The sequence below is a fragment of the Lepus europaeus genome, chromosome 3 (genome assembly GCF_033115175.1).
Source record: "Lepus europaeus isolate LE1 chromosome 3, mLepTim1.pri, whole genome shotgun sequence".
Lineage (NCBI taxonomy): Eukaryota > Metazoa > Chordata > Mammalia > Lagomorpha > Leporidae > Lepus > Lepus europaeus.
The window spans coordinates 127113603-127257781 of record NC_084829.1 but is presented as its reverse complement, the minus strand read 5'-3'; the positions used below and the strand labels follow the sequence as shown (position 1 = coordinate 127257781).

Here is a 144179-nt window from a genome sequence, read left to right as displayed (position 1 = left end):
AGGAAGAATCCTTCAGGGCATTGATTTAGGCAAAGATTTTTGGATATGACCTCAAAAGGACAGACAACAAAAGCAAACATTGCCAAATAGGATTACATTAAACTAAGAGGGTTCTGTACAGAAAAGGAAAGAATCAAGAGAATGAAGAGATAAAGTAAAGGATGTGAGAAAATATATGCAAACTATTCACTGGACAAGGATTAATATTCAGATTATATAAGGAACTGAAATAATTAAGCAGTAAAGGCAAAACAAAGCAATTAAGAACTATTGCCAAAACCCACAAGTAGTCTGATACAAAAATTGGCAAATGACTTAAGCAGACAATTCTCAAACAGGATATACAAATTGCCAAGTATATGGAAACATGATTCACCCAATCAATCATCAGGGAAATGCAAAGGAAAATGACAATAAGATACTATCTCACCCATTAGAATAGATATTATCTAAAAGACAAGAAAGAGCAAATGCTAATGAGGATACAGAGAAACTAAGATTTTCATTCACTGTCAATGGAAATACAAATTATTAGAGCCATTATGGAAAGCAGTATGAAGTTTCATCAAAAAAAAAACAGAAATGGAAATACCATATGATTCAGCAATCCCACTATTATATTAGGAATTAAAATCAGTATAATGAAGAGTCTCATGCTTGTAGCCACACCATTCATAATAGTCATAATAGGAAATCAACCCAGGTGGCCATCCACAGATAAATGAAGAAAAGCATATGTACCAAAGGAAATAGCATGCAACCACAACAAAGAATGCAATCTTTTCATGTGCTGTACTGAGGATGTCACTGGAGGACATTAAGTGAAATAATTCAGGCACAGAGAGAAATACCAAATATTCTTATATATTGAAGCTAAAAAATTGATCTCATAGAAGTATGGGATACAAATAGTGGCTATCATAAACAGGGAAGGATGTGGGATAAGGAGGTTGGAGAAAGGATGGTTAGTGGGTACAGAGGTGCAGTTGAATATGAGGAATACCTGATAATGTACTGTAGCACAATGAGGTAAGTATGGTTGAAAACGGTTTATTGAATACTTCAAATAGCTAAATAGAGAGGATTTGAATATTCCCAACATCAACAAATGATAAATGCCTACGAAGATATATATGTATGCCAGACCCCCTGATGTGATCAATATGCATTGTACTCATGAATTAAAATACCACCATAAGCTTCATCAATATGTATAATTATTTTTTCATTAAAAATAAAAATATTTTCCATTTGTATATTGTAACAAATGTATGCAAGTGATCAACCAACATATGAAAAGATGGTCAACATCACTAATAACTAGAGAAATTCAAACCAAAACTATAATGAGATATCAAGTCTTACTCTCTGGATTACCTACTATCAAAAACATGGAAAATAATAAATGTTCATGAGGATGTAGAGAAATTGGAACCCTAAGGTATTATTGATGGAAATGTAAATTGTAGTCACTATAGAAATAGGCACAGAATGTCCTCAAAAAATCAAAAATAGAATTATTACATGATACAGTAATCCTACTTTTGTGTTTATGTTCAAGATGATTGAAAGCAGGATTTTGGGTTGGTGGTCTTTTTCCTTCTGGGAGGAGGGGGAGTAGCTGATGTGTGGGAACAGGGTCATGCAGGCATTTTTCAGCAGGCCATGAGCCATGAGCTGAAGTGTGCAAGTGGTTGTAGACTAAGCTGATCTGGAATTAAAAGGTACAGTGGATCTAAATCCCTCACATGGTCTGAGTAACAAGGCTATGGCTCAGAAGAGCCTCAAGAACAAGAGCATTACCTTCCCCTACGAAGACCTGGCTTCCGAGGTGACCAGGCGCAGAGTCACCATGACCATGAGAGAAGAGGTCTTCAGCACGGAAAGGGATGCCGCCCTGGAGATGCTCCTATACTCCCAGTCAGACTCTGAAGAAGCCATTCCCGCCTGCGCCACTGCCACCCTTGGAGAGCCTCCCGTCCCACCTCCTTCTCCAGCCGAGAATCCCACGGACTCTTAGGCACACACAACTCCAGGGATTTTGAAATGGGCATTTACATAAAACTCCAGAACACATCTGTGGCATTGCTGGGTTGTCTTTGAAGACTGCCTGGGAGGATCTTTATTCCAACATCTTCTCCTGAGCCTTGTTTACCCTTGCAAGTGAACTTAGAGTAAGTTCTGGTTTTTCAAGTTGGGTCCTTCATATGAAATGTGTGTATTTGATCTGTAATGTATGCTATGCTGTAGAGCACTTGCTGTAGTCTGTTATATTTGAAATAAAATTTTAAAAAAGCAGGATTTTGAATAACTATTTGTAAACCCACATTTGTTAATTATTTACAATAGCAAAGAGATAGAAGTAACATAATTTCAAATTTTGCTCTTTTTAAATAGAAAAAGTAGGTAAAAACAATAAGGGATTAAGCCAGTCCCAAAGAGAAAAATATCATTTGTTTTCCCTGATCGGTGACAACTGAGCGCCAAAGGGGAAACCTGTTAAGTGAAATGGACACTATAAGCAACAATGAACTGATCAGCTCCTGTCCTGACTTTAAATGTACAATGTAATACTTTATCCTTTTTAGTATTTGTTGTTGTTGTTGTTGTTCTAGTACTATTGGTTGAACTCAGTAATTAACACACAATTATTCTTAGGTGTTTAAATTTTAACTGAAAAGTGATCCCTGTTAAATCTAAGAGTGGAAAAAGAGAGGGAGGAGATGAACAATTTGGAACATGCTCAATCGGACTGGCCGCAAATGGCGGAGTTAGAAATGTGCCAGGGGATTCCAACACAATCCCATCAAGATGGCATGTACCAATGCCATCGCACTAGTCCAAGTGATCAATTTCAGCTCACAATTGATAGCTCTGATAGCTCTAAGAGTCAAAGAGATCACACAAACAAGACAAGTATCTGCTAATACTAACTGATAGAATCAAAAAGGGAGAGAAAGATCCAACATGGGAAGTGGGATACACAGCAGACTCATAGGATGGCAGATGTCCTAAACAACACTCTGGCCTCAGAATCAGCCCTCAAGGCATTCAGATCTGGCTGAAGAGCCCATGAGAGTATAGCAGGCATGGAAAGCCAAGATATCATGGAAAAAAAAAAAAAAAGACCTAAATGAAAGATCTCTGTGAGTGAGATCCCAGTGGAAAGAACAGGGCCATCAAAGAAGGAGGTACCCTTCTCCGAAGGGAGGAGAGAACTTCCACTTTGACTATGACCCTATCGGAATAAGATCAAAGTCAGCGAACTCTAAAGGCTTCCATAGCCCTGGCAACTCATGACTAGAGCCTAGGGAGATTACTGACGCCAGGAACAGGAGTGTCAAATTGTTAAATCAGCAACAGGAGTCACTGTGTACTTACACCCCATGTGGGATCTGTCCCTAATGTGTCGTCTAAAGCGAAGTGATGCTATAACTAGTACTGAAACAGTATTTTTATACTTTGCGTTTCTGTGTGGGCACAAACTGATGAGGTCTTTACTAATTATATACTGAATTGATCTTCTGTATATAAAGAGAATTGGAAATGAAAAAAAAAACAACCTGGTGTTAAAATGGAAATGGCATAGAAAATTAATTAATTTGAAAAAAAAATTATGTAGGATCTCTGTCTTTAATGTGCTGTACATTGCTATTTAATGCTATAATTAGTAATCCAATGGTAGTTTTTTCACTTTGTGTTGCTATATGGGCAAAATGTTGAAATCTTTACCTAATATATACTAAACTGATCTTCTGTATACAAAGAGAATTGAAAATGAATCTTTACATGAATGGAAGGGGAAAGGGAGCGGGAAGGGGGAGGATTGCGGGCGGGAGGGAAGTTATGGGAGGGGGGAAGCCATTGTAACCCATGGGCTATACTTTGTAAATTTATATTCATTAAATAAAAGTTTAAAAAAAAATAAGGGATTAAATGACATTAACAGCATTAACAAATGACTTAACTGAGACTTATATATCACTATGCAATACACCAGAACACATATTCTTCTCAAGCACATGGAGAATTCACAAAGATATTTGCTGAAAGGTAAAACAAGTCTCAGTAAATTTAGAAAACCTTGCAGAGAAACTTTGCTCTCTTATTACATTAGAAGTAAATTAAATAGCAGGGCTGGATATTTAATGTGGCACAGCAGGTTAATGCCCTGGCCTGAAGTGCTGGTTCGAGACCCAGCTACTCCACTTCCGATTCAGTGGCCTGGGCTAGCAGTGGCGGATGGCCCAAGTCCTTGGACCCCTGTACCCACGTGGGAGACCCAGAAGAAGCTCCTGGCTCCTGGTTTCGGAATGGTGCAGCTCCGGCTGTTGTGGCTATCTGGGGAGTGAACCAGCAGAAGGAAGACCTCTCTCTCTCTCTCTCTCTCTCTCTCTCTCTCCCTCTCCTCTATGTGTAACCCTGACTTTCAAATAAATAAATAAATCTTTAAAAATAAATTAGATAGCAATCATACGATATATCTGTAATATTTATAAATGTTTCCAAAGTAGCCTACACAGAAATAATTCATGAACAAAAGAAGAGTGGAGAAGGAAAATACAGAACAAAAATTAATGCTCAAATACAGTATGTAATGCTTTAAATTTTTATAGACTTCCTGTTAAAATGATTAAAGGTATCTAAAATACCACTAGTGGGCAAAATAGTAACCAAAACATGACATAAAGAATATTTTTAACACTATTTTTTTTCCTAACTAGAAAAGATATGGGATTTATAAGGAACGCAGATATAATGACACCTTAACCCTGTTGTTTTACAACATCAACAATAAGAGTAAATTCATGGGGGCCGGTGCCATGGCTCACTTGGTTAATCCTCCGCCTGTGGTGCCGGCATCCCATATGGGCACTGGGTTCTAGTACTGGCTGCTCCTCTTCCAGTCCATCTCTTTGCTGTGGCCCGGGAGGGCAGTGGAGGATGGTCCAAGTGCTTGGGGCCTTGAACCTGCATGGGAGACCAGGAAGAGGCACCTGGCTCCTGGCTATGGATCAGTACAGTGCCGGCCATAGCAGCCATTTGGGGAGTGAACCAATGGGAGGAAGACTTTTCTCTCTGTCTCTCTCTCTCTCTCTCACTGTCTATATCTCTACCTGTCAAATAAAAAAAAAAGAGTAAATTCATGAAGCACAGAAAAGAAGAGCAAGATTTCAAGAGAAAGATCTAGTAAACATTTGAATTTGGAATGTCTCAAACTCAAAAGGGTTCACAGTGCTTATAAGCACTCTCAATATATTCATCCTTTAAATAGTTCAAATATTTATTTTGTTCCTAATTTTATCCAGAAATAAAAACCCAATTCACTACATAATTTATCTTATCAATTTCAGCTTTCAAATATTCAAGTAAGGCAAACCCAATTTTTTTTTTTTTGTGGCAACAACGCATTATGGTCTGAGCTTAAAAGACAGGGAAAAATTATTTTAAAATAACTGATACACTCTTCTGCCTAAAGACATAAGAATTAAAACTTAACGCTATAATCACACAATAAGAGAGGGAAGAAAAAAAAAGATGGTCTAATATAATCAATCTTTTCAAAAAGACTCAAAAACAGATTGCTTTAATATGTGGCTAGATCCCCAATAGCAGGATATTCTGAAATCTAAGGAACTACTGAAGAAAAGACAGGGTAAGTTCAATTTCCCTGTCATTTTTCTATAAATGTTCCTGTTTACTTTGAATTTCCTTTGCACTTTAACTGGGAGATTTTTATAACTTCACTTTCTTTCATAGTGATGACCATGTTTCTGTGTGTAACCTATCTTTATGCATCTTTTGTAAGGCTGGACTAGTAGTGACAAATTATTTCAATTTCTGTTATGGAATGTTCTTATTTCACCTTAATTAATAAATGAGAGCCTTGCATGGTACAGTATTCTGGGTTGACAGTTGTTTTCTCTTAAGACTTGGAATGTATTTCTCCATCTATCCTAGCCTGTAGGGTTTCCTGTGAGAAGTCAGCTGTGAGTCTAATAGGAGATCCTCTGAAAGTAATCTGGCATTTCTGTTGTGCACATTTTGGAATCTTTTCTTTATGTTTTACTATGGAGAGTTTGAATACAATGTGTCATGGAGAGGATCTTTTCTGGTCATGTCTATTAGGAGTTCTATGTGATTCCTGTACTAGGACCTCCCTTCTTTCTCCAAATTAGGGAAGAATTCTTTAACTACTTCATTAATAAGGCCTTCTAATCCATCTTCTCTTTCCATGTCTTCAGGAACTCCTAAGACGCTTATGTTGGACCCTATGATAGTATCCCATAAATCTCCAACACTATTTTTTTAGTTTTCTGATTTCTTTATTTCTTCTTCCACTGTTGCTTCTTTTTTTTTTTTTTTTTTTTTTTTTTTTTTTTTTTTGGACAGGTAGAATTATAGACAGTGAGAGAGAGAGAAAGGTCTATGGCTGGCACTGCACCGATCCGAAGCCAGGAGCCGGGTGCTTCCTCCCAGTCTCTCATGCAGGTACAGGGACCCAAGTACTTGGGCCATCCTCCACTGCCCTCCTGGGCCACAGCAGAGAGGTGGACTGGAAGAGGAGCAACTGGGACTAGTACTTGGCACCCCAGTTGGGACTAGAACCCAGGGTGCCGGCGCCACACGTGGAGGATTAGCCAAGTGAGCCATGGTGCCAGCTGTCCACATTTTTATTTGATTCATTGAATTCTTCATTTCCAATATTTCATTTTGATTTATCTTTAAGATCTCAATTTCATGTGAAAAATGTTAATTTATGTCATGTATGGATTTCTTCTGACTACTTCTAAGTAATCCAGTGATCAATTTTTTGAGATCTATTTCTGGCATTTCTTCTATCTCTTTCTTCATTTTCACATTCTACTGTTGAAGTATTCCTGTGTTCCTTTGGAGGAATCATATTGTCTTCCTTATTCTTATTTCTTGAGTTGTTGCATTTATTTTGGGGCATTTGTGGAGATATTTCTTGTTGTTGTTGTTTTCCCTCATGATGGCTTTGATCTTTGGACTATGCCTCTGTAGATTAGTAAAATGTCTGCTATTTCAGTGACTACCCTGAGGTGTGTGCTGAGTGTGGCCAGGGAGCTCTGTTCAGTGCTCCAGAGTGAGGGGAGTGTCCAAGGTAACACCCAAATTTGGTGTGGTAAATCTCTTTTTCTTTCCTCAGAGGGGAGGATTAATCTGCTCTGTTGGTGATTAATCTGCTCCTTCCTCTGAGGAGACCAATGCCTGGTTGCTAGCCCCCAGTGTGCATAATATCCATTTGCACTGCCACAAGAACCACACAAAGGATCTGTGCAGTCCCTGGTGTGAGTATGGATCCCTCAGCAATGACCCTCATCAGGGAATCCTAGGGCCCTGAGCATGTGGAGCCACCCACAGTGAGTATCTAAAGGCCCAGCCAAACCCTATACCCTCACACACTGCCGCCACAGTATTTTCAGAGTCCCAGCACAAAAGGCTCCCACAGTCACGAGTACCAAGCCCCCTGTCAATTCCCCCAGCCAGACGCAGAAGTCTTCACTCAGCTGGTTGCTGGGTGTGAGGACACGAGCTAGTGTAGCTGTTATGTATGTACAAAATGAGCTTACCCTCTCACAGCTAGTTAGTTACAAGACACTGGTGCTGGGTGATCAGTCAGGAAAGAGAAACGTACCCCCTTCTTTTTCCTTCTATGTTGGCAAGTACACTGTCCCCTACAGGGCTCCAAGTCATATTCACTCCAGGTTCTTCAGCAACTTTATTGCCAGTGGCTTGGGTTGCTGCTGTCTGGTCTCATCTCACTCTCCAAAGCTGATGTTGAGGCTTTTGGCTGCTGGGGTGCTTAGCTGTGCATGTCCACACCCTCCTTGTAGATCCATAGTGTCCCTCTCAATTGCCTGAAGATTCCTCTGCTGTTTTCTCCCTAACTCTTCCCTGATACTGAACTCTCTCCACTTTTTTTAACTACCTTCCCCTACAGTAGAGCAGTAAGTGCCCTCCCTATGCCTCCATCTTGGTCCAGACTCTAATGACATTTTCATTATGAAATGCCCCTCTTCTTCCTTGGGAACATTCTATATAAAGTTGACATTTCTGATTTTAATAGAGCCATTCTATTTCCTGTGCCTAGTGATTGAATATTATAAATTTTATTAAAGACACTTTTATTGGGTCACTTTTAGTGTTCTTATATTTAAAGTGGCAATTTTTAGAAAGAATTTAAATTCCTTTTTAAAGACATTTATTTTATTTTATTTGAAAGAGAGATTTACAGAGAGAAGAAGGAGAAGAAGAAGAAGAAGAAGAAGAAGAAGAAGAAGAAGAAGAAGAAGAAGAAAGAGAGAGAGAGAGAGAGAGAGAGAGAGAGAGAGAGAGTCTTCCATCCACTGGTTCATTACCCTAATGGCTGCAATAGCCAGACTGGACCAGGCTGAAGCCAGGATCCAGGTGCTTCATCAGGGTCTCCCATGTGGGTGGTAGGGGCTCAAGTACTTGGATCATCTTCTGCTACTTTCCTTGGTACACAGCAGTGTCTTTGACGTAATTTGGGTTTGCAGCCACCACAATAATTGTAAGTCAACTGCTCCTTCTCTTCTGATCATAGGAAGCAGGGATAAAATTATGACAAGGATCTTAAATAGAGATGGTAAATGCCAATATTTTGACTGCTAAAAATTATTAATATAGAGTATTTCTATCTATATGTTTTTAGGTGCATATCAAAAAATCTATAGAAAAACACAATTTGAATATAAGAAATATGAGTGGTTAAAATTCGTGGAGATTGAAGATTTGTTTTCCTTGTAGGGATATATCATTTCTCTTACAGACTTAGATATTCAAACTCATTGTATTTGTTTCTAATTGTGATATGATGCTACATTGGAAAAAATCTTTTTTTTTTACTGTTGTTTTCCTTTTCTTTTTGTTTTTAGTTAGTAAATATAAATTTCCAAAATACAGTTTATGGATTACAATGGCTTCCCCCTCCCATATTTTCCCTCCCAATCGCACCCCTCCCATCTCCCACTCCCTCTCCCATTCCGTTCACATCAAGCTTCATTTTCAATTCTCTTTATATACAGAAGATTGATTTAGTATATATTAAGTAAAGATTTCATCAGTTTGCACCCACACAGAAACACAAAGTGTAAAATACTGTTTGAGTACTAGTTATATCATTACTTCCCATTGGACAACACATTAAGGACAGAACCCACATGAGATGTAAGTACACAGTGACTCCTGTTGCTGACTTATCAATTTGACACTCTTGTTTATGGCGTCAGTAATCTCCCTAGGCTCTAGTCATGAGTTGCCAAGGCTATGGAAGCCTTTAGGATTCGCCGACTTCGATCTTATTCCAAAAGGGTCATAGTCAAAGTGGAAGTTCTCTCCTCCCTTCAGAGAAAGGTACCTCCTTCTTTGATGGTCCCATCCTTTCTACTGGGATCTCACTCACAGAGATCTTTCATTAGGTCTTCTTTTTTTTTCCAAGAGTATCTTGGCTTTCCATGCCTAAAATACTCTCATGGGCTCTTCAGCCAGATCCAAATACCTTAAGGGCTGATTCTGAGGCCAGAGTGCTATTTAGGACATCTGCCATTCTATGAGTCTGCTGTGTATCCTGCTTCCCATGTTGGATCGTTCTCTCCCTTTTTGATTCTATCAGTTAGTATTAGCAGACACTAGTCTTGTTTGTGTGATCCCTTTGACCCTTAGACCTATCAGTGTGATCAATTGTGAACTGAAATTGATCACTTGGACTAGTGAGATGGCATTGGTACATGCCACCTTGATGGGATTGTATTGGAATCCCCTGGCACATTTCTAACTCCACCATTTGGGGCAAGTCCAGTTGAGCATGTCCCAAATTGTACATCTCCTCCCTCTCCTATTCCCACTCTTATATTTAACAGGCATCACTTTTCAGTTAAAATTTAAACACTTAAGAATAACTGTGTGTTAATTACAGAGTTCAACCAATAGTACTAGAACAAAAAAATACTAAAATGGATAAAGTATTACATTGTACATCAACAGTCAGGACAAGGGCTGATCAAGTCACTGTTTCTCATAGTGTCCATTTAACTTCAACAGGTTTCCCCTTTGGTGCTCAGTTAGTTGTCACCAATCAGGAAGTACATATGGTATTTGTCCCTTTGAGACTGGCTTAATTCACTCAGCATGATGTTTTTCAGATTCCTCCATCTTGTTGCAAATGACCACATTTCATTTTTTTGACTGCTGTATAGTATTCTGTAGAGTACATGTCCCATAATTTCTTTATCCAGTCTACTGTTGATGGGCATTTGGGTTGGTTTCAGGTCTTAGCTATTGTGAATTGAGCTGCAATTACCACTGAGGTGCAGATAGCTTTTGTGTTTGCCAATTTAATTTCCTTTGGGTAAATTCCAAGGAGTGGGATGGCTGGGTTGTATGGTAGGGTTATATTCAGGTTTCTGAGGAATCTCCAGACTGACTTCCATAGTGGCTTAACCAGTTTGCATTCCCACCAACAGTGGGTTAGTGTCCCTTTTTCCCCACATCCTCTCCAACATCTATTGTTAGTAGATTTCTGAATGTGAGCCATTCTAACTGGGGTGAGGTGAAACCTCATTGTGGTTTGATTTGCATTTCCCTGATGGCTAGTGATCTTGAACATTTTTTCATGTGTCTGTTGGCCATTTGGATTTCCTCTTTGGAAAAATGTCTATTGAGGTCCTTGGCCATCTTCTTTTTTAACAGGTCCAATTCACCTTATAATTATTCCAAACTCACACAAAAAATCACAACAGTGATCAAGTTTAAATTTGTGTATGACTATTTTTAACAAAAGATATATACTTGAAAGCATCCATTTCATCAGTTGTTAACAGAATATACATTCTAACTAATTATGAAAATATATTGTTTTAGATTAACAAATATTTTATGAGCTTCTGCCTGTTTACTTGCCCTTACCTTTAGGTGTCAATAATGGCTCCAGTAAATGAATTCTTTTTTTAAAAGATATATTTATTTATTTGAAATGAAGAGTTACAGAAGTAGACAGAGGGAGAAGAAGAGGGAGAGGGAGAGGGAGAGGGAAAGGGAGAGAGAAAGAGAGAGAGAGAGGTCTTCCATCCAATGGTTCACTTTCCAATTGGCCACTACTGCCTGAGCTGTGCCGATCCGAAGCCAGGAGCCAGGAGCTTCTTCCCGATCTCCCACCTGAGTGCAAGGGCCCAAGGACTTGGGCTATCTTGTACTGCTTTGCCAGGCCATAGCAGAGAGATGGATTTGAAGTGGAGCAGCCGGGTCGACGCTTCAGGCCAGGGAATTAACCTGCTGAGCCACAGCGTCAGCCTCAAGCCTTCTCTTAATAACACTGACAACATAAAAAGTGTCATTTCCGTACATAAGGGATAATTTTGCTAAGGAGGTAGCTAGAATATATTGGAATTTGAGGGAAATAGAGGCATACATTTTAGGTAAAATGTACAACTGGTGCCTGCAGCCATCAGAATATATTTTTCCCAATAAATTTTTTTTTATTAATGACATCAGCAAAGATCTGAAGATGGTAATTTTTAGATAATTTCCAACTCTTATCTTCAATAAATGCTTTTTATATATACTTATATATATGGAAAATATATACATATATATGAGGTGCTTCAATATAGAAAAAAGAGAAAAGAAACAAAGGAAATTGTACTTTGGGTTATTTGCAGTGGAGTAGTTCATAAATTTTCTAGCGGATGGCTAAAATTATCCCTTCAGCAGCAATCAAATACTAAGCTTCTTTCTTGTTATGGGAGGACAATTGTACTCATACTACAAAGTACCTTGAGATCAATCCTGGGATTTAAATACTTAGCATATATATATAATCTTGTATTAAAGCTGTATTTTGTAAGAATAATCTATCAAGGAAAACTTGGCCTTCTTCACTAGATATTCAATGAATGAGGACTGAGCAAAAAATCAAAACCTTAAATAGGTTTAAGCATTTGACTTTCTAAATCATATATAACATGGTCATTCTATGGGACTAATTATGCTTTAACCAGAACACAGAGTGGAAAGGAAAATTATTGCCTGATAAATTCATAAATTCAAGGAAGCAAAGGGGATAAAAGGAACAGAGAAAGTTTCATAAAATAATAATTATGACGTTGATTTTTTTATTATGCTTTTAAATTGACCAACATATTTATGACAACAAAAATTTAGGGTACTAAAAATTGGGTATTAAGAGTAGCCTTTTAATCAGGAACCGTCCAAAGGCCTTATTCACCTCTGATAAACTCATGAGTTTCTTCCACAATGTTAATAACAAGCCACCTGGGAAAATAAAAGTATTTATGTTTTCAGTTAGTTATGAAAATATGAATATAATTTCAAAATCTAGAAGTACACAAAATTAATTAAAATTTTAAATTATGCAATGTATTATATTAGTACCTCCACTTGACCATTAGAGTTAGCAAATTATGTGAGAAAATGTGTAGTATTGGGTAGTATGACAGCATAATTTAAGGACCCCTTACCTTAATCTAGAATTATACCTATTCAGAAATGATTGAATAATGAACAATGCATTAGTCACAAAATTATATGGGATAAATAAAGGATAATTTTGAACAGGAGTGTTAAATTGTTAAGTCAACAACAGAAGTCACTGTGTACTTACATCCCATGTGGGATCTGTCCTTAATGTATTGTCTAATGTGCAGTGATGCTATAACTAGTACTGAAACAGTGTTTTTACACTTTGTGTTTCTGCGTGGGTACAAACTGATGAGATCTTTACTAATTATATACTGAATCGATCTTCTGTATATAAAGATAATTGGAAATGAAAAAGAACAACCTGGTGTTAAATTGGAAATGGCATAGATAATTAATTAATTTTTTAAAAAAATATTATGTAGGATCTCTGTCTTTAATGTGCTGTATACTCTTATTTAATGCTATAACTAGTACTCCAACAGTATTTTTTTTTTCACTTTGTGTTGCTATATAGGGGCAAACTGTTGAAATCTTTACCTAATATATACTAAACTGATCTTCTGTATATAAAGAGAATTGAAAAAGAATCTTGATGTGATTGGAAGGGGAGAGGGAGCGGGAAAAGGGAGGGTTGTGGGTGGGAGGGAAGTTTTGGGAGGGGGAAGCCATTGTAACACATAAGCTGTACTTTGGAAATTTATATTCATTAAATAAAAGTTTAATAAAAAAAGATTATTTTGTTCTAAATAAAATATTTTAAGATCCATGGTAAGCCATTTCCTATTCCTGCTTAAAAGTTTTCATTCATTGGAGAGAATATCTTCCTGTGAGAAAAGAGACCTGGTTTTTCTCCAACTCTCACTGAAACTGAGTAATATTTGGTAACTAAATGCCCCAAGGTCTTCGAGTTATTTCTTGAAAAAGTAGATTGAAACTAACGTATGTACACAGTTCTAATTCTAAAATGATCAGACTTAATGTATATTATTTATTAAGCCATTGGCAGTTCAATATTTTCAAGGAAGTAAGTACTGCATACTGAAAACAATTACCCAGACTAAAGTTAAACAGCTACTTGTTTAACACTACTTCAGATTTAAATAAAGTTTTGACTTCAGACAATTAACTACATGGGTCTTTTCACTAAAAATGAGGGTAGTGTCACCTATTTTGTGCTGTTGTTATTAATGTCTACAGACATTAAATATGTCAAGACATTAACCCTAATATCCATCATTTAAATGATGCTCAACAAATACTATATAACTGGCTCTCTCTGTAGCTGATCTTTCTACTTCCATTTCAACTATATTACTTATTTTATTCTCTATCTCAGTGGATGACATCGTCTTACACTCTTTCAGCAAAACAAAAAATGACTGAGTCATTGTCCCTCCTTCTCCTCAAATGCAGACATCACATCCTATGGACCTGATGCTCTTGTGCCCGTTCACATCTGTCCTGTCACATTAACTCCCACTGCAACTTGTGTATTAATGCATTTTTAAGGGATAGCAATAGTTCTAGATGCACACTGTTACAATTTACTCTCCAATATTCCTAATATTTTTAGCTATTTAATCTGAAAAATCACATCAATTGCCCACTAAAAAGTCCTTAGCATTCCTTTAGTCAGACCAAATACAAGATAACTTAATATACAATACAATACAAAATAAGTTCATAGGAACTCTATCAGCTACATATCTTTTCTCATCTTCCTTGGGACAACAATTTCTCCTCCTCTGATTTAGATTCATGTAGTAAATGGAGAAATCAACCTCGTACATCTCCTCCTGTGTTGCAATTGTCTGTCTGTCTGTCTGTATTTCTTTCTTTCTTTCTCTCTCTCTTTCTTTCTGTCTCTCTCTCTCTCTCTTTTTTTTTTTTTTTGACAGGCAGAGTTAGAGAGTGAGAGAGAGAGAGAGAGAGAGACAGAGTGAAAGGTCTTCCTTTTTCCAATGGTTCACCCCCCAAGTGGCTGCTACGGCTGGCGAGTTGGGGCAGGCACGCTGCTCTGATCCGAAGCCAGGAGCCAGGTGCTTCTCCTGGTCTCCCATGCAGCTGCAGGGCCCAAGCACTTGGGCCATCCTCCACTGCACTCCCGGGCCACAGCAGAGAGCTGGACTGGAAGAGGAGCAACCGGGACAGAATCCATCCCGGTGCCCCCAACCAGGACTAGAACCCGGGGTGCTGGCACAGCAAGCGGAAGATCACCTTACTGAGCTGAGGCGCCAGCCGCAATTGTATTTCAATGATTGGGCACTGGGCCCAGGATAGTCACTTAGTGTTTAGCCTAGGCACTAGAGAAACAAAAAGAAGTCATATACTTTTCAGTCTGTAAGGGGAAACTGAGAAGGAAATCATTATAGTTATATGATTACACAGTATGAAAATGATAATGGAAGAGATCCCCCATTAGTAAAAGAAGTGTAAGGCAGTTCTTTATACTGATGTAGGTTAGACAACTGAATGATCAGGATAGCAGTCAGGAAATCTAAGCCTTCAGAAAATTGAAAGAGGAACAAGAATTTGTCACGCAAATAATGAGGGGAGGTGGATTCCAAGTAGCATGACAGTTAGGGATCAGCAATCCTTTGAACACAGAGTATGGAGAGATAGGGGTAATGAAGGACCTCATTTTCACAGAAAAATGAGATGCAATCTTAATCTGAAAGTCAGACTGCTATTAGGATAAATTTCAGAAAAATTTACAAAGAGACACATAAAAAGATATTTATTTTACAAATGCCTATTACTACAGGAACTAGGAAATATTGATGATGGTTTGACAGAATCTTATTAGGGAATAGAAGGGGACAGTGATGAAAACCAGGGAAGAAATTATAAGGATTTGCCTTAGGAAATCCACATATTGAAGAGGAGGAAATAGAATCAACTCTTAGAAGTGGGGAAACAGATAGGACATCATTATTTAGGAGAACAATTTATGGTTGAACATAACATTTTGATATGGAAAAGGTGAAATATCTGTGAAATGTGAAAGCAATACTTTATAATGAACTTACATTTTGAATATAGTTTGAATATAGTTTCAATAAAAATGTGTTCTGATAATTTGTATATGAATTTTATGTATTAAGCTATGAGTTCTTAGAAAGTTAAACATCTTTATTATAATTGCTTTACAATAACATAAAATACAGTAGATACTCAATAACTCTTGCTGAATGAACTATTAAATCATATATCACTAATTCATTTAAGTTTTATTCCCATTATAATTCATAATCATACCTGTGATTTTATTTACTCTTGATAGTGTTGTTATTGATGTCAAATGTGCTTTTTCATATAAATTGAAGTCAGAGGGAAGAATTTTTGCATCCTGGTCTGTGAGTAGCCTATGTGGGAACCCTATTAGTATTTCCACTGCGCTTGCAAAGTATGGGCGATATTCTGCTGCCTCACAAAATTCAATGACAGATAGAAAATCCATCATGAAGTCTCTTTCAGTTGCTGAAGAATATTCTGATCTAAAAGAGCATAATTTAAAAAATGAACAAAATAGATCATTTCAGATACAAATTAAAGACCAGATATGTATTTTCATACATGCATTTTACATAGAGTTACTGTGTAAGTTAGTGAATACTCACCAGGATCTGCAATTTAGTATAATGGAGTCAATCCCCCATAAGAGCATTTATAAGTTAAAATAATTATAGCGTATAGCAATCCTTTTATCACTTCCATAAGATTTACTCCTCTGTATTTTTCATTGTATATCTCTAATTTCTATCCTGCTCACTTCTCTAAGCATCAGTCATTTTCTACAAAGGTAACTTGAGACTATGTAAAATGAAACAAAATAATGAGTAAGAGATCATCTGATAGCAATTTCTGAGAATTCTGCAAAAAATATTTAACTTATTTTTTTAATATTTATCTCATGAGTATGCATAGAATTATCTAAACACATGAGGAATAATAAATGAATGAAGTATTTGGCATGGTAACCAAAGCATTGTCCTGAAGAAGATTCATGGCAGAGTCCTAGACCAAACAAACAAATAGAGAGTTCAAATTCTTTTGATTCCTTGCAAATGGAAGTTTCAAGGTAACAAATGGAAAGTGATTCTTTCTTGATGAGAATTACTATAAAAGAATAAAGCATTAAAAACATGTTTGATAGCATCACAGATAAAAAGAGTTTTGAGATTCATGAAATAAAACCCCAGGAAAGAAGGGTGATCCTAGACTGAGTATGAAATATGTGAAAGTTTTTCCACTCAAAGAAATAGAGGATATTGAAAACTATAGTTCAAATGTTGAGAAAATAGGAAGAGTCTTTGGTAGAATTGTGGAATTAGAGAAGAAAAATGTTAGTTGATGACTAACCAAATTGAAGAGGCCATGATACACAACTCCATGTTTCACTTAGGAGTATGGGTTTTAGAGTGAACAAGATGGGAGCACGTATTTTAGAATGAACCAGAAATAAGCCAACTCACAAAGACTTCAGCCCACTTTTAAATAACTATAATCCCCATTTTGAACTAAAGTGATATGTTTCCAACCTGACTGCCTGGAGTAAAAATTAATTCTCCCTGTAGTAAGACAGTATCATCTATGGACACAAATTTTCCCGTTAATTTTCATTTGCAGTGTCCATCACAGGAGACAAACCAGGCAAATAAATAAAATAATAACAATTGCCTGGACAACTAAAGGAACCACATGCATACATCCAGACATGTACACATGATAGGATCTCTAAGAGACACGTATTTTGGAGTTATGAAGTATGGGCTTCAAAAACAGTTATGATAATAAACGATCGATTAAGACATTTCAGAAGACAGCTTAAAAATATAAAAGCTATTCAAATGAGAGTTGCAGTAATGAAAACACAATGGGTTAAAGTCCCAGTCTGCAGTACCAGCATCCCCTATGGGTGTCAGCTCAAGTCCCAGCTCTCTGCTATTGCCTAGGAAAGCAGCAGAGGATGGTCCAAGCTTTTGGGTCTCTGGTATCAGCGTGGGAGACCCAGAAAAAGCTCCTGGCTCCTGGTTTCAGATCAGTTCAACTCTGACCGTTGTAGTATTTGAGGAGCGAACCAGCAGATGGAAGACTCTTCTCTCTCTTTGGCTCTACCTCTCTTTGTAATTCTGTCTTTCAAATAAAAAAAAAAAAAACTTTAAAAAAAGAAAGAAATAGCAGAAAATGCAGACAAAAGCCAAATTGTGAATTGAAAGGTAAAACAAAATCCCCAAAGAACAAAGGTGAAAATAGTAGAAAGTCAAGAAATTTGTGGAATTGATCAATGATACATGGCAGAAAATTTTAACATATATTCAGGGAAGTTTCAAAAGGGGAGAACTTATACAAAGAAGCAGAATAATATTTGAAAAGGAAGTAATGACAGTTTTCTAAATCTGATGAAAGACACCATATTCCACTACTAAAATAAATTTAGGCACATGAAAATAAAGCTATAAAAAATATAAAGCTACAAAAGAGAAAGAACAAAGAAATCATGTTTTTAAATATCTGTGTATTCATTTTAAAGCATATTTACAGAGATAGAAGGGGAGACAGAGACAAAGAGAGAGAGCAGAGAGAGATCTTCCATCCACTGGTTTATACCCTGAAGACCTCAGTGTCTCAGATTGGGCCTGCATAAGCCAGGAGCCTCTAACTCCATCTGGATCTCTCACATCGGTGACCAAGAACTTGGGCCATTCTGCTGCTTTTCTAGGCACATTGCAAAGGAGCTGAATTGGAAGCAGAGTAGACAGGAATCGAATCAGGACTCATAAAGGATGCCAGCATCATAGGCAGTAGCTTAACCCACTGTGCCACAGTGCGAGCCCCAAGAAATAATTTCTAATTAAGTGAAAACACTACGTAACATGTATCAGCAATAGAATTAAGTTCTTTAAACTAGACATTTAAATTAGAAGTCAAAAAATTAATAAAAGCTAAAATTTCTAAAAGAAAATATAAGTCATATATGCATATATGCATGTGCATATTTATATGAATATACAATATATATGCACATATATAAATGAATACATAAGGCTAAAAATAACCAAATAAATATATAAGAATATTCTTAAAAATATAAAGGCAAAATTATCATATTTCAGATAAATAAAAGTTGAGAAAACTTTTCACCTCAGATCAGGAAGAAAGTGATTTTTAAAAGATTTCTTCAAGGAAAGGAAAAATATGCCAGAGGGTAGTTTAGAGATTCAGGCTGAAAAGAAGGGAATGGGAAAAATAAGTGCTTAGGCAAATCAACAAATAATTTTTCTTTATAAAATAATTATCTATAATATTTTTTACAGCACATTATTTCAACTACACATTGTGGCAGGGATAAAGGGATTTGAAATATTCAGAATTCCTTGACCTTTTCATGAAGAAAAGTCCCTATGCAAAACTTTAATATGCCACTAATGCACAATTAGAGTGAATACTAGCCGGCGCCGCGGCTCAATAGGCTAATCCTCTGTCCTCCGGCGCCAGCCCACCGGGTTCTATTCCCGGTCGGGGCACCGGATTCTGTCCCGGTTGCCCCTCTTCCAGGCCAGCTCTCTGCTGTTGCCCAGAGTACAGTGGAGGATGGCCCAAGTGCTTGGGCCCTGCACCCCATGGGAGACCAGGATAAGCACCTGGCTCCTGCCTTTGGATCCGAGCAGCGCGCCGGCCGTGGCGGCCATTGGAGGGTGAACCAATGGCAAAAAGGAAGAACTTTCTCTGTCTCTCTCACTGTCCACTCTGTCAAAAAATAAATAAATAAAAATAAATAAATAGAGTGAATACTAAGACAGTATTGAAAAACAAAAGAACTCAAGGATCATCCGGCTGGACAAAGAACAAAGCTGCTCTAGAAGCCACTGGTCAGACACCGACTGCATCTGAGTTCACTTGGGTCAGAAACTGAGCCTCAGCAGTCTCTGAAGCATTGAAATCATACTGAGTTTTCCTCCTCAAAACAAATGCACAAGAAAAGTCCAATGGAAAACACCATATATTTGTAAACTAGGTAATACAGTAACAATGAGTCAAACAAAAATCCTCAATGAAAATTAGAAAATTATATTTATTACTTCTGCTGGTTAATGTGATGTAGTAAAATTTATGGAATTTATGTAAAGCCTCATCTGAAGCAAATCTATATTCTTGGGGAGGTATAAATTATATAAATTTTCATTTCTTGATATGAGCAAAAATAAAAGTAAATGAAAATATATTAGCAAAGAGGATAGGAAAATAGAGACGCCCTGAAACCACCAAAATACAAAATTAACTTAAAACAGAATTTTGGAAGTCAAAAATTACTTCTTGGGAAAACTGTAACTACATCAGTGAAATCTAACAACATGTAAGTAAGAAGTTACATCCGTGTTACACAGAACCTCACCGAGAGGAATGCAGAGGATCCTGCCACGCTGTGCTCAGGGAAGCACACTTCCCTGGTATGAGCACGGCGGCAGTCCTGTCTCTGCTAAGCAGGCTAGGTGAGGGCACACCCTGCCAATGGAATGGGGCAGCAGAAGGCAGCAGGTGGGTCATCTGCACTTGGAAAGGAATGCTGATTTCCGGAGCTTGACACTATGATCAAAACTCTAGATACTTGTGACATAGGTCCAGATGTACTGCCAGATAAGGATCACCTGGCCGTTCTTTGTCATGGAACATAAAGCCCAGTTTTCTAATGAACTTTCATTAATCATTACTATGCCTAGGTGCTTGCCTGCATGTGTATTTGTTTGTACCCAATAATAAAAAATGCTCACTGGGGTCTATTTGGCAGTGCTTTCCTGTGGAAGACTCTCATGTCCTGTTTCATCATTATTGAGGAACTTTTCAACTCATCCCCTGAGCCAACATTTCAAGAAAAGAAAATCTAAGGCCAATCTTGCTCAAGAGTGTAGATACAAATTACAATTTCTGCTAGCTTACTAAAGGTAATAATGAAGAAAAAGATAATTTTTATGGCCAATCTTGTTTATTTCATAGATGGGAGAGTATCACTCCATTTGAAATTAAATTGCGTATGCTTAACTGTGACAGAACAATGAAGGAAAACCAGGTGGTTTTCTAAATAGAAAGACTGTTGTCTAGTTATTCATGAAAACTTCTAACAAGCTTAGAGTAAAAAGGTAGGTGCTTTAAGTTATTTATCAAAATCCTAAATCTAATTTTAGCACATTTATTCAACAGTGCACAGCAATATAATAATACAAGAAAACTAGTAAATATCAGAATGTGAACTGAATAAACTCTTTCTGTCTGCACAGTAAATTACATGTATATAGATGTAAAAAAAAGTATAAAATCTTTTAGAATTGATATGACAATAATAGGAACTTTAAAAACAATGTCGTTAAAATAGTCACTTGTATTTTGATATACCAGCAATAAAAATAAATGAGAAATTGGATAAAAATCATAGTTATTAGCAACATAAAGTCATCAAATTTGTAATAATTCAAAAAAATACGTTAAATAAACCAATAGTTATTCTAAAACATCATCAAAAATAAATATACAAATGTGAGGCTTAATCCCATGAAATGGTTACTTCTAGAAATAAAGAAAAGTTATATATTAACTACTTGATAGGGTTCAGCATAACAAATAGATTCAAAAAAGTATTGTGAAGGTTTAAATTATTCTCAAATTGACCTACAAATTAATGCAATCCCAACTCAAATCTCAACGTTTTTTTCTGCTGGTATTAACTAACCAAATGCCAAATTTGTAAACATATGCAAATGGTGAAAGATAGCAAAGACAATCTTGAAAATGAGGAAAATATTTGGAAGAATTACAATATCTATTAACAGGTTACACTGTAAATTTAGTCATGAGGACTTTGTGAAACCCATACAAAACAAATAAAAGAAACAGTTCTTGCATAACACAACAAAATACTGAGAGGCTGAAAATCTACATAATCTCGGGATAGATTTTTTTTTTCTTAAATGAGAAAAACTGTTTAAATCATTAAGAAAACATTGAAAAGTTGGTCAAGATTAAGAAACTTTTACACTGGAAGGACAGTGTGGTGCAGTGTGTTAAACTACCACTTGGGACACCAACATGCCACATTTAATGTTGGTTCCAGTGTTTCTCTGTTTTTCTTCCAGCTTCCTGCTAACATGCCTGGGGATGCAGTAGATGATGGCTTTAGTGCTTGCATCCCTGCGGCCCATATGGAGACTATGATGGAGCTCCTGTCTCCTGGCTTTTAATATGGCAGAACCATGACTGTTTGTGGGCATTTGGAGAGTGAACAGGTGGGTCTCTCTCTCTCTCTCTCTCTCTCTCTCTCTCTTCTCTTCTCTTCTCTTCTTTTCGTCTATCGCCTCTCTCCTCACCTCTTTCTTTTTTCTGCCTTTTAAAAAATACATAATAAATAAATCTTAAACTTTCTCATTCCGTTTTTTATTACATTAAAACATCATTAAGTCAGTAACCTGTTAAACATAAACTAAGAGAAGTTAGTATTTCAAGCCATTTTTTTTTTAATTTGGTGGTGATAGTGTGTAACAAATCTGGCTCAGAATTTTACCACATTATTCACGTAACTACCTTGTACAGTCATCCCTCAATATCTGCAGGTTCTGTGTCTGTGGATACAACTAACCTCAATTGGAAAATATTGAGAAAGAAAATTGTATCTCTACTAGAAGAACATGTGCAGACCCCTTTGTCATTATTCTCTAAACAGTACAATACAGCAACTATTTATATAGCATTACATTGTATTATGTGATTGATCTAGAGATGGCTTAAAGAAAACAAGTAGATGTGGATAGGTTATATGCAAGTACAACACCATTTTATAGGATATTTTACTAGATTTTGGTATCTTCAGAGATCCTGGAACCAATCCCCAACAGACGCTGAGGGGTGACTATATATGTCATCCGGAATCCAAGAACAGACAAACATTTATTGCATGTTGCATTCAATAAAATTTAAGCCATAAAAAACAGCTTTACTATGAACTAACTATAAGAAAATGCTATGAACTTCCTCCTGGAAAAGGTGTACATACAGCCGTCTTTTCATCTATTTCTTTACTTAGCTGGCTTTTATATGGACTGCAAATAAAAGTGAAAGACTCATTTGCTGAGATGTTTTGGAAAAACGGGAAATGAATATTGGAGGTGAAAATATGCATTATGGTTTACACTGCTAGGAAGAAATGGCAGTTAAATCTATCACAGAGAGTGGTCATCTTACATGTCATTGAACTTCGCCTTTGCAACATTAACGGCAGCTTGATGGGCATCCCACATGTATTTGATCACTGTAGTATCATTTCCATAAGTAAAGGGAATAGTTCCAACCTTGGAAAGAGTCATCTTTGACTGCATATACTACAAAATAAATAATGTGTTTTATGTAAGTAGAAGAACCCAACATGTCATTAAAATAAATTTAATCACAAGTCCCATCGATTTCTGAAATACGTTCCTGTGAAATAAATGTATTTTCAGAATTGATTACTGCATTGAATAGGACATTCTACTTTTATTTACTTTATGAAGATTTATGCTAATATACTTGCACATGTAAGCATGATTTGGTAATTATTATTAGCAATTATACTGAAAAAAATCATACATGAAATTATATAAACTTTCTATTAATCATCCACTCAGTGGTATATCAGGACACTAACAAGGATAATTCCAAGGGAAGGATCATTACTGTATACTTACAGTTTTATATGTACATTAATATGAAGTTTTGTCAATATTTAAGTAATACATTCATTGAGAGATTATCAATGTCTTTATTGATACCATTCAGGAAAAAAAAAAAATCACTGTATTCTCTTACCTGATAAAACCTTTTGGCTACATCCATAGCTTGTGGGTAGGCTCTACGACATTCCTCAATTGAATAACAGAAGTCAGATCTGCGTTCCTCTCCAGATAAAAACTCTATCTCATACGGTATATCTCTTAAAAACCCAGATTCCACTGCAGCAAGGAAATTCATAGCAATCACATAGAAATTAATGCCTGCAGTGTAACAGAGAAGAAAGTTGTCTGGAATCACCAACTGGCTAATAAGAGTTAGGTGAAAACTCAAGTCGCTCTCTATATCAATTTAGTTTATCTTTCAAGTAATACTGTCAAATTTACTGGCTCTAGGAAACATCCGAGGGTAGGAAAACTTGGAGTTAATCACAGTCGGGAAATTCTCCACAGTAGGGGCCCAGTCTGCATGCAGATAGCTGTACATAAATGAACTTGATGCAACTGAATTCCAAGTGATCAATGTTCTGTACTTATTACTCTTCAAGTAGGAAATAGATCACAAGGTTTGCCTGAGAAAGCAATCTACCATTTGGTGTACATGTAGACGGTGCTCGGTATGTGACTTGGGAAACACAGCCTAATTAAGAAGCTCAGCATGAACTATCTTGGTCCGTCCTTTCAATTCTTGCAGAGCCTCATGTTTCTGACTCCCTGCTCCAGAAAGCCCCACTACATTTCTTTAACTTTAGATTTAGTATTGTTCTTCAGCTTCTTGGTGCTAACTCCTCTCAGTCAAGTACTCAGATTCTAAGTACCTGTGTATATTCTGTCTTTGGACTGTTCATCTTCTTCTCAATGCCTGTGTTCATCTTGTCTAAGAGAAACCTGAAAGCTCTAGACCTCATTACTCCTAGGTTCATCCCACGGGCTGGTTTCCTGGGTCCCAGGCCTAGTTCCAGGATTTCTGACAACGAACACATCCTCCCATCTTTCTGCTTAACTACCAGAGAAACATTGTGATTGCCCATCCTGTTGTCAGGAAAGCTAGGATACCTAATGACACGAAACGTGAGAGCAAAGACAGAAATTTCATCAAACATTCTTCAGTCTTAGATGGCAAGTTATTTTCTCACTGTTTAATATCTGGTACACCAGGTGACCATCTCACTCCACTTGTTTGGTCCTTTAATTTGAATTTTTAAAATTGAGTGAATTTACAGTTTACTTTGAGCTGTCCGTTAGAAATTATTAAGCCTCTGAGATGTGATAGAACACATTAGGTCACTGAGGCCCAAAATTCCCACACTCGATAAAACAGGGCACAGATGATCTAAAGGTTAATGGATGGTCGATTGCTTGGGAAAGCCCCTCACCTCGACATTCCAGATTGCTGAGACAAGACACTGTAGAAAAGGGACTTTACCAACCAGCCCTTCTGCAACAGGACCCTTCCCAAAAAGCAACAAAAATAAGCTGCCACCCATTGCTAGTGGGGCTGAACATTCACTTTCAGCCTCTCCACCCACTCTCTGGGTGACTTACAATCCTGTCCCAAACTACTTTCATGTTGCCTTGTTTTAAGCCATAAAATCAGAAAACCTAACATTGTCTTTAGTGTGCCTAAAAGAATTTTGTTCATTACAATATGACTTATTTTTAATATACATTTGTTTTTAAAAATTTCATTTCTAATGGCTTTATACATATGAATAGATTTTTGAGAATCAGCAAATACATTCTAACGAGTTGACACTGCAATAAAGTAAATAAATTTTGCAGTGCTGCTTTGGATATCTGCATCCCACATGAGAGTGCTTGGCTTGAGACCGGGCTTTGCCTCTGATCCAGCTTCCTGCTAATACAAAACCGGTAAAAGCAGCAGATGACTGCTTAAGTACTTGGGTCCCTGCTACCCATGTGGGACACTTGGACTGAGTTCCTAGCTCTTGCCTTTGTTATGGCCTAGTTCAACTATAGCAGGCATTTGAGAAGCGAACCAGTGAATTGAAGATGTTTCTGTTTCTTTCCGTATCTCTCTGCCTTTCAAATAAAGTGAAAATAAATAAACAAAAAATTTAAGACATAAAAGCTATTTTAAAAATAGAAGGCAGAGTGTTTAGGATGTATTACTTTTTTTTTTTTGTTTGTTTTTGTTTTTTTTTTTTTTTAGCGTTAAACAGTGAGAGAGAGACAGGGAGAAAGGTGTTCCTTGCATTGGTTCACCCCCCAAATGGCCGCTACGGCTGGTGCCTTTCTCTGATCCAAAGCCAGAAACCAGATGCTTCCTTCTGGTCTCCCATGCAGGTGCAGGGGCCCAAGCATTGGGCCATCCTCCACTGCCTTCCCAGGCCACAGCAGAGAGCTGGACTGGAAGAGGAGCAACCAGAATTAGAATCCGGTGCCCATATGGGATGCCGCCTCCGCATGCTGAGGATTAACCAAGTGAGCCATGGTGCCGACCCAGATTGTATTACTACTCTGTGAAAAGAGGAAATTACTCAAACTCTATCAGTTTTGCAAGATTATCTGTATCTTGGAGGTATTAATATTAATTCTTGAGTAGAGACTGAATTAAGCACATCTCTGAATAACTTAATCTACTTAAGTGAAATAAATGTGGAATAAATGTTAAATGTTTGGGAAACAGGCTGAAAATATGTATAATAGACAACAAAAACTCTGAAATGATGGATAACAAAGTACAATATTTTCCTTTAAAATCTAACTAAAAATAATAATGCTCCATAAATTACTATTTACAAATGGCCATCATAAGAGTTTACCTGTTTCAAGTTGGTTGCATAAATTGATTAGTTCCTCGGAAATTGCAGAGAAAATTGTATATCTTTAAAAAGCAAATTTCAAAGTTTACCTCAAATTAGCCTACCCCATAAAAAACAGAGCAAGCCACATGGCCACAGATCAGGAAAGAAACACGAGGCATAGGTGACGCTTACCTCCCCAGCCACTGCTGCTGGATATGCAGCCACCACCAAAACCGCAGACTGAACTGTTCGAAGGGTCTGAGAACCGATCTGCAGAGCAAAGAGAGTAGCTAAAGAGCCCCACCATGGAAATTCAAACTTACAGTAGAAAATCATGAGAAGGAGGGGAAAAGATACATGTGGTCCGCTCCAGAAATTAGGAAAGGAATTATAATTCTTTCTCATAATGTGGTCCATTGATAGCTTTTCATGTGCTGGTCAGCTCTTGGCCAGTCGAAGCTTCTCAGAAACACCAGTCTGTAAAGCTCACGCGTTGAGTAAGCAGGATCAGCAAAGCATCTCCTGTCACAGGCAGCCTCTTTACTCACTCGATCTTTCTCCCCACTGCAGAGTGACTTGAAAATTTAAATGTACAAGAAGTAATTTGAAGTTTCAATGTACTGCATCCTATACTGCTATTCTTCATTCAACTGGGTTTCTTGGGCATCTAGTTTCTTACAAAGAACACAAATTTGGGGGACAAAACATGAAAATAGGAAGCTACTTCAAATAAAAAACTTGGTTCAAGAACCAGGAAGAATAGTGGAATTCCATAAACACACAATGAAAAGAGATGATGTTTAGAAAAACACAAAGTTCCAAGCTGAAGCATCACATCTCCATTGGTTTCATTCTACCTACTTCAGTTCATACAGAGTGATCTAGTTACTAAGCCTAAGACTATGTTTATTTCTTCTGACTCAAGCTAACATGTAACACAAAGTATAACTTACATTGAGTGTCATGTCTTATGTTGATTAGCATTATGTGGCAAAGCCCAGAATTTTAGGGACAATATGTTCTTAACCTTATCTAGTACCAAATTTCTCCCTGAGCTTCACAATTAAAAGAAGACTTTGTCATATTCTCTATAATAAATCCACCTGGTATTTAAAATAATTTTGCTTACAGAAAAGAGTAATTGCACCATTAGAAGTTCTGAGTACTGGAAAATAAATGATTATATGGATTCTGCATTCCATAAACATTCAGACAGGAACATCTAAACACATTAGTTAGGCACTTTCAGTGCTCTGAGTAACAGAGAAGGGAAAAGCATGCTTCCTTGGGAATAATTAAGATGTACATACCTGTCTTATACAGTCTTCCATAAAATATGGTTAGTGCCCACAGCACGTTTTCTGAATTGTTTTTTCCAAACTGAGCAAAATATTTGTCTGATTCTCTCATAAGAATCTTATACATTTTCAAGCGATCAGCATACTTCCAGATATCAATGATTATTTTGTTGTTCTGTACCGGAAATTCTGTTATGCTCCCACTAATCTGGTCCCAAAGAATGGGGTAGTTATCACTTCCATCTGTGGTGGACACTGGCTCTTGGGCACAACCTACAGAAAAGAGGCTTAGGAAAAGAAAAGTGGGGATCATCAAAGCAGCCCACATCCTCTCACTCTTCTTTGTGCTCAGCCGACGTCTCCGACTGAAGCAAAGCATTCATGGTAGCCCAGCGATCTCTCTTTTAAGTTAGTGAATGACAGATCTCTAAGCAGATAATACCTAAGGGATGATCACATGCATAGATAATGAGAAACAGATAATGAAGGGCAACTGTCAAACTTAGTCATTAAAATGACCAAAGGCCATTTCAAACTGCTTCTCAAGTAAATAGTCAGGTCAGAAAATTTATTGCAGGTAGTCAAATGGCCAGTTACTTCCTTTGGTTCCAAATACCTAAGCATTGTCAATTCTTCTCAACAATGTTTTACCTACTCATTTAACTCAAATGAATACTTTTATTTTTAAAAATTACCTCCCTCTGGCAAATAAAAGTAAAAAAGAAAGAAAAGGATAAAAGAGAGGGAAAGAAAACTACATTTTTTCCTGGAACAGATTAATAGAAGAAACATAACTCTTTTCTGTGTTTTTACAAGGCACTTCTTTTGATGTCTTGGTAATATAGTAGTAAGGAAGAAAGAATTAGAAATAAATTGGAAATATCTACTTTGTCATTCAGAAAATTAAGACTAGATGTTAAACAAGAAAATTTTACTGTTTTGAGTGTTGGACATTTTTGCATTCATAGGTAAGAATATAATGTATAAGTATGTATGTGTGTGATTTTAATGGGATGGAATTAAGTTCAAATTTTAAATTTATATATGTATATATATATGCTTTACTCATTTACTTGTGATTGCTTCTAGAACTTATAAAATTATTATTTAATATAATTCTATAATAATTCTATGACATACAATGTCATAGTTACTGTTTCTGTTATACATATGCTCTTTAGACAGTGAGTGAGTATGAATCATTTGAATACAGCAACTCAGGAAAAAGATCATTAAGAAATATCTAACAACGTGAGTGATCCAAAGGGTCTATCAACCCATACTACACTCCTGACACAGAACAAGAGCCCACTTGGAAGAGGAACCCTTGTTAGTACAAGTACAAAAACGCAGAGAGTGCCTTCAAAATAGTTGGGCCAGCTGATAAAAACCAAACTTAGGAAAGGAACCATGCTACCTGTGTTCTGTGTAGTAGAACATTGTGAAAATACCATTCAATATGACTGCAAGGAGGAGCGTGTGGAAGTTGTGTTGGTGAGAAAGCATATGGTTTTCTTTTTCTTTTTCTTTTTTTTTTTTTTTTTTTGACAGGCAGAGTGGAGAGAGAGAGAGGAGAGAGAGAGAGAGAGAGAGAGAAAGGTCTTACTTTTGCCGTTGGTTCACCCTCCAATGGCCACCACGGCCAGCGCATCGCACTGATCCGAAGCGAGGAGCCAGGTGCTTCTCCTGGTCTTCCATGTGGGTGCAGGGCCCAAGCACTTGGGCCATCCTCCACTGCACTCCCGGGCCATAGCAGAGAGCAGGCCTGGAAGAGGGGCAACTGGGACAGAATCCAGCGCCCCGACCGGGACTAGAACCCGGTGTGCCGGTGCCACAGGCGGAGGATTAGCCTGTTGAGCCACAGTGCCGGCCAAAGCATATGGTTTAAAATCAGCTGACATAAATGGCTTTGCTGTACTAGGTTGTTCAAACAGCTGTGCTACCCAGGCAAAATATTGACCTGGGTTGAAAAAGTGGAGTCCAGTTCCACTGTCTTTTGTGATAGACGCCCCTGTGGTATGGTAGCAGACAGGAGTCAAAATGTGTACCCTGTGGTCCCCTTGATAATTAAGTTACACAATTGCCCCAAACGAAAAGACTTGGCCTTCCAAACAATGATTGCACACCACAGCGGGGAATGCTCTGAAGGACTTACTGAAAGATATGAATCAGAGCTCACTGGCCAAGCAGCACGTGTCAATTTCACAGAGTATGGTTTCTTCCATTGTGCACAGCAGGTAGTATACAAATGTCTCAGCAAAATGTCAAGAACTTGGAAGGCGGTACAAACATTTCAAGAGCACAAAAGATATGATCATTGAAATGAGTAGTCTGAACTATCCCACAAAATGCCAATCATGTCAACTTTGTCCAGCAGCCAGTCCCAGGGAAAACAGTAGAGCAAGCATTTAAATTTTATTACTCCCTTCCCTATGAGGTGCCTCCTCTATAATGAGAAAGATAGCTTATGCTTGTGTTGGGAGATTATTGTTAATGTATCAAAACTATTCAAAGTTATCTATAGACTTAATTAACTCTCCAAACACTCCTAAGAGTACTTAATGCAGAAATAGAGAAAAAAAAAAAAAGTCCCTCCCAACATGCCTATGATATCTCAAGGGACCCCAAATAACCAAAACAATCTTGGAAAAGAACAAAGTAGGAGGCAGCACACTTCCCAATGCAAAACTTACTAACAAAGCTATAGTGATCCAAATGCTGTGATATTCTTATGAAGGTCGACATATAGACTAACTTGATAGGATAGAAAGAAAGCTAAGAAATAAACTCTCACATACATAGTCAGTTAAATGATCTACAACTTGCATGCCAAGATGATTCAATGGGGAAAGAACATTCTTTCCAGAAATTGGTAGTGTAAAACTGTATATGACATTCAAAAGAACGAGGGTCGAACTTTACCTTACACTATATACCAAAGGTAACTCAAAATAGAACAACTAGCAAAAAGAAGAAGCTAAGCCTATAAAATGGTTAGAAGAAAATAAAAATAGGTAAATCTTCCAGGTCATTGGATGTGGCAGTCATTTCTGGGTTATTGTGAGCTATTTCTATTCATAAAGCTTCAGATAGAAAATGTGTAAGCTTTTTTATCTTCACAAAAATTCCTCCAACTCGGGACCAGTGCTGTGGCATGGCAGGTAAAGCTGCCTCCTGCAGTGCTACCATCCATATGGGCACTGATTTGAGATATGGCTGCTCTGCTGCTGATCCCGCTCTCTGCTATGGCCTGGTAAAGCAGCAGAAGACAGCCCAAGCGCTAGGACCCTGCACCCACGTGGGAGACCAGAAAGAGCTCCTGGCTCCTGGCTTTGGATCAGCCCAGCTCTGGCCACTGCAGCCATCTGGGAAATGAACCAGCGAATCGAAGATTCTCTCCCCCCACCCACCCTCTCTCCCTCTCACTCTCACGCTCTCTTGCTCTGTGACTCTGTCTCTGCCTCTCTGTAACTCTGCCTTTCAAATATGTAAGTAATTTTAAAAAATACATTCCTCCAACTCTGCAGACACCTGTTGGTTGTCTTTTTGTTTTGATAGGCAGAGTTAGATAGTGAGAGAGAGAGAGAGAGAGACAGAAAGGTCTTCCTTCCATTGGTTCACCCCCGAAATGGCCGCTATGGCTGGCGCATTGCGGCCGGCACGCTGCACCGATCCAAAGCCAGGAGCCATGTGCTTCCTCCTGGTCTCCCATGCAGGTGCAGGGCCCAAGCACTTGGGCCATCATCCACTGTCTTCCCGGGCCACAGCAGAGAGCTGGAGTGCAAGAGGAGCAATGGGGACAAAATCTGGTGCCCCAACCAGGACTAGAAACCGGTGTGCTGGCGCCGCAGGTGGAGGATTAGACAAATGAGCTGTGGCGATAGCCAATGCTGGTTGTCTTACAGTTCAATCTATCAGAGCCCTAGGTGACTGACACTGCTCTGACTTGACTACAAAGTGAGAGGATTATTAAACCCCCCTTTTCCTTTGAGGCTTGAGAATATGCTAGAAGAGCTCACAGAACTCTGGATGACACTTAGCATAAAAATATGTCAAACTTCAAAAGTAAGAAACAGAAAGTAAGAAAATGCTAGTTTCATTCATTAATTAGGCATGTGTTATAGAGAACGTGATATGTAGTGATAGCAAAGATGTGACAAATCTGACATTCTCTTTGAGTGTTAGACTGTGAATTCCTGCAGTAGCTTTGGAAGTGGCCTGATAATATACTACTTACTCATTATATATAATATATAAATACACTTTTAAACTGACTACTTACTCTCATTCAGCAATCCTAAAGACACATCTGAACTTCATCTATAAAGAAAGCTATATGAAAGAGAACTCTTGTTGCATAATTTTGGTAAAGCAAAAAGAGAACCTAACTTTATTGAAAAATCACTAATATGGAATTGATATATCACATTATGCAACATAGGACCTTTATGAAAAATAATGAGCCAAGAGCTATAAAAATTTTATGTAGGAAAATCTATCAATATAAATTCTTCAATGTAATACTGTTTAACAACTAAACAATCTATTTGTTTTTGTAGAACCAGAAACTTATGGAAAGATAAATAAAATTGTTCTCATGGTCACATCCAGTGGTGAGATCATGGTGAAGTCAGAGGAGAGATAATCTTCTTTTCTTTATGCCTCTCCTCAGTATTTATTTGTTTTGTTAAAATTAGGTAACTCCTGAAACAAAAAATAAAAATATTGTCTGATGTGTCTGCAAAATGTTTCATAAAAGAAAATTCCATGAAACCACTTTCTAGCCTGGCTACACACTGCATGTTCAGGTAAGTCGGTTTATCAGGTTTTTGTTTTATTTTGTAGTTTCTTTGCTTATTTAATGAGGACTTGAATCAAGGAGTCCCCCATTTCTTATAGCTCTTAATGTTTATTATCCAAATTATCCTATTTCACTAGTTTTTGTCAGACTGGTATTAAGAGATAAAATTTCAAGTGTACTGATAATGATGTAAAAAGAAAGTATATATTATCTCTCATTTTATCTAATGGCAGGCAACACTAAATAGAGTTCCGTTTCTTTAAGAATGACAGTTACAAGCATTAAGTGATTATAAAATAGAACCTCAGAGTTGCAGACTTTGCTATTTCCAGTGTAACTTTTTGATAGTCATACTTCTGAGTTCTATCCCTACTTATTTGCTAGTGTGTTCATTTTAACTTAAACAAGTACCAACTCATCATAAAATTGCTATAAGGAACAAAACACACAAGCTTAGCATATCCAGCATTAGTATTCCATTAAACATTGAAGCAGTTTAGTGTAAGTGAGATGAAATGTACAATACCTGTATTAGCTAGTCTCACATAGTAAACAGTTTTTCCACATATTGTATGACTTGCAAAAGACCTCTTGGATGTTCAGGAAATTTGAAACCTATTTACACTTACTTGAGTCTAAAAAAAACTTGTTTTAATTATACAAAATATTTTTCACCTTAAATACATGTTTAATTTTCTAAAAATGTAATTGTCACATTTCAAAGGAAAATTTTGTTTAATTTTGTTCAGAATTCTGTTATTCTGCTGTTTTTCAACATTTTTAGTAAATGTCATCATCAAAAATGCTGTCATCCATGATATTTATTTTACTTTTAATTGATGCTTTCAAAAGTATATAAATAAAATGTGAGGCTTTTTTTCTTTTTATTCATTTATTTTAACTCTTATTTAATAAATATAAATTTCCAAAGTACAACTTTTGGATTATAGCTGCTTTTCCACCCCATAATCTCCCTCCTACCCGCAACCATCCCATCTCCCCCCTCCTCTCCCATAACATTCTTCATTAGGATTCATTTTCAATTATCTTTATATGCAGAAGATCATTTTAGTATATACTAAGTAAAGATTTCAACACTTTGCACCCACACAGAAAAACAAAGTATAAAGTACTGTTTGAGTACTAGTTATCCCATTAATTCACATAGTACAACACATTAAGGACAGAGATCTTACATGCGGAGTAAGTGCACAGTGACTTATGTTGTTGATTTAACAATTGACACTCTTATTTATGACATCAGTAATCACCCCAGGCTCTTCTCATGAGCTGCCAAGGCTATGGAAGCCTCTTGAGTTCACCATCTCCTATCTTATTTAGACAAGGCCATAGTCAAAGTGGACGTTCTCTCCTCCCTTCAGAGAAAGGTACCTCCTTCTTTGATAGCCCCGTTCTTTCCGCTGGGATCTCACTCACAGAGATTTTTCCTTTAGGTCATTTTTTTTTCCCCCACAGTGTCTTGGATTTCCATGCCTGAAATATCCCCATGGACTTTTTAGCCGGATCCGAATGCCTTAAGGGCTGATTCCAAGGCCAGAGTACTGTTAAGGACATCTGCCATTCTATGAGTCTACTGTGTATCCCCCTTCCCATGTTGGATCGTTCTCTCCTTTTTAATTCTATCAGTTAGTATTCGCAGACATTAGTCTTGTTTATGTGATCCCTTTGACTCTTAATCCTATCGTTATAATCAATTATGTACTGAAACTGATCACTTGGACTAGTGAAATGGCATTCGTACATGCCATCTTGATGAGATTGAATTGGAATTCCCTGGCACGTTTCTAACTCGGACTTACCTGTAAGGGTAGATGGTTTCTGGCAGTGGAGTCTAGTTCTCATATTTTGTCTCCACTGTGCTCCTCTCTAAGGGAGTCAATACAAAAGGGGATCTAGACAGAAGAAGGAAATGACTAATTTATCAAAGTTGATTCAATCAAATATAATTTTGCATAATTAGGAAAATAACAAATTAGAAGGGAGAGCCATGGGTGGCATGAGGGGAAAAAAGCAGCTTGTTTAAGTTCTGGTTTCAGGTAAAAGAATATTCGTTATCCCAAAAATTTTAGAATTATTCAGTATCTACTATATAACAGTAATTTAATAGCTTCCTTTGGGCATAGCCAACAAAAATACAGAGAGCATCCTTGTTATGCTAGAAATTAGTTTGAAATTATCCATCTGTTTTTGTATTTCTTTTATTTATTTATTTATTCACTTATTTATTTATTTATTTTGCTTTTTTTAAAGTTACAGACAATGAGAGGGAAAACAGAGAGAAAGGTCTTCCGTCCGCTGGTTCACTCCTCAATTGGCTGCAATGTTCAGAGCTGCGCCGATCCGAAGCCAGGAGCCAGGTGATTCCTCCTGGTCTCCCACGTGAGTGCAGGGGCCCACGCACTTGGGCCATCTTCTACTGCTTTCCCAGGCAGCAGCAAAGAGCTGGACTGGAAGTGGAGCAGCCCGGACTAGAACCGGCGACCATATGGGATGCCAGCACCATAGCAGAGGATTAACCTACTGCGCCACAACGCCGGCCCCCCATCTGTTTTTGAATATTCTTAATTCTACTATGGACACACACATTTTCCATTTAACCCTTCTTAATAATACCAATAATACAATACTATCATCCCTGTTTTGCATATATATAAGCTTAAGGTAGTTTTGATTCCTTGGGTCCCTCAGTAACATGATGTGTTTGTACTCCAAAAGTCATTATTTTTCCTCCATATTGAAAAATCCAGTTTTTAATTGGACACATGGCTATGATAAAAAAATACTTTTTCCTGCCTCCTTTGAAGGCAGATGTGACTGTGTGACTGAATTCTCACATGGGATCAGAATAGAAGAGTTCTCTGCGTTTCTTTAATGGTCAGTTAGGGGGAGCTTGTCACTGATGGGCCTCTCCTTCTTCCTGAATTCTAGACAGTGAAGGTAGAAGTGGGCTTCCTTGATTTACCTTCTCATAACCATACCCTAAGAATAAAAACAAACAGGAAATAATAAATTGGGCCCTAACCAGAAAATAAGATTCCATTCTCTGTTAGCCTACTCCTGAACATTTATTAGAATCAGATTATATCTCTTTTTGTTTAATGCACAGGTATTTAAATCTTTGCTACATCCAGATAAATCTACAATAGAGATAAAAATACTGCAGATTTTTAACCAGAAGCATATATAGGAAATGAGAGTCCAGAAGGTTTGGTATTTTAAGCAAGTTGTGCCTGTGTTTGTGAACAGTTGGGTAATAGACATTTCAGGCTGGGAATTTGATGACTAGAGAGCGAAATGACCTGACACAGATTACAGTAAGGGAATGTTTAAAATCCATAGACTTGAAAACTGAGGACTTTGGCTGCAGTAACTCCCATAGGAAGGACCTTCAAAAAGTTCATGGAAATGCTTAGTATGAAAACACTATGCATTGATTTACATACTTTTGCATCAACATGAACATCTTTTAATTCCATTTGTCTTTTTTTAATTTTTTAACTTTTATCTAATAAATATAAATTTCCAAAGTACAGCTTATGGACTACAATGGCTTTTTCCCGCCAAAACTTCCCTCCCGCCCTCACCCCTCCCATATCCCGCTCCCTCTCCCATTCCATTCACATCAAGATTCATTTTCAATTCTCTTTATATACAGAAGATCAATTTAGTATATACTAAGTAAAAATTTCAACAGTTTGCACCCACACAGAACATAAAGTGTAAAATACTGTTTGAGTACTAGCTATAGCATTAATTCACATTGAACAACACATTAAGGACTGAGATCCTACATGTGGATTAAATGCACAGTGACTCCTGTTGTTGACTTAACAAACTGACGCTCTTGTTTATTGGTTTTCTATGAACATATCAAAAGCTACAAAACTGAAATGGCTCTAAGTTTTAAAATTATTGTGTGGTTGCAATCATGATTTGCTAATGCCTGTGCCTAAGTCACTTCCTAGGCTCTATGCTCAACAAAGATTGACCTTCTTGGGCAGGTACTGTGGCTCAGCAGGTTAAAACGGCTGCCTGCAGCACCAGCATCCTGTATGGGTTCCAGGTTGAGTCCTGACTGCTCCACTACTGATCCAACTCCCTGCTAATGTGCCTGGGAAAGCAGAAGAGGATAGTCCAAGTAGTTGGGCCCCTGCACCTACGTGGGGCACCCAGAAGAAGATCCTGGTTCCGGGCTTTGGTCTGGCCCAGCGCCGGCCTTTGCAAGCATTTGAGAAGTGAACCAGGGAATGGAACATCTCTCTCTCTCTCTCTCTCTCTCTCTCTCTCTCTCTTTCCCTCTTTCACTGTAACTCTGACTTTCAGACTTTTAAATAAATAAATAATTCTTTAAAAAATGACCTTCAACTCATGACTAGAGCCTAGGGAGATTACTCATGCCATAAACAAGAGTGTCAAATTGTTAAGTCAACAACAGGAGCCACTGTGTACTTACAGCTCATGTAGGATTGCTGTCCTTAATGTTTTGTTCAATGTGAATTAATGCTATAACTAGTACTCAAACAGTATTTTACACTTTATGTTCTGTGTGGGTACAAACTGATGAAATCTTTACTTAATATATACTAAATCGATCTTCAGTATATAAAGAGAATTGAAAATGAATCTTGATGTGAATGGAATGGGAGAGGGAGCGGGATATGGGAGGGGTGCAAGTGGGAGAGAAGTTATGGGATGGGGGGAAAGCCATTGTAATCCATAAACTGTACTTTGAAAATTTATATTTACTAAATAAAGGTTAAAAAAAATGACTGTCTAAGATCTCTAGCTCCCATCTGCTTATATTCCAATTTTAACTTCAGCTGTGGCTATGAGAAAGTTTGGACAAGGAAGACCATGGGGTCAAGGGATAACAGATAAGAAGTTCTTCTCAGAATGCACCAGCAGTAATCTGCTTGGTCAGTGTTTGCACTCAGGGTTGATTGGTAGCTCCTGAGAAGTGAATACTGGGTTTCCCATTCTTCCCTTTTCTGAATGGAGGTTTAGATTACAATTACTCTACTCCCTAGGAATGCTATATTGTAAGTATGAGAGGTGTTTGCAAAAGAGAAAACAAGTCTTTTCACTTATCATTATTCATACCAAGAAGAATTTTATGTGAATTATGTGGTCCAGAAGTCATATCAGCCAAACATTGTGAATGGGGGGCTATCAGGGATTTCGGGGGAACACACTCTTTCTTCTTGAAGGGAGAAGTAGTGAGACTTTTCTACCTCTGTGAAAAGGGTGTTAGTGTTTTGAGTAGTCAAGGAACACACTGTAACAAAGAAACACATCTCCTGTCCACTTCCCCTAATCTTGTGACAGTTCAACTCCTCCATTTTTAGGATGTATATCCCTACAAAAATCTCATCAATGCTCTAGAGAAAGGACTACTTTTGCCCACAAATATTTTACAGCTGTGGCATCTGATAAAGTTCTCACAAAGCAGGTGACGTAGACATGAACAGAAGTGATTATGGAATTTGAGAAGCTGTCGTGGGAGAAGTGAGCAGAACCTATACGTGGAATCTCAGAAGCTACTGAGCAATGGCTTAAGGGTCCCCCCTTACTTCATGCTACTTTGTGGGCAAAAGTGGCACAAAATTATCTCCAATCATGTGGATGGAGTCTAGACCTAGAGTACGCAGAATGACCGTAGAGAAGGAGCCTGAGTTCCTAAAACCATAGCATACTTTTAGATTTTTAAGGCAAGTTATAAATATGTATATATATATATATATATATACATATGCACACACATATATGTGCGTATGTGTATATTTCTATATATTTATATATGTTAATTAGATATACTATATATCATATATACTACTAAAATCAATTTTACATTATGTATATTTAAATCACAATTATATAGGAGCTCCATTACTGCAACAAACAAGAACTAAACTGCTAAGTATTTTAGGTGGGGTAGATGAAATCCATAACCACTGTTTGCTAATTACAAATTTTAAACAGTTTGCACTGATTTCCACTATGGGGGAAACTCTTATAGACATTAGCCTATACAAATTTATAAATAAAAACCTGAATTTTCTAAGTTTTCTAGGTTTTTTTTATGAACTTAAGTGAAAAACCCCTCTAAAATTTTTTCTTGTTTTATTTTGAAATACCTGCAATTTTATCATAATTTACTTATAATTGCTAATTTAGTTGAAATACTAATAAAATTGGCAAGGGAGTGAGAATTTAATCACACCTGGTCATCTTGTAGTACTAGCATGTGACAAAACATATTAACTAGAAAAAAATATAAAAATATTTAAGTTGTAAGTAAATAATTATATGCATATATGTACACATATTAAAGCTTCCCTGTAAGTATAAATCGAATATAAGTGGTAGAAAACATTTTAATATGTGAATATGTAATAATCAAACATGCTCAGTATATAGATATTTCAAGCAAGAAAAAATTAACACCAAAAAAGTACATATAGTACTGATATCAAGGCTGCTAAAGGAAAATTGCCACCTGAGTTCAGGATACCCAGTGGCTGCCAATGTAGAAAAATGTCAGCAATGATCCCATTGCCTGCAGTACTGAAGCAGGTTTGTCATAGGAGAATCCAAGGGTCTGGCTCTGACCTCATTTTCAATCTCCCCAAACATCTTCCCACATGTGCCAGAGAACTTTTCTATCCCACCCTTAAAATCTTACACAAGTATCTATTATTGAGATAACCCAGAACTTATTTCACTACCAAAGCAAGAAAATGCAATATAATCTCTTCTGTATGAAAAAGGGTTAAAGATGGTGATGAACTAATAGATGAATTAGCACAGCCCATCCTTTGTTAACTCATCATACATAAACACTCTTCTATCCTCATTTAACTTTTAAATGCCAACATTAATGTTAAATTCATTTTTGACCAACTCTATTATCTTTGCCATTTCTGGGTCTCTTTCCATAGACTGGGTTTTTTTCTGATTTGGGGTTACCTGCTCTATTTGTTAATGTTTCCTTTGTTTGGATGCTGGACATGGTAGATGTCATAATGTTAAGGATTAAAAGTTTCTCAAATTATTTTCACTCTGTAAAAGGAGAACATTGTTCTGGCTGTTAAAATACTTACTGTTCACCTTAATTTTTTTGACCATTTTTAGGGAGTTTTATTCATATAGATGCAAAATCATGCTATGTATTAAGTTTTTTTTAACTTTTATTTAATGAATAGAAATTTCCAATGTACAGCTTATGGATTACAATGGCTTCCCCCTCCCATAACTTCCCTCCCACCCGCAACCCTCCCCTCTCCCGCTCCCTCACCCCTTCCATTTGCATCAAGATTCATTTTCAATTCTCTTTATAGAAAGAAGATCAATTTAGTATAAAGATTTCAACAGTTTGCAACCACATAGAAACACAAAGTGAAACATACTGTTTGAGTACTAGTTATAGCATTCAATCACAATGTACAGCACATTAAGGACAGAGATCCCGCATGAGGAGCAAGTGCACAGTGGCTCCTGTTGTTGACCCAACAAATTGACACTCTAGTTTATGGCACCAGTAACCATCCTAGGCTGTCGTCATGAGTTGCCAAGGCTATGGAGGCCTTCCAAGTTTACCGAATCTGATCATATTTAGACAAGGTCATAAAAGACAGAGTGAGGATAGTAACCAATGATCCTAAGAGTGGCATTTACCAGGTTTGAACAATTATACAGCATTAAGTGGGGAAGAGGACCATCAGTACACATAGGTTGGGAGTAGAGCCATTGGTGGTAGAGTAGAGGTTATGATTACAAGCGAATGAGGCTCAAGTGCGCTAGACAGGGCCTAGAACAAAGGACAGAGTCATTATTAGAGGAGTTAAGAAAGGTGCTGTCTAAGCTACAATTAAGTTTTCTGATTGAGAGGCAAATAGAACCTGATAGAAGGGGCTTGATAATAATCTGGTGGGCTTTAGGCCTTGTAAATTCAGAGGCCCAGACCTATCCATCTCTTCACATGGGGTATATCCTAAGGGAGGTGTGAACCTCCTAGGGGAAGGCACTCTGTTGACTTTCATTACTTGGCTGGCCTGGGAGGAGAGCTGGCCAGGTAAAGGCAAGGGGCATCTCTAACAAGAAATTTACAGTTCTGCCTGCAATGTTGCTGACCCTACTTGACCATCCCCTCAGCTGCAGTGGTCACTTTGGAAGTTGGGCTGAGTGAAGGGCTTTTCAGCTTAGAGCCAATAAGATCTGTGGCTCTGACCTGGGCATCCTTCGACTCCAGGGCAGGTCCATTTCCAGTGATCCAACTCTTGGCAGAGCTGCCAGGGCTCTTCACAACCTGACTTCTGCTGAAGCCCAGGCTTACCACATTGAAAGCTACTGCAGTGGACTGGCCTGTTGGGTCTCCTTGAGGGCAGATCACTGTACAGATCAGCCATTAATAAGCCTGCCACCCATTGCTTCTGATGCCGAGCTTTCTTTTCCTCCTGGTTTGTGTTAAAGCAGACCAGAGGATGCAAGTCAAGGGAGTGCCCGTGTCCCATCTCTAATCTTCGGTGGCCTGAACTACAAGTCTATAGTCACAGGCATGTTCTGTAGTAGTTTTTCTAAGGTAGACAATGCCCATGAGGAAAATTATATTCTCACTTGAAAACTTTCTTTCCCTTTGGTCTGAAAGGGAGGTTTTTTCTACTTACTGTATACTTCGCTGATGGCGAAGTGAATCTAGCTATGAGATTATTATTTAAGTTCTTATTTTGGCTATGCTATTACAGAAAAATGTTAGCCATCTCTTTTATAAGGTCTAAAGATTAAATTGTGCATCCTACAGATTCCTTCATAATAGAATTAGTTTCCTACCTTGAAGAGAATAGAGAAATGAAAGAACAAGTTGGGCTTAGAATAGAGAAATGAGGGAGCAAGTCCTAGATCGCTTGCTGACAATAGCAATATCACATGAATACTTAGCAAACCGTTTCAACCACTAGATAACAACTTAAGAAAACATTTACCAGAAGGTCCAATGCCTTCTATAAATTTTAAGAATCATGTATTTGAAAACACCTCTTAAATATCTAACATGGTGTAGTTTGTTTAGCCAGTAAATTTAAGCACAACCATCTAAAATGTTTTTAGTTTCTTTCTACCAACAAGTCTAAAACATATGATACACAGATTCAGGTCCCACAAGTTAAAATGTATCTTTGATTGATTTTAGCAGCTTAAATTTATGGACAATCTTATCTATAAGCCATTTAAAATAAAACTCTTAATAAAATTTCCCCATGTGGACATACAATATGTACACACATATAATATAGCATAACATACCAATATAGCAATTTTAATAATAGCTTTTAAAATCTTTAACTCTTTTTTAGATTGCCAATTGATTTGAATTGCTTTTTGTTTTTAGTAACCTCAGTTAACCATACTTTCTCTCAGTTGGTACTGTTAATACATTATTGGCTTCATCTGTTTACAGAGCCATCCCAAAGTACTGAATACAATAAAAGTGGCTGGAAAAAGTCCATAGGAACCTATAGGAGGACAGCTAAACACAGAACCAACAACGCTTTAGTTTTATGAGCAGCAAATCATATATAACTGTGGATGACAAAAGACTTTAAGTCGCCATGTTTAAAATTATAAACTCCTCAACCAACAAGAGGCACTTGCTTACTTCACAGTATTTTTGAAAGCACCTGCAGGATTTTACAAGTATTTAACCCTTTAGGCCTCTGGGGCTTTCTCATTAAGATAACTATCATGTCTAGTAACACAAGATCATTAGACTTTTTAATTCTCAAACATTTGTATTAATAGCATTTTCCATTATAGAAACTTAAAGTCTGGTACCACGTCACATCTTGACAGTACTTCTAATATAATCCAAATAGCCTGATTAGTTGGTGTCTCTATAAGAAGAGAGACATAGGTCCTTCGATAATTTCAGTTGGGCCCAAACTGGAAAAACCAAAGTCCAGGATTTACTGGAAATTTTAGAGACCAGATTGTTTGAAACTTTGATTTTTTGAATGCCTGTCAAGAATGCCAAGAAGGCTCAAACTCCAAAATATCTGGTTGAAATAAGATTTCTTAAAATCATGACATAACATAGACCAAATTTGATCATTGTTACAAGGTGATTATTCAAATCTTTGAAAATAAGCACATATTTAAATAACCCATAGCTCTTAATAAAAATTCAGCTGTTTTTGAACAATTAGAATTTAACAGACATCACGAGAACATAATAGATTACTTTAACACATTGCTCTAACAGTGCATCAGAGTTTAATTCTATGTCAAAGAGAAATTGAGCTTCCTGTGATCTTTTGCTGTGAGGTTTCCTTCCTTTACCTTCTTTCATATTGGTGACCATGTTTCCGTGTGTAACACATCTTTAAGCATCTTTTGCAGGGCAGGATGGGTGGCAACAAATTCTTTCAGTTTCTGTTTGCTATGAAAGGTCTTAATTTCACCTTCATTCACAAATGAGAGCTTTGCAGGATATAGTATTCTGGGCTGGCAGTTTTTCTCTCTTAGTGCCTGGGCTATGTCTCGCCATTCCCTTCTAGCTTGTAGGGTTTCTGATAAGAAGTCTGCTGTGAGTCTAATTGGAGATCCTCTGAGAGTAATCTGACGTTTCTCTCTTGCACATTTTAGGATCTTTTCTTTCTGTTTCACTGTGGTGAGTTTGATTACAACATGTCGTGGTGAGGATCTCTTTTGGTCATGTTTATTAGGGGTTCTATAAGCTTCCTGTACTAAGATGCCTCTGTCCTTCTCCAAACCTGGGAAATTTTCTGCTAGTATCTCACTGAAAATGCCTTCTAATCCTTTCTCCCTCTCCATGCCTTCAGGAACTCCTAGAACCCGAATGTTGGGTTTTTTAATAGTATCCTGTAGATTCCCGACAATATTTTTTAGATTTCTAATTTCTTCTTCTTTTCTTTGGTTTGCCTGTTTCCTTTCCTGTTCTCTGTCTTCTAAGCCTGATATTCTCTCTTCTGCTACGCCCATTCTGTTTTTAAGGCTCTCTAATGTGTTTGTCATTTGATCTATTGAATTCTTCATTTCATTATGATTTCTTGTCACTATCACTGTTTCTTGTTCCACTAGTTGTTTCATTTCATTTTGATTCCTCCTTAATATTTCACTTTCACGAGAGAGATTTTCTATCTTGTCCATTAAGGATTTCTGTAGTTCAAGAATTTGTTTTTGAGAACTTCTTAATGTTCTTATCAATTTTTTGAGATCCGCTTCTTGCATTTCTTCTATCTCATCATCTTCATGATCTTGAATTGGGGTGTCTTTTTCATTTGGGGGCGTCATAGTGTCTTCTTTGTTCTTGTTACCTCGGTTTTTGCGTTTGTTGTTTGGCATGTTGGAGATATTTGGTTTCTTCACTGTGGTGTTTTTTCTTGTTACACTATGGCTCTATATTAAGTGGACTGTCTGCTTTCGGTGGAGCCTTAGAGGCTTGAGATGAGTGTGGACTGAGAGCTGTGTTTGGTTCCTCAGGGTTGAGGGTGTGTCAAAGATGACACTTCCAGGTTAGGTGTGGTAAATCTCTTTCTTTCTTTCTTTCTTTTTTTTGATTCAAAAGGGAAGTAATTCTGCACAGCTGAACGTAATTGGAGGTAGTTAGCAGGCAAATGATATACCCACAGGAGCCAGAGATCAGAAGCTCTTTCCCAAGGACCACACAGGGAATCTGTGCTGCCCTCAGTGTGGGCTCCAATTCTCCTGCAGTCTCCCACTGGGTTGCCAAGTTAGATGCTAATCTCCTGTTATTTCACCCCTCCCCCCAGAGTCAGGTTTTTCTGCTAGGCTCAGGGCTGGTGCAGACCTGAGGTCGCCCTGCTTATGACGTATGTCCAAAATGGCGCCTGCTCTGTCTTGCTCGCCTTTGAGAGGTGAGCGGAGAGAGAAAAACTTGTGTCTGTATTGGTCACTTTTTTTATTTTTTTCCTCTCTCTCTTCTAGTTAGCCTGGTGAACTTTTCCCCACGGAGTTTCAAGCCTCGTTCCCTCTAGCCTCCTCTTTCCGCTTGCCCGCTGGTGTCTCGGGCTATTGAGGTTCGGCTCACCTCGCGTTCCAGCGCTGGTGTGTTGAGTCTGCCGCTGGTGTCCCGAACTTGGGCTCCCATGCTCTCCACGCAGGTCCACTGTGAATCACTAGTTCCGTAAGAGTTTCCTTTGCTGTTTCATCCCCTACTCTTCCTTGACCCTGTAGTATCTCCACTTATATTAAACTTTCTCTCCCCCTGGACTAATAGTGTGCTCCCTGCCTATTCCGCCATCTTGCCGCTCCCGCTATGTATTAAGTTGTGTCCCCACCTGCAACTTACATATTGAAATCATGACAATGCAATTGTATTTGGAGATAGGGCTTTTCACAAGTAACTAGGTTAAATGAAATCATATGTCTGTGTGTCCTAATCAGAGAGCCCTGAAGCCTAGGAAGAGGAAGACTGACTGCTCTTTCTCTCCAGAAGCACACACCAAGAAGTCATTCGAGGACACGGTGAGAAGATGGGGGAGTGTAAGCCAGGAAGAGGGCCCTCATCAGCTGAGCTCTCACATGCCCTCTACTCTGGAACTAGAGGAGCTCCATAGCTATGCCCCAGTGCTTTTTCTACTGAGTGTCTCAGGTGTTCAGCAGGCTCTCTGCTCTTGGGCTGATTGGGATTCAAACAAGAATCAACCGTGGATGAACTCTAGACACTACTCTGCTGTTAGTTTCCCAACAGGTGAGCCCTACGCATCCTTCAGGGGCTCTTTCTCTGTGGGGTAGGCTGTAGCACTTGCCTGACAAATTCCAGCTCCTTGGGCCTCCACAAACTGTGAACACTTCTCACTCCATTTAGGGGTTTGGGTTCTCTCTCTAACCACTGTAAGGAAAATATCTGGATGATAAACTATGTAACATAAAACTCATCTCGTCTATTTTTTTTTTTTTGCTCTCTCAGAGTTTGCAGTTTTGTATTACTGTCCAATATCTGAAAACGAGTTTCCTTTCTTAAATTGTATTCAGTAAGTAGTTCTTCACAGTAGGAACAAATCCATTACTGGTTACTCAGGCTAGGTTGGAAACCAACAATCTGTCAGCTTTTTATTATAGCTCTTTTTATTATGATTTTTAAAGCAGTGTTTGAAAAACATCTTATATAATGCACTCTTACCACACTTATCTAATATTGTACTTTATGTTTATATAAAAATTTACAACTGTATAATTCTATTGTATTCTTCTATTGACCATTGATTATTTTATAATTCTACATATGTCTAAACCTCATAATGTACTTTTTTTGTGTGTGTGTGACAGGCAGAGTGGATAGTGAGAGAGAGAGAGAGACAGAGAGAAAGGTCTTCCTTTTTGACGCTGGTTCACCCTCCAATGGCTGCTGCGGCCTGCGCATCACGCTGATCCAAAGCCAGGAGCCAGGTACTTCTCCTGGTATCCCATGCGGGTGCACGGCCCAAGGACTTGGGCCATCCTCCACTGCCTTCCGGGGCCATAGCAGAGAGCTGGCCTGGAAGAGGGGCAACTGGGATAGAATCCGGTCCCCCAACCGGGACTAGAACCTGGTGTGCAGGCGCTGCAAGGCGGAGGATTAGCCTGTTGAGCCACGGCGCCGGCCTACATAATGTACTTTTATTATTTGTAATTTAAATATGTGCTTTCCAAGATTTTAAGACAAGGAAAATAAATACCTTTTTATTTACCAATTTCTTTATCAATCCTCATATTTTACCAGTAAATACTTTCATAGCTATCAAATAATAATTTCCTCCTTTACAATTCACTTATCTGACATCATTTCCCTCCATTCTGAAGTACTTCTAACATTTCTTATAATGCAGGATATCTTAGAACAATTCCTTCAAATTAAACTAAATCTAAATGTCTTTTATTTTGCCTTCTTTTTTGAAAGACCATTTTTTTGTCTGTTGTACAAGTCCAGGCTAACTCTTCTCTTTCAATTCCTGTATATTTGTTTTCATTCACATTGGCTTCCATGGCTTTGTGTGAGATCCCAACTGTCATTCTTATGACTGGTCCTCTGGCCTGGTTGGCCTGGTAGGTATGATTTTCCTGTCTGGTTCCTTAAAGAATTCATTTTATTTGTTCTCAGCAGTTTGATTATAATATGTATTGAGGTGATGTTCGTTGTATTTACCCTGCTTTGGAATCATGGAGCTCATTATATCAGTAGATTTACAGATTTTACAAAATGTGGAATACTTTCCACCACCATTATTTCAAGTATTTCTTCTGTCCCACTCTGTATAATTTTCGTTCTAGAATTCAAATTGTACATTATGTTACACTTCTTAAATTATTGAATTTAAGATTCAATAATTTAAGGTTACTGAATTTCATTCCTTTAATTCTTTTCTTCTTTATACATCAGTTTACATTTATCTGCTGTTCTATCTTTAAATTCATTGATTCATTCTTCTGTAGTGATCAATAAACTGAGAAATTCTACTCAATTTTGTCATATGTTACATTTTCTATTCTTTGTTTTTTATATTTTATGTACTTTCTAAAGTTGTTATTCTATTCACCCACTATATTAGTATTTTTCTCTAGATATAATAACATTTAAGTTAACCTTTTTAAAGCCATTGAAAACATCAGTATCCAAGACATAGACAGCACATTTCTTTTTGTATAATTTTTTTCTTGGCTATTAGTGTCATTTTTCTACCTCTCTCAATATTCTATAATATTCTGCCATATGGTGAATATTGTGTCTAAATGATACTTCACAATGCTTTTTATTGCATAAAATCTGTACATATTCATACCCATATTGTATATCATCTGATACACTTGATTATGTACATCATATATATTGTAAATTGTATAATATTCATATATAAATATGATATGTGGAGATTATGCACTTTCCATTATAAAACTGTTTTCTATCATATATACTATATGTGTGGATATACATACTGATACATATTTTACGCTTTGTGAATTAGACATTATATATTATTTCATGTGTCATGTATTATACATCAGAATTCAAATATCATACCCTGTATTACATTTTATCCTGATACAGAACACCTTTAGGTACTTTGAGTGAGGGCCTAGCAAAACAAGCAGATGCCAAGTATTATCTCCCTCAGACTGTGTGATCTTTGAAGATCTTGATTTATGCTTGACTTGCATTCCTCTTGGCCTGAAATCCTTGATAATTGGGAAATAGCTGCCTGTGAATGTCAGAAAATCCTGTTTACTTTGAAAACAATAATTCTTCTTCTTTTCATACACAGATAATCCCTGTTCAGGAACTCTTCCTCTTAAAAATTTTTCTACATGGTTTTTAAGTCTAAAGTCTATGCCTTTAGAATTTGCAAATGCCAAAGAGAAAACACAAATTCTGTTTTACTCTGGTGACTTTTTTTTCTCTCAGGCATCTAGACAATATCCTGGCTGTCTGAGTAGGTTCCAACCTCTTACAATTTTTCTCTTTTTTTTTCCCTAAATTACGCATTGTTTTAATCGAAGTATTGGTCAGCTACAAGCTGATACATCATTGTAGAAAATGAAAAACCTGTCTTCATTCTGTTTGTTGTTTGTACTGATTGTCCTGATGCTCATATATCTTACTTCACATGACCTGGAATCCAATGAAACACTCCATTATATTGTTTTTAATATAACAATAATAATGTTTGCCACATAGGATAATCTCAAGAATTAATTGTGATATCTACACATCATGTTAAACATACAATATCTACACATCATGTAGTAGCTCTGAATTTGGGCAATTTTTTTAAGTGCCCCGTGTACTTCAGTTACTTACTGTTACTACTGTAATGGAGATTATTTAAGCTTATTTTCAGGAGTAAATGAAAATATAAATATAAAAGCATCTAAGAATTCAACATGCTGTAGGCATTCAGAAAATAAACATCAACTGTCACAGTAATTATACATAGAGATGGATTCATGCTCTATTGTTTGCACAGTCAGAGCCTCTGTGATGAGCCAGGACCAAGTGTAAATTTTTGTTGACTCAAAAAACACACAGAAGATTGCCTGGTTGCTGGAGACAATGGAGGCAGTGCAGCAGGCACCTTCCCGAGTCTCCTCCCCAATTACACATTAACAAATGATTATATAAAATGAATCCTTAAATTTTACTTGAAGACAGATAATGTGGAAGAAGCAAAATAATTCTGATTTAAAAGAGAAAATTCAACCAGTACCAGTGCCCTAGTCCCACTGGTATCCATGTTTTCCTAGGAAGCTAAAGTAGAATAAGAAAAAACTGCAGGTGAAGACTGTGGAGGGAAGTCCACTACCAAACAAGTGTGCGATGGAGTGACCGCCAGAAAGATTGTTGTTTCCAGATAATTATCAATCATTTTAATAAAATCTAACTTTGAAAACGTGCATATATAATGATTTCTTGCTTTTTCATACACACAGCCTTAATAAATACAATTGAAACTTTCTCTAAAGGTGAATGCTTATGCCAACAGACATAGTTACTAGCTAGAAAATTCTTCAAATTTTTAGTCATAGTCTAAAATAACTTGATACTCAAAGAATTGGTATAATATATGAATGAATACATGAAGAAAATCAGCAACCTCATTTATTCCATGTCAGTGACTATTTCTAACAATATCAAAATTCTAGAAGAAGATTAAAAATATCAGTCATTTAATATGCATATATTCCTCTACTAGACTATACATCAAACAACCAGTGACTTGACTTTATTTTCATACTCTTTTTCATTCAAATGTATGTATTAAGGAGAGTTGGGGGCACCCAAGAAGCTAATGAATAGAACATATCATCACTGTAAAGCATGTTAAAATGATTTTTTCAATGATAAAATGAAAGTGAAAAATAAAGTCAAAATAATCAACAAAGCACACAATGTGTAAATTTTTGAAGCAGTGTGGGTGTGGTGATGATTAAAGTTTTGAGAGGAAAGGAAAGAAACAGATTATGATTGTTCATATTTAACCACAAGTGTTTGGTTTTCTGCTGCTATATAGGAGATCCAGAAGAATTTCCTGGCTCTTGGTTTTGATTTAGCTCAGCTCCGGCCATTGCGGCTATTTGGGAAGTGAACCAGTGGATGAAAGACTTTCTTTCTCTCTCTGTCTCTGCCTTTCTGTAACTCTGCCTTTCAAATATATAGTTAAATATTTAAAAAAAGAAAAGAAAAATAAAATAGTGGCTAATATTTATGGATCATGTACTTACTGCAATTAGCATTTTGCATGGCAAATTTGAAAGTAACTATCACATCCTATTGATAAAATTTATATGTATTAATTATTATTAAATATATTAGCCTAAAGTAAAATTAAAATATAATGGATGTCTAAAGTAAAATGAATATATTCATATTAAATTTTAAAAATCATGTCACCATCACTTAGGGTAACACTAGTTGCTTTAACAAGTAAATTCCTGGGGCCCATGCAGTGACACAGCAGGTTAAGCCACAGCCTGCAGTGCTGGCATCCTATATGGGCACTGTTTCAAGTCCTGGCTGTTTCACTTCTGATACAGCTCCCTGCTAATAATCTACTTGAGAAAGAAACAAAAGATGGCCTAGTGCCTGGCCCTTCTGTCCCTACCCATGTGAGAGACCCAAATGAAACTCTTGGCTCCAGGCTTCAACCTAGACCAGCCCTGGCCATTGTGGCCATTTGGAAGTGAACCAGCAATGAAAGATCGCTCCTTTCTCTCTCTCTCTCTCCCACTCTCTCTCTCTGATTTTCCCTCTCTAACTCTACCTTTCAAATAAATAAATAAATCTTTTAAAAAATCCAAACTCCTAAATTTAAAAGGATTAACATAATAGAATTATATTATTATATTTATCATTCACATCAATGTTCCACATAGTTATCAAATGTCAGAAGACTTTTCTTCATGGTTATTTAGGAACTCTTAATCCTTTCACCTGTGGCTGCATTGATCCCCAGTATCTCTCCATTCTCTCATTTACCAAACAGAAATAATTAGTAAGCTTAAACATGGCACTATTTCTTTTTAAATGCCAAAGAACAAAAGTAATAAACATCATTTTATGTCACATATCTCTTATAAAAAATATTCACCAGAATTAGTTGATTGGAGTAGAGGGAGGGGTAGTGGATAGGAAGATCAAGGATATTTTATTCTTATCTATACCACTCATGAGGAGCATAAAATTCAGTGATCTGCTGTAATTTTTGACAGATTTAATAATTGCTTTATTTATTTTTTATTTTTTTGACAGGCAGAGTGGACAGTGAGAGAGAGAGACAGAGAGAAAGGTCTTCCTTTTCCATTGGTTCACCCTCCAATGGCTGCTGCTACTGGGGCACTGCGGCCGGCACACCGTGCTGATCCAAAGCCAGGAGCCAGGTGCTTCTCCTGGTCTCCCATGTGGGTGCAGGGCCCAAGGACTTGGGCCATCCTCCACTGCACTCCTGGGCCACAGAAAAGAGCTGAACAAGAAGAGGAACAACCGGGACAGAATCCGGCTCCCCAACAGGGGCTAGAACCCAGTGTGCTGGATCCACAGGCGGAGGATTAACCTATTGAGCCGCGGCGCCAGCCAACAATTGCTTTCTAATCCTAGATGTTATAAATAAGCTCTTGATCCCAAAATTGAATGGAAAGTTAGATTTATTTCATTGAGTCTGGGAAATAGCAGATGTCTAAATTGTTAGGGTCTCCTTCAACTGAAATTTGTCATTGAATGTTGCAGTGGTTTTGAGTTCCTCCCACAGGTAATAAAGTGAATCTGAAGTGTAATTAAACAAGATATCTACTTTTCTAGCATCATCCAGTGGCTTCACACTCCCATTGATGCTCAGATTTCAGGCACAAAGCCAACTTCCTGGACAGATGTTTTGAATTAACTGAAGCTATAGGGGAAATAATAAATAGAAAATGATTAATTAAAATGTTTTTAAACCCAGTGTGTTCAATTAACATTTTGATGAAGTCTTTTAGCATAGCATCAACTATTTCTTGACATCAGAATTGTCATAATTTTACATTACTCTGAAAGTATACTAAATTGTATTGCATTTAAAGCCTTTCAGTACTGTTAATATTTTTATAAGCTTCAGATTGGGAGTTATTTTCCATTTATGTGTCTTAATTTAAGTTCTTTTATATGTATATAAAATTTATTTCCTGCTAATGCAGACCCTGGGTAACAGATGATGGCTGAAGTAGCTGAGTACATTCTACTCTTATGAGACCCGGATTAACTTCCCAGATCCTGGCTTCAACATTGTATCATGTTTATGGCTGAATATTATTCCCATGGCATGTGTGCCATTTTCTTTATCTGTTCATCAAGTGATGAACACTTAGGTTGTTCTTTGACACATCAATCTCATTTACTTTGGCTATCATGATGGCTAATTTTGAATGTTAGCTTAAATGGACTGATGAATGCCTAGAAAATTGGCACTAAGGAGTGGATCTCAGTTACAGTAACTGAGACGGGATCTATAGATAACTGGTCTAAAGCAGGTGACCCACTGTATGGCAAGCACAAATGATGTCTCACCTATCCCTTGACCAAAGATGACCAAGCAGTCAGGCTCAACCACTTCCCTGCCCTGAGGAAATAAGCAGAAACTACTTGGTAAAAAAGAATCAAGTGGCCATTTTAATGGCTGACTGATCTATGTTTCATTCCGGTAGTGAAAAACATACTCCTAGAAGGAGTCTTAAATTGCTAATGAGGTATATAATGTTAGGGCATTTTATATAAATTGCATCTGTATGGACAAATACCCATCTCAAACATGATGTTGGACCCATTCATTAGTACACAGGGCTTCCCTGACCTAGAAAAATCTGATGTAAGAGTCTACCTCAGCCTCTGGACACAAAGCTCATTCTTGCAAACATCTGCACTGACTCCTTACGTATGAAATTTATTTTGTCAATAAGTCTGTCTTCTTGCTGGCTTTTCTCTGTGTCCCATCCTTGAGTTCTTTCTTGTGTTGGCAACCAGAGCCCAGAATCCTTAGTCCCCTAAGATCTTTGGCAAGCCAGGCAGAGGTGAAAGCCCACAGGAGACAAAAGTCCACCCGAAAATCTGACACAGAATCTTTCTCTAAAGTCTTGCTTCTCTCTTTCTCTATCTCTCTCTCTTGCTCTCGCTCTCGCTCTCTCTCTCTCTCTCTCGTGCTGCTTTTATATTCTTATTCTCTCATTTTTGATAACAGGGACAAGACTGAGAACAAAAATCATACCAATGCAGGAAAAAAAAAAAAAAACAGTCCAAACAATAGGCTCATGTGATAGCAGTTTCTGTAACCAATGCCCTGTGACCCCACAGTCAACCTAGAAAGAATTCAACTATGGGTTAGAAAAAATACTTGAGACAGGGTCAGCATTGTAACATAATAAGTAAAGCCACCAGCTATGCTGGCGTCCCATATGGGCGGCAGTTCATATCTTGGATGCCCCACTTTCATTGCAGTTCCCTGCTAATGGCCAGGGAAAAGAAACAGAAGATGGCCCATGTGCTTGGGCCCCTGCCACCCACCTGGGAGACCCAGGTGAAGCTGCTGGCTCCTGGATTCAATGTGGCTCAGTCCTGGTTGTTGCAGCCACTTGGGAACTGATTCAGTGGATGGAAATCCTCTCTCTGTTTTTCCCTCTAAGTTTCTGTAATTCTGACTTTAAATAAATCCTTAAAAATATAAAATAAAACCCAGGGAGAATATTTCAAATTTGAGAAGACAGAATATTGGTAGAAAGAATGTTCTCAACTGAGACGCCTACTCAGCACATATCCTCCATGCAAACAAGAAGGACACTAGAAATGGGATTGCTCTCAACTCTCATGGGAAGGAGAAGACTCCCAATTCACTTATGTCCCTGTCTAAGGAGTGAAGAGGCACTGGAACTCAAACAGCTCCCACAATGCATGTGACCCTCTCATTCATGCAGCCCTAGGTTATCTTAGATGTCAGATGCTGTGTCCTTGTGTTCACTTCTCAAGAACTAAACTTATCCCTTACCTTACTTTACAGGAAGCAACAGGGCAGGCCTCATACACCAGAGAATGAACCGGGTATTTGAACATATTAGTAGATGGCTCAGTATTCCACCCCCAACATTACCGGGCCTTATATATTATGTTTGCCCCTTTTTTATTGCCAAAATTATTATACTGCCCCTCCTATTTTGTGCTTTATACTGAACCCCATAACTAATTGAGTATATAATCACTAGACAATGACTAATAACCTTAATAGCTCCCCTTGTTAGTTGTTCTCCCACATTACCAGTGTCCCCGCTTGCAAACACATGCTGGTATCCACTCTTAATCAGCTCATCAGTCTTTCTAATTCTGTCAGTTGTTGGCTTTGTCCCAGGAGCCAAGTAGAGCCTGAGGACCTTGGGCTTTTAAGTTTGTCCATTTCAGTAGAGAATGTTGTCCAACTACTGGCTCAGTGTTCAGGCTTGTCCTATACCATGTATACTAAAACTGCAAATGATGGGATCCAGAGATAGCCTTGTCCAGCTGACCCTGAATGGAATGTTTGAAACCATGCTAACTAAAGCTGTTGATCAAATCAGTGAACTCCCAGGAAAAGCCAGTCTTTGCTTTAAAAGTTAAAACCCCAGAAAATTATACCTAATAAGCTTAAGCCAGTTTTATTTTAGCCACACATTGCAATTCATAAGTGACACCTGGGAAACAGACAATGGTGAAAATGACTTAGATATCTATTTTACAGAAAATATCTCCATCTAGTGGGGAAACAATAAAAACTACTACACCTTGATTCTTCATATTGTGGCTGGTTAATAACACACAGAAAAAAAAGTCTGGAAATAGGAATAACTACTAGGATTCTTTATAATGTTATAGGTAACCACATCTGGATAAATACTTCCTTTCTACTTATCCAATCACTTTAGAACAATTTGAACTTTCACTACTCACAGTGAGCATTCTCCTTCAGACTTCAATCCTTATTGCCTTAGTGAGAATTTCCCCGGGCCCACCCAACTACTACAACCCATAGGGATCATAGAATTCCTCTATTCTGGCAAAGAACACTTCCATTTAAACACCACACTAGTACATCTATATTCAGAGGCCCATATATAGCATTTCTCTCAAGGGAAGTAATTACTGTTTTCTGTGCAGATGAAAACTCTATATAACTTTACCCTTTTCATGGTTAGGTGCCAGGAAATCAGTGGCAGAATTCCATGATACATTAAAAATAGAGGTAGATCAACTGATATCAAGTCAAGTCGAAACCTGGGAACTTTCTTAACCACAGCCCTGAGGTCATGAAGCAAGAGATCCAAGTTAAGGAGCCCAGATTTCATTCCAGGGATAGAAGATTGGCAATAGTATATTCACATGTAATGGCCTTGGCAACACTATCTTCTGTTCTATCTTCTGATCTACAAAAATATCCCTTCTCAAATGATCAATTAAAAATATTTACATTCTCATGAAAGAATCATGTAAGGCAACAGGAGGGGCCTTTGAGGCCCCCAAAAGGCCATCAATTCTCCAGCCCAAGTGGTCTTTTGAAACAGGAGAGTCCTCAGTTTTCTGATGGCAGAACAAGGTGGAACATGTGCCTTCATCATCAAGCCATGCTGTCCATACACCAACACATCTGGAGCCATAGAGACAAGTCTCAACATTCTAAAAGACAATATAAAACTGCTGGAAAGGATAAAAACAGGCTGTCAAAAAACCTCAATCTCTCCTCAGATCCATATTTGGACCCTGGTTAAGCTCACTTTTATGTTATTACAGTGGTAATATGTTACTATCCAGTCCATATTTCATTCAAAGTGTTGTATGATGTATTTTTCAGATTCCAACAATTCCATGCTAAGATGGTAATTCTAAGAAAGTTCTAGCAAATCCCAGCTTATGAGGAGGCCAATGTTCTTCAAATAGACGCCATGGATTGAGCCAGAAAAGAATTTTCTTCCTCCATAAACAGGTAAAACATTCATCCTTAAGTTACCGATGAACATTTCTAGGCTTTTTAAAAAATTTTTGTAATCTATTTGTTTGAAAGGCAGAGTTACAGAGAGGTAGAGGCAGAAGAGAGAGTAGAGAGAGAGAGAGAGAGGAGAGAGAGAGAGAATCTTCCATCTACTGGTTTACACTCAAATGGTCACAGTGGCCACAGCTGGACCAATCCAAAGCCAGGAGCTAGGAGTTTCTACCGGATCTTCCATGTAGGTGCAAGGGCCCGAGGACTTAGACCATCTACTGTTTTCCCATGCCATAGCAGAGAGCTGGGTCAGAAGTGAAACAGCCAGGACTCAAACCGACACCCATATAGGATGCTGGCACTATAGGTGGTGGAAGCAGACCCTGACGAATGATGATGAAACAGAATCCAACCATTCTTCTGAACTGGGGTGATAAACAAAAACCAGATTTTTTTTTTTTTATCAGATGAAGCAGCAATCTTAGCCATTGATTGTCCTTTACTTCAATATAATCCTGAAAACACATTCCTTGGGGAAGACTAAGAGATTTATTTTTATTTTTATTTATTTATTTGAGAGGTAGAGTTACAGACAGTGAGAGGGAGAAACAGAGAGAAAGGTATTCTGTCCATTGGTTCACTCCCCAAATAGCCTCAAAAGCCGGAGCTACTCCAGGAACCAGGTGCCTCTTCCCAGTCTCCCTGATGGGTGCAGGGGCCCAAGGCCTTGGGCCATCTTCTACTGCTTTCCCAGGTCATAGCAGAGAGCTGGATTGGAAGAGGAGCAGCCGGGACTAGAACCAGCACCCATATGGGGATGCTGGTGCTGCAGGCGGAGTATTAACCTACTGTGCCACAGCTCCAGCGGGGAAGACTTAAGATGCTAATGAAATATACAATGAATGTTAGTGCATGTTATCCTAATTCCATCTGCACAAATACTCACCCCCATTTGTTAAAGAATGCAGTACAGAGTGCTACCTTGAACTGAAGACACCTGATGTAAGAAATCTATCTCCAGCCCTGGGTCTGCGGCTCATTCCCCAGTGCACTCCAAACTGGAGTTTGCTTTGTCAATAAATTCTGTCTTCCTATTGGCATTTGTCTGCATCCTCTCCTTGAATTATTTCTTGTGTCAGTGATAAGAAGTTGGAATACTTGTATCCCAAGCATAACTACCTGAAAATACTGAAGTGCCTTTGGAACTGGTTAGTGGAAAATGTTTGAAGAATTTTAAGGGGCAGGCTAAAAACAAAAACAAAGAAACTAGAATGCTGTAAGAAAGCATTGCAAGAAATTCTGGTAAAGGTTCAAAAGATAAGAAAACTAGTGAAATGATATTAATTGGAAATGAAGGCCCTATTGCAAACTACACTAAAGGCCACCTCTACTCTATCATGGCAAAGAAACAGCCTACATTGAGCCTATGTCCTAAAATCTTGCGGAAGGCTGAAATTACAGGCAATGGACTATTTTCAGAGGACATTTTAAAACATCAAAGCATTCAGGCTTCAGCATGAGTATTATTGATCACATTTACTTAGCTTTACAGTGAGAATAAGGACCAAAAAGAAAGCAGAACAGAAAGATTTGGAAGTTTCACAGCCTGACCAAAGAAAGATAGAAAGCCAAGGTACAGCCAAGAAGATTGTGGTTGAGCTACATATTGCTAAAGACATTATCATAGAAAAATAAGCCAAGTGCTTTACATGGAGATAATAGGAAATATGCTCAAGGGTATTCCAGAAATTATCCAAGCTACCTTCCCATCACAGACCTAGAGATTTAGAGGTGCACATTTATTTAGAGACCTATAAGGACAGATTGTTTCATGGAACATCAGAGTGCTCTCCACTGGCTCTCCCTCTGGACTCACTTCTATCAGTTAGTCAGCAAATCACCTTAACTATAGCCATGGTGTAAAGGAGACACAGGTACAGCTTGTCCTGATAGCAAATCTTGGCTGCATTTACATGATGCTGATTTTACAGTCATGGAGAATGTAAGTTATGGGATTGTGGTGGTGTCCACCAGGATTTCAGAGGAAGTTTTTGGGTTTCTGCAGAGATTCCCCCAGTGGGATAAGGCCTACTGGTATACAGAGATGCAGAGCAAAAAGCAAATGCCATGCATATCTTGGAAAATGCTACAGAGAGCAGCCATGTGGGTTACAACAGTTAGACATAGGGACAATTGTGCCCAAAGTTTTGAGGGCATGTCTCTTCATAGTATCCCCAGGGTGCTGCACTTGTAGCTTTAAAAAGCTGAATGTCTGCTGCACTGAGTTTTTGTCTTGCTGTGAGCTGATTACTCATTGCTACTTGCCTTGTGGATTAAAAGCCTTAAGCTTATGCCTACTCTACCGTTGCATCTTGAATGTGTAAAACTTGTTTGAGGCCGGCGCTGCAGCTCAATAGGCTAATCCTCTGCCTGCGGCGCCGGCACACCAGGTTCTAGTCCCGGTCGTGGTGCCAGATTCTGTCCTGGTTGCCCCTCTTCCAGGCCAGCTCTCTGCTGTGGCCCGGGAGTGCGTGGAGGATGGCCCAAGTCCTTGGGCCCTGCACCCGCATGGGAGACCAGGATAAACACCTGGCTCCTAGCTTCGGATCAGCGCGATGTGCCGGCTGCGGCAGCCATTGGAGGGTGGACCAATGGCGAAAAGGAAGACTTCTCTCTCTCTCTCACTGTCCACTCTGCCTGTCAAAAAATAAAACAAACAAACAAACAAAAAAACTTGTTTGATTTGTGTAGAGACTCACAGCTGAAGTAGTTTGCCTTGAGTCTCAAATGAGACTTCGGACTTTGTCTTTTGAGCAATTCGGGAATAGTTAAGATTTTGAAACTTATGGCAATTTGTTACTCAGGATGGTAGTATTGGTTAGTGGCAGAACCCTGAAGAATTGGGGACTTAGGTTACTGGTAACTTGCTTTTTGAAGGGAGTTCTTTTGCAACATTTTGAGTTCTCATGAGAGGGTAGTTCTAAAAGAAGCAAGCAAGGGGCCGGCGCCGCGGCTCAGTAGGCTAATCCTCAGCCTGCAGCGCTGGTACCCTGGATTCTAGTCCTGGTTGGGGCGCTGGATTCTGTCCTGGTTGCTCCTCTTCCAGTCCAGCTCTCTGCTGTGGCCCAAGAGTGCAGTGGAGGATGGCCCAGGTCCTTGTGCCCTGCACTCTCGTGGGAGACAAGGAAGAAGCACCTGGCTCCTGGCTTTGGATTGGTGCAGCGAGCCTGCCGCAACACACCGGCTGTAGCGGCTACTTGGGGGGGGGGGGGGGGGTGAACTAACAGAAAAAGGAAGACCTTTCTCTCTGTCTCTCTCTCTCTCACTGTCTAACTCCGCCTGTCAAAAAAAAAGAGCAAGCAAGGCCCCATCTACTATTGGTTCAAGATATATTCACTTGTAAGCTCCCACACACTGTTCTGCCATTGCTATCTGCACTACAAGGTGTTACAGCCAAGGGGCAGTCTTCACTGTGCCTGAACTATGCTGTTTGGACTTTGAAGCTCCAAAGTTTGACATAAACAATGATTTTTCTTCATAAGTAGACTGAGTCAGGTATTTTGTTATAATGTTGGAAAGATGACTAAGCCACCTATAAATCCAACAGTAGGATTGCTGAGATAGTATTACAGTTCTATTTTAACAACATTGTGTAAGTCGTCTCTTTTCTTCAAATTCACCAGGACTTGATTCTTTCTTTCTTTTTTCTTTTTCTTTTCTTTTGGTTGGTTGTAATAGCTTTTCTATCTGGAGTGATGATTAGTGATGATGACTCTTATTTCATATACCTGTTGGCCATTTGTATATCTTCTTTGGAGAAATATCAAATTATGTCTATAGTAGAGAGCTGGATCAGAAGAGGAGCAGCCAGGACATTAACTGGTACCCATACAGATTGCCAACTCCACAATATGCTGCCACACCACAGCGAGGTCCCTGCTATTAGCACCTTTGTCAAAGCTCATTTGTTTTTAAATGTGTGGGCTGTTTGAGCCTCTCTGTTTTGTTTCACTGATCTGTGTGTCCATATTTATGCCAAGACTATGCAGTTTTGATTATTACTATTGCTTTGAACTGTACTATGAAATATGGTAGTATAATATCTCCTGTTTTGTTCTTTTTTGTCAAGATTATTTTCATTATTAGGGATTATTTTGTGGTTGACAATGAATTATAGAATATTTTCTATGTGCTTTTGTGAAGAATGCCAGTAGTGTTTTGATAGAGATTATATTAATCTGTATATCACTTTGGGTCACATGGGCATTTTAACAATATTAATATTACCAACTGATAAATAAAATATCTTTGCATTTTTTGTGTCATCTTCAGTTTTTTTTTTCCACTAATGTTTTATGATTTTAACTGTAAAGATCTTCCACCTCTTGCATTTAATGCTAGGTAGCTTTTGTAGGTATTGTGCATGAAATTGTTTTCCTAATTTCTTTCAGATACTTTTTATTGGTATATTACAATGCTACTGATTTTTGTTTGCTGACTTTGTGCCCTGCAATTTCACTGAATTCATTCTAATATTTTTAATTATAGATTTAAGTTTTCATCTTTGCTGTTTTTCCATGCATAAAATTGTGTCACCTGTTAACAGTGATATTATGACTACCTCCTTGCTAATTCATATACCCTTTATTTCTTACTCTTGCCTGATTATTCTGGTTAGGAATTCCAGTACCCAATTGAATAAAAGTGGTGAAAGAGAGCATCTTTGCCTTCTCTTAAAGAGAAATCCTTCAGCTTTTTGCCATTCAGTATAGTATTAGCTATTGTCTTCCTATGTATGTCCTTTATTACCTTGAGGTTCATTGCCTCCTTCTATACCTGTTATGTTCAGCATTTTTGTCATGAAAGAATATTGAATTTTATGAAATTCTTTCTCTATGTATTAACATTTTGTTCTTCAATCTGTTAATGTTGTATATCAAGCTTATTGATTTGCATATGTTGAAGCATTCTTGTATTCTAGAATGAATACCATTTGATGATGGTGAATAACTTTTTAATGTGCCATTGGATGGGATTTGCCAGTTTCATGATGGATATATTTGATCTATTGTCATCATGATATCTTTCTGTAGCTTTCCCTTTCTCTCATGTCCTGCCTAATTTTGATATCAAGATGGTAATGGCCTTGTAGAATGAGTTTGAAAAAATTTCATCATCTCCAATTTTTTGAATAATTTGAGAAGAATTATTAGTTTTTCTTTAAATGTAGAATTCAGCTAGGGAGTAATCAAGTCTAGGATTTTTCTCTGATGGGACAGCTTTTACTCCTGATATAATCTCATTACTTCTTATTGGTTTATTCTGATATTTTATTTATTCATTAATCAATCTTAGTAAGGGGTACATGGATATGTTCATTTTTTCTAGGTTATCAAACTTGCTCATGTATTTGTGTTCATAACAATCTCTAGCAATCCTCTGCATTTCAATGTTGTCACTTGTAATGTATCCTTTTTGTCTATGACTTTACTTATTTGGATCTTCTCTTTTATTTCAGCTGGTCTAGCTAGGGGATTATAATTTGATTTATAATTTTTTTGAAAAAATTAGCTCTTTAATTGATCTTTTGTATTTTCTTTTTATTCTCTATTTTATTTATTTGTGCTATGACCTTTATGATTTCTTTCCTTCTATTAATTTTGAGTTTGATTTTCTTTCATATTTCTAGTTCCTTGGGAGCATAATGATAGTTTGAGAAATTTTTTGATGTAGACATTGATTGTTCTACACTACCCAGTTTCTTCCGTATCCCATAAATTTCATTTTTGTTTCAAGAATTTTTTTTAATTTTCTGCTTAATTTCTTCCTTGTTCCATTGGTTGTTCAGGAGTATGTTTGTGTACTTCCCAAAGTTTTTCTTACTGATTATGGATAGTTTTAATGCATTATACTCAGAAAAAGATACTCAATGTGATTTCAATTTAAAAAAAAATTATTTATTGAGTTATTTATTTTGAAAGTCAGAATTGGAGAGAGGGAAAGGCAGAGAGAGAGAGACATCTTCCATCTGCTGGTTCACTCCTCCAGATGGCCACAATGGCCAGTGCTGGGGTCAGGCTAAAGCCAGGAGCCAGGAGCTTCATCCAAATCTCCCACATGGGTGGCAAGGCCCAGACACTTGGGTTATATCCTGCCGCTTTCTCAGGCACATTAGCAGGGGCCTGGATCAGAAATGGAGTAGTCAGGACATAAACCAGCTCCCATATGGGATGCCGGCAGCACGCATCACAGGTGGTGGTTTTACCCAATATACCACATTTCTGGCCCCATGACTTCAAATGTTAAGAATTTGTTGAGACTTGCATTGTGGTCTACTATAGGACACTGCATCTTCTCTTGAGAGAAATGTGCATGCTTAAGCCTTTGAATAGATGTTATGTAGAGTCACTTAGATCCATTTGATCTAGGGTACAATTTACTTCTGCTATTCATTGATTTTATGTCTTTATGATAAGTTCATCATTGATAATGGGTTGCTAAGTCTCTTACTGTTAATGTGTTTAAATCTATCTTTTCCTTTAGTTCTGTTAATATTTACTTTATATGTTTAGGTATTTTTATGTTGAATGTAATTGTTATTTCCTTTACCTGAAGTGACCCTTTTATTCCTACATAATGATCTCCCTTGTTTTATATTTTTTTACGGTTTTTGGTTTCAAGTCTATTTAGCTGATGTAACTATGGCTCCCCTTACTTACTTTAGGATTTCTTTTTTTTTTTTTTTTTTTTTTTTGACAGGCAGAGTGGATAGTGAGAGAGACAGACAGAGAGAAAGGTCTTCCTTTTTGCCGTTGGTTCACCCTCCAATAGCCGCCATGGCCAGTGCATTGAGCTGATCCAAAGCCAGGAGCCAGGTGCTTCCTCCAGTCTCCCATGTGGGTGCAGGGCCCCAGCATTTGGGTCATCCTCTACTGCACTCCCGGGCCATAGCAGAGAGCTGGCATGGAAGAGGGGCTGCTGGGACAGAATCCTGCGCCCCGACCGGGACTAGAACCCGGTGTGCCTGCACCACAAGGTGGAGGATTAGCCTATTGAGCCATGGCACCAGCCACTTACTTAAAGATTTCATTTGCAGGGACTTTCTTTTTCTATTTTTCTTTTTCTATTCTTAAACTGTGTCCTTGGAACTAAGTGAGTTTCTTATAAGTAGCATATACCTGTTGTTTTTTTAAAATAGATTTTGTCATTCTATGTCTTTCGGTAGAAAATTCAATTCATATGTACTTAAGATAACTATTGATAGCTAAATTCTTACTATTGCCATTTTGTTAAATGTTTTCTAGTTTGTTTTTAGTGCCTTTATTTTTTTCTCCCTCTTTTAGAATCTTCCTTTGGGGTTAGTGATTTTTCTCTAGTAGTATATATTACTAGACTATTGTTTTTGGTATGATTATTATAATTTTTATTTTTTGGTCACCATGAGGCTTTCAAAAGCACCTACTAATTATAATATGATATTTTAAAAATGATAGTAACTTAACATTCAACATAAAGATACTTGTACTCCATGCATGCCCCTATTTTTGAATTTTTATATCCCAATTTCCTTCTTTGTAAAATGCTTATCTATTAACATAATAGTGTTATTTGTAATTGTTTTGTTTTTAGTGTTCATACTAAAGATATAGTGATTTATATGGTGTGTTTACACTATTAGAGCATCTTTGACTTGTCTTTTTGTTACTCTTACCAGTAAGTTTTCTACTTTTTGAAATTTTCTTCCAACTTATTAGTATCTCTTTCTTTCATATTGAAGAACACCCTGTAAAATTTCTTGTAGGATAGATTTAGTGGTAATAAGTCCTTTAAGCTTTTGCTTGTCTGGAAATGTTTTATTATTCCTTAATAATTAATGTATAGATTTTCTAGTTACAGTATTCTTGGCTGGCATTATGTTACTTTAGTACTCTGAGTATCTCATTCTACTCTCTTTGGCAATATAAATTCCTGCTGTCAGGTGAATTGGAGTACCTTTACTTGTTTCTTTTATTTTGCTGTTTGAGTGTGTTCTTTCTATCTTTGACCTTGAAGAGCTTCCTAATAATATGTTTTGGGATTGTTTGAGTTGACTCTGAGTGGTGGCTTTGGTCTTTCTCAATATTTAATTCCTTCTTAGGTTTGGGAAATTTTCTATTATCTTTTTCAGTATGGCTTCCTACACCTTTGGCAGTCTCAAGTTCTTAAAACCAATAACCTACTTTCTGTTTGTTTTAATGATGTCCCAAGTTTCTGTAACTTCTCTTCATTCCTCTTCCTCCATCTTTTGCTCTTCCAACTGTTTATTTCTATATGGTCTGTTATAGCTTGAGTAGGACTTGTGTCCCCAAAACTCATGCAGTTGTTTAAACTCTGATGTCTTAATATTAATCGTTGATTTTTAAAAATATTTATTTCTTTATTTTATTTGAAAATCAGAGTTACATAGAGAGAGAGGAGAGGCAAAGAAAGAGATAGAGAGAGAGAAAAAGAGAGAGAGGTCTTCCATCTATTGGTTCACTCCACTTGGCTGCAATGGCTGGAACTGGCCCAATCCAAAGCCAATAGCTTCTTCTCATGCAAGCGCAGGGGCCCAAGGACTTGTGCCATCTTCCAGTGTTTTCTCAGGCCATAGCAGAGAGCTGGATCAGAAGTGGAGCGGCCGGAACTTAAACTGGCACCCATATGGGATGCAGGCACTGCAGGTGGTGGTTTTAGCCACTATGACATAGCGCCGGCCCCAATTTTTGTTTTATTAGGGGTGGAGACTTGATCAATGATGGTGTCCAAGAGGTGTGGCTAACTGGAGGTCTGAGGGTCATTAGGATGTGCTCTAAAAGACTGATTCTCAAAGGTATGTGAACATTTCAGTTCAAAATCATCTTAGGTGCTCTCCCTCCCTCTCACTCAACTTCTTGGCTCATCCTTATCATGTGATCATTACCACTGCACCTGCCATAACCAGCCTCTACTAGCCACCAGATTATAGGGCTGCCCAATCCTGTCTCCTCCATTGAAAGTTGAAACAAACTTTTATTTTTCAAAAAGCTACCCTCAAGAATTTTAGTTAAAGTAATGAAAAGTGGACTAACATGCAATTTGTCTTCTAATTATTTGAATCTTTCTTCTTTTTGATTTATTCTGTTATTTTGCTTTCTATTGAACTTTTCATTCATCATATTTACTTTTCATTCCTGGATTTGTGGAGGTAGTTTTGTTCCTTTTTTATATTGTTTCAATCTTTATGATAGGTTTCTCTGATAAGATACTTACATTTTCTTAGAGTACATTGAGTTTCTTTAAAACAGTTATTTTAAGTTCTATCTCTGAGACTTCAAACATATTGACTTTCGGTTAGTTTCTGCTGTCCTGTTTGGTCACTTATGTGATGTCATGATTTCTTGGAAGTTCTCCATATTTGTACAGGATCATGTCTACACATTGAAGGATTAGGTCGTCAGTCTTGTTTCCATAATCTGGCTTTCTTTGTACATATCGTCCTGAAAATTCAAGCAAGCTGCTTATTTTCTCTGAGCTTGTGGTCACTACCACTGTTTTATCACTAGATGGTGATGTAAGTCCAGATTTGCTATAATTTCATCATTTGTGCTGCACTAGTTCAGTGCTAGAGGGAGCCCTGTCATGTTTATTCCAAACTGCATTGGTGTATCATTCAGAATAGACTCAAGGCATCTCAAAAGCTCAGTTTATCCCTGAAGGCCTTTAGCCACACCAAGGCAGCCCCAGATGCATCATCCATAGTCCACGGCCTGTCATTAAGTGTCAGCCTTCTACCTGGTACTCAGTTGCATAATGTAACACCATTGCTAGGTTTCTAAGCAATGACCTAGCACCTATCTACTCCTTCTCTTCTAAGAAGACAATGAATAACTCTTCATGTTTTGCTGCCTATAGTTGGCGATGGATGAGGTTCACTGTTCATGATCACTAACACCACAAAACTAGGTCATACATGGATTGAACATCTACTGGTACCAGTGTAGCACAGAGACAAGACCAAATCCAACACTGCTATGACCTGTCTCCTGCTATAGTGTAATTGTGATCTAAGGCTGTGTTAAACAGCCAGCGGTAATACTAGAAGTCCTTCCCATTAGGATCACATGTCTTCTTCTGGCACCAAAGGCTCTGTCCTTGGCCACTGGCCTAGGGACAAGGGTAATTGGATGCTGTCTAGCAGTGGGCCTCATCATGGAGGACTGGGTGCTAGGCTTCAATGAAACAATTTGTGGCTACCTCTTTCTTCTTGCCCCACAAAGGTAAAACTCTCAACTCTGAGCTAACTGGGTTGCAGGAAAGGATGAGTCAATAGTCATATGATCACCAGCGCCAGAATGCTGTGTCACACCTGGATCTGAGAGCATGTTAAGACCATGCCTCTCTAAGTAAAGAGGCGGGATAAGATTACTTTAGCTAGTCATGGTCTCTTCTTTTTTTTTTCTTTTCTTTTTTTAAACTTTTATTTAATGAATATAAATTTCCAAAGTATAGCTTATGAATTACAATGGCTTTCCTCCCACCCCCAAACTTCCCTCCCACCTGCAATCCTCCCCTTTCCCGCTCCCTCTCCCCTTCCATTCACATCAAGATTCATTTTCAATTCTCTTTATATACAGAAGATCAGTTTAGTATATATTAAGTAAATATTTCAACAGTTTGCCCCCACATAGTAACACAAAGTGAAAAATACTGTTGGAGTACTAGTTATAGCATTAAATCACAATGTAAGCACATTGAGGACAGAGATCCTACATGATATTTTTTAAAAATTGATTAATTTTCTATGCAATTTCCAATTTAACACCAAGTTTTTTTTTTTCATTTTCAATTATCTTTATATACAGAAGATCGATTCAGTATATACTAAGTAAGGATTTCATCAGTTTGCACCCACACAGAAACATAAAGTGTAAAAATACTGTTTCAGTACTAGTTATAGCATCACTTCACATTGGACAATACATTAAGGACAGATACCACATGAGACAAAAGTACACAATGATTCCTGTTGTTGATTTAACAATTTGACACTCTTGTTTAAGGCGTCAGTAATCTCCCTAGGCTCTAGTCATGAGCTGCCAAGGCTATGGAAGCCTTTAGGATTCGCCGACTTCGATCTTATTCCGACAGGGTCGTAGTCAAAGTGGAAGTTCTCTTCTCCCATCAGAGAAAAGTACCTCCTTCTTTGATGGCCCTGTTCTTTCCACTGGGATCTCACTTGCAGAGATCTTTCATTTAGTCTTCTTTTTTTTTTTTTTTTTTTTGACAGAGTGTCTTGACTTTCCATGCCTAAATTGTTTTCTTCTAGCTCTGAGAAGAATGTCCTCAGTATTTAGATTGGGGTCACATTGAATCTGTAAATTGCTTTGGGTAATATGGACATTATGATGATGATAATTCTTCCATTCCACAAACATGAAAAATTTTTCCATTTTTTGTTGTCCTCTTCTATTTCTTTCTTTAATTTTTGTAATTCTCATTGTAGAGATCATAAACTACTTTGGTTAAACTTATCCCAAAGTATTTAAATATTTTGTAGCTATTGCGAATGGGACTGATCTTACGAGTTCTTTCTCAGCTGTGGCATTGTTTGCATATCAAAAGGCTATTAATTTGTGTGTGTTAATTTTATATCTTGCAACTTTGCCAAATTCTCTTATGAGTTCCAGTAGTCTGTTAATGGAGTCTTTTGGTTGCCCATCTGCTTATAGGGATAATTTGAATTCCTCCTTTCCATTTTGTATCCCTTTGATTTTGATTTTTTTTTTTTTTTTTTTTTTTTTTTTTTTGTGCAATGACTGGCTGATACGTCCAGTACTATATTGAAATGTAATGGTGGGGCCAGTATTGTGGCATAGCAGATAGCTCCATCACATGCAACACCACCAATCCCATTTGAGCCCTGACTCATGTCCTGGCTGCTTTACTTCCAATCCAGCTTCCTGCTACTGGCCTAAGAAAAGCAGCAGAAAGTGGGCCAAGTGCTTGGGCCTCTGTACCCTTGTGGAAGACCCAGAAGTCCGAGCTCTTGGCTTCAGTCTGGCCTTGTCCTGTCCATTGCAGCCATTTGGGAAGTGAACCAGCAGTTAGAAGATCTCTCTCTGTCTCTCCTTCTCTCACTTTAATTCTGACTTTCAAATAAATATATAAATGTTTTTGTTTTTTTTTAAAAAAAAGGAAAAGAGGGCCGGCGCCGCGGCTCACTAGGCTAATCCTCCGCCTTGCGGCGCCGGCAAACCGGGTTCTAGTCCCGGTCAGGTCACCGGATTCTGTCCCGGTTGCCCCTCTTCCAGGCCAGCTCTCTGCTGTGGCCAGGAAGTGCAGTGGAGTATGGCCCAAGTGCTTGGGCCCTGCACCCCATGGGAGACCAGGATAAGCCCCTGGCTCCTGCCATCGGATCAGCGCGGTGCGCAGGCCGCAGCGCGCCAACCACGGCGGCCATTGGAGGGTGAACCAATGGCAAAAGGAAGACCTTTCTCTCTTTCTCTCTCTCTCACTGTCCACTCTGCCTGTCAAAAAAAAAAAAAAAAAAAAAAAAAAGGAAAAGAGGTTAAAATGGGCATCCTTGTAAAGTTCCAGATCTTAGTGAAAATACTTCCCTCTTTTCTTCATTCAAAATTTTCTTGGCTGTTGATTTATCATAAATCGCTTTGATTGTGTAGAGACACCATTCCTTCTATACCCAATTTCTTAAAGTTTTTTTTTAATCATGAAAGGATGTTGTATTCTATCTAATGCTTTTTTTTTTGTCTACTGAAATAATTTCTTTATTCTTCAGTTTGTTAATGTGATGAAACATGTTTATTTATTTGTATATATTAAACCACCCCTTTATTCTTAAGGTAAATTCCATTTAGTCTGGGTGAATATACTGTTTGATGTATTGTTGGATTCAATTACCCAATATTTTGTTGAGGATTTTTCTGTCTATGTTCATCAGGAATGTTGGTCTATAGTTGTCTTTCTTATATCTTTTCTGGTTTTAGAATTAAGGTGATGCTAGTTTCATAAGAGCTTGGGAGGGTGTCCTCCCTTTCAACTGTTTTATATCGTTTTAGAAGAATCAAGTTAGTTCTTCTTTAAAAGTTTATAAGAATTCAGCAGTGAAGCCATCTAGTCCTGTGCTTTTCTTTGTTGGGAGGTATTTTACTACTGTTTCAATGTCCATCTTGGTTATGTTTGTTTAGGTTTTCCATGTCCTCATGCCTCAATTTTGTAAACTGTATATGTCCAGAAATTATTCATTTAGTTTAAATTTATGAATTTGTTGACAGACACCAGTTTGTAATGATTCCTGATTTTTATTTTTGTGGTATAAGCTGTAACATCTCCTTTTTCATCTTTTATTAATTGTGGTCTTCTTTCTCTTTATGGTTAGTTGAGCCAATGGTTTATCAATTTTATTTTTTTATTCAAAAAACAGCTCTTGGCCGGCACCGTGGCTCAATAGGCTAATCCTCCACCTACGGCGCCGGCACACCAGGTTCTAGTCCTGATTGGGGCGCCGGATTCTGTCCCGGCTGCCCTTCTTCCAGTCCAGCTCTCTGCTGTGGCCCAGGAGTGCAGTGAAGGATGGCCCAGGTCCTTGGGCCCTGCACCCACATGGGAGACCAGGAGAAGCACCTGGCTCCTGGCTTCAGATCAGCACGATGCACCGGCCACAGTGCGCTGGCTGCAGCAAGCATTGGAAGGTGAACCAATGGTAAAGGAAGACCTCTCTCACTGTCCGCTCTGCCTGTCAAAAAAAAAAAAAGAAAAGAAAAGAAAACAGCGCTTCATTTCATTTTTTAATTTGAATTTTGTTCATAACTTCTAACTTTATTATTTCTTTCCTCCTTAGAATTTGACTTTTCTTGTTTTCCTAGGTTTTGAGATGCATTATTAGGTCATTTACTGATACTTTTCCAGTTTCTTGATGTAGGCACTAATTGCTATAAACTTTCCTTTTAACCCTGCTTTTGCTGTATCCCATAGGTTTTGATATGATGTGTTGTCATCCTCACTTGTTTCTAGGAATTTTTTTGTTCTCTTTTGATTTCTTCTATGACCCAATGTTCATTCAAGAGCATGTTGCTCAGTTTCCATGTGTTTGTATTTTTCCTAGAGTTTCTTAAGTTGTTAATTAACTTCATTCCATTGTGGACAGACAATATACATGGTAAGATTTCAGTGTTTTTGAATTTGTTGAGACTTGTTTTACGGCCTAGGATATGGTTCATCCTAGAGAAAATTGCATGCACTGATGAAAAGAACGTGTATTCTGTGGCTGTAGGCTGAGATGTTCTGTAGATACCAATTATATCCATTTGGTCAATAGTGTAGATTAGCTCTGTTGCTTCTTTTTTTTTTTAACTAGTTAATGTGTCCATTTATGAAAGTGGGGTTTTGAAGTTTCCCATTGTTATTGTATTGGAGCTTATGTTTCCCTTTAGATCTATTAACATTTTTTAAATAGATGAGTGCCCTAGCATCGGGTGCATACATTTACTATAGTTAGATTTTCCTGTTGAGTTGATACCTTAATCATTACATAATGATTTTCTTTGTCTCTTTTAACAGTTTCTGTCTTAAAGTCTATCTTGTCTACTCATTTTTTATCTCTATTTACATGAAATACCATTTTCCATACTGTCACTTTAGGTCTGTATGTAAGGTGTCCTTCTTGTGGGCAGCAAAATAGATGAGTCTTTTTAAAAATCCATTAAGTCAGGGGCTGGCACTGTGGCATAGCAGGTAAAGCTGCCACCTGCAGTGCCAGCTTCCCATATGGGTGCTGGTTCAAGCACTGGTCAATCTACTTCAGATCCAGCTCTCTGCTATGGCCTGGGAAAACAGAAGATGGCCCAAGTCCGTGGGCACCTGCACCAGCATGGGAGACCCAGAGGAAGCTCCTGGCTCCAGGCTTCAGATTGGTGCAGCTCCAGCCGTTGCTGCTGTTTGGGGAGTGAAATAATTTAATCTATTTAATTCAAGGTTATTATTGATAAGTAATGACTTGGTCCTGCCATTTTTCAGTAAACATTCCTTTTGTTTGTTAAGGATCTCCTTTGGACTATTACTAGGGTTTTTTGCTTTTATATTCTTTTTTTAATAAACATTTGTTTCTTTAATTGTGAGGTAGAGTTATAGACAGAGAAGAGAGAGAGAGAGAGAGAGAGAGAGAGAGAGAGAGAGAGAAATCTTCCATCTACAGGTTCACTCCCCAGACGACTGCAACAGCAGGGCTGATCTGAGGCCAGGAGCCAGGATCTCCCACGAAGGAGCAGGGGCCCAAGCACTTGGGCCATCTTCTACAGATTTCCCAGGCCATAGCAGAGAGCTGCATAGGAAGAGGAACAACCAAGACATAAACCATTGCCCATAAGGGATGCCAGAGCTGTAAGCAGAAGCTTAGCCTACTAAGCCACAGCACTGGCCCCTGCCTTTATATTATTTCAAGATGCTAATTATATGTTTCTGTTTCTCTGTGTTGTACCTCCTTAAGTATTATTTGTAAGGGTGGTCAGGTGCTGACAAATTCTTTCAATTTATGTTTGTCTGGGAAGGTCTTTCTTTCACCTTCATTTATAATGAGAGTTTTGCAGGGTATGGTATTATGGGTTGGCAACCTTTTTCTTTAAGGACATATACTATATCGCTCCATACTCTTCTAGCCTTTAGGGATTCTGGTAAGAAATCTATCAATCTGACTGGAGATTCTTTAAGGGTAATCTGGTATTTCTCTCTTGCACATTTTAGGATCTTCTCTTTGTTTTACTTTTGAAAACTTGAATATAAGGTACTGTGAGAAAGTCCATTGATTGTATCTATTTGGGGTTCCATGTGCTTCCTGTACTTAGATATCCATATTCTTCTCCAAACTATGGAAATTTTCTGCTATTATGTCAATGAATAAGTTTTCTAAGTCATTCTGCTTTTCTATCCCCTCAGGAATACCAAAGACACATATATTTTGTAATTTGATAGTATCCCATAAATCCTAAACCATATTTTTGGAATTTCTGATTTTTTTCTTCTTCATTTTGTCTGACTGAACAAGATTTGACTTCTTGCTCAGAGTCATACTGTCTCCCTTGATCATCTTTCTTGTATTTTTACTTTTTTTTTTTTTTTTTTTGCACCTAGTAAACCCATGTTGGTATCCCTTCTGAAGACTTTGTCTTTGGGAATGTGCTTCTCTAGATTACTGGAATGTCTGTGGTTAACAGTGAATATCCAAAGGATGTGCTAGGTAGTGTCAGGGCACCCTGGCCAACATTTGTGAGTGGGCAGGAATCCACAGTGCCAACCAGGTTGGGTGTGGTAGATATACTCTATCCAAGGGTACAGACAGGGGATGATCACAATGGCTGGTGTGTCCACAGCCTCAGCCCTATCCAAGCCAACGTAAATAAACTGCCTAGGGTGAGCTCAACATGGTTTGTGCACCCCACCCACTCAGGTGCAGGAAACTCATAAAGGATCTCTGCACTCCATAGTATGAAAACTGACCCCTCTGTGAAGTCTCTCCCTAGAATTCAAGGAGTTCTGATCTTCTGGAGTCAGACTGGGTGATTACCCAAATACTCCATGTTTTGCCTGGCCTACATAAATGTTTCACAATAACAGGATTGCCACAGTCATACATACGGTGCAGGTCTCCCTCAGTCACAGAGTGCAGGAGATCCTCTCTCTGTGTTGCTAGACTCCAGTCTTTGGGGCAAGCCACCCCTCCCCAGAGCCAGCCACCTGCCCAACAGAGGACAATTGATGCTCTGTCTCAGCAAGATGAGTCTGGTGCTTTGGTGGCAGGAGTGGAGGGAAGAAATGCTCCCTTACTTAAATTTCCCTTAGCTAAGTGGGTGCCCTGCCCCTGCCAACTCTCCAGATTGTGCACAACATCAGTGGGGACTCCAGATTTCTCCTTCATATACCATCCATCAGCAGCACATGTGCCACTACAGCCTCCAGTCACATTGCCCTGGGGAGACGGCATTTCCCCTGTCAGCTGCCAGGTGTGTGGTGGGGGAGGGAAGGGCAAGAGTGTGGTCTGCCTTCCCAGAGCTAGGCGTGTGCCCTGCCCTCTGCCAGCTCTCTGATATGGACTCAAGGTCAGTAGGGACCATGAGGTTCTCTCTCAAACCAGATCACCCGCTTTGCATGGGGTAATGCAGCCTCCTCACACCTTGTTCTGATAAGATGGCATTTCCCCTCCGGCCATCAGTCACTGAAGTCACTGATCCTGTCCTGCTAGTTGCTGCATGTGCACACTGTTTTTGCTGTTCCACGGAGTTTATCTTCTCTTCTGCACATTTTTCACTGAAAGATTCTCAACAGCTATTTTCTGGAACTCAGTCCCTGTCCTGTTCTTCTGTAGTTTCATGTAGTCAAAAATCAGCATGTATTTTCCTTATTCAGCCATCTTAAATCCTCCACCTTTGAATTTCTAATTGCTCCAGCACTACTTATTGAAAAAGCTATCCCTCTGTGTAACATGTCATTCTTAGATCTATGTTTTCATTGAATCTTTTTATCATTATGTGTTTAGTAACTTCCATAGTAATAGTATCAGTTGTGAGAAGGTACCACATTTGTCATGAACTTTCTGAGCTTCCCTCATATTTAAAGGGAATGAATAAAGAACTGTGATTCAATGTTTTAATGTAGATCACCATTTCCTATGCACTCACATTTCAAAAGAACCATGCCTCTGGGAATTTACCTTAAAAATACACCTGCTATGAAATGGGAGTTGGGGGGTATATATCCCAGGTTGCTTATTGTGATATTGTTTATATTTGGAATTTATACAGAAAAATATGAATGACCATGCATAAGGGTTGAATAAACTGCTAAATGTTCATACAGAGAAGTACTAGCTAGCAAAGAAATAATACAAAAATTATGAGTCTCTATGATGATATACTCATATGTGTTAATTTCCCAGAGAAAAAACTAATTGAAAAAATAGAATATTGAATAAATAAAGAGCAAATAGGTAAATGGAAAAATATAAAGTTAGATTGATAGATAAATGTAGATACACTTAATTTTTCAATCAAAACAAAGTGAGCTAGCAAACAAAAAGCACAGAACAGATAAACTGGAAATTAATTAGTTATTCATTATGCATGGGTAAAAATGATTTGAGAAGGGATAGAGAAAATAATTGAAAGTTTGAGTATATCTTTTCATATAGTTTTGCTTTTGAAATGTGAATATTTTACTCCAAAAAATAAAATTAAATGAAAATAAGTTGAAAATCTATAAATTGAATCCTAATATAATTTTTTTTAAAAAACTTTTTTGCAGCTAAAAATAATCACATACACACATACACACACAAAGATTGCCCTTGTAACAGGTTCATTTTTATAGCAGAAATGACAACCGAAGTGCAAGAGCTCTGCTCCTACAATCTGTGATGTAGTAAACCACTTCTTGTCCTGGAATTTTCCAGTGATGTCCTTAAATAATTACTTGGCCACTTTATTTTCAATATCAGTGCAATTATATAACATCATTACTTTATTCCTCTATATTAAGTAGCAACTTCATTTTCTGAAATAAATCTAAAATCATTTTAATATATTAACAGGACACATGCCAGATTTGAGGAAGAAAATTTTAAGTTAAAACAAAGAGTTTAAATGATTACTGATAGTCAAGAATAAATTTTCTCAATAAAACAAGTGTTCAACTGAAATAATACCATGTGATATTAAATCCCTGAATAAATTTGCAGTTAACAATTGGTGGCCAATCTTTCGAGGCTTAAGTCTTTACTAAATACATATGCCAAGGAAATCAAATTTAATTTTAAGAATTGTAAGACTGCTATATAGCAAGTAGATCTAATGAACATAAAGGAGCAATGAGAAAAATCTGAATGTAGCCATTGTGTACAGAATAATTAATCTAGAACTAAAAATTGAGAGATATTGGGGTCTTTGTTATATCCTTTTCACTGGCCCATTAATAATATATGCAAAATATACATTTTCATTTGCTACGAGCAGATGCAATCAAATACATTGAATGAAGGCAACCTAGGTAACTGCTGTGTCATGGAAGATATGTAGAAGAACAGAAACGTGAACTAGTACCTTTACAGGCTACAACTCATGACAGAACTGTATATGCAACTTAGTATATGCAAATAAACACTTGCACACATTGTACTCGGCCCTTTATTCCTCTCACTCCACCCTATTTTCAACAACATCTGAAACACCTGTTTCTCAGGATAAACAAGTTATGTATAAGTTAAGCAATGTATGTAAATAAGATAGGTTTTAAATTATGTGCCTTATCATCTATAATATTCCCTTTTTCTGTTGACTCTGCTGCTATGTCAAACCTACACCAACCACTCTCCTTTCTAAATGTATGCACTTCATTTTTAAAATAATTTTTATTTATATAAAATGAACAAATTTTATGTATTTCATATGTACAGATTTAGGAACATAGTGATACTTCCCAACCTAACCTTGAATGTGCTTCTTTATTCATAATTTTGATAAATGCAATTTTCTGAGACTATCATCTGGTTCTTTTGAAATTTTTCATTCTCCATAAATTATTGCACTTAGTTTGTATTCCTTAAATGGATAGTCAAAGAATTAGTAAAAGAATAAACAATGCCCCTCTTTTAGAAGAAGTAAAACAAACTTTCAATTGCACCTCGATTCATGAGGTAAAAGTTGTTTAAAAGACCATCCTAAGTCACCAGGATTAATAATGTAAATATTGGCACTGCTGTTGTGGGGCACAGTGTGTTACCTGCCACTTGCCAGGCTGGCATCCCACATTGGAGTGCCGTTCCACTTCTTACCAAGGTCCCTTCTAATGTTCCTGAGAAAACAAAAGATGGCCCAATTACTTATGCCACTTCCACCTAGGTGGGAGACTCAGATGGAGTTCAGCCTGGCCCTGACCCAGCCATTGCAACCATTTAGGGAGCAAAGCAGCATATGAAAGATCTCTCTCTCTCTCTCTCTCTCTGTCTGTCTCTCTGTCTTTCCCTCTTTGTGTCATTCTGCCTTTCAAGGAAATAAATAAATCTTTTTAAAGACACTGTAAAAGTTGCCTAAAAGACTAATGTCAATAAAATATAATTAGAGAAAAAGTTTCTGCCCACACATAAGCTTCCTTCCTCCCCCCCCCCTTCTTTTTAGTCTTCTATCATTGCTCATGTGTTTAGTTCTCTGTGTGGTAATAAAGTATAAATTGTAACTAAAAAATCAAGTTGATGGTTAACTTCATGTATCTATGGCAAATTACTTTTTTGGTTAGGATTTACATTTCTAAGTAATATTTTGGGGCTGGGGCTGTAGGTTAAGCCTCTGCCTGTGGCGCCAGCACCCATATGGGTGCCGATTCTAGTCCCGGCTGCTCCTCTTCCAATCCAGCTCTCTGCTGATGGCCTGGGAAAACAGTAGATTGCCCAGGCACTTGGGCCCCTGCACCCATGTGGGAGAATGGGAAAAAGCTCCTGGCTCCTGGCTTCAGATCTGCACAGCTCTGGCCATTGCGGCCATTTGGGGAGTGAACCAGCGGATGGGAGATCTTTCTCTGTCTCTCCCTATTGTCTGTAACTCTGCTTCTCAAATAAATAAATAAAATCTTTTTAAAAAATTAAAAACTAACATTTTGTTAAATGTTTCAAACACAGCATTTTTTTTTCTATTTGGTTCACCATTGTAAGCCAGTAATGACATCACACCAGAAAGTAACAGCTTGATAAATACCTGATGAATGAAGTCAGACATGGGCAGGATTTTCTGAGAGTTTTCTGGTACCCATGATTAGAATAGACACACAGCACATTAATACAGGAATGAACTGAGGATGCATATTTCCAAAGAATTCATATTTCAGAGTGCACGGATTCTGAATCAGCCATTTCCTATTCATCACTCGAATCCTCTCATCTTCTCTTCTGATTGTGGCCACTGCTACAATTCAGCATGGGTTTTGACTTGTTTCATGCAAGGGCAACTTGACACTTAATTTCAGTCATTTTTGTACCTCTTGGTTTTATACCTCGGTAGCTACCTGAGACACCTGCAAGGATCCACTTGTCATACAGCCTTGTGCAACCAGAATTGCAGAGCTTCTCCATTTGAGTCACCTTTGACCAATAGATGATGACAACAAATAAATAAATGGATCTATCTTCCAACCTGCCAGTCCGGTGGCTCTGAGATTCCTTTGAAGTATCTCATTACTCCCTTGACAACATGATGAACCATACACTCATTGGAAAGAAGTGAATTATCTATTCTTATATCAGCTTTTTCTCTTTTATTTTCTAATCCCTTCTTTTCATTCACTCTGTAATCCTCAAATAAACTATCTGCCTATCTCTTCGGTCTGGATTCTGCTAATTCAGAATTTGGGTTGACAAGCCTGACTTGTACATGAAATAACATTTAAAAGAGATTGATGAAGTCTAAAATATCACTAAAAGTACTTGTCTTCCAAATTGTACCTAGAATTATTCGCATTATTCTTTTATATCCTGAAATCCCTTCAATTATAGATTAATTTGGATCATTAGCCATATTTCTTTAAAATACAATTACTACAGTGAGGATGTTCAATTTATTATTATGATTAATATGTGAGATAACTAGGAAGAAGACAGAGAAAGAAATAAATCTAGAAAAGAAATAGGTATTAAAAATTCTGGAGACAGATACATGATGAACATTATTTACTTGGGAGGTAATTAATAATGGAAGTACCATATTATTTTTGGGAAGGCGTTCTTATCTCCACCCAGTAATTATTAGGAACAGGAATTAACAGTGTTGATTGGTAGAGCTGTAAAAAATAATATTACCTCCTCCTCTTCCCAATAAAATCTGTTCAGAATCTGAATCTCCAGCTTATGTACCATGGCTTTCAATCTGACCTGGGTTTCTGTCATACTTTGTTGTGTTTTTGCTTCTTTAGCTGGAGTATCCAATGTTTCTAATGATTATCTTCCTTTGTGGAGCAAAATCCCTAGTCAGTTTAGTGACTACAGTGTAGAAAATGGAAAGTACATCATTAATCCATGGAATTACCTGGAGAGAATGGGTATGTATAAAATCCTGTTGTATAAGACTGCCAAATATTTTGAAAAATTTGCTCCAAGAAATGAACAAAACATCTTATGGGGATTGCCTCTGCAACATGGATGGCAATATCATACAGGTAAGCAATACTTTCTTTTACTTTACAGTGATTCTTTGATCTAATTGTAAATTAATCAAGATATAGCTAACACTGTATTTGTATAGATAACACTTTCTTTTACACACTGATTATTTTTTCTCTCTTTCTTTTTTCTATTCCTTTACTCTTAATTGTTTTTTCCATTCTTTCTGTTCTGTTTTTTCAACTTATTTCTCCTAATATTTCTTTATCAAGCACTTAGGCAATTCCATGTCCCCAGTTTCTCCCTTGGCACAATTAAGTAAATTGTGTAAAGTGCTACATTTTTTCTGTACGTCCAGTCCAGTAAAAGAAGCATGAACCACACTGTATTCACATGTTCTCACATGCAACTAAGACATCAGCAGAAATGAAATCTTAATTTTATTTAATTTTTATTCCTTTAAATTTAAACGACCACAAGTGGCTATCAATTCCACACTTGTTGATACATAGCATATTAGGCCATGTTCATTCAATATCAACAACTAGGTATTGAGGCCCTATTAGATACTAAGCTTGGTGCTAAGTATTGGAGATGATACCCAAAAACAGAAGCATTTAGGTGATATACACTAAGTATACAAAGGTGAATGAGATTAGTCCATATTATCTATGGTTCTAAATGTGATTAGTTAATTAGATACATCTGAGTGACACTGGAGGGAATAACTCTTAAAGAAGAACATGTCTCTCAAAGTTCTCTTCTTTAAAATAACATCTACACTTAGGAATTTGAATGGAGATTTATTTTGGAACAACATTATAAATATACAACTATTTGTTTCAGGTAAAATAATATACAAGAAGAAAGGAAGTTTTATTATTATCGAGCTTGTCAGGCTGTCCTCCTGACACCCACTATAATTTCTATTTATAGACTATCTTTCACATGGAAAAGAGGACAATCTGAAGTCCTAAGACATAGCTCAGGAGAAGCCCAAACATAAGTTCCTTTGTAAATAACAAACAACTCCCTGTGAAGGGGACAGTGGACCCCTCCTAGGGATATTCTAGTATCTAGGGATATTTCTAGTATCAAATGGTGAACAAATGGTAAGGTAGAAAGAACGGAAGGCTAACTTCCAAATTTCATTTTTATTTAACAACAAAATAGACCTCTTTTTCAAGCAGCTTATTTTCTTCCTATTTATATTGAGTCGAATTCTATAAACACATAAAAAGTCAAAACAGAATTAAAATTATAAAAATAGTACCTAAAAATATTTCTTTAGTAATATGCTATGATTCAAAGACAAGAAAGGACTACAAGAGAATGAACAGTTCAGGAAAGAGAGCGACAGACAATAATGGACTAAGATTATGAGTGGGAAAAAGTGGCACCAAAGATCTTGCGACAGAAATTACTATTGTTTACAAACAGGGCAATGGAAGCAAATTATACTGGGAACAGGGCTAGTGTGGCAGGACAACTGAAAGGTGCAGCAGACCAGCAGCAGGTGGCAAACTTGAGCAAATCAGGTTAGACCAGTTTAAGAAATGTCTTCAAAGTCAGGCTGAATTTGTTTAGATTGTGCCCTTGGGCAAGATGTTTTAGTTTGACAAAAAAGACTTAAGACTTGCACAATACAAATGCAACATGAAGGCCTTCAGTATTTGCATCTTGCGTTAACAGAGTTTTTAATTAATTAATTAATTAATTTGAAAAGCAGAGTTACAGAGAGGCAGAGACAGAGAGATAAAGAGAAGTCCTCCAATTGCTGGTTAACTTCCCAAATGGAGCAGGAGCTGGGCCAATCAGAAGCCAGGAGCCAGGAGCCTCCTCCAGGTCTCACACAGGTGCAGTGGCCTAAGCACTTGGGCCATCTTCTACTGCTTTCTCAGGCCATAGCAGAGAGCTGGATCAGAAATGAAGCAGCTGGGATTTGAATGCGTGCCCACCTGGGTTGCGGGCACTGTAGGCAGGAGGTGCCACCTGCCGTGCCACAGCACCAGCCCCAACAGAGTTTTTTAAAAGTTGTGCTAATCTGTAAAAACATACAATAAATTGCCAAATTAAAGGTATTATTTAATAAATTTTGAAATATTTATATAACCTTAAAGCCTTCACTACAGATAATACCTATGTGCATTGTTCTAAAAATATCTTTCCCTATTCTTTCCTCATCTTCAGAAATTTGCCTAACCTCTATGTCCACTCTTCCACTGCCCTTCAGTTTCTCCAATCCTCACCCCACCCCATTCCATTTTGCATCTTCACAGGTACCACTGATTGCTTTCTAATCCTCAAACTTTGATACATTATATAGAATTTTCATATCAACAGCTGTACACTACTTTCTGTCTGGTTTATTTCTGTTGTCATAGTTACTTTGAAACCCATCCATAGTATTGCAAACAGCAATAGTTCATTCACTTTTATTGTATAGCAAAGATTTTAATTGGAAATGTGTTGGTACTGTGAAGAAAACATTGAAAGTCTGAGTCAAGGTAAGAAAATACCATCAAAGAAAAAAGTGTTGCACTGTGAAGATGTATATAAACTTTTGGTGAATTTCATGCCTTCTCCTAAGACTCTTACAATGTGGTTGAGAAGAAACATTAAAAGTGAGACAATTAAAGGACAATCAAAAGCCAAAACACAAAATAATATATAAAAGTTAGAGCGTTATGAATTGGAAAAGTCTGCATCTAGAGTATATTTGAAATATATCTTTTAAAAATTATCCAAAGTTAATGCATTACAATACAAGAAACCAACAAGGAAATAAATTTGAGTTAAAAGGAAGAGTTTGGGATTAGTGCGGCATGGGTGAGAGAAAAAGGAAAGGAGAGAGAGCAAAAGAAAAAAAAAATAGAAGTATGGGAGACATACAACTTATGCTTAGAGGAATAATATAATTGTAAACAAGGATAAATCCAGAACAGAAATTTAGGTTTGAATGGTAATAGATGTAGCATTAATTTTGTTCTCAAAGAAATCAGTGATACAAAATACAGTTTTTAGTCAAGTTTATTGAGAACAATATATTGTTTTCCATAAGGTAGACAAGAAAAATCTTTTGAGGATAAAACAAAAGATGGTCATATATTTACTAGGGAAATATCAAGAATTGTGATACTCCTCTGTCAAGACAAAGAAACAAAAATCAGAAAGTTTACGAAGCAGGTTTGCTTAGTGATCAAGATCAAGAGCTCAGTCTGAGGCCTACTCGGAGAAAAGTTGGAATTATCAATGGAGGAGCTCTGTGGGGATTTGATAAAAATAAAGAGGAGCATATTAAGGATTCAGGGTGTGGAAGTCAACAATAAAAGGTAATTCTGTGGTTAACCTAATGAGTGAAATTCTCAGACACTGAGTGGATTTCCAAGGAGAGTCTTAGAGGCTGACTCACAACATTCCCAATGAGAAAAAACCCAGTATAAGGACCAGAAATGTTTCACAAAATTGATTATTAATGCAGTTTAAAGACAAATAATGATTCTGAGAAATTTACATCCATTCACAGAACTATCTAGATCTTTACTCTTGCACATTTGAGGGTAGGTCAATAAGTAGCTAGAATGAGAAAGGACAAGGAAAACTAAACAGATTATGGAAAACAAAGAGACTAGTGAGTGGACACATACTTATGGAAAAACAACATATGAGTATAGGAAACCTCAATAGTGCAGAGAAAGAATAGGGTAGAGAAAAAAAGAAACTGTTTTCAAAAGGTAAGGGGTGGACTAGAGAGAGATTGGAGGGGCAAGAGACTAGACAAACACTGTTTTATGGAAGATAGAAGAAAGAGGATGTTAACATGAATACAGGGAATAAGTCAGCTATGGAAATGGTCAAAAGGGGAAGAGAGATGGACATTGATTAAAAGGCAGCAGAAGAAATATCAGAGGTTCTAGGTAAAAAGCAATACAACAAATAACAAAATTAAATGTGGAATCAATCAGACAGATAAATTTTAAAACCAGAGATAAAAGAGGATTTTGAAGAGTGTATGAAATAGAATAATGACCAATATTCATGTAGTGAGTGCTGATTGCATTGAGCACTTTGCATGCCCAGCTTCCTGTGGGATTCCTCAATCCTCTATGGAGTAATTATTTCTAGGATCTGTAATATGTAGATTTAAAAAATTGAGGTTTACATGAGTTATCTATCAGGATCAAGTAATGGGTAAAAGAAGTCTAGATCTTGTGTAACACACATAAGCATTAATTCCCTAACTTTCAGTTAGTGAAGAGTAGAGGTGTTATTAACTAGAAGAGACAAAAGCCACAGAAGTCTAAAAAATAAGGTCTAGGAAAGATTAGAGAGTAAGAATGTTAAAGGAGAGAAAAACTATGAATGGGAGAAAGGAAGTAAAAAAGTTATTGAGGTAAGAAAGTGATGGGAAAAGTAAGTTTTTTTCCAAGAATAAGTATCCTGAGAATTCTTGACCAAAAAAAAAAAATTTGTAAAATTTTTGTATATGCACTTTAGAAATGGGCCTAACAAATCCAACTCTGCATGTTCTCTCATAGGCAGATTAGCTGACCCCACCCAAAAGACAGACTGTGGCCTTGACTCTGGGGATCATCTGTGTATCTCTGTGGACAGTTGGTGGGCTGGTGAGTGAAGTGTGACAGACTTCAAGTTGATGACTTTCTCAAAATGCCTGATCCAATCTAGAATCCAAATTATAGAAAATAAAAACTAGTGTTACTGGATTTCCAAAAGAATGGGTATGCCTTAAATCTGAATGTTGTGAAACTATTCTTTAGGTAGATTTTTTAAAATTTACTAATCAATATATTTGATTATATAAATTGGATATCCAGTTATGTAAACTTCAATTAGTTTAATTTAATTTAACTGCTTTAAATACTGAGGACAGAAGTGGAAATTTTTATCTTGTTATCAAATAAAACTTTCCTTATTCCCCATGTAGGACCTCTGTCCTTCATGAGTTGTAATATGAGAACTAACTGCAAAACTTGTTCTCAAAAGTACTTTATACATTGATGGGAGGGGGGGGTGGGTCCAAACTGTTGAAATCTTTACTTAATATAGAGTTGGTCTTCTGTATATAAAGTTAAATTAAAAATGAATCTTAATGTAGAATGGGATGGGAGAGAGAGTAGGAGGTGGGATGGGAATGGGGGTGGAAGGGTGGGTATAGGGGGAAAAACCATTATATTCCTAAAGTTATACCTATGAAATTTGCATTCATTAAACAAAATATTTTTGAAAATATAAAAAATAAAACTTAGTTAACAAGAAAAAATCTCTATATTAGAATATTTTAAAGACATATCAGACTTTCAGATTTGGAATAAAAATTCTGATAAAAAAAATTGTACCATTAATAAGTTATTTTTTATTTTTAACTTGTGATTCAGAATGTAAATGGTATTTAAAATTCTGGTGTTATCATTGCTGGTTTAAAACAATGTATCTATAACATAATTCCATTTTTATAAGAGTAACAATTTTGAGAGAAGCATATTTGACTTGCCTGTGATCCTTAAGGAAATTTCTGATAATAATTTCTGACATGCCCCGATTAGAGTTTAAATTTTTCCACCCTTCTAGATCTGTGGGGTTTACTTTTGTGATACATTAATTAAAAAACAACTCAGGGGCAGGTCTGTTAGCCTAGTAGTTAAAGACACCAGTTAAGATACCTGCATCCCATGTCTGAGCGGCTGGGTTCAACATACGGTTCTAGCTCTGACTCCAGTTTTCCGCTAATGCAAACCTAGGCTGTTAGCAGTAATGGTTCAAGTAATAGGGTTCCTACCACCCATGGGTGAGACCTGGATTGAGTTCCTGGATCCCAGCTTTGGCTTGGTCCTGATCTACCCATAATGGGAATTTGTGGAATGAATGAGTAGGTGGAAGCTCTCCCTCTCCCGACCCTTCAAATTAAAACAAACAGAAAAACACTTTTTTTCTATATTAACAATATCAATAACTTTTTCTTTTACACAGACTTTAATTATTATCTTTCTGCAATACCCTTCCTTGCTGCAGTTGATTCTGGCATAATGGGGATATTATCAGACAATGTCCTTCTTCTGCCACCACCCAAGGATCAGATGAATTTTTGTTATAATGTTTCTAGCTGCCATTCATCCTTTCCGGAAGTAATGAGAATGTGGAATGAATTTTACCAGGTTTTTAAAAAATATTTTGATTAACAATCTTTTTAGGTAGCTACATAATTTCTGAATAATACTTCTGTAAAATTTTAATGCACTGAACAATGTTCCTAAGAAATGATTCCTAATACGAAATGTCCAACAATATTAATATGAGATTTCAACATGGTGTAATATCTTATTAGCACCCTTGTTTCCAGTATAGTTTTGAGACAGTTATATGTACTGTCATCACTTCAAATAAATCATAAACAACCACGTAAGTACACAAAAATTATGGCTTAATGGTGCACTAACCATTCTGATTCAGCATAATTTAATCAAAAAAGCAGTAACCTATACAGAAATATAATTCTGGAATAGATTGTAGTGAATTTGATCAACATATTGGAAATTTCTGATATAAATTATCATATGTGAGTTGACTGAAACAATCATCTGACAATCAGAATAAAATATTAATGCTCAAATTGGAGTGCCAAGGGTAGAAGAGAGAGTAATCAAACATCAATTTTACCTTTAGAGACATTCACATTATATTGTGTGTGATTAGATCTTATGCTTTTACTCTTCTCGCACCCACTTCTGACTCAACTTCAAGAAAAATTAATTTCACAGCATGAGGAAAACAAATAAAATACTTAAGATCTAGTTCTAAATAGCATAACGTTTTGAATATTTAGAAAAATACTTGGATTATTCCTTTTAAATGATTTCATTATTACTGGTAATCTAATTGATAGTAAATTCTTCAGAAAGTATTATGTGCTAAATCTTTCATATTTTAATTCTTAGAAACAATGTTCTCTCATTTAGGATGTAGAAAAATTATATTTGTAAATACGGTTGATTTTCATTTGAAGATAGTGGTATAATTGCCTAAGTATTAATGACATTTTCCTTCTTGGGTAGCATGTAAAGTCACCTTCTGCTAGCTTTGATGACCTCTTGAAATACTTATGGGATGCACATGTCTCATCTATGGAGGTTGCTCACAGAAATTTTCATAGTAGGTGAGAATGAATTCATTGTTATTTTGTCTAATATGGTAATAATCTTTCATTTTTACATTATCTTTTTCATTGAAGTGTTCATTGACCAGTATTCATCAGTGAGAAAGTATTATAAAGGAACTGGTAAGAAACTGTTTTATTTAAAAAATTGGAGTTTTTATGAAAAGGAAATAAAACATGAATAGAAGTAGACTTGAACACAAAGCACTGAAAAAGAAATAAAATAAAATATAAGATTTTTAAAGGTTATTTTATCCCAAACTAATGTCTATAAATCAAAATGATGTAATGAGAATAATAGTTCTCTGTAGTACTTTGATTAGAGAATATAGATTGGTTAACACATATCCAAGAATAATATCCAAGTACTGTCTCTTTTATTATGCCAAATGACTAAAATTATGTCAAATTCTCCTTGCTCCATAGCAAATGAAAATAAGAGTGTATTTTCTCATTTTTAATTCTGTAATGAAATGCCTTCTGCAGGCAATTTTATGAAGAAATGAGTTTATTTAGATCAAACTTTTGGAGACTGAAAGTCCAAGAGTGGGTGGCTTCCTTGATTCAGTCCCTGCTCATGGCTTAACAGCAGATGATATGAAGGCAAAAGTGCATCTGAGAGAGAGATTACACTGCAAAGTATGAACTTATAGGGAGATATGGGTTGAAAAAAGAAGACAAAAAGAGGAAGAAGGAGGAAGAAAGGGAGAGGGAGAGAGGAAAGAAAGAAAAGAAAGAAAGGAAGGAAGGAAGGAAGGAAGGAAGGAAGGAAGGAAGGAAGGAAGGAAGGAAAAGAAAGAAAGAAAGAAAGAAAGAAAGAAAGAAAGAAAGAAAGAAAGAAAGAAAGAAAGAAAGAAAAGAAAAGAAAAGAAAAAGAAAGAAAGAAAGAAAGAAAGAAAGAAAGAAAGAAAGAAAGAAAGAAAGAAAGAAAGAAAGAAAGGAGAGAGGAGGGAGGGAGGAGGGAGGGAGGGAAGGAAGGAAAAGAAAAGAAAAAGAAAAATGAAAAGAAGGAAAGAAAGAAGAAAGAGGTTGGTTTTAACAACAAGCACAGGCATTTTGAAGAGTTCTTGCTAATCAGCTGTTATTTTTTCCACTGACCCAAGTCCAGATTAGATAAATAAACCATGGTCAATAGACTTACATTGCCATGCATACTTTATTTCTCAGTATTGCTTCACAGGCTGAAGTTTACTTTGGACAGCAGAAGAGTTCATCCCCTTGGCATGTCCGTGGGATGAGTTAGTATTGTAGCCATCACAGCAGCTTTTGCTGTGAATCAGCTGCTATTTCTTTTGCCTGCCAAGGAGGAATGAGGTCAAGGAAGCAGAGAACGAGTCATCAGCATCAAGACTGGGACTGAAAACAACTCATTATAATTATATAAAATAGTTTATAAAATACTATTTTTTATTTGAAAAGTTTTTCAATCACGTGGTCAGCTAAACTTTTATAGGAAATATTTTTGATAGAAATTCTCAAAGGGTAACAAGTTCAGCACGAAGTATTTGAAATAAAAAGGCCAAAGCTGAATTTATTTCTTCTGACAGTAAAGGTGAGTTATGCTTGGTAGAACAATCTCTGTGAGCATTCTGATCTTACAGAAGTTCCAGGAAGTGCAGAGTTCAGGGAGTGATTTTGATGCCTGTACAGTGTACAGATATAAGGTGGCTACTTTGGTGAGACTCAGAGACCTATTTACTGGAGGGTATAGGTTTCTGATTAACTTGGAAATAATTCACTATTTTCAATATACTATGTTTATAAATAATCTGACACAAAATGATATCCATATGAATTATTTGATGAATAACTTTAACTGGTCTTTTTCACATATCAATTCAGGAAAAACAATCTGTTTTACTGTTCTTAATGGAAACATTCACATATATAGTGATTATTTTATGCTAACATAAATTCTTAATTTCCTGGGTTTCTATTTTTCATACATGATCATTTATATGTGAGGGGTCTTCAAAAAGTTCAGGGAAATGCATATTATGAAAACTATGCATGGATTTCAAAATTGCACCAAAATTAATAACTTTTAATTTTTCATGATTTCTTTCATATCTCCTCATAGATGTCAACATCTACTTATTTAAAGATTTCTTTTTTTTTAAAGATTTATTTATTTATTTGAAAGTCAGAGTTACACAGAGAGAGGAGAGGCAGAGAGAGAGAGAGAGAGAGAGAGAGAGGTCTTCCATCTTCTGGTTTACTCTCCAATAGTTTGCAATGGCCAGAGCTGCCCCGATCCGAAGCCAGGAGCTGGGAGCTTCTTCCAGGTCTCCCAAGTGGGTGCAGGGGCCCAAGGGGCCATCTTCTACTGCTTTACCATAGCAGAAAATAGCAGAGAGGCAGATCTCAAATATGCACCCAAATTGGATGCCGGCACTTCAAACAGCAGCTTTACCCTCTGTGCCACAGTGACAGCCCCAAGACTTCTTTAAATGGATGTGTAAGTGGCAGGACCTGAACTAAGAATTTTCTCAATACACATTCATATATAGAAACTTTTTATGAAGTATGCATATGGTCAGTGGCATGATGAAAACTTATATGAAGAGTTATCTGACTTCAAAATTTATATTGCTACCCTCTTAACTCTTCTGTTTACAAATTTCTTTCCAACTAGTATTCAGAGATCAACATCAACCATAGGTTTTATTTCCTCTTTAGAGCTGAATTAATAAGCAATTAGTGGTATTTACCAGACACTATAATGTGAAAACCAATGTATTAGAAATAAGTTAGATACAAATATATAAGGTAGTTTCTGCCCTATTAAAAAAAATAAATTTAATCAAACTATCAAACCTTCCTTCACACCTACTTTTCTGTATTTTATAAAATCTTTCTTACTGGTTTATTCCTTCATTTTGCTACATCCCATTTTTCATCGGAGAAGAGCTGATGTGAAGTTAGTGTCTTTGTATGTCTTAGAGTAACTTTATCCCACCATATCTTCTGTCTGATTACTTTGCTAAGTATAATCATACACGCAATTTCAGATTTAAATGTAGTGTCTATTAATTTTAGTTACTGTGAAATTTTTAATTTTTGTGTTTATTGGCTCTTAAGTACAATTTGCTGTCTTTCTGGAACATTGTATGATTTGCCAAGGCAGCCAGTCCAGTCAAGGGGCAGTTTATGACCTAACCAATCACAGCCTGTTGCCAGTCAGTATCCGAAGCCATCCAATTACAGCCTGTTGCCAGGCAGGCTCTGTTGCCAGGTGGGTTTCGAAGCCATTCTTGAGTAACACGCTCGTTTGCCAGCAGCCATCTTGGCGTGGCCTTCTCATTTCACCACACAGGAGCCTAAGGACTTGGGCCATCTTCTACTGCTTTCGCAGGCCAAAGCAGAGAGCTGAATCGGAAGTGGAGCAGTCGGGTCAGCACCCATATGTGATGCTGGCACTTTAGGCCAGGGCATCAACCTGCTGTGGCACAGCGCCAGCCCCAAACATCAATTCTTAAATCCTGGATTTGCGCAGTAATAGTAGAAAAATTGGTAAATTTTCTCTGACTCCATTTCTTCATGTATTAAAAACAAACAATCCAGGTGCTATTTCCAAAAGAATAGAATGGGGATGTCCGCAAATTCACTCTTCAATAAAAGAACAACCCAGGAAAAATGCTCAAAATTAACATTTTCTGTTATCAGAATTAACCACTGGCTTGCAACAATCCGAAAAATATTTATTCAAAGAAAGTGAGGAATGTAGGTAAGAACAACAGGTTCCAAGATATTGTAATTTAGCCTGTCTCAATTTCCCTTTTGGACCCTTTTGGAAAGCAGCAGCTCTGCAGCTATCAAAAGGGCAACCTGGGATCTGAGTCCTTCCAGAAGCTCTGTGCCAGAGCATCACCATGATTTACCTACTTTACATCTTCCAGGAAAAAAAAATCATCCTCTGGGTACCACAAATAGTTGAACTATCCCCTCTGCAGGTAAAGTCTTATCCTCAGAGCATTAGTTTAAAAGAATCAACACCAAGTATCTAACACCACGGCTACCTGAGACTGTTATAGATGTTAAGGTAAACAAGAACCAGGCCCCAAACTAAAAGAACTATTTGGGGAGTATGATGACTTTGGAATAGGTGACTTTGGAAAGGATTGAAATATTTCTGGGAATCTAGGATTCTGCAAACTTGAACAGGACTGTGAATCCCTTGGCTGACCTTGAGCCCAGTGAGTAAGAAATATGGGTAAAAAAGTAAGAAGCAGCGACTAAGACAGAGTTGTAACAGGGCGTAGCATTGAAAATGTGCCCCAGAACACACACAGAGTTTCTGTAAAAAGGGTAGAAAGCTACCAGTTTAAGGAATTAAGAAAATGTTTTACCCATTATTAGTAGACCACTAAGTTTATAGAGCATGATGACTCACAACAGAATGCAAACTGAATACACACAATTAGTTCAGGGAAGTCACTAAACCAGCAATAACAAATGAAACAAGCAACAATAAACACTGGTGAGAATGGCTGTCTGATTTTCAGAATTGCTATTTTATGCTGGAAATGGCCAGTGTTACATAAAAGTTAAGAAATGGGCAAAGAACAAGAAAAATATTACACACACTCACACAATTAGTCAATTTAAGTTTTTCCTGAGTTGGCACAAATTTAAATGAACTATTATGAACATGCTTAAACCAATAAAAGGATCCACATCTAAAAAATTAAGGAAAATGTGAATACTGACAGCAAAATCAAGAATGTCAAGCAGATTTAACCTGGTGGGAGAAAGAATAAGTAAAATAAATTGATTATAAATTAGACTCTCCATTCTGAGGAAAAGAAATTCTTTAAAATGGGGGGAAATGAGCAGAATTTCCCTAGCTGCACAACATTATCAAGCATATAACACATATATAATGGGTTTTCCAGAAGGAAGACCAGAGAAAAGGGAGCAAAGAGACTATTTGAAGAAACATTAAAAATTTCCCAAACTTGATTTGGAAACGTTAATTTATAAATCCATGAAGCTTTATGAATTCCAAGTTAGGTAAATCCAAGAAAAGCCACCTTTTTAGCCAAATTGTAGACTCATCATTCAATACAAAGGGATAATTTAAAAGCAGGAGCAGAAAAATGACTTCTCACAGACAAGAGATCTTCAGTAAGATAGAGAGTTGATTTCTCATCAGAAATTGTGTAGGCCTAAAGACATATTCAAAGTGCTGACAGAAAAGGCATGTCAAATAAGAATTATACATCCATTAAAACTGTCCTTTAAAATGAAGAGGTAATTAAAACACTTACAGGTGTACAAATACTAAAGTGTTCATTGCTAGATGATAATGCCTTTCAAGAAAAATAGATGTTCTTCAGACTGAAATGAAGGGATACTAGATAGTAAGTCAAAATCCATATGGTGAAAAAAAAAACAGTAATAGTAAAGGAGCTACTTGGATAAATATAAATGACACTGTAAATATGTATTTTATATTATTTTGTTCTCTATTTCAAATACAACTGCATCAGGCAGTAGGTAAATTTTCCAGATGCTTTATAATATATAAAGAAGGAGTTATTATGAAAATATTTGCACAAATGATGAAAGGATTAGAATCCTACTGCAAAAAATATTTATGAATTGAAAGCAGACAGTGGTTTTAGAATTCATCTGAAATTCATTTTTGACAATATTAGTTGTAATCCCATCAACTAAGAACAACAGTTAAGAAAACAAATTCAATATATATGTTGTAAAAGAAACCACAGGGAATTAAAAAGTCACATTAGAAAAATTCTGTTGACCACAGGATGCAATAGCAAAAGAAAAGAGGAATGAGGACATAAGATGCATAAACAAACCATAAAAAGGCAGAATTGTATCAAAATAAGATGAAGATGTTTCAAGGAAAGAAAACTGCATACCTATATTTCTTGAGTGTAGACACAAAAGTCCCCAACATAGTAATGGCATAGAAAATACAATTACATATGAAAAGAATATTAACCATGACAAACCAAGATCTATGCCAAGAATGTAAGCTGGTTTGGCCTCTGGACATCTATAAAATATATCATGATAAGAGAATATAGGACAAAAATTCACATAATCCCCACACTATTTCATACTTGGCAAAACTCAGCATCCTTTTATGATTAAAAAGAAGACACTCAAAAACTAGGAATAGAGCAGTCTTTTATTGTGACAAAGGCATCTAGAAAACCCACAGCTAACATAATATTAATGCAACACTTAATACCTCTCTCCTAAAATGAGAAACAAGATAAGATTATCCATTCTTGCTACATCTTCTCAACTTTGTACTGGACGTTCTAGCCAGAAACTTGGTTAAGAAAATAAATAAAAGACATCCATATTGGAAAAGATAAAATACTGTTTCTATTTCTCAAGAAATGCTCTTAAAAATTAGAATTAATGAGTTCGTTAACATAGCAAGATACAAGATCAACATATAAAAACCAGTGGTATTTCTAGACACTACAATGAAAATGTACTACAGTGCAACTAAAAATGGATCCCTTTACATTGATATCAAAATGAATAATATATATAGGAAAAATGTTAAGAAAAAGAAGTGCAAAACTTGTGTACCCAGAAAAAAATATAGAAGATTAATGAAAGAAATTAAAAGTCCACTTAAAGGATAAGGCTTCCTAGCAGGAGTCAGAAGATATTATTGTTAGGATGCAAGCATTCTCTAAACTATTTACAGATTTATGCAATCCCTATTAGCTTTTTATGAGAAAACTGCTGTAATTGGGACAGGGAAATACTAACAAATGGAATACAATTGAGAGTTTAGAAATAAACTCTTGACATTTGTTGTCACTTTACTGTCAAGAAGGGTGCAAGATCATTCATTAAGTAAATAATAGTCTTTAATGATATTGGGAAAACTGGAAATCTACAAATGAATGAAATTTGTCTGCCACAACACATTATTAACCTAAAATGCACAATGGATCTAAATATAAGAGATCAAATAGAATAAAGGCCTTGACTTTGGTTTTGGCATTTTTTTTTCTGGGAAGTGACACTGAAAACACAAAGGTCAAAAGAAGAAATAAATAAACTTTAAAGTTTTGGTTCAATAAAGTAATAGACACTGCACAGAACTGGAGTACATATTTGCAAATCAAGTATTTGTTAAGGGACTTGCATCCAAAATACATAAATACTCTTACTTCTCAAAAAGACAAATAATCTTTTTTATATTAGGAAGGATATTTGAACAAGTATTTCACCAAAGACGTACAAATGACCAATAAGCATATGAAGAGATACTGAAAATTGTTGTTAATCATTAAGGTAGTGTCAGCCAGATTAGTAACAAGTACTGAAGAGGATGTAAGATACCTGGATAATGTGGTGACATGCCTGCATCCACCTAAGAAATAAATGTGACAGTTCCTCTTTCCTAAAGTGAGAATTGGTTTTGGTATTTTGGTCAGAGCATGAAGTACTATCTTTCCTATAATCAGAGGCATGGTTAGCTATTTCATTTTCTCTATTTCCATACCTGTATATGAACCACAATACCCTGTGATTCACTAACAATATTCACCAGGGAATGTATTTTAATTGTCTCTTGAATCTCTAACTGTTAGCCCATCATGTCTGTATTACTCAGGGTAAAACCAAGGAAGTTTTACAAACCAGGTAGTTTCCATAACTAGCAGTGGAGGATATGAGCTACACACAGGGTGTAAACTGTTTCAGAGAAAACAAACATGATATAAAACAGCAAGTTATTCACACGCTCAGAAGACTGACTGTAAAAGGTGGCATAGATTGTATATATGTAAAGCTGTTCACTACAAACTGAAAATTTCTTCCTCAATAAGGTAAGAAAATTGGCATTCTAGCATACTTTGCCAGGAGAAAAAAATCAAGTGACCTAATAAGAAAGAAACATCCTCCCATTTTTCAGTGATGAACTAACATAAATAATTGTGTATTCTTCAATAGTTTGCCAAGTCCAGCAGAGACTTTGTCTCGTCAACTTTTATTTGAATTTTACAATGAAAGATGGTCACAATTTAGAGTTTAAGTAGAGCAGGCTTTATGTAAAGAACAAAAGATTTGATGAAAACTATAAGTGTTCTTGGTTGATAATTTCTAGAATTAACAATTTAATACTGTCTGACATTTTCAAGTCTGTGGGATAAAGTTGACACCAAGTTCATACAACCTGTATTTTAAAAATCAGAAAAACACAACTTTGAACAGATTAGCTGTTTTGACAATTTTGAATACATTAATTTTAAATGCATATTTTCCCCACTTGTCTATTAGGTTAAAATATTATTCTAAGCAAGAAGCAGATTTTCAGAGAAGCTGGGCCCTGTTTGTGGATTATTTAGCTCCATCACTCTTTCCTACAACTTTCATTAGAGTATGTGAATTCCACAAGGGTCTGCCACCACGAATACTTATTACTGCGGATAGAGCTCCCTTCATCAGCGACTTCACTGACTTTCAGAATATAGTCCTACTTGCTCTAAAATTCCTCCATAAAATGCATAAGTATACAGGTAAGAGGCACACAGATTTGTTTTTTTGTAAATTCTATATGTTGTGTTGATTTCATGGGTGATAAAACATTAGAATCTTAATTGTAGATTACAACAGACTTCTGACATAGGGAAGTTGACTTTCTATAGATATGTGTGTCAAAGTTTTAACAGGAAGTCCTGTTCACTTATTATAGGTTTCACTTAATGAGCATATATCATAGGCCCTTCCTTACTTGGCATGTCTCTCCTGCAAAGTTCTTGCACAAATATAGAAAATCACTAGTAGCACACGCTAGTATAGCCAGAAGATAGAGGGAATCTCTATTTTTTTCTTGGCTAAGATTTATTTTATTTCATTTTATCTTTTGTTTTTAAATGAAAAATACAATAAATATAAGACACTTGCCATGACTAACAGAACCACAAAATATATTTCATTACATAAACTTCCCTTATCCACAAATTCTAGTTAAAGGAAAACATCTGACAACCTAAATTCTAATCTTGAGGTAGGCATATTTCTCTCGGATTTCCAATTCCTGGACTTACAATTAGTAGAAAACACAGGAAAAACTATATAATAGTAATTTTAAAATTGCAATATTATTCAATTCTCCAAATATCATGTAGCCTTGTTCTATTGAAGGGTAAATATATGTACATATTACATATGCATGCACGGATACAATTTCTATTCTCTAAAGCAAAATTTAGGAAAAAGAGTGAAGTCAGAATGAAAATGGGTGTATTGTATATTAAATGTTATTATAGTGTGCATTACTTAGGGTGATAGTTGCTATTTTAATAAATAAACATTCAAGTTTTAATGGCGTAATTAAATAGAATTCGGTTTCTAGCTCATATATAATAACTTAGAGTGTTTAGATTCAATTGGTGGGAGGATTTCTACCATACTGAGTGTAGGACCTAGGAATCCTCCATCTGAACTCCAACAATCCTTGCAGTTTTACCAATACATGCTCCCTGCAAAGTAGAAGGAATTATAGAGCTTTAATAAGAGAATCCCTCTTACTGCTCTAGGCCAGTAAGTGAGCAACATGACTTTATATCCCATACCTTTGGCAAGAACAGTCACACAGCTCCATTAGATGGGGGATGGAAGAACCTGGGGAAGTCAATTCTTATCTGAGTTTCACTGATAGAATCATAAAATCTGATGTTCTGCCAGCCCACTATTATCCACTATCAGATACGGAAAGTTCATTCTAGGCCCAGGTGTTATAAACAAACTAACTTCCTGGTGTGTAAACAGTGGAGGGTTGAATGGATATTTAGAATTGGTTTTATGTACATCCTGAATAATTTCTAGATTTTTGTAAGCTTCAATTTTCTTGAAATTATACTTGGGGTTGATAATGACTTTTATATTGACTCTACAGTATACAATAAACGTAAATAAGATGCCAAGTTGGATTGTATTTAGTATACTTACTTTGCTTACTAGTCTCTCTGAGTAGTTATATGTTTCTTTTAATTCTCAGATGTTAAAGCCTTGGCAGATACTTTTAATTAAGTCAAGTACATAAAAAAAAATATAACGCCATTAATACTATCTGTTTTGAGACTAATTAACTTGAATTTTGCTTTAAATAATTTCAACATATAAGATCAAAATGAAAATTTTACCAACAATTTTAAATATCTTAACTGCTTTTCTAGGAACATTTTCTTTGGCTGCATGGAAAACTTTAATGAAGTTTAAAGTTGCAAGGAAACTTTTTCTAGAAATTTTGGAAATTTTCATTCACTTATTTAATTAAATATTTTTTGAAATCTATAACTGGGGACAGAATTGTGGTGTAGCAGATTAAGCCACTTCCCAGAAGACCAGTATCCCACATGAGCTCTGGTTCCAGTCTTGATTGCTCCACTTCCGATTCAGCTCTCTTATCCAGCGGCTGGGAGAGCAACAAAGATGGCCCAAGTATTGGAAACCCTATCACCTGTGTAGGAGATCTCGATGGAGTTCCAGGATTTGCCTGGCTGTGGCATGACCCAGCTCCAGCCATTGCAGCTTTTTGAGGCGTGAACGAGCAAATGGCAAATGGAAGACCTTTCTCTCTCTCTCTCTCTCCCTCTATCTCCCTCTGTTTCTCTGCCTTTCAAAAAAAAATTGTTTAAAAAGAAGAGAAGAGAAATCTATAATGAAATGAAATGCAATGAAAGGTAATTTATTGATAAACAAGACTTTTAAAATTTCATCTTTGGAGACCAGTGTTGTGGCCTAGCAGGTAAAGCCTCCACCTGCAATACTGGCATCCCATATCAGCTCTAGTTTGTGTCCCAGCTGCTCCACTTCTGATGCAGCTCTCTGCTATGGCCTGGGAAAAGCAGCGGAGGATGGCTCAAGTGCTTGGGCCCCTGCTACCCATGTGGTTGGACCCGGATGAAGCTCCTGGCTCCTGGCCTTGGCCTGGTCCAGCCCTGGCATTCCACCCATCTCTGGAGTGAACCAGTAGATAGATTTCTCTCTCTTTCTCTCTCTCTCTCTCTCTCCATTTCTCCCTCTCTCTCTGTAACTCTGATTTTCAAATACATAATAATATTAATAAAATTCATATTTGGTTTTCTTGTTCATTTGAATATGTCAATATGTATTTGTAAATTTTAAAATGTGAATTAATGTTACTGTTAATTTATATAATTATTTTATTGAACTAATACCAAGTTAAATATTTACTGACCAATGTAGCTTTAGTTGAATAACTAAAAATTAATTATAAATTAATAAAGGTTATAAAACTGATTGACTTTTGGGTGTGATTTTGCCTAAATTAATCTCATGAAATTGGGAAGAGTACAATTTATGGTGAGGAGTAGAAAGGTAAAATATTATAAATTGAAGTTTGGATTGTGACTTCAATTTTCTAATACACTTACAAAATGAACTATTCGTCTAGAATGTACTTCCTGATATCAGTTTTTTGAGAAGTTGTCAGTTAATTCAAAGTTTGAAAAATTGTATCTCGTTTCTTCATGTGTGCTTTTTCTGGAGTGGTTCAGAGTTACAGAGTTCAAAATTTGTCTACTTTAAGAAGAGACTTTGTGCAGTGATAAGAAGACTAGTCTCCCTCTGGCTTGTCTTCTTGGGAACTTTCCCTCAATAGCTTTTATAAAGTTTGTTTACTTCATATACACAACCAAACAATTTAGAAAGCTGTCTAGAATAGATTTAACAAGAGTAATTAGTGTAGTAAAATAACTGGCAGCAAGATAGAAAGACTTGGGTTGGTATCTCAGTTCTGCATTTTCCAACTGGTGTGAGATGACTAAACCTAAGCAACTTAGGAAATTTCCCTATACTTTTACATTCTTATTGAAAAAATTAAAAAGTATTGAAGTATCCAGAAGATTTTTATTATAAAAAGTGACTAGGTCAATAGCCACAGGAAGTAAGCATCAAGTTAAACAGTATAATATAGTAATCATTGCACAGAGTACATGTGTGATGAACAAGACAATAATAAGAATTCTGTTGATGCCAGAATCAGGTATCACTCTAACACCAACTTCAGGAATCCAAAACCATTAAACCATTATCCATATTGAATTACAATTTCACCACTCATGGAAACTTTCTCCATTTGTTAATGAATTTTAACTATTTGCATTAGTTTCATTTGCAGGGTAACAAATTACATCTCAATTGGAACCTGAAAACAATGCACATTTGTTATGTTACACTTCTGGAGATTACAAGTCTGAAATGGTTTCACTGGATGCAAACACAAATTGATAGGGCCAAGCTCTTACTTTTGCAATTGCTAGAGGTCACACTAATTCTTTCTTATGATTATTCTCTTAGTCTTCAAAGTCCCTAGAACAGCATTTTCATCTCTTCCCAATTCTGCTTTTCCTATCTCTCTTTCTTTCACTTACACTCATCATGAGAGGCCAGTGTCAGGTGAAGCAGGTAAAGTCTCCACCTGCAATGCTGGCATCCCATATGGGAACCAGTTTAAGTCCTGGCTGTTTCACTTCCAATTCAGCTCCTGTTAATGCTCCTGGAAAAAAGCAGTGAAAAAGAGCCCAAGTGTTTGGGCTCCTGCCAACCAAGTTGGAGACCCAGAGGAAGCTGCTGACTCCAGGCTTTGACCTGCCCAGTGCTGGCTGTTCTGTCATTCGGGGTGTGAACCAGTGGATGCAAGATCTCTCTCTCTCTCTCTCCCTGCGCCCCCACTGCCACCATAACTCTTTAAAAATCATTTGCCATATAAATTAACATACTCATATGTTCTGGATGTTCACACGTGGATGTCTTATGGGGTCATTATTTCTGCTACCACATCACTCATAATATTATTTCTGTTTTTTGTATCCAAGGAAAGGCAAAATAAAGTAACTAATAGGTAATTGCAGTGCAAAAATGCATGATAAATTTTTGAATGTGGCATTACAAGGCAATGCATGTGTTTGCCACTGATAGCTTTAATGCATTAGGGGTTCTATTTCATATCAGAAGTGGTGGTTAGCAATATCTTAATTAGATATTAAGTTTTTTATTGGTTGTATGGAGCAAAATAGACAAAGTATATTAGGGGAAAAAGGAGGGTTTATGTAAAAATTACAACAATATTACAACAGAATAAAGAGATTAAAGAATAGTTACCACTGAATCTTGGAACAAGAGCAGAAATATCATAAGAAAGCAAATAAAATACTCAATATCTCATGGGCCTTGTGAGATTTTGCATCCATGTCTCTCCACGCATTGTGGCTGTTCTTCTCTCAGTGTTTACAAACTGATTCCTTGGCTTCAATTACTCATGATTTCATCCATTTGGTCCAAAAGTGTGAAGTCTGCATCGTTTGAACCCCATAACTAGCTGGCCCATCCTTGTAAAAATAAATATTCCTGGAAATATATTTTGTCTAGAAGAATAGAGCTTCTGAATAAGGTTTCCTGTTTCAGTGATGCAGACTGGAGCTGTGGACAGGAACGAGTACAGACACAATTTTTTTAAAAAAATGGCAATAGACCAGTTATGCAGAGGATACTACTGTGGGTCTGTGAAACACACGGAATGAACATTTATGTACAAACTATTCACAGAAGCCCATTGAATCGGAGGCTCAAAAGGAGTATTGAAAAGTTCTGAAGTGAATTTACGATTCAGACCATTATTTTTTGTAATTTATAGAATAGTCTTAAGGGATAGATAGGCTAAACATAAATAAAAGATGATTGGAAAGTGCTTTCCATGCTTTTGTGTTCTGATGTTAATGCAAATGATTTAAGAAAATCAAATCTTTAAGAAGATAATTTTAGAGACTGGAATTATTATAAATCTAATTATATTATTCTCTATTATCTTCATTTTCATCTCTATCTTATATTTATAGAAAGTAATTTGGTCTCCTCTTTTTATTTAACAATCACAGTCTTTAACTTATGTGATTAGTCCACTTAATGTATTTTTCTACATCTACCAACAGAGGTGTGTCCTTTTGACTTTTACCTCTTTTTTGCCTTGTTTTGCAGTGAATGATTTTTACAATTTCATTTTATCTGTATTTACTGACATCCATGTCACTTTAAAAATACATTTTTTATCATCTAGAGATTGCAGCATTGAAACTTTATGGTATATTCTCAAATAAATAATATTGTGTCACTTCATGGGTAGTACTAGCATCTGCCTATGGTGCTGCTAACCCATATGGGAGCCAGTTTGACTCCCGGCTGCTCCACTTCAGATCCAGCTCCCCGTTGATTGCCTGGGAAAGCAGTAGAAGATGGCCCAAGTGTTCGGGGCCCCATACCCATGTGGGAGACCTGGAAGAAGCTCCTGGCTCCTGACTTCAGATAGGCTCAGTTCCAGCCTTTTTGTGGGCAATTTGGGAGTGAACCAGTGGATGGAAGATCTCTCTCTCTCTCTCTCTCTCTCTCTCTCTCTCTCTCCCTCTCTCTGTAACCATATCTCTCAAGTAAATAAATAAATCTTTTAAAAAATCAAATTTTCTCTCTTTGTATATGTGTATTGTGCGTGTTTTATACATAAAACACAAGTATCTATGTAGAAGAAAATCAAGGAAAATCAAAATAAAATAAAATTATGATGTCATGTTTCATTTTCACAGGAAATGAATAAAATTATTTGTTCTGTTGAATCTGGAATTGTATGAAAACAGTTCTTAAATAGGTCCAGCTGATTCCTAAATGTTACCAATGCTATTGGCATTGTCAAGCTTGTCTAAAAGACTTTGAGGCACAGGTAAGCTAGCTTTGGCCCTAATATGACATGGGGTGAGTGTAAATAAAATCTTTACCTAATATATACTAAACTGATCTTCTGTATATAAAAAAAATAAATAAAATAAAATAAAATAAAATTTGACGGAGATATGTGTAAGTTTACTTGTTCTTTCTTTCTTCTTTTGTTATAGAATGCCAGAGTTGCCCATCAACCCTACAGTGTTTACTGTCTCATCCTTTATAAACATGAAATTACCACATGCGCTTTTAAGTGGTACTAATAAATATATCAGAATTGCTGATAGCAACAAGACAAACTTCTCAAGGACCTGTTATTTTGCACATAACACTCCATACCCCACTGACATGGTTTAATGTCACTGAAATGGCTTCTCCTTCTTTGCAGGTTTCTCCCATTGTTTATGAGTTTGCCTGTTCTCTATGCAGTTATAAGAAATAAATGGCCACAAGAAACCAAATTCAAGACAAAATTCTTCTATTTCACATTCAAATGACTTGATTTCATGAGAGATTTTATTTTAATAGTCTTTTGTTCAATTATCTAGAAGACATTATCTTTTATACACTGTTCATCATTGCAGTTCACTGCTTAAGGAGTCATCAGAGGTCACTGCTCAATAAATATTTGCCAAATCAAGTCTGAGATTTGGCAAGGTTTTTATGATAAAGAGTTTTTTCACAACTCGTGGTGAGTAAAATAAACAAAAGGCACCTGTGCACAGGCTAATGCACTTCCTGTTATGTCCTACAAACCAGGTCAGAGAACAAAGGCTCTTCTTATTTTTTTTTTTTTTTCAAAAACAGAGTGACAGAGAGACAGAGATTGAGGAAAAGACAGAGAAAGAGAGAGAGAGAAAGAGAGAGCAATCTTCTAATTGTTGGTTAACTCTCCAAATTGCCATAACAGTTGGGGCTAGGCCAGGCTGAATTTAGGAGTCAGGAACTCCATCCATTTATCTGAATATAATACCATTTTCATTTCTATCAATAATCTATTTAACCACAGCCTAGCTTTTCACATTAAATGTAGGTATATGAAATAACTTAACGTGGATATATTATTATTTATTCAACAATTAATCATTGATAAGCATTCAATAATACTATTGTAAAATATCTTTCATCTGTAAACCTTAATATGGTATTTTTAACTCTTTAAATTATATTACTAAAATGCAATGGCTGAATACAACTCAATAAGGTAATTTTTGTGAAAGTTGAGGAAAAAGAAGCACCTTGATTTGTGTTTGATGTTTCCAAATGTTTAGTCAAGTTACCAAACTGCACAAACTTAATATTCTTTCTTATTCCATTGGTCTAAAGAGCCAGATTAGTCAAATTCTAATTTTTTACACGCACAGAAATATATCAATCTCTTGATTATGTTTTTAAAGATCATTTATTTGAAAGTCAGATTTTACAGAGAGAGAGGGAGAGACAAAGAGAGAGGTCTTCCATCCTCTGGTTCACTCTCCAGATGGCCACAACAAGAGCTGAGCTATTCCGAGCCAGGAGCCAGGAACTTCTTCCAGGTCTTCCGTGTGAATACCAGTGACCCAAAAGCTTGGATCATCCTCTGCTGCTTTTCCTAGGCCATTAACAGAGAGCTGGATCAGAAATGGAGCAGCCAGGACATGAACGAGTGACTATGTGGACAAAACCAGCATCACAGGAAGAGGGTTTATCCACTATGCTACAACACCCACCTAATAGATTTTTTTTTAATTAAACTTTTATTTAATGAATATAAATTTCCAAAGTACAGCTTATGGGTTACAATGGCTTCCCCCTCCCAAAATTTCCCTCCCACCCACAACCCTCCCCTTTCCCGCTCCCTCTCCCCTTCCAATCACATCATGATTCATTTTCAATTCTCTTTATATACAGAAGATCAGTTTAGTATATATTAGGTAAAGATTTCAACAGTTTGCCCCCATATAGCAACACAAAGTGAAAAAACTACCGTTGGAGTACTCGTTATAGCATTAAATAACAGTGTACAGTACATTAAAGACAAAGATCCTACATAATATTTTTTTAAAAAAATTAATTAATTTTCTATGCCATTTCCAATTTAACACCAGGTTTTTTTTTCCATTTCCAATTATCTTTATATACAGAAGATCGATTCAGTATATATTTAGTAAAGATCTCATCAGTTTGTACCCATGCAGAAACACAAAGTGTAAAAATACTGTTTCAGTACTAGTTATAGCATCACTGCACATTAGACAACACATTAAGGACAGATCTCACATGGGATGTAAGTACACAGTGACTTCTGTTGCTGACTTAACAATTTGAAACTCCTGTTCATGGCGTCAGTGATCTCCCTAGGCTCTAGTCATGAGTTGCCAGGGCTATGGAAGCCTTTAGAGTTCGCTGACTTTGATCTTATTCCGATAGGGTCATAGTCAAAGTGGAAGTTCTCTCCTCCCTTCAGAGAAAGGTACCTCCTTCTTTGATGGCCCCGTTCTTTCCACTGGGATCTCACTCCCCGAGATCTTTCATTTAGGTCTTCTTCTTTTTTTCTTTTCCATGGTATCTTGGCTTTCCATGCCTACAATACTCACATGGGCTCTTCAGGCAGATCCGAATGCCTTAAGGGCTGATTCTGAGGCCAGAGTGTTGTTTAGGACGTCTGCCATTCTATGAGTCTGCTGTGTATCCCGCTTCCCATGTTGGATCTTTCTCTCCCTTTTTGATTCTATCAGTTAGTATTAGCAGACACTTGTCTTGTTTGTGTGATCCCTTTGATTCTTAGACCTATCAGAGCCATCAATTGTGAGCTGAAATTGATCACTTGGACTAGTGAGATGGCATTGGTACATGCCACCTTGATGGAATTGTATTGGAATCCCCTGGCACATTTCTAACTCCATCATTTGGGGCAAGTCTGATTGTGCATGTCCCAAATTGTACATCTCCTCCCCCTCTTTTTCCACTCTTAAATTTAACAGGGATCACTTTTCAGTTAAAATTTAAACACCTAAGAATAAATGTGTGTTAATTACAGAGTTCAACCACTAGTACTAGAACAACAACAACAACAACAAATACTAAAAAGGATAAAGTATTACATTGTACATCTAGAGTCAGGACAAGAGCTGATCAGTTCATTGTTTCTTATAGTGTCCATTTCACTTCAACAGGTTTCCCCTTTGGTGCTCAGTTGTCACCGATCAGGGAAAACAAATGATATTTGTCTCTTTGGGACTGGCTTAATTCACTCAGCATGATGTTTTCCAGATTCCTCCATCTTGTTGCAAATGACTGGGTTTCATTGTTTCTTACTGCTGTATAGTATTCTATGGAGTACATGTCCCATAATTTCTTTATCCAGTCTACTGTTGATGGGCATTTGGGTTGGTTCCAGGTCTTAGCTATTGTGAATTGAGCTGCAATAAACATTAATGTGCAGATGGCTTTTTTATTTGCCAAATTAATTTCCTTTGGGTAAATTCCAAGGAGTGGGATGGCTGGGTTGTATGGTAGGGTTATGTTCAGGTTTCTGAGGAATCTCCGGACTGACTTCCATAGTGGCTTAACCAGTTTGCATTCCCACCAACAGTGGGTTAGTGTCCCTTTTTCCCCACATCCTCTCCAGCATCCTAATAGATTGTTTTTAAAATACAATCTGTTGGCCGGCGCTGTGGCTCACTAGGCTAATCCTCCGCCTTGCAGCGCCGGCACACCGGGTTCTAGTCCCGGTCGGGGCACCGATCCTGTCCCGGTTGCCCCTCTTCCAGGCCAGCTCTCTGCTGTGGCCAGGGAGTGCAGTGGAGGATGGCCCAAGTGCTTGGCTCCTGCACCCCACGGGAGACCAGGAGAAGCACCTGGCTCCTGCCATCGGATCAGCGCGGTGTGCCGGCCGCAGCGCGCCAACCGCGGCGGCCATTGGAGGGTGAACCAACGGCAAAAGGAAGACCTTTCTCTCTGTCTCTCTCTCACTGTCCACTCTGCCTGTCAAAAAAATAAAAAAAAAATAAAAAATAAAATAAAATAAAATACAATCTGTTTTTTCATTTTACTCCAATGAGCTTGTGATTGATCCATCTTGTAGAGCAACTAGTGCTCTTGTCTGTCAAAATTGTTCAGTAGCTACAATTTCTATTTGAACAAATTCCTCTATGTTTTTCCCCAGAAATAAATGTTCTGGCTATTCTTTTAAATTATTTTTATTTTTATTAATATAAAGAGAATAGATTCCATGCATTTCATAGGAATGTAACTACACTCCCCTCTGTTCCTCCTGCCTTGGGTCCACCCTCCTACCTTTTTATCCTTTAAATTTTGCAATAACTTACTTTCAATTTACTTAAACTCACAGGCTTAATACACCACTAATCATGTTGTTCAACAAATAAAAAGTCGAAAGAGCACTATAGACAAGGGCTTTAAACAACAATCAAATCATAAGATGTCAGTTTTGTTCTTATACACTTTTTTATATTCTATATTAACTACCACATGTCAGTGAAAACATGTATTTGTCTTTTTGGGACTGGCTTATTTCATTGAGCATAGTGCTTTCCAGTTGTGTCCATTTTGTTGCAAAAGAGAGGATTTTATTCTTTTTTATGGCTGAGTAGTATTCTACATTATACCACCTTTGCTTTATCTAGTCATCAATTGATGGGTACCTGGGTTGATTCTATATCTTAGCTGTTGTGAATTGAGCTGCCATAAACATGATGGTACAAAAAACTGTTTAATATCTTTTTTGTTTTTAATTTATTTGACAGGTAGAGTTAGACAGTGAGAGAGAGAGACAGAGAGAATGGCTGCTACGGCCGGAGCTACGCCAATCCGAAGCCAGGAGCCAGGTGCTTCCTCCTGGTCTCCCACGTGGGTGCAGGGGCCCAAGCACTAGCGCCATCCTCCACTAACTTCCTGGGCCACAGCAGAGAACTGGACTGGAAGAGGAGCAACCGGGACTAGAACCTGGCACCCATATGGGATGTCGGCACCGCAGGCGGAGGTTTAACCAAGTGAGCCACGGCACCAGCCCTGTTTAATATCTTATCGCATTTCCTTTGGGTAAATACCCAGGAAAGGGATGGCTGGGTGATATGGTAGATCTGTTTTCAGGTTCCTGAGGTACTTTCATAGTTCCTTCCACAGAGGGTGTACTAGTTTACATTCTCACCAACAGTGGATTAGGGTAACCTATTTCTCCACATCCTCATCAGTATTTATTATTTTTAGATTTTTAGATGATGATACGCATTTTAACTGGGGCGAATTGATACTTCATTGTGGTATTTACATGAATTTTCCTCATCACGAGTGATCCAGAGCATCTTTTTTTTTAAGACTTATTTATTCAAAAGTCAAAATTTCACAGAGAGAGGAGAGACAGAGAGAGAGAGAGAGAGAGAGAGAGGGGCCTTCCATCCATTGGTTCACTCCCCAAAAAGGCCGCAACAGCCAGAGCTGTGTCGATCCGAAGCCAGGAGCCAGGAGCTTCTTCCAGGTCTCCCATGCAGGTGAAGGGGCCCAAGGACTTAGGCGATCTTCTACTGCTTCCCCAGGCCATAGCAGAGAGCTGGATTGGAAGTGGAGCAACCGGGTTTCGAACCAGCACCCATACGGGATGCTGGCACTTCAGGCCAGGGCGTTAACCCACTTCACCACAGCTCCAGTCCCCTGAGCATCTTTTCATGTGTATTTGGTCATTTCTGTTTCATCCTTTGAAAAATGCCAGTTTATATCTTTTGCCCATTTTATAACTGGATTGTTTGTTTTGTTGTTTTTGAGTTTCATGAGCTACTGTAATCTTCTGTACATCTATATTTTACACAAATTATTTTCAAATCAAAAATATTTTTCTGCCATTTGATTCTCTGTTGAACTCCTTACCTTTCATTTCAGATAAAACACTGATTTTGAGAGAAATTCTTATCTGAGTCCCATTCCAGTACACATTTATTTTTATACTTTCACTGAAATCATTGACCTGGATAAATTTGTTTGCAACTATGTCTATAATATATTTATATATATATATTATTAACAAGAAACATACTATGTATCTTTTTATAACAGTGCTGATTCCAGTTTGCCACCTCTCATTATGTGCTGTATATAAATATTTATCAGGTGAATGAGATTACATTGCACACCATGAAGGAGCATAGGTATATTAAATTTTGTAACTCTATCTAAATAAATACCAAGTTATTTGTCTTCCAAATAATTGTGCATGAGGGAGAAATTAAGAAGAGAAAATCCACCTTGACACTCCATGGAGGTTATCACCTCTGAGATGGCCTGGTGGGATTGAAGTGTTTCTTGTGTGCATTCATGCAGTTCAATTTAAACTTGTGATTCAATTTAAAATGTTTTCCTCATTTTATCTGTGAGTTAAGTTCCTTAACATTTACTATACATCATTGTGTTTATATACTGTGAGTTCAGGCTTGCATTCTCTCATGATTTGCACTCTGTATCTCTCCCATCTGTGTATATCTTTTGGCTTAAAATACCATTTTTATCTTATTCCAATGGTTACATAAATGACTTTTAATTTAATTTATAACCATTTTTAACTTTTCCTAATATTTTCTTTGAAACTTTTGTGGGTTTTAAAATCTATTTATATGAAGGAAACAAATGTCAGGTATTTCTTACATACAGCTTTAAGAGCATAATGATACATCCCACTCTACCTCCTTCCTCCGTAACTCCCATCTTCCCTCCTCCTTTCCTTTCTTGTTTTTCTTTTAACTTTTATGATACATTTCTTAAAAGATATATTTATTTGCTTGAAAGTCAGAGTTAGAGAGAGAGGGAGAGAGGGAGAAGAGAGAGAGAGAGAGAGAATCGTCCATCTGCTGATCTTCTGGTTCACTCCCCAACTGGCCACAACTGCTAGTGCTAAGTTAGGATGAAGCCAGGAGCCAGGGATTTCATCCAGGTCTCCTATGTGTAATGGTCCACGTACTAGGACCATTTTCCACTGTTTTTCTGTGACCATTAGCAAGGAGCTGGATTGGAAGCGGAACAGCCAGGACACAAACTGGCACCCATAAGAGATGTCAGCATTGCAGGCAGCAGTTTTACCTGCAAGGCCACAATGCCAGTCCCAGTGACACACTTTCAATTTTGTTTATAATCCTAAGTTTGCCCTTCCACTAAATACAGAATGTAACAAGTAGTAAGGAGAAAAACTACTGTTCCTGAAGAGTATAGACAAGGGCTGTAAAAAATAATCAAATCTCAACATGTCAATTTTGTTCTTACTTAACTCAATTTTACAATGATTAATGTTCTCTGTCAGCTTCTCTTTTTATATTATTAGCTGCGTTAAATATAATATATCAGAATATATTTCATTTGAAAGCATTTTGTATAATGGTATTTAGCCCAGCAATTACGAGGCTGTTTAGAATGCCTGCATCCCATATCAGAGGACCTGAATTCATCCCCAGCTCTGATTCCTAAATCCAGCTTCTTGCTACTACAAACCCTGGGAGGCAGCAGATGATAGGAAAAGTAACTGGGTCCTTCCCATCCATGTAGGAAACACAGACTGAGTTCCAGGCTCCTGGCGTCAACTAAACCAGCCCCAGCTGTTGCAGGCATTTGGAGAGTGAACTAGTAGATGAGAGATGTGTTTGTTTTCTGTCTGTCTCTTTCTCTCTCCCCCTCACTCTGCTCCTCAAATGCATAAATTATTTTTCACACTATTCTCATTTTTTTATGTATACAATGCAATATTTTTATGTTGACTGCCAATTTTATCAGTGGTTTCTTCAATGGATGAGGATGCAGTAGATTCTTGAGAAAAAGGGAGTGAAAAGAGGGATGGGGTATCTCTCTGTCTACTCACTGCTATTTGACAACAGCCTAACATTTTTCTGTACAACAGCGGCCTATAAACAAAGTTTCATACCTTATTGAATTAGGGGTGACAACTGATAGACGAGAACAATGTCATAGGTTTTTTTCTGATAAAGTCTATCTCTTGTAAATTTAGATTGTGAATTAGGTATGTCAGTCAGCTGGCTGTATTCTTGTAGATAAATGACCTTATAAAAAAAATATACATTCTTGAGTTTAGAAAACATATTAGGCCAGCGCCGTGGCTCAACAGGCTAGTCCTCCGCCTTGCAGCACTGGCACACCGGGTTCTAGTCCCAGTTGGGGCGCCAGATTCTATCCCAGTTGCCCCTCTTCCAGGCCAACTCTCTGCTATGGCCTGGGAAGGCAGTGGAGGATGGCCCAAGTCCTTGGGCCCTGCGCCCGCATGGGAGACCAGGAGAGGCACCTGGCTCCTGGCTTTGGATCAGCGCGATGCGCTGGCCACAGTGACCATTGGAGGGTGAACCAACGGCAAAAAGGAAGACCTTTCTCTCTGTCTCTCTCTCTCTCACTATCCAAAAAAAAAAAAAAAAAAAGAAAGAAAGAAAAGAAAACATATTGAGGACAGCAACGATGAGTCAGCTATAATTGAGAAGAACAAGAAAATGATCAAAGGGATATAGAGATGAATTGGCATGTGGTACAAAGCATACAAAGAATAACTTATTGATTAAAATTAACCAGTCAATGTGTCCTTCTCAGCATTCTATTAAGAGGTTCTTGATGCCAGCATGTTTTTAATGCAGATGCCAATCTTGATTATTAGCTTCGGTTATTTTCTTTTCTTTCTAACTGAGGTTTGTTATTCTTCCTTAATAATGTGCCCTGATATTGAATCCATATCTGCTCATAATAGCCTTCATCGTTCATTTTAAAGATACAAAGATTTCTCTCCTTCTCTTCCCTCCTCCTCCTTCTTCTTCTGCTTCTTCCTCCTCTTCCCCTTCCTCTTCCTCCTCCTCCTCTTCTTCTCCTACTTTTTCCCCAAACTCCTCCCCCTCCTACTCCTTCTTTTTTTTAACTCATCCACTCTTATATTTGGGGTTTATATGTTGTTTCCAATATTTTGAAGTTACAAATAAGGGTACAACATGTAAATCTGTTTATTTCTGTTCTGACATGTGACTTACATCTCTAAGAGTACCATCTGTTAATGTCACTTCCTTTTTTTCTGTGCTTCAATCAATTTTCCTTCAAACTTAAGAGTTCTTTGTATATGAAGTATATTTCCCCTTCTCTCTGCTCTGTGTTTTAAATATTTTCACCAAGACAATTTACATTCTGTCTATATTATTTCTATTATATACATTTTTACTTATTATGTAATCCAATCAATTTTATTGCCTACACATTTTGACATAGTTAAGAACTGTGTGCCTATACCAAAGCAAAAGAGGAATTCATCCACTTTTTTTCTAATATTTTAACGTTGGGCTTTCTGTTTGAATGCTTTTACATTCATATCCCTTATTTGTCTTTTTCTTCCTCAGAAGTTGTACTTTCCTAAGACTGTCACTGGAAACTTCCTGTTCTTTTAAACCAGCTTACCTTTAAGACATTTTACCTTTAACTCACAGACCTAGCCCTTTTACACACTCTTATTTTGAAATATGACCCCACAGTTGTGTACTCAGCTGTGGCAATCTGCCTACTGCTTCTGCATATTTCAGAATCGGTTTCAGTTTCATCTTTCTAGTGGTCACTCCATCCCATACTCAGGCTCCTTTGCTAGTGAACTTCTTTCCTGGATCTTCACCTGCAGTTTATCTTACTCTACTTTTGCTTGCTGGGTGAAATGGAAGCCAGTGGGCTTCACGCACTGGTATTGGTTGAGTATTCTCTTATTTGGTCTTTCCACATTGTCTCTACATATAACATTGAGGCTTCACTGTTACATGGACATTGCATAGATATGTATTTTCACATGGTTTGGAAGAGCGACTTGGGAGGGCGTTTATTACACTACCTCCTCTGCAGCTACTGAGAAATGCTGTGTGTGTTTATGGAGTCAACATTTATTGGCTCATCACAAATGTTTGTATTTTCCCAGCAATAGAACATGTATTATCTAGAAACGCAATTACTAGGCCGGCGCCGTGGCTTAACAGGCTAATACTCCGCCTTGCGGCGCCGGCACACCGGGTTCTAGTCCCGGTTGGGGCGCAGGATTCTGTTCCAGTTGCCCCTCTTCCAGGCCAGCTCTCTGCTATGGCCCGGGAAGGCAGTGGAGGATGGCCCAAGTCCTTGTGCCCTGCACCCGCATGGGAGACCAGGAGAAGCACCTGGCTCCTGGCTTCGGATCAGCACGATGCGCTGGCCACAGCGGCCATTGGAGGGTGAACCAACGACAAAAAGGAAGACCTTTCTCTCTGTCTCTCTCTCTTTCTCACTATCCACTCTGCCTGTCAAAAAAAAAACAAACAACAACAACAACAAAAAAAAAAAACATACAATTACTGTGACAATAGCTGTTTTGTAATGATGCTTTAGATATGTTGAGAAGAGAACTAGTATTTTACATTCATGTATTTACTCATCAAAATAGACTGAAGCACAGGGACATTAGAGAATCGCACTAGCTCATGGCACCAGTGAACAACAGAGCTGGGGTTTAAATGACTTTTCCCACTTCAGTATCTATGCTTTTCAAACCAATTTATTTAACTTCATTTCCCAAAAGTAGGCTTATTCTGTGGATGAGGCCCTGGGAAAATCTTCATATGAAATCTTCATGTTGGATCTAGAAGTCACCATGTCCTGGTCAGTGCTTACTCTGAAAAGAGAGCAACCCTGACAGATCTGACCCCAAATCATTCAAGTGTAGGTCAAAGGACAAAAATTCTAGCGTGCAATTGCTGAAATCTTGAGGTCAATTGCTAGACACAGAACAAATCACAATTCAGTTAGAGGGTTGTATTTAACAATTCAGTTTTATGAGTTTTAAACACTTAAATTGACTGTCAGTTTTATTTCAATATGTTTTGTATTTTAGTTATAAATCAGCAAGTTATAGTGCTCTAAATTTTATAAGATCAGATTTCATAGGATAACAACAAAAGAGTATTACAAGCCTACTACCTGCTTTTAAATTTCTTAGTGATTTTTTAGGAGGTGAAAGCCATCTCCTTTGATTGTAAACGTCTTCCTAATTGACTTTTTTGAAAATATTGACTTGTTAGTTCGATGGAATAATCATTGTATTCATTTGAATTTAAAGTTAAGAATGAATTGATAAGATCCTAATAAATGAGCGTTAGTCAAACACACTAGAAAAAATAAAATCACAGTGGTAATAATCATATTAATTTTTTGAGATTACTAATTGCCAACAATTTGGGTACATTCATTTTTAATTTGTTGGTATTGTCCATAGTTTTTAATTAGAGATGAAAATAAATCCATCAACCATCTCTACAAAGATTTTTCTTGCAAGTTGTGTGTTCATTAAAACTTCCCATCCAGTCAAAGATAATGATCCTGGAAGAGATAGAAAAGTATTACATGTAAATGAAAACATTTTAAAGTACTACTGGGCAATAGATAACTCAGTGGCTTTATCTCATTTCTTTTTAATAATCATAAATTATGTAATTACTACATTAATTGCAGTACTATTGGATAATATCCGACTTGTTGATTTTATTTTACTATCTTTCCATGAATTGAATAGTAAAATCATGAATAATATGAGAAAAGTATACATTGAGTGCCATTTCTATGTTACTAACAATAGCTTACAACAGTAGTGTCTGAAATTATGGCAATTCATTAAAAGAAACACTACATTTCTTTTAAACAGAATGAAATGAATTAACTCAATTTTTAAATCTCCCCAGTTGGAAGGAGACAGTTTGCTCCTCATTGCATGAAGGAAGGCTACATACTGGCTGAGAATGTGGCATTAGGACCATTCCTTGAATAAGAAGAAACTTCAGTTGTATGGCGTTTAATATGTTTGAACATTTTTGTTAGTTTAATAAATGCAAAGATTAAAAACATACACTTAATTCATTTGTGTTTAATTTTATTCATAAAATCTTTCAAATTCAATTTTTTTTTGCTTTGAAAAACATTAACAGTATAATGTTCTTGTGTTAGCTCAGTGATTCAGGGCGTGTATAGGAAATGAGGATGGCATGTTGATTGCCAAACTTGTAGTGAGAGAATCCTTTTGCTTTTATTTGTTTAGGAAATCCAGAATTTCAATGGCTCAAGCCAATGATTTCTTACATGACTATCGATGTTTGGATTGAAGAAATCCAGACAAGTCCACTTACTAGTAATTTCATTCATCACACCAGGTTTTCTTTTGAAAATTTTTCTTCTTTGGGTTTAATGTAAATTAGAAATTAAGAAAAATAGGTCAGGCAGGATCCTTACCTGTCAACTTATGCACACTGCAAAGAATTTTTAGAGCTGACAACACTATGTTCTGGAAAGGAGTGAAGTCACTGATGAATGGTGCTACATCAGTGTCCGTGAGGATTCGTGGTGGCAGGCCTTGCTGGGCCTTATGGACTCGAATCATGGTTGTAGGAAAACGAGATGCAGCTAAATATCCCACAGTCAGTGTCCAATTTTTGCCAAATTCCGTTTCTATTTTAGAATAATAGGTATATCTAAAAGACAAGGGTAAAAGTACATAATTACATTAATCACCTCAGAATTTCAACCCTGTTTCCTTCATAAACAATTATCTTTTGCCAGCAAATTAAATAAATCATTATTTCATACATAGATTTTATAATGTGATGATTTCAGCCCATCCTTCAGGAGATGTGATGATATCTAATTTTTAAGCCAGTAAAGGATCATCTCTTCAATTGCTTATATTGTACTTTGCATTTTGTCTTGTCGAGCTAGGCAAGTTATACTTGAATACTATATAATAACCAAATTGAAGACCAAGACCCAGGCACACTCTATAGCTATGTAGAAATAAATGTTAAATTTCTCAAGTAAAATTTTTGCTGGATGCAGACATCCTTCATAAAACTTTTTAGCTCCTAGAGTCAGAGGGTACTCAAAACAGAGCATCTTTGAGAACTAGATGTCTGATTTTCTCATCGAATTTTCTAGTTATTGAGCTTTGTTTCTACTGGAGAATATCCTAGAAAGCTAAATTCTCTCACCTAGTTGAGGAATATATCACTAAAGATGAAAAGTTAAGGACATAGAAAATAGTTTTATAACTGTACGACTCATGTCTTTCACCTCTATTGTCTAAGTGTGCTGAGCGATTTGCAGTTTTGCAAGCATACTTGTTCCCCCAGAGACGTTATCTGCTCCATATATGGCAAAGCTATGCAATGTGTTTGTATTAATGCTGTTAATATAAAACAGTAATAAAAACTTAAGAATCAAGTTTATGTAATATAAAAGTTATAGTAAACTAAGGTTAAGAAAAATTATTTATTGAATTGTGTAGCCTAAATGTATGATATGTAAGTTTATAAAATCTACACCATTATAAGGTCATCCTGTATGCCTTCACATTAACTCCCCACTCACTCACTGACTTTCACAGCAACTTTCAGTCCTGCAAGATCCCCTCAAGGTAAGTGCCCTATGTAGGTGTTCCAATTTTATCATTTTTAAAGGATTTATTTATTTATTTAAAAGGCAGAGTTACAGAGAAAGAGAGAGACAGATATTACATCTGTTGCTTCTCTCCTGAGATGGCCACAACAATCAGGGCTGGGCCAGGCTGAAGCCAGGAACCAGAAGTTTCTTATGGGTTTCCCACGTAGGTGCAGGTGCCCAGGTACTTGGACCCTCTTCAGCTGCCTTCCCAATCATGTTACCAGGGAGCTGGATCAGAAGTGAAGCAGCAGAGACTCAAGCAGGTACCCATATGAGATGCCAGCGTCACAGGTGGCAGCTTAACCTGCTACACCACAAAGCCGAGCCTTTTATCCAAAATTTTACTGTAGTTTTTCTATGCTTAAATACATAAATATTTCTAATTGTGTTACAATTGCCTACAGCATTCAGTACAGTGACATGCCCTAGAGCTTTGCAGCCTAGGAGCAATAGGTTACATATATACCATACAGCCTAGATGTGTAGTAGGCTACAACATCCAGGTTTGTTTAAGTACATTGTATGATGTTTACTCAATGGCAAAACTGCTTGATGATGCATTTATCAGAATGTATTCCCATCATTAAGCAATTCATGATTCTACTTTGTTCTTAATTTACTTAATAAATATTTTCTTGATAAAATCATTTAAGTGGAGCATTTATTGACACCTAAAGTCAGTTAGAAATATATTTCAGAAATATATGTGCTAGTCAAAAACAGCTATTTGTTATAACTAGCAAGTATGGAGATTCTACTGACAACTAGTAAAATGAATGCCTTTTAGTTTATATATTTCTGATGGAAACAATCATACAAAAGTTTAAACTTATTCACCCCTAGAAATTTCATGTTGTATGATTTTGAAGCAATTAAGTAAGCTGTCCTGATAAAAACATGACTTCCAAAAATAATTCTGTTGCGCAAATAGAAATAAATATGTTGAGCTTGAATGCCTAAATACATAAGAGAATGAAATATACCTACAAGTAAAAAAATGCAATATGAATTAACTTGAACTATTTAACATGGTCTTTTTTCTCATGTTCAAGTTATGGTTTTAGGGATAGAAATTTAACACAGAAATTTAATATACCATGACACTTGGGATGCCTGCATCTATTTCAAAGTGCCAGGGTTCAAGTCCCAAATCAGCATCCAGTTCCAGCTTCCTGCTTATGCACACTGTGGGATGCAGCAGATAATGACTCAAGTACTTGGATTTCTGAGACGGACATATAGACACTGGAGACCGAGACTGAGTTCTGCTTGCTTCAGCCTGGCCCAGTTGTGGCTATTGCAGGCATTTTGGGAATGAACCAGCAGGGTAAAGATTCTCTCTCTCTCTCTCTCTCTCTCTCTCTTCCTCCATTCCTTCCTCCCTCCCTCCTTTTCAAATATATGAAAATTTAAAAAGTAGTTCTTGAAAGCTGTGGTTTGGGGGCACAGATTTGATGCATTGGATTAAGATGTTGTTTGAAACACCTGCATCCCATCACAAAGAGCCTTGTTCCAGTCCCTCCTATTCCATCTCTGATCCAACATTCCTACTAATAATGCAAACCTCTTTCTCTCTTTCTGTTCAAATAATTTTTTTTAGAAGTTGTGTTTTTCTGTTGATTTAACTTCTTGAACTGATATATAAAATTTATAGGAGTGAACAGTGTAGCACAGCAGGTTAAGGCAACAATTGGGACACCTACTGCCTAACCCAGCCTTGGTTTTTGTGGGTATTTAGGGAGTGACCTTCAGATGGAAAATCACTCTTTCCTCCATTTCTGTCTCTATCATCCTGCCTTTAAAATAAATAAATCTTTAAAAAATAAAAAGTGTACCTATTTAGGGTGTACTATGTGATGGTTTGATATATGTATGTATTGTGATATGTGCAAATCATTGGAGAAGACCCCAAAATTACAGGAAACAAAAACAAAAACAGACAAATGGGATTTCATCAGATTCAAATTTCTGCATAGCAAATTATTTGTTTTTTTAAATGAACTTGAAATAGGTGTCAAGTGAAAAAAAACTAATAAAAAAATAAAAATAATGGAATTGACCATCTCTACTCAAGAAACTTGTCTGATAATTTCATCCTGCTTCCTTTCATCAGAAGACAAGGAGCAGTCAAGTTACAGCTTTTGTGGTGGCAGCTACAAGCCCAAATTATATCATAGACTATGACAAGGGAGTAAACGTCTCTACTGCCTAATTGAAAATTTACTATTAAGACCATGTCATTAAAAAGAGGAGGAAATGCCCTGTGAATCTGATGACCAAGGCTTTTACCTTGCTGGATCATGGAATCAGGGGAGAGGCAACATTAAGTGGATGTTCTTACCTGGATTCGTTATCTACTCATGCAGTCCAATGAGCCTTCCCCTCTTTCTTTCTGATGATGTCTGTACCCAAATTTCTAACTCATATATCACCTAAGTGGTTGATTTGTTCCTCTAGATAGTATCATACATTTCCAAATCCAAGTCATTCTTATACTTTTAATTATAAAGTTATCCAATATGTAGAGTGACTTTATCTTGTATACTGTCTAATCAGCAAACTCTGAAGCTGGTGAATTTTTCCCAAGTACATGCCACTAAATTATGTATCCATAGTCAATTTCATCATCCTCCACAAATCTACATTCTATTTGATTTTCACAATTGAGAAATATGTTATGTGTTGCATGTATACCTGCTTTTTAATGCAATTCTTGGGTTTTTTTTTTTTAGATATTTACCCTTCTTCATGAAACATTTTTAAGTTTAATTAGGCCAAAATATTTATACCTCATCACCATAATCTCCAAGAGTTAGAAATTTTATGTAATGTTAAGCTTGAAAAGCACTCTGGAAGAAGGAGAAGGTACAAATAACATGAAAAATAATGTAGTAGATTAAATAAAGGTAACTTTGTATTAATTCTTACCTATCCTCAAAATGTTCAGGTATGTTTTCCAAACTTGAGGTATGTGCAGCCCATAAGTGTTTCAACAAGTCATCAAAGTTGCTAGAAGGTGACTGCAAATACTAAAATATAAAAAAGAAACATTAATATTTGGGCAACTGTAACAAATCCTCTCCTTGAAACAGTCTTGTCCAAATATTTAATTTAGCGATATTATACCCGAAAGAAGACTTTTATTTCTAACAACTAATATGTGTAAAACCTCAGTCCCCAACCTTTGTAATGAACACAGGAAGTATTCATTACTTCCACTAGTAATGCATGCATCTGAAAGAAACAAACTTTGTCTATCTTCAAAGAGTCCATATTTTGTACTAGCCAAGAGATGTTTTCACCATTTTTTCCAATAACATTGTTAAAGTCTTAACCATAAAATCTGAAGCAAAAGGAGAAAATTTGCTAGAATGTTTAATTTAATGATATCTAAAGTAATTTTGAGTGTAAGGAACTGGTAAGTTTCTATCTTCTCATCATTTGTTGTACTCCATGTAGGATATATTTTATCTTGAGCATTGAACATTTAGTTTAGAACAGTACATAATGGTTTAGTTCTACCCATGTGTGATCACATGCTAATTTAATTAAAATAAGTAAAACCAATAAGTTTATCACATTTCTCCCCAGTTCCTTCAGTTGCTCTGAAGTTTCAACTGATCAGAATTGCTTGTTCACTATTAAGCAACATAATCCTATATGCCCAACTTCTGTGTATAATTTATTTCAGGTGAGAAAAATATGTAAATTTTGTGTTAATAGTGCATTGGGGCAGTGGATAAAATGCCGTGTACTCTCTACTACATTGTCTGTTTTTCAAATATCTTGCAGAACAATTTTACATTTTACTAGTAAGGAGAACATCACACAATGCACAAACTCCAAGACAAGAAGTGGTACACAGCCAACTCCTAAGTGTGTAAACTACAAAATTTAAAAACTGGACCTGGTAAAACAAATTCCAAGCGATCATTTTCTCAGGGTAGGATAAACGGCAGCTAGAAACGTTGTAACAAAACTTCCTCTGATCTTTGGGAGGTGGCAACAGTGTAACTTGGTCTGAAGATACTCCCAGTATGCCAGAGTCCACGGCAGCAAGGAAGGGTAATGCACTCAGGAAATAATTCACATCTGTGAGAACAACCGAATTATTATGACTAGAAACAAGTGTCAAAGAGGATATTTTTAAAGAAGTCATAAGTCACTGAGGAAACATTTAGAGATCCAGAGACATGTCATCAAATTTAAGCATTAGGGAACAAAAATGAATGATATTCCCCCAGAGATCACATAGCTAACTTTAACTGCTTCTGATAGGTATCCTGCAATTATGAATATATATTGGTCTAAGTACTTCACTACAACACTATACAACAAAAAGTATATTTACTGGGGCCTGGCATTGTAGCGTGGCAGGTAAAGTCACTGCCCGCAAAGCCAGCATCCCATACTGGCTCTAGTTCATGTCCCAACTGTTCCACTTCCAATTCAACACCCTAATGGCTTGAGAAAAGCAATAAGAGATGACCCATGTGTTTAGGACACTGTGACCCACATGGGAGACCTGGAAGAAGTTCCTGGTTCCTGGTTTTGGTATGGTCCAGTGTTTGCTGCTGCAGGTACCTGGGGAGTAAACTAAAGGATAAAAGATCTCTCTCTGTCTCTCCCTCTCTCTGTAACTCTGACTTCCAAGCAAATATAAAAAAAAAGTAATTTTATTAGATTTAGTAATAGCCTTTTATTGAATCATTAAGTAAAAATGGAAGAAAGCTGTCAAATTATCTACATATATTGGCACAAAATCTCTGTGATTGCACTGTGAATTACATTTTTTTTCCTAAAATGTTCCAACATGATTACAGTTTTGGGAAATGGATATTTTATGTTTTACATTTATCACTTTAATTGTGAACTTGATGTCACTATGTCCTTGTGATAGAATAACTGTCTCTAAAGCAACAATTATGGAAAAGTTCTGCCAATAAACCACTGGATCATTTCATTAACAATCAAACAAGTCACCCTTGAATGTCTGCCTGGGAATAATCTATTGCAGCAGATTCAGACATTTTAGTTTAGTTATATATTATATATGAGGTTTATATACTACTACTAGTCAGTGAAGCAGAATATTGTTCACCATAGATATGCATTGTGAATGTGGTCCTCTGCCCCAGTACAGGAGGACAACCCCAACTACCGAGCCAATCTGAGAATAAGTCTGAGTTCTAGATCTGTGGTCACTGCTGTTTTGGGGTCTTTGAAAAGAATGGGGACAGCATGAGGAAAATACAGGTACATATGAAAAGGGTAACTCTGAGAAACTGATATTTTTTAATGTAGTCTTTGCAAGTGATGATCTCTAAGAAATTATTGTATAAAATTATTGTGTAAAATTATTGTGTAAAATGTAAGCATTTATTATGTAAACTAGTTTCATTAATAAAATTCAAAATCAATAAAATAGAAAATTCCCTCAGGTTATTTTAGTATTAAGTGTATGACTAATGCTTGAGGTTATTCTTTAATAAATGACTTGTGTCATGAACATGTTTATGAATTTCAATATAAAACTCACCATCTATGGACAAAATAAAAAATCCTCTTTTTTCTGGCCTCTCACTTTTCATCTCTCCTCATTTCACAGGCTCCCTGTCACTACTGGTAATTTCTACATAACTGTCGGTGCTGGTCCCTGTGAGGCCATGCCCCTTGATAATTCATTGTTTCCGTATTGTAAAAAACTGAATCTATCACAAAGAATCATGATTCATGTTATTGCTCTTAAATTGTATAAAGTCACTTACAGGACACAAAAGACATGATGAAATCAATATCTTTTAAAAATTGAATAGGACTGTTATTTCTATGTCTGCTAGCTGCTTTCTTTGGGGAAGGTTAATATCCACTTTGCTGTGTAAGAGAACCTACCAGCCCACCAGCTGTCCACAGAGATACACAAAGGATCTCCAGATTCATAGCCACAGTGTGTCTGTCCGCTGGGATCAGCTAGTCGGCCTAGAGGAGACAGGATGCAGTGAGTTCGTAAGCACATTTTAGAGCTACTTATAACAATTTGTACAAACATTTATTTGTAAATGTCCTGTTGTACTCCCACCACTCTTTTTTATTTCCTACCTCTCAGCCAATTTCTTATCTTTTCTTTAAAAGAACCACAATTTTCTAATTTTAGAATTCTTAAATATTCTTTACTTTTTGTAAGTATTAGTATTCTGTTTGCTTCTCCATAGCCTCAAAAATTATTGAAGCAATAAGCATACGATTTTAAAAAGTGACCAGGAATCCAACCAAATCTCTTTGTCATGACTAGTTGGATCTTGTCTTTGTTTCCTTGGCTATAAAATGGGAATAATATTTACTACATACTTACGTTGCTGTGTGAAGTGAGAAAAAATGTCAACAGCATTTTACATGGTACACATATACTACATAAATATTGGGAATGAGCTTCTTTTCAATGCCAAGTGAAATTGCTATGGTGTTAGTCTTTCTTTTTTATTATTATTTTTTTTGACAGGCAGAGTGGACAGTGACAGAAAGAGAGACAGAGAGAAAGAGAGAAAGGTCTTCCTTTTGCCGTTGGTTCACCCTCCAAAGGCCGCTGCGGCCGGCGCACTGCGGCCCAGAGCACCGCGCTGATCTGATGGCAGGAGCCAGGTGCTTCTCCTGGTCTCCCGTGTGGGTGCAGGGACCAAGCACTTGGGCCATCCTCCACTGCACTCCCGGGCCATAGCAGAGAGCTGGCCTGGAAGAGGGGCAACCGGGACTAGAATCCGGTGTGCTGGCGCCACAAGGCGGAGGATTAGTCTGTTGAGCCGCGGCACTGGCTAGTCTTTCTTTCAATAATATCCTTCTTGACTATATTATCAGCTTGCAGTTGGCAACAGCTATCACTCCTTCTCAAGAGTTTCTGTCAAACAGAATAAAAATATCCTTTGTTTTATGAGTATTTGCTACGCCCACAGCTGTGATACCCGCGTAGCAAGATGTTGCTGCGTTGGGGGTCTAAGGCTGCAGGGTTGAGGTTAGAGCTCTGTGGAGTGGGGCCTCAGGCGGATCCTGTGCAGTCCGCGGTTGTAATGACCCCCGACTCACATAATGGAAGCCAAGACTGTCCTTGCTGACTTTGGGGACACTGTGTCCCTGCTCTGTTGATGATCTCATTATGCATTATCTACCTGCTGTGTTTACACTTTACTGCTTGCTCTCACAATTATCAGAAACAAGAAAATCAAGAAAAAGAAGTTAACGTTTCCCATAAGATTATGGAGAATATCAAACAATCTTTGCCCCTCTGTTTACTAAAGCTGTTTACGAGGGAGCTAGGAATGCAAGTCAAAACATATCATTAGGTTCCCATTATAGTGACAGAGAAATGTTAAGATTACTCAGGGATTATCTCCAAGTATCTAAAAGGCAAGCAAAACTTTGGGCAGTAATTCCCCTAAACAATTCATAAAACAAAATTACCCATTAACCCAAAGGTCAATTCTCATTCTCAGTAAATTGTCTAAAAACAATGTCCCCACTATGTTCCTCATAAAACCACTCATATGACATCATTGTTTTAACTCATTTTGTCAACCTTTGTGATAAAAGTTTTACATTTGCCTGTAGCATTGTCCTTTACTATATAAACCCAAGCCTTACTATAATAAATCGCAGCAGCATACTCAACGTGTGTGTCTGTCTGTCATTTCCCCGCCGATTCCTGATTCTCCTAAGAGCCTTCGCCCTTGTTCTCCCTCGGTCTGTGTCTCCGCTAGAGCCGGTCCGCGGCAAGTATTTTATCTCAAATATTTCTGTTTGTATAGTGTAACAGACCTTATTTCCAAAAGGAATCAATCCTTCAAATACTCCTGAAAGGCAGTGCTCATCTATAAGCCATATGTATCATCAAGTAATCACAATTAGATCTTCAAGAAATCCAAACCAATTTGATATCCCCTGCCACTTTAAGGTAAATCTATTTGACTGTTCTATTTATCCTAGGGCTTAGAAAGGCATTACTACATTTAATAGGAATTCAGTAAACGTTTTTTAAAATGTTCAAAATTATACACTTTGCCTTCTTGTGGTTGCAACCATGCCTTACTCCTCAACTGAAGTTTCTATGGAAAGAGACAGTCTACATAGGAAGAATTTATGAAGGCAGAGAAAAATAAAGATTATAACCAGAAAGAAGGAAAGGAAAAGAGTCTGTTTTCTAAAACATACAGTACAAAGAAAGTTTCACTTCCCAAATACTTCATGATTATATTAGTAGATCATTAAATAAGAACAAGATATTCCTACCTGTAGAATATTGCCAGCCATGCTGTAGAGGCAATCCCCATAAAATATTTTGTTCATTTTCTGGTCCAAATTTCTCAAAATACCTTGCTGTCTGCTTCAGTAGGATTTTATACATCCCCATCCTCTCAGGATAAACCCAGGGATTAATAATGTACACGTTGTTCTCTACCTTGAAATCACTGAACTGACCAGGACTTTTTTCCCATAATGGAGGATACAGATCTGGGAGACCAGAAGCTTCTGCTAAAGAAGCAGTAAAGCAAACAACTAATACACAACAGCAGAAAGGAAGAAAAGCCATCGTGCCGAGGCTGAGGAGTTGTGGCATGGCTTTTATTGGAAAATGGAGGAGGAAGTCACGATATTTTCTTACATCACAGCTTATCAACACTTCACACTATTTTTCTTAGATACAGTGAGTATGAAGAGGAAATGGATATATTAGCTAGCATTTAAGATAACTTAATTTTGCAATTTCTACAGTGTCAAAACACTATACAAGACCTTATCCTAAGACTGGGTTTCTCTATGATATGTTGAATAAAACAATTTGTTGACCAAAAAAAACTGCCTCCAAATTTCCAACTTCACATTATGGTTACAAAATAAATCACTGATGCCATAAGATTGTTTCTCTCTCATAATATGTAAACATATTTCATGGAAAGTATTCAATGATTGAAGACAGAAATGCTAGATTTGTGATAATGTATAGTCTTAAGTTTGTGCTTCAAGAAATTAGCCTAAAATATAAAGAATATCCAAATATCTCAGTCAAATAGAGTGACCAGTCTATTGGAAAAAACTTCTAGTTAGTTCTCAGGATCCATTCTCTATTCTTTATCAGCAAAAAGATCTTGAAAATATAGTTGATAATGTGATCTCACAGAATTAAGGCTTAATTTCTGCTATCCCTTGCACAAGCCACCGCTTGACTAATTGTTGACCACTGGAACATAAACAGAAATGATGTTCACAATTTCCGGGATTTGTCCTTATAGCAAGATATGGGATGTGCCTCCTTCTCTTCCCTTCCTCCATGTAGTGGTTTGGGTTATACATATGATGGCTGAAACTCAACTTTGACCTGTAAGCACAAGGCATTATCGTAGGGATGACATAATACAAAGCTGGACGTTGCCTAGTTCCCAGGGAACTAGGGAAACATGAGGTATCTCTGAATTCTTAAATCTGAATTTTACCTGAAGAAAAAAAAAATACTGCTGTCTACACAAAATCATTGTTTGGGGGTTTGTCTAAATGCTTATCTCATTGTTGGGCAGTTTATCTGAAAATCTCACTTATTAGCATAATTAATCCTCATGTTTGCTAGTAAGCCAAAAAGGTACTCCTTACTCCTGTGTGGTCAGCATGATTCAACTCCTTACTCCTGTCAAATCATTTACCTTGTAGCCATTTGATCATAAATTATGCAATTTTCTGGACATATTAGCATAAAAAGGAAAGTGTTAAGAATTAATCTTTTATTGTACATCAATAACACAAGTGTTCTCGACATTAAAATGGTGCATGCCATCTTTATAAAAAATAATTACATCAAAATGAACTATAAGAGTTATTTTTCTAAACTGAAATGCCACAATCTTTCCCAAGGTAGAAACTTGAAAAGCATCCTTTTTAAAGTCAGAATTAAGACACAAATAGTATATTATTTAAGTTTTCATTGAGGATACTATAAAATAAAGTTAGTAATAAAAAATTAGAGGTATAAAGTTGATAATGAGAAAGTAACAATACTATTTTTACAGGTAACCTGATAATATTTGGAAAATAAAGCAGAAAAAAATTGGGAGAGTAACTGAAAAGAAAAACAAATTTAATATAAAATGGCTAGAAATCAAATCATTTATAAAATTTATTTAGAAGTATAATGGGTGAGGCCGGCGCAGTGGCTCAACAGGCTAATCCTCCGCCTTGCGGCGCCGGCACACCGGGTTCTAGTCATGGTTGGGGCTCCGGATTCTATCCCGGTTGCCTCTCTTCCAGGCCAGCTCTCTGCTATGGCCTGGGAAGGCAGTGGAGGATGGCCCAAGTCCTTGGGCCCTGCGCCCGCATGGGAGACCAGCAGAGGCACCTGGCTCCTGGCTTCGGATCGGCGAGACGCGCCGGCCGCAGCGGCCATTGGAGGGTGAACCAACGGCAAAAAGGAAGACCTTTCTCTCTTTCTCTCTCACTATCCACTCTGCCTATCAAAAAATAAAAATAAAAAAAGTATAATGGGTGAAAATATAATGAAAAAGAATCTTAAAATCAATAATATATTTAGGAATAAATGCAATTTTGATACTTCTATTTGGAAAAGACTAAGAATACTAATAAAATTACACAATTTAAAAATCACATCATATTCTTTAATAGACTCAATATTATTAACAAGTTAGTCTATAAATTTACACAATATGAATAAGAAATATTAACAAGAATTTTAGAACCAGAAAAGCTGAAATTAAAATTTGGGACATGAACTGGCACCCATATGGAATGCCAGCACCTCAGGAGGAGGCTTAACTCATTATACCACAGTGCTGGTTCCTCCTGCTTTCCTTTCAGCCTTGTTTTTTCCTAGTGTTCAGTTTTTGTGATTTTAACTTACTAATTTTTTACTCCTAAAAAACTTTGTTCTGCCTATCCAGTGAATTTTTCCTTTTATATAGTGTATTTACACATGCTTGATTTTTATATTTAATCTTATATTTCACTGCTTTTTAGGCTTAGTTTTACATTTAAATCCTGTAGCATATTTTTAATATAATTTATTTGACAGGTAGAGTTATAGACAGTGAGAGAGAGAGACACAGAGAAAAGTCTTCCTTCCGTTGGTTCACTCGCCAAATTGCCACTACGGCCAGTGCTGTGCTGATCCGAAGCCAGGAGCCAGATGCTTCTTCCTGGTCTCCCATGCGGGTGCAGGAGCCAAAGCACCAGGGCTATCCTCCACTGCCCTCCCAGGCAACAGCAGAGAGCTGGACTGGAAGAGGAGCACACGGGACTAGAACCTAGCGCCCATATGGGATGCCGGCGCCACAGGCAGCCAGCCCTGAATCCTGTAGCATATTTGTGACAACTGTGTTAAATTCATTTTTGACCAACTCTATTATCTTTGCCATTTCTGGGTCTCTTTCCATAGACTGGGTTTTTTTCTGATTTGGGGTCACCTGCTCTATTTGTTAATGTTTCCTTTGTTTGGATGCTGGACATGGTAGATGTCATAATGTTAAGGATTAAAAATTTCTCAACTTATTTTCACTCTGTAAAAGGAGAACATTGTTCTGGCTGTTAAAATACTTAATGTTCACCTTAATGATTTGACCATTTTTGGGGAGTTTTATTCATATGGATGCAAAATCATGCTATGTATTAAGTTGTGTCCCCACCTGCAACTTATATATTGAAATCATGACAATGCAATTGTATTTGGAGATAGTGCTTTTCACAAGTAATTAGGTTAAAGGAAATCATATGTCTGTGTGTCCTAATCAGAGAGCCCTGAAGCCTAGGAAGAGGAAGACTGACTGCTCTTTCTCTCCAGAAGCACACACCAAGAAGTCATTCGAGGACACGGTGAGAGATGGGGGAGTGTAAGCCAGGAAGAGAGCCCTCATCAGCTGAGCTCTCACATGCCCTCTACTCCGGAACTAGAGGAGCTCCACAGCTATGCCCCAGTGCTTTTTCTACTGATGTCTCAGGTGTTCAGCAGGCTCTCTGCTCTTGGGCTGATTGGGATTCAAACAAGAATCAACCGTGGATGAACTCTAGACACTACTCTGCTATTAGTTTCCCAACAGGTGAGCCCTACGCATCCTTCAGGGGCTCTTTCTCTGTAGGGTAGGCTGTAGCACTTGCCTGACAAATTCCAGCTCCTTGGGCCTCCACAAACTGTGAACACTTCTCACTCCATTTAGGGGTTTGGGTTCTCTCTCTAACCACTGTAAGGAAAATATCTAGATGATAAACTATGTAACATAAAACTCATTTCATCTGTTTTTTTTTTTTTTTTGCTCTCTCAGAGTTTGCAGTTTTGTATTACTGTCCAATATCTGAAAACAAGTTTCCTTTCTTAAATTGTGTTCAGTAAGTAGTTCTTCATAGTAAGAACAAATCCATTACTGGTTACTCAGGCTAGGTTGGAAACCAACAATCTGTCAGCTTTTTATTATAGCTCTTTTTATTTTTTTTAACTTTTATTTAATGAATATAAATGTCCAGTGTACAGCTTATGGATTACAATGGCTTCCCCCTCCCCTAACTTCCCTCCCACCCGCAACCCTCGCCTCTCCCACTCCCTCTCCCTTCCATTTGCATCAAGATTCATTTTCAATTCTCTTTATATACAGAAGATCAATTTAGTGTAAAGATTTCAACAGTTTGCACCCACATAGAAACACAAAGTGAAACATACTGTTTGAGTACTGGTTATAGCGTTAAATCAAAATGTACAGCACATTAAGGACAGAGATCCCACATGAGGAGCAAGTGCACAGTGGCTCCTGTTGTTGACCCAACAAATTGACACTCTAGTTTATGGCGCCAGTAACCACCCTAGGCTCTCGTTATGAGTTGCCAAGGCTATGGAAGCCTTCCAAGTTTGCCGACTCTGATCATATTTAGACAAGGTCATAAAAGACAGAGTGAGGATAGTAACCAATGATCCTAAGAGTGGCATTTACCAGGTTTGACCAATTATACAGCATTAAGTGGGGAAGAGGACCATCAGTACACACAGGTTGGGAGTAGAGCCATTGGTGGTAGAGTAGAGGTTATGATTACAAAGGAATGAGGCCCAAGTGCGCTAGACAGGGTCTAGAACAAAGGACAGAGTCATTATTAGAGGAGCTAAGAAAGGTGCTGTCTAAGCTACAAGTAATTTTTCTGATTGAGAGGCAAATAGAACCTGATAGAAGGGGCTTGATAATAATCTGGTGGGCTTTAGGCCTTGTAAGTTAAGAGGCCCAGACCTATCTATCTCTTCACATGGGGTATATACTAAGGGAGGTGTGAACCTCCTAGGGGAAGGCACTCTGTTGACTTTCATTACTTGGCTGGCCTGGGAGGAGAGCTGGCCAGGTAAAGGCAGGGGGCATCTCTAACAAGAAATTTACAGTTCTGCCTGCAATGTTGCTGACCCTACTTGACCATATCCTCAGCTGCAGTGGTCACTCTGGAAGCTGGGCTGAGTGAAGGGCTTTTCAGCTTAGAGCCAATAAGATCTGTGGCTCTGACCTGGGCATCCTTCGACTCCAGGGCAGGTCCATTTCCAGTGATCCAACTCTTGGCAGAACTGCCAGGGCTCTTCACAAGCTGACTTCTGCTGAAGCCCAGGCTTACCACATTGAAAGCCACTGCAGTGGACTGGCCTGTTGGGTCTCCTTGAGGGCAGATCACTGTACAGATCAGCCATTAATAGGCCTGCCACCCATTGCTTCTGATGCCTAGCTTTCTTTTCCTCCTGGTTTGTGTTAAAGCAGACCAGAGGATGCAAGTCCAGGGAGTGCCCATGTCCCATCTCTAATCTTCTGTGGCCTGAACTATAAGTCTATAGTCACAGGCATGTTCTGTAGTAGTTTTTCTAAGGTAGACAATGCCCATGAGGAAAATTATATTCTCACTTTAAAACTTTCTTTCCCTTTGGTCTGAAAGGGAGGTTTTTTCTACTTACTGTATACTTTGCTGATGGCAAAGTGAATCTAGCTATGAGATTATTATTTAAGTTCTTATTTTGGCTATGCTATTGCAGAAAAATGTTAGCCATCTCTTTTATAAGGTCTAAAGATTAAATTGTGTGTCCTACGGATTCCTTCATAATAGAATTAGTTTCCTACCTTGAAGAGAATAGAGAAATGAAAGAACAAGTTGGGCTTAGAATAGAGAAATGAGGGAGCAAGTCCTAGATCGCTTGCTGACAATAGCAATATCACATGAATACTTAGCAAACCGTTTCAACCATTAGATAACAACTTAAGAAAACATTTACCAGAAGATCCGATGCTTTCTATAAATTTTAAGAATCATGTATTTGAAAACACCTCTTAAATATCTAACATGGTGTAGTTTGTTTAGCCAGTAAACTTAAGCACAACCATCTAAAATGTTTTTAGTTTCTTTCTACCAACAAGTTTAAAACATATGATACACAGATTCAGGTCACACAAATTGAAATGTATCTTTGATTGATTTTAGCAGCTTAAATTTATGGACAATCTTATCTAAAGCCATTTAAAATAAAACTCTTAATAAAATTTCCCCATGTGGACATACAATATGTACACACATATAACATAGCATAATAGACCAATATAGCAATTTTAATAATAGCTTCTAAAATCTTTAACTCTTTTTGCAGATTGCCAATTGATTTGAATTGCTTTTTGTTTTTAGTAACCTCAGTTAACCATACTTTCTCTCAGTTGGTACTGTTAATACATTATTGGCTTCATCTGTTTACAGAGCCATCCCAAAGTACTGAATACCATAGAAGTGGCTGGAAAAAGTCCATAGGAACCTATAGGAGGACAGCTAAACACAGAACCAACAATGCTTTAGTTTTATGAGCAGCAAATCATATATAACTGTGGATGACAAAAGACTTTAAGTCGCCATGTTTAAAATTATAAACTCCTCAACCAACAAGAGGCACTTGCTTACTTCACAGTATTTTTGAAAGCACCTGTAGGATTTTACAAGTATTTAACCCTTTAGGCCTCTGGGACTTTCTCATTAAGATAACTATCATGTCTAGTAACACAAGATCATTAGACTTTTTAATTCTCAAACATTTGTATTAATAGCATTTTCCATTATAGAAACTTAAAGTTTGGTACCACATCACATCTTGACAGTACTTCTAATATAATCCAAATAGCCTGATTAGTTGGTGTCTCTATAAGATGAGAGACATAGGTCCTTCGATTTTTCAGTTGGGCCCAAACTGCAAAAACCAAAGTCCAGGATTTACTGGAAATTTTAGAGACCAGATTGTTTGAAACTTTGATTTTTTGAATGAATGCCAAGAAGGCTCAAAATCTAAAATATCTGGTTGAAATAAGATTCCTTAAAATCATGACATAACATAGACCAAATTTGATCATTGTTACAAGGTGATTATTCAAATCTTTGAAAAAAGCACATATTTAAATAACCCATAGCTCTTAATAAAAATTCAGCTGTTTTTGAACAATTAGAATTTAACAGACATCAAGAGAACATAATAGATTACTTTAACACATTGCTTTAACAGAGCATCAGAGTTTAATTCTATGTCAAAGAGAAATTGAGCTTCCTGTGATCTTTTGCTGTGAGGTTTCCTTCCTTTACCTTCTTTCATATTGGTGACCATGTTTCTGTGTTTCTGTGTGTAACACATCTTTAAGCATCTTTTGCAGGGCAGGACGAGTGGCAACAAATTCTTTCAGTTTCTGTTTGCTATGAAAAGTCTTAATTTCACCTTCATTCACAAATGAGAGCTTTGCAGGATATAATATTCTGGGCTGGCAGTTTTTCTCTCTTAGTGCCTGGGCTATGTCTCGCCATTCCCTTCTAGCTTGTAGGGTTTCTGATGAGAAGTCTGCTGTGAGTCTAATTGGAGATCCTCTAAGAGTAATCTGACGTTTCTCTCTTGCACATTTTAGGATCTTTTCTTTGTGTTTCACTGTGGTGAGTTTGATTACAACATGTCGTGGTGAGGATCTCTTTTGGTCATGTTTATTAGGGTTATATAAGCTTGCTGTACTAAGATGCCTCTGTCCTTCTCCAAACTTGGGAAATTTTCTGCTAGTATCTCACTGAAAATGCCTTCTAATCCTTTCTCCCTCTCCATGCCTTCAGGAACTCCTAGAACCCGAATGTTGGGTTTTTTAATAGTATCCTGTAGATTCCCGACAATATTTTTTAGATTTCTAATTTCTTCTTCTTTTCTTTGGTTTGCCTGTTTCCTTTCCTGTTCTCTGTCTTCTAAGTCTGATATTCTCTCTTCTGCTTCGCCCATTCTGTTTTTAAGGCTCTCTAATGTGTTTGTCATCTGATCTATTGAATTCTTCATTTCATTATGATTTCTCGTCACTATCACTGTTTCTTGTTCCACTAGTTGTTTCATTTCATTTTGATTCCTCCTTAATATTTCACTTTCACGAGAGAGATTTTCTATCTTGTCCATTAGGGATTTCTGTAGTTCAAGAATTTGTTTTTGAGAACTTCTTAATGTTCTTATCAATTTTTTGAGATCCGCTTCTTGCATTTCTTCGATCTCATCATCTTTATAATCTTGAATTGGGGTGTCTTTTTCATTTGGGGGTGTCATAGTGTCTTCCTTGTTCTTGTTACCTCGGTTTTTGCGTTTGTTGTTTGGCATGTTGGAGATATTTGGTTTCTTCACTGTGGTGTTTTTTCTTGTTACACTATGGCTCTATATTAAGTGGACTGTCTGCTTTTAGTGGAGCCTTAGAGGCTTGAGATGAGTGTGGACTGAGAGCTGTGTTTGGTTCCTCAGGGTTGAGGGTGTGTCAAAGATGACACTCCCAGGTTAGGTGTGGTAAATCTCTTTCTTTCTTTCTTTCTTTTTTTTGATTCAAAAGGGAAGTAATTCTGCACAGCTGAACGTAATTGGAGGTAGTTAGCAGGCAAATGATATACCCACAGGAGCCAGAGATCAGAAGCTCTTTCCCAAGGACCACACAGGGAATCTGTGCTGCCCTCAGTGTGGGCTCCAATTCTCCTGCAGTCTCCCACTGGGCTGCCAAGTTAGATGCTAATCTCCTGTTATTTCACCCCTCCCCCCAGAGTCAGGTTTTTCTGCTAGGCTCAGGGCCAGTGCAGACCTGAGGTCACCCTGCTTATGACGTATGTCAAAATGGCACCTGCTCTTTGTCTTACTCGCCTTTGAGAGGTGAGCGGAGAGAGAGAAACTTGTGTCCGTTTCGGTCACTTTTTTTTTTCCTCTCTCTCTTCTAATTAGCCTGGTGAACTTTTCCCCACGGAGTTTCAAGCCTAGTTCCCTCCAGTCTCCTCTTTCCACTTGCCCGCTGGTGTCTCAGGCTATTGATGTTCGGCTCACCTTGCGTTCCAGCGCTGGTGTGTTGATTCTGCCGCTGGTGTCCCGAACTTGGGCTTCCACGCTCTCCATGCAGGTCCACTGTGAATCACTAGTTCCGTAAGAGTTTCCTTTGCTGTTTCTTCCCCTACTCTTCCTTGACCCTGCAGTATCTCCACTTTTATTAAAGTGTCTCTCCCCCGGACTAATAGTGTGCTCCCTTCCTATTCCGCCATCTTGCCGCTCTTTTCCCAAAATCCTTTTGACAAACACTTGCAGAGAGCCTTGAGGGTCTGCCACAAAGATTACTGCATCTGCTTCTTTTACAAACCTGTTCACACTATTACTTGTCCTCATCCCATGGATACTGTCGTGTGTAATAATTCGAGACACAAAGTAAATTGAAGATAATTTTGTAGCACATAGAGGTAGACAATTTGTCTTAATGTTTAAGGCAGGTGAGCACAGATATGCCACGCAGAACATCTTGACCAGAGGGCACCAACATGTTACTTATATTCAGAGTTCTCTTTGTTAGGTACAGGGAGGAGCATTGTCTGTCGTTACCTCCACAATTACCTGCTCTCAACTTCTAAGTTTAATTTTCTCACCCTGCAAAACCAAAACCAGAAGAACTTTCCTACCTCTCAGCATTTTCCCCTCTGACTGCTCCATGCTGTGACCTGTGTAATATGACAACCCTAAGAGACTTCCAGTCACATATGGAAGGGAGGAAAGGAAGGAGATTCCAAGTCCCAGCTCAGTCCACAGCCTCTTGTTAAAGTTGAATCTGTGCTTCCTTCTACACTGTGCTTGCTGAGAGCAAGGGGGTTAGATGACAAGGTCCCAATGCCCCAAGGTTTTGTGTTACTGTTATCATACATTTTATTTCAACATATGTTAAAATTGCTAGCTTGCTTTAAATAGTCAGTTGTGTTTTAAGGATTTTTCTAAATAAGGAAACGTGTCTTTTCTATTTTCTGCTTGAAAACTATGTCCAGTGTCCTTTCTTTCCAGGAATAAAACTGCAAGTTGTTTTTAGCCAGACTTTGTATGTCTCACCTTACGTATTCATTGCCTTCATTAAGTGCAGACTTAAGGAATTTCCTTCACAGATTTGCAAAGGTCTCTCTTTGAATAAATCCTTCCTATTTCATTGGCAAGCTCTCCCTGCCTTTGACTCCTGCAGTCTGCTGAACTGTCACTCTGTGCTTGAGTTGCTCTTTTCCCTGTTGTTGTCAGGAAAATGACTGGAGGCAAAAGCCGGTGCACCTTGAAACGTTTTACTTTTCTCAAGCATAAGGTCTCTGTGTTCCTTGTTGTACCGTGTCCATTTTATTGTTTATTTTGCCTCTAAAGAAAGAAGATATCCAGTATCAGCTTTTCTGACTTGCTTAAAAGCCTACATAGTGCTCTAATTTTTTGTAGATACACTTAACAATTTTTAGGGTAGTTTCTTGGTATTTCTAGATACTAAGTTTCAATTCTTTCTTAAATCATGAAAAGACGTTGAATTTAATTTTATTCTGTGTGTGTGGTAACTAACAACTGGAGACCTCAGTGCTAACCCAGAGGATAGTCTGCTATGAATGAAAGACCCATAAGAGAATGTATCAGGTGTGGAAATCTGGGACCATGGTATAAAGAATATCTCTACCTGAAGAACTCGTCTGAACTCAACATAATAGTGACAGTGATTGGAAATGGAACTATCCTCAGCTCCAAAAAGGGAGTACCCCCAATTCCCTCTTGGCCTTCTCTGAAAACTGATCAGGACTTTGGGTTCAGAAGGTTCGCACAACTGACATAAATATCTAATGCCAGGAGCCTCTGATAAGACATTGCAGCTATGAATAGTAATTTTCTAATTGATACAGGAGCTATTTATGCTGTACTGAATTCCCACATAGGACCCCTATCTTCAAAGAGCTCCATTACTTCAGGAGCTGATGGAAATCTCACTCTCAGAAACTTACTTTAGGGACCAGCATTGTGGCACAGAAGTTTAAACCTCTGACTGTGACCCTGGCATCCCATATGGACGTCAATTCATGTCCTGGCTTCTCCAGGACATGATCCAGCTCTCTGCTAACGCACTTGGGAAAGCAGCTGAGCATGGCCCAAATGTTTGGGCCTCTGTAGCCACGTGGGAGACCTGAATAAAGCTCTTGCTGCCTGGCTCCTGGCTTCGGCCTGGCCCAGCCCCAGCCATTGTGGCCCTTTGGGAAGTGGATCATCAAAGGGAAGACCTTTCTCTCTCTCTTTCTCCCTCTCTCTCTCTCTCTCTCTCTCTCTGTTGGTCTGTCTCTCCTCTCTCTGCAACCCTGTATTTCAAGTAAATAAAAAATAAATCTTTTCACCAACACCGTGGCTCACTAGGCTAATCCTCCACCTGTGGCACCGGCACCCCAGGTTCTTGTCCCGGTTGGGGCACCAGATTCTGTCCCGGTTGCACCTCTTCCAGTCCAGCTTTCTGCTGTGGCCCAGGAAGGCAGTGGAGGATGGCCCAAGTGCTTGGGCCCTGTACCCGCATGGGAGACCAGGAGGAGGCACCTGACTCCTGGCTCCTGGCTTCAGATCGCAGCAGGGCACCGGCCATAGCAGCCATTTGGGGGGTGAACCAACAGAAGGAAGATCTTTCTCTCTGTCTCCCTCTCACTATCTAACTCTGCCTGTCAATAAATAAATAAATAAAAATCTTTTCTTAAAAAGACATTTATTTTAACAAAACAAAGTTTTTCAAAAGATTGCAAACCTTCCAACAGAGGCTCTGACACTAGAGATCCCTAGTTTAGACAAGAAGTTCACTTTGTACTAGAGAAGGAAGGAATAGCCCTAGATGTGCTCATTTAAAATCAGGTCCACTTTCATGACCAGTGGCTTACTTTTCTAAGCAACTAGATTCAGTGGCCACAGAATGCCCTGCTTGTTTAAGATCAACCACTGCTACATTGCTTTCACGGAAGAAAACCACAAACCTGACTTTACACCAGCCCTTGAAGTTCAAACTCCATAAAATGTACAAATCCCAGAAGGTCTAGAGTTTAAAGAGCGCTAGTGCTTAATAGGAAGATGACTTACTAAATACCAGGCTCTTGTTTTAGACTCACCTGTGACAATTCTCAAAGTCTGCCAGGTTCTCAATGCAGCTACTCTCCTGTCATCTGAAGATGTTGAAAACTTAGCTCACTCTTGTGTGGAGATCATAGATCATGTCTACTCTGGCAGGTCTGATTTACAAGATGAACCTCTGGAAAATCCAGATGTTGAATCGTCCATTGGTGGCAGTAGTTTCATAAAGGAGGGAGTTATAAAGGCAGAATATGCCATGGCAGATCTTATTCAGGAGATAGATGCTAAGGCATTGCCACTCAACACTTCAGCCTTAACTAGAACATTACAATTAGAAAAAGACCAAAAAATTGAAGCATGGCTTTCTTGTGTTACATGCACAAGCAGCAATTTGGAAATAAAGAGGCCCACTGACTGCAAATAACTTCCATTAAGCATGGAAAAGAGATTTTAGCTCTCTTTCAGACAGGTTTGTGACCTCAGAGAGTAGCTGTTGTACAAAACTGCAGGGGACAGTAAAAGAGAAATAGCTACATCATCAATGAAAATGCACTAGCAGACAGGGCAGCAAAGAAAGCTGCTACCCCAGGTTTTGGAAATGACTCTAATACCTCATCCTGTAGATGGGATGCCTGAGATGCGATGGGTTTGGCAACGAGGTTATACCAAAGATGCATGGACAGTGGACTCTAAATCATAAGGTCATCCTCCCAAGGGCCTCTCAATGGAAAACTGTTAAGAAATGCATGACTCTGCCCATCAGGGAAGAGATAGTTTCTCAGGTATTTGAATGAGAGGATTGCATTCTGCTATATAGGAAGTAGCTTGGTCCTATTACCTCTATTTACAAAATAACCCTAGTGTCACACCAGATCACCCACCTTACTCACTCCTATAAAAGAACACCAACCTGACGAGGTGAAGACTGGTAGGTCAACTTCAATAGACACAAGTATCTATTAATTTCTGTTGATGCTTTCACTGGATGAATAAAAGATTTTCCAATCTGAACAGAAAAGGTACAAAGAATGCCTTAAGCCTTGATAAAGGAAGTAATTCGATGTCTGGGGCTCTTAAAATCACTCCAGATTAACAATGGATCCTCTTTTGTCTCTAATTCAGCAAATAGCTACTCCTTTAGGACTCTCCTACCATGTCCATGGCTCCTGAAGAGCTCAGTATTCAGGTAGGATTGAAAATGCTAGCGATAGTCTTTTTTTTTTTTTTTTAAGGACTCTGAGTAAGTCTTGCCAAGAGACCTCAGAATCATGGCCTCTTAGCAAGGCTTACTCAGAGTCCTTTTAAAATTTGTACAGAGGATCAATGTAGGAGTGAATGTTTTTAAGTCTATAGACCAATAAATAGTGTGCCACTTGCAATGCATTATCAAGCATCTCAAAATATTCTTAGTCACTATATCTGTGTACTATGCTTGCTTCAGGTAAATCCTGTCCAGATTAGTTTTTTGGTGCAGAAAGCCTAAGTAATTAAGAGTGCATTTATGCTAAAATTTATACAAACTAAGATAATCAGTTGTGAAGCATCTTTTTGAATCTTGACACACACACCCATATGAGTCAAGAAGTAATTCATGTTATAGAGAAATAAGCTGTGAATTTTTACTGAAAATTAAATTTTTGCTTCTTGGAGGAAGTAGAATGACAACGATCCTTGCTTCCTTGCTTACCCTCTGGATAGTCCCTGGTTCTGCCTCAAAGTATCAAATAGGTTTTCCTCTCTCTGTCAATGATTGCCAGGAAACTAACCTTTAGGGATTTTGAAAACCCAGGATATGCCATGTTGGAAAGGCCTCTCACAACCAAATATCCCGCAGAGCTTGTAATCAATTTCCCTAGCACATGTGAAGATTTTCTTTGGGTACCTGTATCTCTCTGAATGCTTCTATGAATCCCAAATAGAAGTCTCATCTCTAAAACATCAACTCCTTTTATGCATAGAGGATGCAGTCCGAGATTTTCAGGGGATGCCTGAAACCATGGATTGTACTGAACCGTATGTACACTGTGCTATTTTTTTAACTTATAAATTAGGCCCAATGACAGTTTAATAATAATAATAATATTAATAATATTAATACACTGTGATAAATGTTATTTAAGGCATGTGGATTGCTCATTTCTAGAATTTTCCATTTAATATATATTTAAATTATGGCTGACCATGAATTACAAGGGACTGCTACAGCATTTTCCAAATCAAGTAGATTAGAAAATACTATAAAATTTTAACATAATAGGCAAATACAGGATATGCATTTATTCCCTATTACAATTAAATAATTGAAAATATGAACATAGCATTAAACAGCTTGCAGAAAATTGTGTTATGAAAAAATGCATGTATTTCAAAAAATTTTGCACCAAAATTAACTTTTTTAATTCCATTTTTCCATGAACTGTTTGATGCACCAAAAAACAAATGTGCTTGTAATGGACAAAATTTTGAAGCTTAAATATGTAAACAAAATTTTTTAAACCCATAAAATTACATAATATCATTTCCTGATGTCAAATTCTAAACTCTTGTAAAAATGGGTATATTAAAGAAAACAAAAATTAAAATTTCAACTAATCTGAAAGCTAGCCAAAAGCATAATTTTCAGTCATATCTATGGGACAAAGCTGAAGATGCCTTTAAGGAAAAGAAAAATCAAATGTCTTATTATTTTTACAATCTTAAATATATTATTAAAAATGAAAGATTAGCATTTTTCATTGTTTGGCCTTCCCTCTCCTGTCTTCTCATATTTTCTCCTCCCTTTCTGTTCCTTTTCTAAGAATCAATAATTTTTTTTAAAAAATTTAAATAATTTTTAAAGATTTATTTATTTTACTTGAAAATCACAGTTTCACAGAGAGAGAATGAGAGGCAGAGAGAGAGAAAGAGAGAGAGAGAGACAGAGAGAGAAAAATCTTCCATCCACTGGTTCACTCCCCAAATCATTGCAATGGCCAGAGCTGAGGCAATCTGAAGCTAGGAGCCAGGAGCTTCCTCTGGGTCTCCCAAGCAGGTGCAGAGGCCCAAAGCCTTGGGCCACCTTCTACTGTTTTCCCAGGCCATAGCAAAGAGCTGGATCAAAAGTAGAGCAGCCAGGACTCGAACTGGCACCTATATGGGATACTGGCACTGCAGGCGGCATCTTTACTCGCTACACCACAGTGCCGGCCCCCTAAAATACTTTTAAATATAAAAAATTGTATTGTTTAAAAAACAGATTTACTTATTTATTTGAAAGTCAGAGTTACAGAGAGAGAGTGAAAGAAAGAAAGAGAAATCTTTCATCCACTGGTTCACTCCCCAGATGGCCTCAACATGCAGGGCTGGGCCATGCCAAAGCCAGGGGCCAAGAGATTCTCCCAGGTCTCCCACATGCATAGCAGGGTCCCAAGCACCTAGGCTGTCTTCCACTGCTTTCTCAAGCCATTAGCAGAGAGCTGGATCAGAAGAGGAAGAGCTTGGACTGGAACCAGCACCTATATGAGATTACATTGCAATCACCAGCATTGCAGGTGGGGGCTTTACCCACTATACAACACAGGCCTCTACACATTTTTTCCCCTAAAATTGTAGGATCAACTTGTCCAATTGAAAATAAGATAATTAAAAATGAATCTTAATGAAGAATGGGATGGGAGAGGGAGTAGGAGATGGGATGGTTTGCGGGTGGTAGGGTGGTTATGGGGGAAAAAACTGCTAAAATCCGAAAGTTGTACTTTCGAAATTTATATTTATTAAATAAAAGTTTTCTAAAAAAAAAATAAGAAGAAGTCAAGTCTTAAAGTCCTTACAAAAAACAGAGGAAATTTCACAGAACAATGGCCTGAGGTATCCAAATCCAAAGAGAGTGATGAGAGCATCCAAACTCGGGCATCCCCAGTGCTGAGTGACCCAGCACAGATGAAGTGATCAGGGCATCCACATGAGGGACACCAGTGCAGAGTATCAGAGTCCGAGACTAGTGCTCTGGAGTGGGGTCTAAGAGACAATGAAGACAGCATTGTCACCAAGGAAAATCTGGCACGAGCAGCTATGGTCCAAACATGGTAAGGAGAGTACTTGTGAAGAGAGGTGGCATGAGACTGAACAAGAAGAGTTTTGGAATTCTATTTGTCATTGCTTCCTAGTCCTCTGAAATACTAAGTTGATAGCTTTATTTGGACCTCTGGCTACCAAGTTTCATGTTTAACAGTTTCTGAAGGTTTAAGACAGCACACCCCAGGTTCAAGATGACAGAGCTCCTCACACCCTGGGTCACCTGCATGCAGGCAAGCATGAAAGGGAAAAATAGACTTCAGTCTTCCATAAGCCATTATAGTTTGGTCCATTGTTCTGCACTCTAGTCACTACAATCACTACACTTTTATACTACGTTTTAACATGTGGTATGTTCCTTAATCCAATCAGCCAATCGGTATCTTTTAACTGGACAGTTCAGGCCATTAACATTCAGTGTGACTATTGAGAAGGAGTAACTTTGCCCTGTCATTTGCCAAAGATATTTTCTAATATATGGTTTGAGATTCCTGTGATCTTTTGCTGTGAGGTTTCCTTCCTTTACCTTCTTTCATATTGGTGACCGTGTTTCTGTGTTTCTGTATGTAACACATCTTTAAGCATCTTTTGCAGGGCTGGACGAGTGGCAACAAATTCTTTCAATTTCTGTTTGCTGTGAAAGGTCTTTATTTCACCTTCATTCACAAATGAGAGCTTTGCAGGATATAATATTCTGGGCTGGCAGTTTTTTTCTCTTAGTACCTGGGCTATATCTCGCCATTCTCTCCTAGCTTGTAGGGTTTCTGATGAGAAGTCAGCTGTGAGTCTAATTGGAGATCCTCTGAGAGTAATCTGGCATTTCTCTCTTGCACATTTTAGGATCTTTTCTTTATGTTTCACTGTGGTGAGTTTGATTACGACGTGTTGTGGTGAGGATCTCTTTTGGTCATGTTTATTAAGGGTTCTATGAGCTTCCTGTACTAGAAGGAGGTACCTTTCTCTGAAGGGAGGAGAGAACTTCCACTTTGACTATGACCCTATCGGAATAAGATCAAAGTTGGCGAACTCCAAAGGCTTCCATAGCCCTGGCAACTCATGACTAGAGCCTAGGGAGATCACTGACGCCATGAACAGGAGTTTCAAATTGTTAAGTCAGCAACAGGAGTCACTGTGTACTTACATCCCATGTGGGATCTGTCCTTAATGTGTTGTCTAATGTGCAGTGATGCTATAACTAGTACTGAAACAGTATTTTTACACTTTGTGTTTCTGTGTGGGTACAAACTGATGAGATCTTTACTAATTATATACTGAATCAATCTTCTGTATATAAAGATAATTGGAAATGAAAAAAAAAACCTGGTATTAAATTATAAATGGCATAGAAAATTAATTAATTTAAAAAATATATATATATTATGTAGGATCTCTGTCTTTAATGTGCTGTACACTGTTATTTAATGCTATAACGAGTACTCCAACAGTATTTTTTTCACTTTGTGTTGCTATATGGGGGCAAACTGTTGAAATCTTTACCTAATATATACTAAACTGATCTTCTGTATATAAAGAGAATTGAAAATGAATCTTGATGTGATTGGAAGGGGAGAGGGAGAGGGAAAGGGGAGGGTTGCGGGTGGGAGGGTAGTTATGGGAGGGGGTAAGCCATTGTAACCCATAAGCTGTACTTTAGAAATTTATATTCATTAAATAAAAGTTTAATAAATGGAAAAAAAAAAAAAAACATGTGGTATGGCAAATTCTCCAGGGTTTTTTTTTTTTCTTGGTTATCCTACAACTTGTTCTTCAAATCATTTTCTAATCAGCTTGTCAGTTTATAAATACATAATACCTGTTGACCTGGACTAAGTTCCCAGCTCCAAAGTGGTCCAATTCTGGCTGTTGCAACCATTTGGAAAGTGAAGTCATGGATTGAGGTTTCTCTCTGTCGATTTTTCTCTCTCTCTACCTTTTAAATAAAGTAAGATTTTTAAAAGTTATGACTAATCTTATGAATATACTCAGTAAACACAATTGCTTCTAAGCTAAAAAATAACTTTTTTTAAGGTAGGACATTAGAAAAACTAAATTCAAAATAGGAAATATTATTAAAAGAGATCTATAAGCTAGAAAAATTATAATATAAAATGTGAAAGAAGAGATGGCATGGTAAATATATTCCCATTAGCATCTCAGTTTAATTTCTGTCTTTGTAACAATACTTAATTAGCTGCTGGTAAACAGACTCTCATAGAATAGAAGAAATATGAGTAACCATATGATGTACAACCACATGTAGTAGGTTAAAAAAAGTCAACAACCTGAAAAATTTTTTACTATATTTCACAAAAACTAGAATTGTTTTATTAATTAAAATATTTAAATATTATTTTAAAATATTTAAATAGTTTTAAATAAAATGTTTTATTAATTAAGAACTCTAAGTTTAACACAATACAAATACATTTTATCAATAACAACACTGAGACATATACCTCTCTTTTTTATGATTTCAATTTATTTCACTTTTGATCCAACTCCAGCTAATGGCCTGGAAAAGCAGTGAAGCAGTGGAAGATGGTCCAAGTGCTTGGGGCCCTGTACCCATGTGGCAGACAGGGAAAAAGCTCCTGGCTCCTGACTTCAGATCAGCCCAGCTCCAGCCATTGTGGCCAGTTGGGGAGTGTACCAGCAGATAGAAGACCTTTCTCTCTGTCTCTCCCTCTCTCTCTGTAAGTCTGCCTCTCAAGTAAATAAATAAATCTTTAAATATATATATATATATATATATATATATATGTAATAACAAGTAAACCACCAACTACACTTTGCTCTAGGCATTTGCTAAGTGCATTACACAATTATCACATTGAATATTCTCATATTCCATAAGAGTATAATAAAATAAATTTTAGATAACTTCATTTGATGTGTACAGTCACATACAGGTCAGTATGTGAATAAACTGAAATTTGGAATGCCTGATCAGAAGATAGATTTTCTTTATTGTAATTGACCCAATGATGTTTTTTGGATTACTTTTAGTTGAACAACAATCTCATACATTGTTTCAATTATGAACCATACTATTAACAGGTGATATAAATGATCACACTGCAAAAAAATGAAAAATGCAAATGTTTTATATAAATTATTAATGTATGCACATTTATTAGAAAGTTAATTCCATTTAAGAAGCACCTTCTATTGCTAATTGTTACCATCATCCTATGATGATATCAAGGATTCGTTCAAACAGCAGCTCCAGGAAAGGAATCAGCAAGTGGTGACTGCTAATGTATTCATTCTTTCCAGACCAGTTGCTAAATGCATAGATAAATTATGTACTATATGACCTAAGATCACATTCACAATCCAACTTCCTAAAACCAAAACACACTATCTTAAAAAATATTCTTCTTCCTTATCTACCTACTCATCCCAGAAAACACATTGACCATTTTAATTTTAATGACATATCCAGAGTAATTTAAAAGTTAGAATTATTAAATCCATCTTTTAAGGTTTTAAAAAAGCATAATTAACTATAGAAAATATTATTAATATTAAATTCAGTACTACAAGTATAACTAAAATTACTGAAGGATATTTTTTGATACATTCTTGATGAGGTTTTTTTCCTAACAATTAAAAGGTTCTGAAGTATAAATAAATTCATACGTAGCAATTAAACATTTGATATTTTCTCCTTTGACACATTTTCACAAGAAGGTATCACAGAACATGTCGGTGGGGAGGCCTGTGCTGTGGCATAGCGGGTAAAGCCACTGTCTGCACTGCCAGTATCCCATATGGACCCCAGTTCAACTCCCAGCTGCTCCACTTCCGATCCAGCTCTCTGCTATGGCCTAAGAAAGCTGTAGAAGATGTCCCAAGTGCTTGGGACCCTGCACCTGCATGGGAAGACCTGGAGGAAGCTCCTGGCTCCTGGCTTCAGATCAGCACAGCTCTGGACATTGGGGAGTGAACCGCCGGATGGAAGAATCTCTCTCTCTCTCTCTCTTCCTCTCTTTCTCTTTCTGTATAACTCTGACTTTCAAATAAATAAATAAATCTTTTTAAAAAAAGAACATGTTGGTGGTCTTGGCGTGAGGTTTCATTTAACTACACCCTTCTAATCATACTTCTAATCATACTTGTAGGACCCTAGTTTTTGCCTAAACAGGTTGCATGCCCAGAAAGAAATGAGCAGCAGTGTTGAGATGCTGCCACCATGTGGCAAAAGAGAACAGGCACAGGGTCCCAGGAGGAGAAACACTAAGAGGCTGACATAACTGTTGATATTGAGGAAGATTTTTATTTTATGTTTAACCATTTAAAATCATGATTTTTTACATTCTAGAATCTTCATACTAATAGTTTTCCTTAACAGTTTTCTTCTCATGATGTTGGGGGTAAAATGAAAAGTATAAAATAGTTTTAAAATCAGTTAAATGTTTGATGATCCTATGTTTGCATTTATAAACATGATCGTTAACTTGACTCAAAGTCTTCCTATTTGTAAGATAAACCTTAGCAGGGAATATTTTCCTTAAGGAATTAATGTGTTTAAAAAAATATGAATTGGTGGGGCAGGTCCCATTTGAGGACCAGTTTGTGTCCCTGTTGCTTCACTTCCAGTCCAGCTCCCAGCTAAAGTGCCTGGAAAAACAGCAGCAGATGACCCGAGCGTTTGTGCCCCTGGCTTTGGCCTGCCCCAGCCCTGGCCATTGCAGTTATTTGAGGAGTAAATCAGCAGATGGAAAATCAATCTCTCTCTCTCTCTCTCTCTCTCTCTCTCTCTCTCTCTCCCCTGCTGTGTGTGTATGTATGTGTGTATCTTACCCTCTCTCTGTAACTCTGCCTTTCAAATAAATAAATAAATCTTTTTGAAACTTGGAAGTGGTATTTTCCCTAGAAATCTCACAAACTATGTACTCTGTAACAAGTGCACATTTCATCAATATGACATCACTCTTGATATCAGCTATGATCATTTGCTGAGGTAGTGTTTCTCAGGTTTGCCCCTTATCTATATGGACCTGTTTGGCAACCACTATGCGCAGCTCACAGTGATTGTAAAGGAAATTATATATTCAATCATGTATTTATCTGAGTGTGGAGTCATAAATATTTATTTTATACTTAGGGGATAATCCAATAGTTTGCTAAGTACTCTGTTGTTTAAATTGTTTTGGCTTAGTACAGAGGCTTCTTCCAGTTAGCTCCCAGGCTTCTTTGACATACCAGAGTAGTTTACAGTGTTCATTGAAAATGTAATTTAGACTCTGCAAGTGAGATCCCAGTGGAAAGAACAGGGCCATCAAAGAAGGAGGTACCTTTCTCCAAAGGGAGGAGAAAACTTCCACTTTGACTATGACCCTGTCAGAATAAGATCAAAGTCAGCAAACCCAAAAGGCTTCCATAGCCTTGGCAACTCATGACTAGAGCCTAGGGAGATTACTGACGCCATAAACAAGAGTGTCAAATTGTTAAGTCAACAACAGGAGTCACTGTGTACTTACTTCTCATGTGGGATCTGTCCTTAATGTGTTGTCCAATGTGAAGTAATGCTATAACTAGTACTGAAACAGTATTTTTACACTTTGTGTTTCTGTGTGGGTGCAAACTGTTGAAATCTTTACTTAATATGTACTGAATCGATCTTCTGTATGTAAAGAGAATTGAAAATGAATCTTGATGTAAATGGAATGGGAGAGGGAGTGGGAGATGGGAGGGGTGCGAGTGGGAGGGAAATTATGGGGGGGAGGAAGCCAGTGTAATCCATAAACTGTACTCTGGAAATTTATATTTACTAAATAAAAAAAAGAAATTTTTAAAAAAATATAATTTAGAAATGACTTTATTTTGGGGCCCATTATATGGTACAGTAGGTTAATCCTCCGCCTGCCATACCAGCATCCCTTATGGGTGCCAGTTCTAATCCCTGCTGCTCCTCTTCTGATCCAGCTCTCTGCTATGGCCTGGGAAAGCAGTGGAAGATGGCCCAAGTGCTTGGGCCCCTGAACTCACGTGGGAGACCTGGAAGAAGTTCTTGAATCCTGAATCCTGGCTTCAGATTGGCTTAGCTCAGGCCACTGTGGCCATTTGGGGAGTGAACTAGCAGATGGAAAACACTTCTCTCTGTCTCTCCTTCTATGTCTGTAACTCTACCTCTCAAATAAATAATAAATAAAATCTTTTTAAAAATGACTATTTTTTTCTGCAAAAAAGTTTGAAATCCATGCATAGCTTTCTGAACACTTCCTGTATTCCTTTGATTGCATTTCATATGGAGTTTTAGGGTTTCTTGTTTTTGTGATATTTTGTTTGTTTGTTTTCAAGATTCTCTTATTTTCTGACACTATGCAATGCTCCAGGATCATCTACATTACTTGCCCCAGTCTTAGAATCACCCATTTCTTCAAGGAGCTCTGGTTACTTATGTTGGAGAATGATAATAGAAACCAAGATCTGGTCACTGAGTATGCTCATTACTTCTAAGGTATCATTGCTTCTGGGATCTTTCAGCTGACAGAAAAAGGAAATACATGTTTCTATAAATATTTCTATAAGTAGCCATCTGTATCTATATTAAACTAAACATGACATCACACAGGTGTTTCCAAATCTAGTTTATTACAACAGGGGTCATTTCCCTTTGCTGTTTTGTAACCTCTCACCCTAAAAGCGAGACACTTTGACACATCATCCACCATCAGTTCACTTGACCATTCAATTCCACTGCTACATGTAGTGATTTCAGAATTGTTCATTCATACCCCCATGGAAACAGTGTTGTCAACTGGAGTATAATGTGTATGTAGAGTTCTTGTGGCCTCCCAGATCCCATTCTTCAATCACTTTCACAGTTACTTAGGTCAGCACCTTTTTTCTTCACACATTTTGGGGATAATACTGCATAATTAGTAATATTACAGTTTGCATTCCACTCTTAGATATGCCAAACTTTTATGTGATTATTTTATTTTGAATATGCATTCTTTGTGTTGTGAAGTTCAATGAATAGTGCTATATAACCACAATTACATTAGCATACAAGATAGCTTCATCAGCCTAAAACGTCCTCTCTGCTTCCCGTCCCAAGCTCTCTGCAACAATTTAAATTTTTACTGTCTCTACAGTTTTGACTTTCCAAGATTATCATA

At 37.4% G+C, this 144179-nt stretch overlaps 2 protein-coding genes across 2 annotated transcripts; one reads left to right on the top strand and one right to left on the bottom strand.

Annotated features, from left to right (window-relative positions):
• Positions 1 to 77000: 77000 nt before the first annotated feature.
• Positions 77001 to 94960, top strand: LOC133756652 (protein LEG1 homolog). Its single transcript, XM_062187260.1, has 6 exons — positions 77001 to 77301; positions 81784 to 81870; positions 83234 to 83418; positions 84316 to 84416; positions 92697 to 92935; positions 94821 to 94960. Exons 1-6 carry the CDS (start codon positions 77001 to 77003, stop codon positions 94958 to 94960), a joined length of 1053 nt encoding a protein of 350 aa, XP_062043244.1.
• Positions 94961 to 110397: 15437 nt separating this feature from the next.
• On the bottom strand, positions 110398 to 121182 carry C3H6orf58 (chromosome 3 C6orf58 homolog). Its single transcript, XM_062187709.1, has 6 exons — positions 120882 to 121182; positions 118497 to 118583; positions 116512 to 116696; positions 115533 to 115633; positions 111402 to 111640; positions 110398 to 110498 (listed from the first exon to the last, which is right to left on the bottom strand). The coding sequence occupies exons 1-6, from the start codon at positions 121180 to 121182 to the stop codon at positions 110398 to 110400; spliced, it is 1014 nt and encodes a 337-aa protein (XP_062043693.1).
• Positions 121183 to 144179: the final 22997 nt, after the last annotated feature.

Bases quoted from the DNA above. Each gene is read 5' to 3' on its own strand.
- LOC133756652 (XM_062187260.1), top strand. From the start codon at position 77,001: ATGGCTTTCAATCTGACCTGGGTTTCTGTCATACTTTGTTGTGTTTTT. The intron at 77,302-81,783 runs GTAAGCAATACT...GTTCTCTCATAG, and splicing joins TGGATGGCAATATCATACAG to GCAGATTAGCTGACCCCACC. The intron at 92,936-94,820 runs GTAAGAGGCACA...CTTCCGATTCAG, and splicing joins TAAAATGCATAAGTATACAG to CTCTCTTATCCAGCGGCTGG.
- C3H6orf58 (XM_062187709.1), bottom strand. From the start codon at position 121,182: ATGGCTTTTCTTCCTTTCTGCTGTTGTGTATTAGTTGTTTGCTTTACT. The intron at 118,584-120,881 runs GTAGGAATATCT...TGTCTCCTCTAG, and splicing joins TGGCTGGCAATATTCTACAG to GCCGACTAGCTGATCCCAGC. The intron at 110,499-111,401 runs GTAAGGATCCTG...TATCTCTTCCAG, and splicing joins CAGTGTGCATAAGTTGACAG to GATCATTATCTTTGACTGGA.